General features: G+C 32.4%; 2 protein-coding genes across 6 annotated transcripts; one reads left to right on the plus strand and one right to left on the minus strand.

The window, feature by feature from the left end:
- The first annotated feature begins 14567 nt into the window (after positions 1-14567).
- Positions 14568-98547, plus strand: TPP2 (tripeptidyl peptidase 2). Of its 3 annotated transcripts, XM_051984087.1 has the most exons (30): positions 14578-14898; positions 22686-22814; positions 24695-24790; positions 26199-26303; positions 27811-27935; positions 30263-30426; positions 32916-33070; positions 37967-38043; positions 39566-39693; positions 44077-44176; positions 46011-46159; positions 47503-47618; positions 47881-48049; positions 49319-49476; positions 50587-50663; positions 54880-54986; positions 61321-61475; positions 66419-66535; positions 67038-67138; positions 68674-68770; positions 72200-72337; positions 74274-74518; positions 74774-74852; positions 76832-76870; positions 85537-85688; positions 86012-86108; positions 87215-87345; positions 89484-89694; positions 94590-94709; positions 97628-98547. In XM_051984087.1, exons 1-30 carry the CDS (start codon positions 14734-14736, stop codon positions 97715-97717), a joined length of 3792 nt encoding a protein of 1263 aa, XP_051840047.1. In that variant the 5' UTR covers positions 14578-14733; the 3' UTR covers positions 97718-98547. The 3 variants fall into 3 exon arrangements, with proteins under 3 accessions (XP_051840049.1, XP_051840047.1, XP_051840048.1); XM_051984088.1 differs by lacking the exon at positions 76832-76870 and having other exon boundaries at positions 14579-14898; XM_051984089.1 differs by lacking the exons at positions 94590-94709; positions 97628-98547 and having other exon boundaries at positions 14568-14898; positions 87215-87356; positions 89484-89614.
- A 1992-nt stretch (positions 98548-100539) lies between these two features.
- On the minus strand, positions 100540-116147 carry METTL21C (methyltransferase 21C, AARS1 lysine). 3 transcript variants are annotated; one of them, XM_051984091.1, is made up of 6 exons: positions 116027-116147; positions 110028-110258; positions 109013-109220; positions 107751-107905; positions 103901-104018; positions 100540-103520 (listed from the first exon to the last, which is right to left on the minus strand). In XM_051984091.1, the coding sequence occupies exons 3-6, from the start codon at positions 109179-109181 to the stop codon at positions 103126-103128; spliced, it is 837 nt and encodes a 278-aa protein (XP_051840051.1). In that variant the 5' UTR covers positions 109182-109220; positions 110028-110258; positions 116027-116147; the 3' UTR covers positions 100540-103125. The 3 variants fall into 3 exon arrangements, with proteins under 3 accessions (XP_051840051.1, XP_051840052.1, XP_051840050.1); XM_051984092.1 differs by lacking the exon at positions 110028-110258; XM_051984090.1 differs by lacking the exon at positions 116027-116147 and having other exon boundaries at positions 110028-110706.
- Between the last annotated feature and the right edge of the window lie 10519 nt (positions 116148-126666).

A 126666-nucleotide genomic window follows, 5' to 3' on the forward strand; every position in this document is an offset into this window, starting at 1 on the left:
AATTAGAGTGATAGTTGTGATGGAAATTGGTGGTGATGAAAATTATCAGTAATAAACAGAGGTACATTATTATTTAAAAATTCTTAGGAATTTTCTCATCCCAAAGTATATACCCTTTTTAAATTAGGGAAACATAATTTTTCTCTTTTAGGCATCATTAAACACAGCATTTCTACATCAAAATATGTTCCTCCTTGCTTTAGGACTATGTTCACATAATCATAGAATGATAAAATTTAAGAGTTAAAAGGAATACCAGAGGCTATCTAATCCGATCCATAAGCAAAAGAAATCCTTATCATAAAGTACTTGACAAGTTCAGGCTTAGCTCAAAGACATCCTGGAAAAGAAAATGTTTCTCTCCTCCCTCCCCACTCCTTGAAGCAACCCTTTTTTATTTGTTCCACTTTTTTATTTTTGCCCAGCTTTAATTATAGGCACCAAGTTTCAGTTGACCTCCTTGCAACTGCTACCCATTTTTTCCTAGTTTTGTACTCTGAGGCCAAAGTAAATTCAATCCCTCTTCCACGTGACAATCCTTCATATATCTGAAAACAGATGTTTTATTCTCCCTGAGTCTTTTTCTCTTTGAACTAAACATGTCAGGTGCCTTCAACATTTCCTCATATAATACAGACTGAAGATCCCTCAGTTTCTTGATTGTCTTATGGACATTCCAACTTATCACTATCCTTCGAAAATCATGGTGCAAGAAATTAATAAAGAACTCTTATGAGATGTGATAAATGCTAAAATGGAACGATCAACCTCCTGTTTCAGAAAACTATGCCTATCTTAATTGAGCCCAAGATTACATTTGTTTTCTGTTTATTCATTTATTTAAGTTACTTATATCTGACTCATACTGAGCTTGTACTACTTAGATCTCTAGATCTTCTTCAGAAGAACTATTATCTAACCATAAGTTCTCCATTTTGCACTTGCTGATTTTTGTACCCAAGTGTAAGGCTTTATAGTTAGTCCTATTAAATTTAAGTTGACTAGTTTCAGACCAATGTTCTCAAGAGCTTATGAAAATAATTTTGGATCCCAATAGTCATCCAATGTGTTAGCTATCTCCCAACTTTGTGTCTTCTGTACATGTGATAAGCTTTTATCCAAGTCATTCAGAACTTCCTCTATGAAGACTTCCAAACCAATACTATCTATTTCCAATGATCATATTTACCATAACAGTCCCCGGAAATACATGTAAATGCTTGTCTATATTTATATTGCATATTATTAAAAATCTAATTAGCATTAGAATGTCTCTATGGCAAGGATCTGTCTTTTATCTTTATTAACACCATAGTGCTTGCTTACTGCAATGTGCTATTCACTGTGTCTTTAATAAATATTAACTAACAAATGTTAGCAACACAAACAGGTAGAGGTGTTTGGGGTGAACCTACCTAATATAAAATGAGTTATCTGAATCACTATCAGGTAAAGGGAAATTATTTCAAATTATTCATCATAATTCAAAGCAGCCAAGCCAAAAAGCTGACTACATATAGAGAATAGTGACTAGATTTACTGCTTTTTATCCTGTGTTTTATTTTCTTTTTTGGAAAAAGTTTTCCAGCAAATTGATAATATTAAATATCTAATCATCTCACTGGACTGGGGAGTTCGACTTTAAGACAATGTTTGATTAATGGATCCATTAATAATTTTATTTTATTATTTATATTATTACATTTTTAAATATAAGATAAAGAATATAGTTAATAGTTTCCCTAATAAATGTTTTATTGGCATTTTAGCTTAGTTTTCTTTAAAGATAGATTCTAAAGCCTAGATTCAGAAAAGTTCAGAAAACTCTGTGTGCTACTAGAAAATAAACTATATCCCCCAGGACCTCTTCTCACTCCACCAAGGGGATTTTCTATGTGTAGAACTACATTGATTCTTTTACCAGTAAAGAAAAACAAAATAAACCAGATGTTTTCACTATCATTATAATTTAAACTCATCACAATAAAAGTTGAAAGGAAATTATTATTGTTAATATGCCATATTTTATAGAATATAATTTATTTTTTAAAAAATGATTTATGCTGTCTTTTAATTTTGGGAGAGTCCAAATTATTACTTCATTCAATTAGATAACTCCTTGTGAGGAAAGTCCCTTCTCTGCAATTGTCCATAATAAAATCAGAGGCTTTTTGATTTCTTTTTGATTCAGAGACTGGCTTCCTAATTACTATATTATCCTTCTACTCTTTTTAATACACATGTCCAGATAATTTTCTTTTTTGAAATCTATGTAACCAAAGAATCATTTGTCATTTTCAGCTTCTCTATCTTTTGGGTAAATGAAATAAGATTATCTTGGAAGATTTACTTTCTGCTATTACTTTTATACAATTTCCTCCTGTCTAATAGCTCTTTATTCTAAGCCAAAAACATGCTTATTTTCCCTTAGACTTAAAAAAAGGGGGGGAGGGGAAAGGCACCTTCCTTTACCCTTTGCCACCCACCTTGACCTTATGTCTTTATCTATAGCCTGCAAATTTTCATTGCCAAACTTCAAGAAAAAGCATTCTATCTACTCCATGTCTCCAACTATACACTCACTTTCAACTCTATTTGGTTTCTATCTCTACCCTTGAATTTAAAAAATCTTTCCAAAGTAATTTCTTGATTTCCTGTTCATTAAATTCTAGGGACTCTTTTCTGACCTCAAACTCTTTTAACTCCTTTTGCCTTTATTAAGACCGGTGACCAAATCCTCCTTACCACCTTTTTTTTCCTTTGGTTTTCATGACAATGTACTCTTCATGTCCTTCTACTTCTCTGACAACTGATTCTCTTAGCTCTTTAGTCCCTTAACAAGAAATGTTCCCCTAATGTTTTATCATTGTCATTCTTCTCAGCTCTCACTATGCTTTTTCCCCTCAATGATCTCATGTATTGTAATGGTTTCACCTGGATAACTCAGAATTCTCAAATCTATGTTTCTGCTAAAAATCTCTCCACAAAGCTATGATCACATTTCCAAACCCCTGTTATATGTTTGAATGCTCCACTAACGTTCAACCTCATTAAATACAAAACTTAACTCACAATCTTTTCATATTTTTCATAAGGGGTAATGGTTACTATATACTATCCCAACCCCTAAAGAATGTGGATAAGAAAACACAGGATGGTTAATGGTGTTAAATGACCATTTTTAACAAAGCATTTGAGTGCCTGAGTTTATGACATATATTCATTCAAATGAATGTTATAATTTGGATTCAAATAGGTATTTTTCATCCATTTGGTCTTTGTTATAGACAGGCCAAACTCTTTTGAATGGCATAGATCTCTTCCAGGAAGTTCTGAAATGTTCTGGCGCTAGATGCAACTAGCACAGTGTTATTTTTAAAAGGACATCTGAAAGACTTCATCATTTGCAGTGAAATTCTGTTCAACTTAGTTCTTTGCACTGAATCTCCTCAATTACATTAGCAAACAACTTTGGAAAGCACATCTCTGTTTTTTGCCTCACCTCATGTTTTTGATCAAAGGGTTAATGAACAAAATAACTTCTGTTATAGATTTCAAAGAATTTTGAACTGTTTTAATGTATTGTAATGTATGAATGAGAGACAACTTGTTGGATGAGACCCATTGAGAGCATTTTGTTTTACTTAATCAGATGCTTTTTCAAACTTAGAAACAATAAGCACAATGGGATTTTATATTCTCTACCTTGGTTGGATAGTTGAGATGCTGATGACAGCAAATTTTTGTGGTATAAACAAGCCATGGCCTGAACCTATAGAAATTCCCTGCTGTTAGACTATGCTTAGACACAGGGAATTATCATACAGACTCTCTTTGATGTTTCTGAGAACTGGGAAATTGAGGGTGTGGCCCGTAGTATTTCCTTGATTTTCTGCACAATGCAAAGGTAGGCATTTAATAAGTGTTGGTGATGACATTGGTTGTTATATTATTCTGTTTGCCAATCAACAAATATTTGGGAACAGGATGGTATACAAAAATCATCAGCTATCATATATATGTTAAAAATGTACTTTGGTAGCAATGGAACTAGCAATAATGCCAGAGTTTGACAGGATTTTTGAGTTGTTTCATGCTGAGGAATCCATAGGATTCTTCCTTCAGCCTGTAGTTTATTTACTTCATATTTTATTTAAGTAAGTCTTTAATTTTCTTCAAAGTTTACTCAATTTTGCTTTTAGGATTTATTCTATTGTTTTAGCTACTTTTTAATCTTTGGTATTTTAGTTTTTGTTTTTTTTTCCCTTTGAGTTCTGTCAATCTTTAGTCTTTCCTGTATCTTTTTTATAGCTATCATCAAGTTTCTATTGCAGGGCTACTTCAGCATATTTGTCTTAGGAAACAGAATTCTCATTCTTTAGTAACCTCTGGGGAAGTGAAATGGCCTCACCTGATTTTCCAGTTCCCTTTTCCTCAAGCTTGATTCCTGGGTCTGAGTATTTTCAATTTGCCTGATTCCTCCTTTTGCTCTCTATATTTTCTTCACTGTGGTTGGGTATGATTAACATTTGCTACTTTTCTTTTTTTCTGGTGATAAAGGTGGGCTATTGCTTAAGCAAATCAACTGAATTATCTCATCCCACTTAAAACAAGTGTTAAGATGCTCTAATACCTAAATAAATCGAGAATAGGATTAAACAATCTCAGTCATAAATGAGTTTCAATGATAGGTTTTAGACTAAGTGAAAAAGAGTTTTGGAGCTAAAGTGACATTACATAGGAATCTGTTCAGATTGGCTAAGGGAACTGGGTCCTATTCAAAAAAGGGTTCATCTATGAAACATCAAGCTAATTTAATAGGATTATTCCATAATAGATGAAATGAGTCTGCCATTTCAGTAAAACCCTTGAGGAAGACTATTTGAGAGTGAAGCCTTGGTCTAAGTTTCTATCCTCCCCTTTCTCTTCTTTGGCAGGAAGACTACCTTGCAAGCTCTAAAGAATTCACCAGATTTCAGACTTCCCACAGATGTTTTAGTAGCATAGCATGGAGTCAGGTGTCCACATCATCTGAGAGCAGTGTCTTCCCTGGAAGTCAAGGACTGAGGGGACATACCCATGGCCCCACAAGGAGCCCAGCAAAGATACTATGCCATGTCTAAGGGGAATTTACTGAGCACCCTAAAAAGGGGATAAAAGACTTCCGCCAGTTAGGAGCTTTGAGTTACTTCTTTGCCATGTGTGCTGAGCTTGATCCCATATTCCCTGAACTCTGTGTGTATATACTGGAAAAAATTAGACTTTTGGGGTAGGGAACCTTTTTGGGCCAACTCTTTTTGTTATATCATCTTAGTAAAGCTCCCTCTTCTGAAAAAGCTCCTGAAATCTGGCTGACAAAATTGATAATAGTGGGAGGCGCTCTGATAGGAGCTTTGGGATAGAGCACTGGAGAAAAAATCCCTCAAGCACAGGTCCTAGTCCATTGAGAGGATATATAGCCAAGTCCCACAGACCTAAAGAGAAAAGGAAGCTGGGATAGTAATTTCTGGGCATGTATTACACCGGAATGCAGTAAGGGAAGTGTTCAGGGAGTCATTCAGCTGCAGAGGAGCCAGCCCTAGTCTGGCACTGAGCATAAGAATAATAGTTTATATTGACTGTTGTCAGTTTCTAAAAGGCAGGGAGTAGGGAAAAAACGTCAAGTGAAGAGGTTCAGAGAAAGTGATTAATCTGCCATCCTGTTTGTCACATGGGCCTTAACATTTGAGAGATGTACTTTTAAGAAACAATGAAGTATTTTCAGCTTTATAAACAAGTTGGGGTTTTTTATTGTGTAGTTGATAGTGGGGATTTTATATTTTTTATATATGTTATATATATGCGCAAATATATATATACATATATGTATATATATAATATATTATATATTATTTCCCTGTGTGTCTAACTGGGTGTTTGCTACCATTTTATACTCTCATTTGCATGAAAGCTGAAGAAAGAAGAAAGCACACAATAGTTCCTGCATAATTAGTGATACAAATTGATAGCAATTTTAGTTCAATAAATATTTTATTAAAAACCATCTATGTGCTAGAAGGGGTTTCTTTGGGAAGATACAAATAAGTACTCTATTAAGTCAAAATCAAATAGAGGTGGGGGCCACTAAACCATATATAAAGATCCTTATGGATCACACATTAAATAAAAAGCCATATTTTATTTTTTTAAAATTTATTTTGTTAGATATTTACCAATTACGTTTAATTTACATGAATGAAGTGGGTTCCCAAGTGGCTACATACTTAATTTTCTTGGGGCAGGGAGAATAAATTTATACATGAAAAATGAATGATTTAAGGCAATGTAAATGCCAAATGAGTAGTATAATCAATGCTATACTAATTCAGACAAGAGATTACTTTGAAATGTAGAAAGAACTCAGGGAAAGTTTAAAGAAGGAAGTAGGATTTGAAAGACAGATGAAATCCGAAAAGGCAAAGCAGCACTAGGAGGAAATAGGGTGAATGAGCAATATTAGAGAAGAAGTATGCAAGGAATGTTCAGATGATATGATATTCAAAAGATAATTTTAGATCCTGGGAGTTTAGAACAGATGATTGTGAAATTTATTATGTTGGCAAAAAGAAACTCTTAAGTTTTTATACTGGAAATGATGTAGGCATAGTGCAAAGAACCCTGGATTTTGACCTGAATTAGTAGCTATGCCACTAAAAAGTCTTTGGACAAATAACTTCAGTTTTCTAAAATAAGGGCAGGGGTTGGGCTAGATTTTCATTGGGTATCTTCGATGATTAACATGCTATAAGAAAACAAAAGCTGAAAAAATCAGGAGTCATTTGAAGCTACTACACTAGCCAGGCATGAAGATATAAAGATTTGACCCATAATAGCAAAGGAAATACAATGGAGAATTATATTAAATTGGCGAGAGTTAAAATGAAAGAGTCATATAAACACACATGCATCCATTAATTTAATGTTCAGGAAACTATACTATTTATAAGTGAATAAATCTTTTTTATAAAGCAAGCTTAAAAAATAAATGTATAAAACTGATGACTTTTGACCCAGCAATCCTAGTAGTCAGATTATAGCTCAAAGATGTTAACAAAAGGGGAAAAAAAGGCCTTGCTACACAAAAAAAAAGTTTATAGAAATTTGTGGTAAAATTGTAAGTGAATAAAATTTTTTTATAAAGCAATCTAAATGTATGAAACTAATGACTTTTAACCCAGTGATCCCAGTAGTCAGACTATAGCCCAAAGATGTTGACAAAGGGGAAAAAAGGCCTTGCTACACAAAAAAAAAGTTTATAGAAGTTTTATATTCTAGTGAAAAACTAGAAATAACTCCTATGTGCCAATGACCGGGAAATGGATAAATTGGGGAATACCAATAAGAAAAAACCTTACAGTGGCATAAGAAATGTCAAACATGAAAAATATAAATATGGAAGACTTTTATTAGGTGGTATAGAACAAATACAGAAGCAGAGTTACTAAATAAAACTATGCAAAAATAGTAAATATATATATAATGACAAAATCTCATAAAAATACACATGCAAATAAGATTTAGCATTGTAGATTTAGTATAGGAAGAACCTCAGAGGTCAATTTAGTTTAATTGTCTCATTTTATAGATGAATAGAGATTAAAAAAAAAAAAAAAAAGTACTTTCCCAAGACCACACAGGTAAAAGGGAATAGACTTTTGGAGACCTCTGCCTTCAAATCCTGTACTCTAGAAATCATTGTAAATATGTATGAAGATTTTTTATACTTACCTACTCACTACCCTATAATCCAAACAACACTATGAGGTTGCAGAACTATTAGGGGATATATATTTGATTCCAAAATCAAAATCAAAATACATAGACACTTCCCCCTCAATTCTGGACAAAACTTTTAAATGATCTTCACTATTTTTAAAAATTGCTATCTCATTTCCAAAATTCATTAAGAGAACTGATTCAAACATATAAGAATACAAATGGTCAAAGATACGAATAGACAATTTTCAGATGAAAAAATTAAAGCCATTTCTAGTCATATAAAAAATGTTCTAAATCACTTATTAGAAAAATGCTAAATTAAACTCTTTAGTAACACCTCACACACCTTTCAGATTGGCTAATGACAGGAAACGATGATGCTAAATGCTAGAGGGGATTTGGGAAAACTGGGACACAATACATTGTTGGAGGAGTTGTAAGATGATCCAACTATTCTGAAGAACAATTTGGAACTACGCTCAAAAGGCTATAAAATTGCATAGCTTAGATCTAGCAGTCTCACTACTCTGTATCCCAAAGAGATAATATTAAGGGGAAAGACTTCACATGGGCAAAAATGCTTGTAGCGACTCTTTTTGTAGTGGCAAGGAACTGGAAATTGAGTGAATGCCTATCAGTTGGGGAATAGTTGAGTAAGTTATGGTATATGAATCTATGGGGTAATGGAATATTATTGCTCCATAAGAAAGGATGAGCAGGCTGATCTCAAAAAAGCCTAGAAATCCCTCCATGAACTGATACTGAAATAGGAGAACATTGTACATTAGGTGATAATCAACTGTAATGAACTTTATTTTCCATTCAACAAGATGATTCAAGGCAATTCCTATGGACTTGGGTTAAATGCGGATCAAAGCATTGTATTTTGACCATAATAATTCTTTCTTGTGGTTTTTCTTACCCCCTTTTGGTTTTATTTTTCTTGCACAAGACAGATACAAAAACATATTTAAAAGGATTGCAAATATTTGGTCTATATTAGATTGCTTGTTGTCCTGGAGAGGGGTAGAGATAAGAGAGGAAGAATTTCAAACACAAAGTCTTACAAAAATCAATGTTGAAAACTATCTTTATATATATTTGGAAAAATAAATATTGAAAATAAAATTGCCATGCTTCTAAATTCCTGACTAAAGAAATGTGCTTGGTGAATATAAAAGGAATAGAAATTCTAAAGATCTATTGCATATACAAATAAATTAATATTACAGAGTGGCAAATGTCATTGCTCTTTTTGTCATACACTTTTTTGCTAAACTAATAGTCTGAAGTTTATGATTTTACATATTCTTTTATTTGAATGTTTGGGCTTGGTGATATTCATTAAACTTAAATAATTTATTCACACATTCTGAGGATGAGACAAAAGGATTCTGGAGGAAGAATTTACATTACTTAATGACTAGTAAACTGGAAGGCTAGAGAACAAAGATGACTGAAAATTTTGGGATTGTATGAAGAAGAAAATGAAAGAACCACTATATTACAACAGATGTCAGAAAGAGGAGTTGACTTGGGATAAAACATGATGGATTTAATTTTTTTATATATTAGGTCTGAAGTAATGGTACAAAATACAAATTGAAATATCCAGAAGGCAGAAAGAAATATGAGGCTAGTCATTAAAAGTTATTGAGAGTCACTTGTAATATTCGGGCTAGCATACTGGAGGTTCTTCGGATGGACCTTGGTCTCAGCAGGACAGACATCACAAGAATGGTCAGGAATATAGTCTACTCTTTATTCTGGCCCATTTTGATCTTAATAGAGGAGTGCAGGAGGCAGGAAAGTTATCAGGAGGATGATCAAAAATGGAATGTCTCATTTCCAGTCCTTCTCAGGCCTTAAATACGTATGGTATGATTACATCATTACAGCATACTGAATATGTGTGAACTAGAGAACCATTGCTAAGTATATGTGAACTAGAGAACCATCATCTCATCAATTCCACTGAGTTAACACCTTGTTGTAAGTATCCTTGTTTTAAATATACTTCACCAGAATTATAGCCATCTAAGTCACTCAGAGATGATACATAGGTTTTAGAATTTGAAGGGACCTTAGAAATCTACTATATAGTCTAATAACCTCAATTTATAGATGAGAAAATGGAAAATTGTTAAGTAGGTTCACATAAGCAGTAGCAGAACTGTGGTTCAAATCTAGATTACATACAGAAGTGAAAAGGAAGCAAGTATTTAAGTGGCTACTGTGTGCCCAGTACTATGCTGAGTGCTTTACAAATATAATATCATCATCATAATGAAAGACAAATGCTGTCAAATATTAAGATAGTTTTTATCCAACTTTAAAATGAGAGAATTGGACTAAATTACTCTGTCCTATTTCTCCTACCAAGGTCATCTAGTCCAAGTCCCTCATTTTAAAGCTGAAAGGCTCAGAAGGCTAAAAAAGAATGCAAAGTCATACATGTAATTGGCATCAGAGAATTTGAACACTGGTCCTATGACTCCAGAAACTTCAGTCCCTTCTAACTCAAACATCCTGTATAAGAACCCTTCTGGTTATGATCTGAACCTAAAAGACTGACAAATACTATATGTAAATGTACAGAACAGAATATATCAACAAAGCATAGACTATGCATTTTGAAATATTCAGAACTAAGTAATAGTTCTTTTCCTAAATATAGTTTTAAGCCTTTTCATTGTGTTCAAATACATTTGGTTAGTTAATATTGACTTTCAAAATAAAAACAGAATATTGAAAAAGTAATGGTAATATATTTTATACAAACTCAAAAATAATAAATAAGATACCAAATCAAAGCCCGCATGAATAGATGTTAGTTTCTAATAGTGAGCATCAAAACTTTCAAGATTTACATAAAAAAGGGAAAAGGACCCACATATGGCAAGGAACTGGAAATTGAGTGGATATCCATCAATTGGGGAATAGCTGAATTATGAATGCAATGGAATGTTATGATTCTATAAGAAAAGATGAGCAGGCTGACTTCAGGAAAGCCCTACATGAATTGATGCTAAATGAAGTGAGCAGAACCAAGAGAACACTGTATACAGCAATAGCAAGATTGTATGATGGACTTGGCTCTTTTCAACAATGAGGTGATTCAAAGCAATTCCAATAGATTTATAATGGAGAATCTTCTGCAGAGAGAAAACTATGGAGACTGAATATGGGTCAAAACATAGTATTTTCACTTTTGTTATTGTTTGCTTGTGGTGTTTTTTTCCATGTTTTTTTCTTTCACCTTTTGATCTGATTTTTATTATGCAGCATGATGAATATGGAAATATCTTTAAAAGAAATGCAGAAAAACTCTTTCAAGATTTAGCGTTAAAAAAGAAGCTAATTTATTATTTCTTTTTTTTTTTTTTTGGGGGGGGTGGGGAGTAAGTCTTCCAAATCAGTAGTAGAATTTCAAAGGACTCTTGCACAACAATTTAGGCATTTAGAAACAATCTATAACATAAAATACAAATTAACATCCAACATAAACTTGGCTAAATATTTATAGGTTCTCCTTAAGTTGTCCCAAATATGTCTGTGTCTTACAAGCACAAGTGCATGCATGTACACACACACACACACACACACAGATATCACCACTTGTATTTTTTTCAATCTCTTAACTCTGTCTAGACTAGCTCTGTCCTCAACATTCAACATAAAATGCTCTCTCCAAAATTATTAACAATTCCTTAATTGCTGATTCTAATACTTTTTTCTCAATCCACATCCCTCTTGATTTTTGAAAACTGATACTGTCAGTTACCCTTTTCTTAATATTCTCTTCTCCATAGGAGCTCCTGGCTCTCCTATTTAACTCACCACTCTTCTGTCTCCTTTGCTGGATTTTCATCAAGCTGGTAATATCCCTTAGGGAACCTGGGTGGCTCTTTTCTCCCTGCATACTTTTTCATTTAGTATCTCATCAGCTCCTATGGATTCAATTATTAACTCTATACTAATGACTCACACATCTATTTATCCAGCCCTAAACCTCTCTGCTAATCTCCAGTCTCTATCCTCCATTTGTCTAAGGGCCTCAGAACTCGATGTGTTGTAGACATCTTAAGCAAATGTCTAAAACTGAACTCATTATCTCTCCCCTTAAACTTTCCCCTCTTCAGTCTCTGTGTCATCCTTGATTCCTTAATTTCTCATGCTTTCCATCTCCCATCTTTTGCCAAGACTAGCAGATTTTACCTTTATAAAAATCTCTTAAATACTCTTTCAACCAGGTCCTTCACATCACACCTAAACTATTTCAATAACCTATTGGTTGACCTGTCCACTACAATATTCAACTTTAGTCCGTCTTTCACTCAACTATCAAAGTGATTTTTCTAAAGCACAAATCTCATCATGCTGCCCTCTGTAAATTCTACTGGCTTCCTATTACCTCCAGGAGCAAATACAAAACTTCTGTTTGATATTCAAATCCCTTTATACTTTTTTCCTATCCCTATGACTCTACCTCTAATCTTCTTCCAACTTATTCTGTGATCCACTGACACTGGTCTCCTGGCTACTCTTTATACTAGACACTCTTGTCTCCTGTGGGCATTTTTACTACTTGTATTTCAAACTTTGTAATTCTCTTTTCTTATCTCTCCCTTCTGATTTCAAGCCTCTGTTGAACACCTCCAGTTTATCTTCTATTTTTTTTTAAGATAGTTGTTTATATGCTGTGAACATTAGACTATGAACTCCTTGAGGGTAGGAACTAGTGTTTTTTGCCTTTCCTTGAGTCTCCAGTACTTAGCTCAGTGCCTGGCACATGGCAGACATTTAATGTATAACTATTAACTGACTGACAAACTTGTAGTTAGGAAAACCTGTATTCACATTCTGCTAGATGTGTGACCTTTGCAAAATTACTTAAACTTCAGATGGTTCTTAGCAATTCATAGTTGTGAAGATAAAATGAGATGATCGTATGTAAAGTGCTTTGAAGACCTTCAAGTGCTATATAAATGTTGGCCATCAAGATCTCCCAAGCTCACAGCTGGAAAAAACAAGGACTCCAGTATTAAGTAAATTTCCCCAAGGACTATCAGTTAATCATGACTTAGCCAAGATGAAGACTCCTGCCTTTCCCCCACCATACTAGGATGCCTCTCTATTAGCTTGTGTTGCCTCTTTATTAGCTTGTTCTCCTCTTGATGGTTTAATGATACGTAGAGTCTCTTGTCACTTAAATCAATTCACTTCCAATAAGTGAAATATCTACTATAGGCAAAAACAAGAAGTTGAGAGAAAATGGTTGGTTGTCCTTCGTTCTGGAAGAGAACCAAAATGATATTAATATGTTACAATTGATTGCAGGATGTCCAATTGTGGCTGATTAGAACTATGAGACCTCCAAATACTCTGCCACAAGTGGGACCAAATAGTCCACATGAACATTTGAGGTAGCTTCTCTAACTTTGCACAACTCACATTTTTCTTCTGGGCTATTTCAATTCTGCTTTTAAACATACCTACACTCATACAGGACCAAAAGCAATTTACCTTCTGATCAAGTCACTCCCCCCTCTACACAATAAATTCCAATGGCCTCCTATCACTTCCAGGGGAAAAGACAAAACTTCCAGTTTGACATTCAAAGCCCGGTACACTGCCTTTTACTTTTCTTTTTAAAACTTGCTCCCCAAAACATAACTATGGGACCAGTGGCTAGCCTCCAGGATGTCCCATTAAGAAGACCCTCCATGTCTCCACTCCAAACATTTTCTTTGGCTGGCTTTTTATTACTCTCTCCTCCACACATACAACTAATCTCTTAGATTGCCTTTGAGCTCCTATCAAAAAGCCATTTTCTATCAGAAGCCTCCTCTAATCGCTCTTAATACCTGCGTTTTCCTTCTTTTAGTTATTTACCACTTTTCTTGCATAGTTCTTGACTTCACCTTTAGATCGTAAGCACATAGTATAGTCCCTGGCACAGGTTAGGTGCTTGATAAAGTTGAGCTAAGTGAAATGAAAGAGTTGAAGCCGACTTTGAACCAGAATTTAAGATACAAAAGCCCGTGTTCTTACAATATACACAACTTACAAAGGAGCCAAAAGTCTGTGTTCTACACACAAATACAACTCATTTTACAAATGAGAAATCGGTATTATATGTGCACGTGCCCACACACTACGCTATCTTAATTTTACAAAGGAGTAACTGAGGCTCAGAGGGACTCTTCCCGTTTTAGATACACGAGATTTTAAGACGAATGAATTTGAAGACTGTCCAGGGCTTCCTCGAGAAAAGTTTGGTTGTTATGAAATGGGGGGAGGGGGAGAGGGGAAGTTTGGGGAGACAGACGAACACGGACACAGAGACTCGAGCTCGCGCGCACCTATCCTGGGGCCCTGTCCTGTTCCCTCCAGAACTCAGCGGCTGAGGACCGAGGTTTCAGTCCCGAAAGCCACCTTCGCTGCTTCCAGAATGTCGAAGCTCAATTCTAGCTTTTAAGAGGATTGACAGACTAGCCCGAAATTAATCCAGCCAATGTCTTAGCTCACGTCAAAATGACTTGCCGGTAATCTTCAAAGGATCTCTTAGGACAGCACTTTCCCAGGAGACCAAGTCCCTGAAGGGCCCTCGGGCTTCATTTCGTACCTAAGGAGGTAGGTTCCGAGACACTCTGTTCTTTCTTGTTTCCCCTCCCCACCCAGCGGTAGGCATGGAAACGTCCAGGACGACGTAACACGTCGACGCGTGTCGCCCTTTGCTTGCGCAACTTCCAGCGATTGGCTGGTCCGACAGCGCGATCCCGCCTCTTGGCGGCGTCGCAGTCTCGCGCTCTGCCCCGCGCGCCTCTGCATGGAAGGGACTGGCTGGCCAGCCGGGGGCCTCGTACTTCCCGCCTCCTCTCTCCGCCCCCTTCCCCAGCCGCAGGGTGTCCTCGAGCTCCTCCGCGCGCCGCCTGGCAGTTTGCCTTGTCCTCGTCCTCGCACCTCCCATCCATGGCCACCGCCGCGACCGAGGAGCCGTTCCCCTTTCACGGGCTTCTCCCGAAAAAGGAGACTGGGGCCGCCTCGTTTCTCGCCCGCTACCCGGAGTATGATGGGCGAGGGGTGCTCATCGCCGTGTTGGACACCGGGGTAGACCCGGGGGCGCAGGGCATGCAGGTGAGGGAGCTTCGGAGGCCGCAGCCCCGGGGATGGGGACGCTGGAGGCCCGGCGCAACGAGGGGAGGGGCTGTCGGGGAATTGAAGATGGGAACGCGGCCTCTCCGGCGCAGTCGAGGCTGCTGGGGTCGCTGCCGCTGTGTGCGGAAGGAGGGGAGGACTAGATCGCGCGCAGAGCCGAGGGTGGGGACTGACCCTCGCGCGCATGCCGTGGGTTCGGGAGGTGGGGGGGGGGGGGAATGTCCTGGGCTCTTGGGAGAAGAAGGGGGAGAGGAGGGCTGAGGGTGCACTTCAAATAGACAATAGCGTTGTGGCGGGCCCTGCAGGTTCTTGTTGACTTGTGCCCAAGGGCTACCACCTCTCCTTGCCTGGTGACCCTCTCTGGCCTGAACCCTTTGAACAACATGAATAATCTGGGTTTCTATTTTTTTTAGTGTCCGATTACTGGGAATGGGGAGGATCGTTTTGAATGGGTAATCCAGGTGAAGACTATATTTTTGAAGATCCTGGTTTTTATTAGTGTGGCTTTTTATGGTGTGAGGGTGGAGTTTTTAAAGGTGGTTTGCATTTGTTATAAAAATGAGATTTCCATTAAGTTATCTTTAGTGGAGGCTGTCAGCTTCCGGGAAGTTCCCCGAGTGTAGTTTTGTCCACCTTTTTTTTTTTTTTTTTTTAAATCATAATCTAGTCCTTTCTTTTTTTCTATGGTCTGTTTTGAATCTGTATTGCATAAGATGAAATGGCGAAATAAAATGAAGGTACCACAAATTGTACTGTTTTACTTGAGAATAAGTTGAGTCAGCTTTTAGTTATTGTTTTAACATGGGGAAGAAGTTGTTTTGAGTAATTGTTTTAAAAGTTTATTATACCAACTGATAAATCTTTAGAGAAAAGATAGAATTCCAGTGAAAGAATTTCTCATTTATTATAGTTACAAACATTCTGACTTTTAAAAGGCATTTAAAGTTTACAGATAGCTCTGGGATTTGTTGATCAGTAATATTATTAAGATCAGAATTTGAACATTGGGATAGCGAACTTTTTTTTTCCTTAAGATCCACTGGGAAAAGAACAGACTTTTAACCCCCCTTACAAGAACCTTCTAAATATGCTCTAATTGATTATTCTATTGCTTGGCATTCCTTCCAGCCAGTGTATTCTTGCTACTTTATATCGTTTACTTAATTTTTGTTTCAAAGATATTATGTGAACTCCTTCCTTAACTAGTTCTTAAGGACTCTACACTAATACTTTTGTATCAGCTGTTAAATATGCTTTCAGCTTGGATGATTTGCAGTACTCAAAAAGAAAATCTTGCTGAAATGTAGTTCAGATTTTTTTTTTTTTTTTTTTGGTGAGTGGACTTTTCCTTCAACGATTTTCTAACGTTGTGATCTGGTATCTTTGATAAGAGTAAAGAGTGAAAGTTTAGGTAGTAAGCAGCAGCATTCTTTCTGAGTCTTAGCTCTTGGATATGCAGCTCTTTATGAGCTTTCCTCACTAGGAAGCAATGTGGTTTGTTGGACAGCACGCCTGACCAGGAATCAAAACACCTGAGTTCTAATCCAACCTGATACATTTAGTAGCAGTGTGACTCTGGACAAGTTCCTTAACTTAATCTCAGTTTCCTCGTTTGTAAAATAAGGTGAATATCTCTTACCTCACAATTGTGGTTAGGATAAATGAACTATTATTTTTAAAGTGCTTTGCAATCTTTAAAGCTCTGTTTTTAGAAACAAAGAATTCTAAAACTTTACTTTTTATGTGATTTCTGCTACTTTGGGGTCTCAGATCGTTCAGCTGTAAAATGAGGTTTTAAACAGGATTTTATTTTTGAGGTCCTTTCCAGTTCTAAGTCTGTACAATCCTGTGATCCTAATGATTCTCCAAATATAATGGTAGGAGTTATTGTTAATATCTAAGAGTCCTGCAGATCTTTGCAGATCTGTTAAAGGAGTTAGTATTTCACAATTGCCTTAACACTAAATAAAAAAAAAAAAAAAAACTTCAGAAATCACTTCCTTAATATTCTCATTGAGAATTTGAATCTTCACATTAGCTTTCATGAATTTTATATTAAATGCTAATAAAGTTCACTGGTTAGCTTGTCCTATAAGTGTATCAAAAAGCTTAAGAAAGAAGCCACTATAATATATATTTTTCTAACTCCTTAGAATGTAAAACTCTCCAGGGCAAAGAATTGAATTTTTTTAAACTTTATATCTCCATACAATTCTTTGCACTTTGTAAGTGCATAATAAATGTTTATTGAAGTAAATGAATATAAAAATGTACCTGTCCATCCAATTTTTCTTTTTTCTCCCATAAAACCAACAATATTGTTTTCATCCCTAGGATTGCTTTGAAAGTTAGAGGTAAGGATTAAATTATATGCGAGCTTTTAAAATGCTCAATAATAATAGTATTATATAATCATTTATTTTTTTAAGTAGTAGAATTTATTGACAGACTTACTGTAGGTCTTAAACATATCCTCAGTTTCCATTCTCATTGGATTATATGCTAGATATATTAACATAATTAATAAATAATAACCTGATAGATAACATGATGAAATCAAATGTAAATCTAAATCTGCATCTTTGAGGAACATTCATATTGTGATATTTAGAGATCTGTCAAAGGGAAAATAAAGTCAGTAAGTAAAAAATCTATACAAAGTAATTTCTGGGGCCAACATCAGGCTAGGCATCCTACAGAAACAACATTGAAGGAAGGTAGGGATTCTAGTATGTAAAGGGGGGAGTGCATTCTAGTCATGGGTGACAGATTGTACAAAAGAACTAAGAATATTACCTATGAAGAAGAAAAAGTAAGTTAATTTGGCTAGAACATGGACTGTTTAAGTACAATAAGCCCAAGAAAGTAGACTAGAATAGATTGTGAAGAACTTTAAAATTGATACTGGAATTTATATCTTTGAGTCAGGAGGAAGCCACTGAAATTTATTGAGCAGGATGTGATATTGTTAGGATTGTGCAATTTGGCAACTCTGGTGTGGATTGGAGAGCAGAGAGGCAAGAGAGCAATTAGACTATTTAAGTTTAAGGTGATAGGGACCTAACTAGAACAGTAGCTTGTGAGTGGAAAGAAGGAAGAGAGGTAAGAAATGTTATAGAGTCAGCCAGACTTGGCAACTGATTTGGAATACAAGGGTACAGAATGGTGACTTGAGGATCACAAAGATTGCAGATCTTTGTTACTAGAAGGATGCAGGCACACTCAAGAGAAAAATATGGAATTTACAAAAGGAATGGTTTGGGAGGGAAAGATAATGAATTCTGTTTTGGGCATGTTGAATTTGAGATGTTTTAAAATGTCAAATAGGGAATTCACAATGTATTATAAAAGTAGATTTCAGGAGATTGGGTGTAGCTATAAAAATCTGGTAGTAATCTACATGTAAATTATAGTTGAATCCATGAGACTTGATAAAATCATCTTCAAAAGAAATTTGAGTAATTTGCAGTGTTATCTTCCAAATATGGAAATTTTGCTATTTAGACATTTTTAAAGATTTTTTTTTTTGCTTCTAAATTGAAAGTATAAGGAAATATATCACATTGAAAAATATTAGAGATTAGGCAAGGAAGTGGTATATTCAGAAAGACCAAAAAGGACAAATTGGGGGGACAAAGAATCTCAAGGAAAGGCATTAGTAATTCTGTTTTTTGAAAATGAGAATCTAATGTTAACACCGCACATTTTGTTCCTTCTTCCTGGCACAGTTTTCATTATAGTGAGTCTTCTGATTCTTTCTTTCTTTCTTTCTTTCTTTCTTTCTTTCTTTCTTTCTTTCTTTCTTTCTTTCTTTCTTTCTTTCTTTCTTTCTTTCTTTCTTTCTTTCCTTCTTTCTTTCCTTCTTTCCTTCTTTCTTTCTTTCTTTCTCTCTCTCTCTCTCTCTCTCTCTCTCTCTCTCTCTCTCTCTCGCAGGTGTGTGTGAGTGAGGCAGTTGGAGTTAGGTGACTTGCCCAGGATCACACAACTAGGAAGGATGAGTTAGGTGACTTGCCCAGAGTCACACAGCTAAGAAGGATTAAGTGTTTGAGACCAGATTTAAATTCAGGTCATTCTGACTTAGGGGCTGGTGCTCTAGCAACTACACCAACTAGCTGCCCTAATCTACTGTCATTTTTAGGAGGAAAGAGAAAAGTAGAACAACTGAAGAGAGGAAAAGAAATACAAATTTTTAATCATCAAGTATTTGAATGCTTACTACAAATTGTTTGGCTTTTAAAATGCTTCACAATCTGATTTCTTCCAACTTTTCTAGTCTTCTTGCAACTTAAGTCTCTTCCACTTACAATCCAGTGACATTGACCTTCTCATAAAGTACATTCCATCTCTTGACTGGAGATTTTCATTGGTATCTCTCCAAGCTTGGAATTCTCTTTATTTTGATCTCTGGCTTCTCTGACTTCCTTTTGTAAAAAGCCTTTAGGAATTTCCCTAAATGCTACTTCCATCTCTCTAAGATTATGAACAACTCCTTGATAGCAGGAATTTTTTTTTTCCTTTCCTTGTGTATCCAGGATTTACAGTGTCTGGCATATAGTAGGTATTTGCTATATGATTGTTGACTAGATTTGATAAAACTTTGGAGAAGATATATGCATAAATAGATAAATACAAAATCATACACAAAACCAATTCTATGTGCTGAAAATGTTAGCTTTCAGAAGCCATGAAAAATAATATATTATTATAAGTACAGAATGAAGTGGGAGCAGAGTTAGGTAGGATTTAGATAGAAGAACAGGGATTTTATTCCAGAATTGGGGAAGGCTGGTATTCTAAGATAAGGAAGCTAAAGTGGCACATTCTTGGAAGTGAGACCAGCTTGATTAGAATGCAAGGTGTGTGCAGAGAAACAGAAGTTAGGTTAGATAGAGATCCATTGTGACAGGATTTAATCTCTTATTTTTCAGTTAAATATTTCTTGGGATTTATAAAGCTGGATTAATATTAGTAGTAGTTAACTAGTATTAAAATTGACCAGAAAATTCTAGATGACAGTCTTAGAAAAGAAAAAAAAGTTTTGCCTTTTGAGTAATTGAGTCACTGATAGCTACTTGTCATTAATTGATAATCCTTGTGACAAATTAGTTTTTTCCAAGTTTTGCAAGAATTTTTGAGATTTTGTATTTAGTGTATTTGTATTTAGTGCTTTTTTAAAGTTGGAAATAAAACCTTTCAAATATAACATGATGTTAAACTTAAGAGAAATGTCTTAAAAAAAAAAAAAAAAAAAAAACTCTTTCAAATATTTGCCAGTGTTAAAGTGGAAAGAAAATTAGTGTTGGAGTTAGAGGATAAAGTTTAAAATTTTACCTATCACTTATTTTGTATATTTGCCGAAGTCTGAACTTTCGATTCTAAATCTAGGGTTTTTGTGAATATTTGACCTTTTTCTTTGACAGATATTAAAAACTTGTAAAAGAATTTAGCATCGATTTAGGGAAAAAAACAATAGCACCTCACTTGAAGGGGGGAAGGCCTTGACAAAAACTCAAAGCAAGGTCCTGAGTAGTGAAAATGGATACCACAAAATATAGGTACTAAAGCTTAAGTGCTTGATTCAAAGGAGAACCTCTCAAGCCCTATCACTAAGAGCTAATTTATAGTTTAAACATAATTTTAAACAAAGTTTTTAGAATATCAGAATTCAGAGGTTCATTATGTAATCTATGTTCTTAGATAATGAATTAGAAAATGTAAAAAACTACTTTCAACTTATCAAAGCAAACATAAATCAACTCTTAAATCTAAGTCACCTAGGGAAATTAATCTACTTATAGGAAATTAAGATTACCCACAACTTTTCAGGAATTCCTTTATTTGCATAGTAGCAAATAGTTATGTAACTTTTAAAATTCACGTAGCACTTGTATTATTTTGTCTGTCCATAAAACACTACTGTGAAATTAATATAACTATTTGACACATGAGGAAAAAAACTCAGAGAGATTAAGTGATTTCCCCCTATGGTCAAAAAGTCTTTAGAGTCTCCTGGCTTGCACATTGATACTCTACACACATACCAGTGTTACCTCTTATAGTAAGATATGCCCATGAGCATTTGCAATGAAATTCTTGTATAAATAAGACTATGTGGGAAAAGAACCACTGAAACAAACTTCATTCACACTACTGCTTATAAGGTTTTCTTCTTGGGAATAATCATATCTGCTTTGCCCGTGATGCATTTTCTAATCTGTAGTTTAGCTGGGATACTGGTAAGGACTGTCTATGATAAGACAAAGAATGATAAGCATTTTTTTTAAAATGTTGTGGGAACTCTTTTCTATATTATATGTAAAACAAGCAAATAATTTTTACCATGTTCATTTAGCATGTGCTCTAAACTGTATCCATCTGAATTTCTTGGAAGCTATCACATCTTAGCTTTTTTTCTCCCCATTACCATTCCATTCAAAGCCTACAAATATAAAAACTTATAATGGTGGCATGCTGTGTGTAGAGTGGATACTATTTCCTCTAATTTATTAATATTTTTCTTTCAGCTGGGTCTGGGTTTCAATAATATGATTATTGTGGAATATTACTGTTTTCATCCACCAAGCATAGTATATAATCCCCGTACCATTCAATTATTGATAACTCAGGCAATCTCTGAAACGTGACTTTATATGAATATAAATAGGTATCTGGAGAGGACTGTCTTTCTATGGAGGCACATCACTTTTTGACACTTAATTGACATATTCCCTCTGCCACCGTAAAGAACTCTCCTATCAACAATGGTTTGGATGGGATTTAGGTTTGAATGACATCCTCTTCTCCACCCAATTTAGAGGGAATTCTCTCTCTCTTTTTTTTTTTTAAATTTTTATTTAATAATTACTTTATATTGGCACTCGTTTCTGTTCCGATTTTTTTTTTTTCCCTCCCTCCCTCCACCCTCTCCCCTAGATGGCAAGCAGTCTAGAGGGAATTCTCTTAAGGATAAAAAGGATTCCCTTCATCCAGTCATTGGTTGAGACTGTTCCCTAGCATCCCAGGTTCTCAGATTGAAACTCAGATGAAGTGTTCTCCTAGATCCAAAGGAAAAATGTATTTAACTATCCTTTATTGCATTGTCTCTGGGGGGAAGGGGGAGAAGAGGGGGACACTATTCTTAACTTCAAACAGGAATTGAGACACAAACTTTTAGAAAGTAATCTTTTTGTAGGTTGAGGGCCAATATGGATGGGGAATCTTAATTCAAATATATCCTTCAGTAGTTAATGTTGTTTTTGAACCAATCCATTATATCCTTAATAAACTATTCATTCTCTTTCATCCCATCTTTCTTTTTTTTAAAGTAGTATTTTGTTTTTCCAATTACATGTAAAAGACAATGTTTAATATTCATTTTTTATAAAACAAATTCCTCCTTTCTTCAATAAAGCAGTAAGTACTTCTGTAAAGACAGTAAACAAATTCATGTAGGTATTTCCATTTTAGTCATATTATAAAAGAACAAACAGATTGAAAAAAATTACAGGGTCCTATCTTTCATATTATACTAGTTCAAAGTCTTATTATTTCTATGCAGTAAACCTATTCAGTAATAGTTTTATGATTATTGAATAGTAGTTTGGGTTTGTTGGTCTTTTTTACTTAACGGTGTTATCTTTTTTTAATTCAGTTATAAGAATCCTGGTTTCTTGAATTGTTTTCTCATTATATGATATCTTAAGTATGGAATACAGTCATTTCTCCACTAAAGCTTGAGTTCATAAAAATGATTTCTTGTTTTTCAGATTACTACTGATGGGAAACCTAAAATCATTGATATCATAGATACAACAGGAAGTGGAGATGTGAATACTTCTACAATAGTAGAATCAAAAGATGGGGAAATTGTTGGACTTTCAGGAAGAACTCTTAAGGTAATACTTATTTGTTGTTACTATTACTTCTTCATGTTATATTTTTAGTGTCCTTATAATATCACTTCAGACGATCTTTGGAATGATGATGATGATAGCATTTTTATAATGTTTTAAAGTTTGTAAAATGCTTTGCAAATCTCATTTTATCATCACAATAATCTTGGGAATGTAGATGCCATTATTATCTCTATTTTATAAATAAGGAAGCTAAAGCAGAGGTTGTGACTTGCCCAGTTTGGGAAAGACAACATGAAAAAAAGTAGTGCTTGAACTGGGTATTAAAGGAAGTTAGGGATTCTATATAGAATTGAGGGGGGGAGGGAGTTAACAGGCATGGAAGGTGGCTAGTGCAAAGGTATGAAGAGAGTAAATGTTGCATTGTATGGGAAGAATTGAAAGAAGTCTAGTTTTGCTAAACTGGAGATGGGGAATAATATAAAATCAAATTGGAAAAATAAGCTCTGAAGAGCTTCAAAAACATAACAGAGAGGTTTATATTTTTTCCCTAGAGACAATTAGAATTGTAGACCCTGGAGTTTTAGTAGGTGAGTGTTGTGGCCATTTTGGCATCTGGGTGGAGGACAGATTGAAGTTAGTACAAGACAATTAGGGCATTGGCAGTAGTCAAGGTAAGTGGTAATGTGGTAATAAGGGCCTGAATTATGAACTAGTATCTGTGAGAGTAAAGAAGAGGAGTTGGATATAATATATATAATTTGTGGATATAGTAACAGCAAGATTGCATTACCAATTGGATCCATGGGAAGAGAATGAGAAGTCTAGGATAATAATAAAAATCTGAGAGATGAATATAGTAACTTTAGAGATTGAAAGATTTAAAAGAGAAGGGGAAAAAGTTAAGCAAATTTAGCATCAGAAAATTCTGACATTTTTCTTTTATGTTTGCCACCATTATTTCCTCTCAAGAAAGGAGGAAATCACTTCTTTTTTTCAAGCAGTGTGCTGCACTTCTCACTTTCCTCCAGTCAGCCATATTATTCATTTAGGATTTTCCTAAGTTGTATTACTCATAAGTTAATGTTCTTAACTCCTTGAGACCAAGAACAATCTTTACAGTTTTTTGTTTTTAGCATAATCAATTACTACTTGATAGTTGATCATAGATTCTCTGAGGTCTCTTTTAACTGTAGCTCTTTCTGTCTTTAACATGTTTATTTGTTAAATGATTTTCTTGCACATAATAATTTTGAAACAGCAAACCGAAGAATAAGAAAGTTGTTAAATGTAGAGAAAATGACATATAACACTAAAGGGGAAGAGAGGTATTAGGAAAAGACTCAACCATGTTCATTATTTTAAGGATTCAGGAAAATTTGGGGGATAGCTTTTATAAAGTAATGAAATTGATTACACAAATAACATTGGTTTAACTTTTTATCCAAAGAATACAAGACATGTGTATACCTCATTACCATTCTGTGACCTCTCTTTGATCAGTTCTGAAAAGTTGTACATGGGTAGTTTACTCTATCTAGGACTGGTTCCAGATAGCACAAAAATTTTGGGATTTTTGCAACTTCATGACATAGAAAAAAGTGATCTGTAGTATTTTCCAGTGGTAAGCAAATCATAAATACCTTTGAATACACTACTTATGAATAAATCAGGTAGAGTTGAAATCCCAGGTTTGGAGGCTTTTTGATGTCAGTATCTGAACTTAAATGTTAATTATTCACCCTATTTGTTTTTTTATATCTTTCCTTCTCCCTGCGAAAGATGTCTAACCAGCTTGTCACATTAGGATCAGATTTGTCATTACAATAACATTCTTTCTAATCTCAATTTTTAGAATAGTGTGTAATTTAAGGGAGAACATTTAATGAAAGAACAAATTATTTCATTTTTATCTCCTTTAGATTCCAACGAATTGGATAAATCCTTCAGGCAAATACCATATTGGTATAAAAAATGGTTATGACTTCTATCCTAAGGCTCTTAAAGAGAGAATGCAGGTAATATATTTTACTTGTCATTTGTATTCAGAGTTAATGTCAATGAAGATTATATTTACTCTCTTTTTTTACTCTGATGAATCCTCACTTCTACTTGAAAATGTTTTCCCTATATAGTCTCATCAACATTGGTGTTTTAGTTTTCTTTAGATTGCCAACCACTGTTGCTGTTAGGCTTCTCTTAAGAATTAAGGGTCTGTGCCAGACTAGTTGAAAGCCATCTTTTTAGGAACTGTATTCTCTTTTTCTACTTGCTTTCTGATTTAGTCCTCCTTACTTGCAGCTACTTGTGATTTTCTTTCCTTCTTGGCCTTTCTCACTAGTTCTAACCTTCATGAACTTTGTCTGCTAGTGTTGGAAAAATTATTTTAAAATTGCTGTTTTAAGGAGTAGGTTATTAGTAGAAGTAGTGGTATAGGAAATGGCCATGAAAGGGAATTTAGTATACCTTTATTCTAATTCTTTAATTCCAGTTTAATTGAGAGGTCATTTACTATACAAATTACATATATGCAAGCTTTAAGACAGTTCACTCTCTGTCTTTTATAACTTTTATTTAAAAATTGTATTTAAAAAATTAATGAACCCAAATTTTCTTCCAGTGGCATATTGAATTGCACGTTAATCCTAAGATTATCTTGATGTAGTGATTAGAGACTTCAGTTTAGTCAAAAAGGGATAGATTATTGTTTAGAGTAGACTTTTCTTAACTAATAAGATCCTTTTTACATTTAAAATTCCATTTGATATTCAAAAGTAAAATTTGTGTATGTTTTTTTTTTTTAAACTGCATAAATAATTGCATCTATTGCTAGGTGGTTTTTGTTTTGTTTTGTTCAGATTAGACACCATGTATTATCAGAATTGAAGCTTAGTTAATATTAACTAAATCTTAGTGGGAAAAGTTGGTGGTAAATGGCAGGTATTTTTGTCTATATTCAACTATTCTATAAAGTCAGAATAGTTTTTAAAAATCAGTATAAGTTTAAAGTTATTGAAAAACTCAAATGCTAAATGCTACTTTTTATTACATTGCTTGTGGTTCATTAGCTATCACTCATTATAAATGGTTATATCTTAAGCTTTTAATGAAAACTATAGTTTCCTTTTTTCGGTATTTTTATTTTGAAATGGCATGGCAGCACTTTGGTTTGGAAAATAGCAAATTTTGATTTGGAATAGTTGGAATTGTGGTCGTTGAATGAAAATAGGAGACTCAATTTCTTAAAACATGCCACAAATCTTTTTATTATTCTATTATTCAATTCATAGTCTTCTAACTTTATTTTTTTTTTATGTTAATTGTATAAGGTATCCAAATGCAAGAGCAGAAAGACTTGAAAGTAAAATTGTTTAAAATAATAAAAAACATACTGTAAAATATTCGGGTAATTTCTTTGTTTTTCAGAAAGAACGTAAGGAGAAAATTTGGGACCCTGTTCATAGAGTTGCACTTGCAGAAGCTTGTAGGAAACAAGAAGAGTTTGATGCTGTTAACAGCTCTTCTTCTCAAGTTGGTGCTAATAGTTTAAATAAAAATATTGGTAAAGAATATGTTCTTAGGGAATGAAAATTCTATTTTTAGAAAATTTTCTTGAAAAGCAGTTGTGGTTTTTTTTTTTTTTTTGTTTATTTTTTGTTTTTTGTGATTTGAAATACCATTCCTCTTAAAGTTGACATGGACTCTATACCTTAAACTAGTTAAATATGGTCTTTGACTATATGCAAAACTTTAGTTTAAAAGTGGGTTCTTGTTTCATTTCATTTGTATCTTAGTAACAAAAAAATATTCTGCCAGTTTTTTCATTGATAGGACAATAATTTTAAATAATGGAATATTAAGCATTATTAAATGACAAGACTAAAACAGTGAATTTGACACACTTGAGAATCATTTTCCCTTCACTAATCATTAGAATAGATACTTTTTGAACACTTAGGACAATATCAGTTTCCACTAATTGAATACTACTACTACTACTACTACTACTACTTCTACTAATTGAAAAAATTAATCTCTTATGTGAAAATGTAGTTATATTGTATAGCAGTTGTTTTTTTTTTCAGTGAGCTCAATTTCTTTGTCATTTTACCTTTACAGTAATTCTGTGAGTTAAATATAGAAAGCAAATTCATTATTAATTTTTAATCACCTATAAATAAGAATATAATATTTATGTAACAAACTTGAAAGTATTGTGTACTTTTATTCAATACTATTTTTCATGTAGTTTCATCCTCAAAATAATTTTCACACTTTTTGTCTATGCAGAAGAATCACTTAGCTTTCTCTCAGCTCAATGTAACCTTTTTTTTTAGATTTTATTTTGAAATCTCATTTTTGAACTCTATAAAAGACCTAATATACCACTGAATGTTTTGATTAATCATAGGAATGTTATATGTGCATTGCTGAAAAAAGCTTTTTGTAATAGAAATGATGACTGCTATTAGCCATTTGTTACATATTTGTTATTTCAAATGTTTTAAAAAACATTCTGGATTTATGCATGATTTCAAAACTCTAAAATAGATATTTACTTAATCCAATACATACTATTTTTTTCTTTATCCTATTAAAGTAAAAAGAAAACCTGTGGTTTCTATAACTGGTTACCTAAAGAAGTTGTTTTTTTTTTCTACATCTTTAATAACCTATGTAATATGAGCTGATGGATTAAGTAATAGGAGTTCTTTTATAACCAGTTCTTAAAATAGCTTATAAAACTGATTAGAGAGCCCTTGTAGCTGCTTATTTTATTAACTACTATATGAATAAGAGAATGTACATATTCTTATCATAAGGTTTGAGACTTTAATTTACCACTAACTCTTTAGATGGAATCATAATTTAGTGTAGGAAAAGAAAAATTTATTTTTCTGAAATAAAGTTCATACAAAAAAGTGTAAAAATTTTGTATTTATGTAGATTATATTAATAAGTGGAGTTGTAGTATATATTTCAGTTTTTAGAAGCAAAAATGTGTCCCAAATTTGTATGTTTGTGTTATCTTTTTTAGTTAAGTAAATTAATCAAGGAGGAGCTTCAAAGTCAAGTAGAACTATTAAATTCTTTTGAGAAAAAATATAGTGACCCTGGCCCTGTGTATGACTGCATAGTTTGGCATGATGGTGAAACTTGGAGGTAAACACATTTTATATGTCTTACATATTATTTTTAAAAGTGTTTAAATATAGTTTAGAGCAAAATTAAATCATACAAAGTCTCCTGATTATTGTCTTATGTAATAGTAATTCTGCTGACCCTGAACCATGTGAAAACAAAGTTGATATTTATTTTTGTATGAAGCATTTGGAAAGATTGCATGCTTAGTTGTACAATATGTCCCAAAACTCTTAGTGCAGTTTTAGGCTATTAAAACATAAAAATGCACTAAAAGTTTTATACTGTTCATTTGGGAACTACATTTTTAAAGAAGTATACTTCACTTTTTGTCACAGATATATTAACTTGTATGTTAAGTGAAGATTTTGAAATTTTAATTGTTTTAAATGTAGTTACTTTTTACAAGACGATGTTTGGCAAATAACATTATGTGATGCACTGTGCTTATAGTTACTTCATTACAAATGAAAGAAGCCATAGTAATTGTTAAAAAAAAATCTTAACTATAAAACCTTAAATTGTGGTTTTTCTAGAGATATGGGACAATGTAGTGTTTTAATGGTAATGCGTTCTGTTTCTGCCCTACCCTACTTCCTTGATCCCTAGATATTTGGAGATTCTTATATAGTAGGGATAGGAGAATGAAGAATTCCATTGATGTGGTATTATTACCCTGTACAATAGAGTTTACACACACACACATACATACACTTTTTTTTCCCCCCTCCTTACTAACAGCTATACTAATCCACTATTTTAAGTTGAGGCAGGACGACCTTGCCCCAAGTTGGAATAGGGTGGGAATCCAATAGTACCTACCAGTTATTTTCTGATTGGTTTGAGTATTGAAAGCTCTGAAGGAAAGGGGGAATTATAGGTGAAATGTGGTGTTTGGCTGAAGCAGAATGTATGATGGAAAATAGTATGAAATAAAGTTGAAAAGTAGAGTTGGAATCATTTTGGAAGAACCTTAATCCCAAGCTTAGATACATTTTTTTTTTTTAAATATCTGCTGTAGGTATTAGGCAGCCATTGAAGCTTTTTTTTTTTGAGCAGGGGAATTTGTTAAACCTATACATTAGAAAGAATTATTTCAGCTATATGACAGATGGACTAGTTATGTGATCAGAAGATCAATTACTAAGTAATATTCCAAGGATTTTAGTTAGACTGTAGCATTGAATTGGAAAAGAGATGGTATAAGTGGAATCATCAAGACTTCATGAATTATTGGTTATGAAGGATAAGGAAGATAACTTTAGGAATGTCTATTTGGGAAGATGTTGGCAGTACTAGCAGATATTGATAGATTATAAAGAAGGATGGATTTTAAGGGAAAGATGAGTTTGGTTTTAGACATACTGGTTTTGCGGTACTAGAGGGACATGCAGATAGATAATATGAACTTGAGTTCAGAAAGCAGCACAAGGCTGATATAAAATGATCATCACTAACAGTTATTTAAAGTTTGCAGAATATTTTGTGCACATTTCATTTGAGGCTCACATTAATCTCATTTGGTAGATAATATCTCATTTGAAATGAGATCTCAGAGGAGAAAGCAGAGGCTCAATCTAAATGATTTGCCCATGCTCACATAATTAACAAAGCATTTAAAGAGGAAGAACTTTAACTTAGGTTGGGCTGATTCTCTTCTTCTCTACTATGTCTTTTTGTTGATGTTTCAATCATAGATTTATAGGCTTTTAGTGAGATAAATCAATCCTTTCACTTTAAATAGCACTAAAGCTTTAGCCAACAAAATGTAATTTCTTTTATACTAGTAGGTGTTATTTGGTTATCTGATTACTCTCTTCTTAAAGTCCTTTGAATGAAGAGGTAAAAATTTGGCATTTGCTTTTATATGTATTAAATCAGGGCTTCTTAGTCTTTTCCACTCTTGACTCTTTTTTTACCCGAGAAATTTTTACAAGACCCTGGATATATAAAATAGACATACAAATCAAATATTTACTTATAAGAAACATAAAGAAATTGGTATACATATACATTTACCATTTATTAAAGATGAAAGCAAATTTGCATTCTAATGAGACAAATGTGCTTATTTTTACATAAAGAATTAAATCTTGATACCTTTTTCTCTTGCCAAATTTTTCATGACCCCAACATGGAGTCATGACCCATAGTTTAAGAAGCTTTGTGTTAGAAATAACTATGGTAGATTGTGATCCTTAAGGAATAGTGGTTATGAGAATTTAAGAAATAAAAATAAATTTATATGAAGAAAGTGGGCAGAGGTGAAGAGAGATTGCATAGTTGGTGACACGATTGTCTATAAAATGGAAATTTGGATATTAATTAGTCCTTTTTTCAATTCACAGAGCCTGCATTGATTCAAATGAAGGTGGGGACTTAAGTAACAGTACTGTATTGAGAAACTACAAAGAAGCCCAGGAATATGGTTCTTTTGGCACAGCTGAGATGTTGAATTACTCTGTTAATATATATGATGATGGAAACCTACTTTCTATTGTGACAAGTGGAGGTATTTCTTCTCTAATCCATGTAACTAATAAATGATGAAGTATCTTAAAGCTAAGGATTAAAATATCCAAATCCTAGATTTGTAAAGGATTTAGAGGTTCTAGCCTTCTTATTTCAGCTAATTAGTGGAACTAAACTTCATGCCTCCTGATTCCCAGCCTATAATAAAAGTGTCACCATTTTAATATGTTTAAAAAGAAAACATGTTAAAAATAGTGAAACTATATGTACTTAAGTACTAATATAAATATCAAATTTTAAATGTTTCTACCTTTGAATGTACTTTACTTTTTGTCAGCTTATTTTCTTAGCTACAAGAAGTCTGAGGTATCCATATACTCATCAGGTATCTATAGTTAAAAGTTTGCTTGTTATAATATATATATTTGTGATTTATTGTTGTAGAGATTTCTGTCAGGAAAATTGCCAGTGCAGATCAGCAAGTGCTCTGCAATTTGAGGTTACAAAAAGTTGCCTGGATCATTGAAAAATTTAAATGCCTTGGCCTTGGTTAGATGGCCATCTAACTACTGTTTTCCAGAGGAAGATTTGAATTTCAATCTTACTGATTTGAGGTTGACATGTTCTTTTTCTCTGAGGTGGCTTAGGGGAGCAAAAATCATCACAACTCATAGTTATTAATGATTCTTTACTGGAATATACTGTTTTTTCTCTACATCCCCTGCTCTACCCATCACTTGAAATTTTTGTTGTCAGGTACTTTAAAAAATTGGTTTTAATAACAAAAGGTTAAGAAAATTGGTAAAGCTTTCAAATGTGTCACATTATATTCCTGCTGTGAAAGTCAAAAGAAAAATATAGGGTGTCATAACTGCCCTCATACAATTTTGTTGGAAAAATTACACCAGAAATTTCAACACTGATTTATCTCTCTCTTTTTTTTAAGCACAAATTGCATTGTAATATAAATATTGTTATGGAAAAAATAAATTTTAACAATTTTTACTTTCATTTGTTTAACATAAATTTGCAATTAAACCTTCTTTTCTACTGTTTGCTATGAAATATTGAGTCCTTTTTTTTTGGTACCAGTTTACCATTGGATAAGAAAGAACTTTATTAAGATTAGGGTTTTAAGATTATTTTGTACTTTTAAAAATGTTTTATTGATAATATTGTTTTTAGTTTTTTTCTGATCCCCAAACATAACTTTTAATAAAGAAAAGAAGTTAAATAAAACATCCTATAGAATCATATCTGATAGTGTATATATAACATTCTACTATAGTATTCCCTCACTCGTACACATATATTTTATTTCCTGTTCTCATGCATCATTAATGGTTTTTCGGTTGCTAACAGTTCAGCTTCCTTTTAGTAATTTTTTCATTTACACTGCTATGGTCATTTTGTATATTATTGACCTGATTTTACCTAATTGATTTGCTTTTAATCAGTTCATAGTTATTTCCATATTTCCTTGAATTCCTTATAATCATTACTTTTTCTACAATCATGTTCTATTACATTATATCGCTCTTTAATCATCTGTTCCCCAGACAATTATTCATCTGTTTTAGTGAGGTGTTTTTTTTCCTTTGAAAGTAAACCATGCTTACATTAATTTTAAAATCTTGCCTACTTACGCCTATTATGCCATAAGCTTTATTGTGTGATTTGTGTGGCTACGCCTGAAGCAATGCTACCTGATGTCACTACTTCTAATTGCAACAAAAGTTTTTAAAAAGGGGGTGAAAAAAACTAGGAGAACAGGCTATTGAATGTTGCACTTAGAAACCCATTGAGTGAGTTTGGATTCATCGAATCTGATATTTAATATCTGAGTTTGAACAAAGCATTTTAACTTCAGCTCCTCTTTCCCAAATGCAAAGTAAGGTACTTCAATTACATCTCTAGTCTCAGATCTAAATCCTGCCATTTTATAAATGACAATAAAATTTTATATTTTACCACTGCTCATGACAGATTTCTGCCTTTGTAGGAAAATTTTTAAAGTGCATTGATAAATAGTTTTCATTGATGAATAGTTCACACTACACATTTTCCTTTCCTGATTGAGCCTATGGTTATATTTCCTTTGTCTAAATTTATATATTATTTGATCAGTCATGTTGGTTAACTTTTAATTAGATAGTGTTGGGATTATTATGAACCTTAAATTCCTGTAATGCTAATCTAGTTTTAAACAAAAAAGGCTTTTAATAAATCTTAATTGCACATCATTTGAGAATTCTGGAATATAATGCAAGGAAGTGATGCAATTCTAGGCCCAGGGTAGTTGTAGGATGAATTAAATTAGAAAACTGTTTTAATGCTCTTGAGTTAGTGACATGAATTAGGTACTAGAATAACCATATGCCAAGTTCAGAAAAAATGTTATTCTCATTTAGTAATTTAAAGTTAAAGATTTTTTCATTTTAATAAATATAGATGTGTAAATTAAACTGGCAAAACCACCATTATAAAATTTAATTTACTGATCTATAGCATTTCTTTTCTTATTCATAGGAGCTCATGGGACACATGTAGCTAGTATAGCTGCTGGATACTTTCCACAAGACCCTGAACGAAATGGCATAGCTCCTGGTGCTCAGATTCTTGCAATTAAAATTGGTGATACAAGATTAAGCACTATGGAAACTGGCACAGGTCTTATAAGAGCTGTGAGTATTCAATATATTAATCTAGACCTTGGATATAGAAGATTTTTTTTTTTTTTTACATAGCCTTCTAATTGCTTGTTTACTTGTTGGCTGGCTCAGTTGTATGTCTGATTAGCCCCTCCATCAGGGAATGAAAGAAAAATAAAATTCAAACCCCGCAATTTGAACTGATTGTCAATTTCACATTTTTTTTTTTTCATTACATTAAACTATCAAGAATTTAAGGCTTTTTAATATAATAGATGGGTCTCTTCTATAAATTACATAGACTAACATTTTTTAAAATGTCTTGTAAAAAATTGTTATGTTTGTTCTGAGTTCAATACCCGTAGTTTGTTGGGGTTTTTGTTTGTTTGTTTGTTTAGTCACATAATCCTAGAGCTGTAACATTCCTACCCATAGTGTGGATTTCTTTCTCCAGAATAACCCCACAGTAGTTATCTAGCCTTTGCTTGAATAGTTATGAACTTCTTAGGTCTATTCTATTCCTGCTAACTAATCTATAGGCCACAAAGTCAAAGTAAAGTTATGGAGCAAGTGGGAGTGAAAGTGATCAAATTCTTCTGTCCTCTATTATAATCATGAAGTAATATAGCTAGAAGGACTTTAGAGATCAAATTGACCTTCCTCATCATTTTCCAGATAAGAAATTGAGGCCGTTGGAGATACAGTGACTCGGTCAAGTTCATACAACTGCCATGTCTCTCCCCTTCTAGCTTTTCAAGGATAGACCTTTTTCGGTGTGTGAATACTTCATTTCTTATTTTTTTGTTTGCAGATAAGTAGATATATTTCTGATGTCAAGCACTTAAGAATATACACAGATAATATGATTGGTGATGGAAAGTATAAATGACAGAAAAGGTGATTGGGTTTGATTTGAATGGGGAGTATGACTGATGATGAAAGGTGTAAATGGCCAAGAAGATGATTTGATTTGAATGAGGAATATATGACTAAGGAAATGTAGATTGGCACATGGAAATATAGAAACATGTTTTTATTGTAGGCATGCCAGAATTTTATTATATGGCTTTATTTAAATTCTTTTTTCTTTGCCAGTTTTCTGTATTCCTAAAGTGATTTTTTAGAAAAGTCCTCTTTCCCATCTTAGGATTTATAAAACTAATGAGATCATCATTATGAAAATATTAAATGTTTAATTCATGTATGGTGCTAACTGTTAAACAAAGTTTTTAAAAAAAGCATTCTTATATCTGGAAATTAACCTTTAGCAGCCTCAATTGGCTGAAACCTAATTTAAAACAGTTAAGTGAAAAAGGCCATGCCAACAAAATATAACAAATTCATGCACTTGATTATTTATGAGAAACATGGTAATAACAGCAGGAAGTGAAACTATTGTCTTAAAACAGAAAGTGTATAGAAAAACTGTAAAAAGAAGCCCAATAGCCTAGGCGTGTTCATTTAATGATAAAGAGCCCCAAATCTTTCAGAAGTCCATAATGGTTCTATATATATTTTAGGAAAAAAGATCCTTAATGTTGTTATATAATGATAATCCTGAGGTGATATGAAAAAGTAAAGTTGTATTCAGCATATTCTGTTTAAGGTGAGAAAGAAATAAATACTGTATTTTAAATTTCCAAGAAAAAAATGGCTTAAAATGTTTTAACTTTTAAAGGAATTGGTTTAAGACACTTTGACAATTAACTGATATAGATATATAGATAGGATAACAATCCCCCCGCAGTGCTAGATACAGGAGATTTGTATTAAAATAAATTGTTTTTAAGCTTTCTTAATGTACTTTACTGGTAGACTAGTATCAATTACTGATACTTTCATTCTTTATAGATATTTCTGATAAGCCAAAGAAGTATGTAAGTTTTTAGTTTAATATTCCTTGTTCACAATTGAAAAGTTTATGAGAATGTTATAACTAAGAAAAGATGATTAACAAAATTACATTTTTTTGGTGTTCTCTTTCTTTATGCACATCCCCACCCTGAGAAATTGAAGTGATTAGTGAAAAAAAATTGAATAATATTTTTTGAGGCTTCTCTGTCTTAAAATTTTTTCTGAACTTATTAATAAAATAAAAAATGGAAAAGCATTATTACAGAACATGATTATTCAAACCTTTTTTTTAATCTTCAGTATTTCAGAATATCAGAGAAGTCATTGATGTGGGGTAGTTCATTTGTTTTTTTAATAGGCAGTCTTCATGAGTGGTTGTGAATCCTAAAACTTATTACTTAAATGACCAGCTTCTTGTACTTGCCCTTTAATTGTGTTTTCTTAGGCCATGAAATCTATAGAGTGATTTTAGGCCATGAAATCTATAGAGTGATTTTAGGCCTATACATGTTACCTTTACAGCTTGCATAGAGCCTGTTAGAGTTTGTGTTATGTTGGCAGAGTGCTCAAGATATTGCCTTTGCAGCTTGCTTAGAGCCTGTTATAGTTTGTATTGTGTTGACATAGAACATAAGGTAGTTTTCTTATATTCTTTAAGATCTCCTTGGTATTCAGGAACTTTTCCTTAGCCCTCATCCTTCTTAACTTTTCTGCAGCCTTTGAAATTTTCACATTTTTCTTCTGTATTCTTTTTTTCCCTTTCATTCCATGACACTAGGATAATATAATAGGATCATAAAATCAGATTGAGCGAGCTACAAGGGATCTCAGAGGTTAAAAGACTGACCTCAAAGTCATAACAAGTCTAACGAGCTACAAGGGATCTCAGAGGTTAAAAGACTGACCTCAAAGTCATAACAAGTCTAACTGGGATCTGAACCTAAGTCTTCTGATTACACATTCAGTGCTTTCCCCCTGCATTGTCTTCTTCTGAAGCCCAGGCATGTATCTATTGACTGCTAACTGAGTATCTTCTCCCAAATTGAACTAATTCTCTTTCCTCTCAAACCCTCTTCTCTAACCCTCTCCCCCTCCCCCCTGCATTATTTCTATAGGAGACATCACCATTCTTGACATAATTTTATAATGTCCTTATCCTTAATTCTTCATTGTCTTTACCTGTCAAATCAACCACTTGCCAAGTTTTATTCCATCTCCAGAATATCTCTTGTATTCTGCCTTTTGTTTTGCTCACCTGGCTACCACTTTAGTTCCCCATCACTTCTTGACTTGACTTTTGTAAGACTATTAAATAGCTTTTTAATTGGTTATCCCCTCCCCCAGTCCATTCTCCACACAATTGCTAAAATAATTTTCCTAAAAGACACAAACTGAACTGTTGTGCTCCTGCCTCATACCTTCAGCAAATCTCTTTATTTCCTCCTTGTTGAATAAGAGGCAAACTCCTTAGCCTGACATTTAAGGCTTTCTGCAATATGGCTTCAAACTGATTTTTATTTCACATTATTCATTTTATCCCGTGTAATGCAGCCACATCAGATTCTCCAAGTTTGAAATGTCCTCTACTTCCTTTAATTTCCCAAAACTATCTCCCATGGCATTAGTTTGTGAACTCATTGAGGACAAAGATTCTTTTGCCTTTCTTTGTATTCTTGTTATTTATTTAGCTCAGTGTTTAGCACATAGTGGGTGCTTAATAAGTTTTTATTGATTGACTTCCTGGAATGTATTTCTCATCTTTCCAAGTCCTTATTTTCTATAGCAATTGTTTTTTTGTGCTACTTTGAAATTTTTTCTCATTTTCTTCTCTTATGCCTACTAATCACTGTTCTTTATTCAAATATGCTTATGATTATTTAGTTACATATGGTATTACATAATTTCTACTTGGCACACTAGCTTGGCACCATGCCTACAGATCTTTGGGGATAAAATTTTTTTATGAGGTAAGCAAAAAGAACTTTAGTGGAGATTTTCATTTTGTCGTTTGTTTTCCTGAATGATTTTTTTTCTTTTTTAACATATAGTGACCTTGATCCTAAATTCATTTTGTAAAAATGAGTTTTATTGTGAAACTAAGTATTGCCTACAGTAAATTTTTAGAACCTGAAAAAGGAACATTATGGAAAATCATCTATTTCTGTACCATTTGGTGAAAGAAGAGAACTCTGCCCTCAAGAGCTCAAGTCACTTGCCCAAAGGTTAATTAGTGGTGGAACTGAGATGAGAGCACAGTTCTCCTGATTTCTAGACCAGAATTCTAAACACTATACCACAATGCTCACTATACTATTCCTTTCATTAACATTTCAAATTATTTAAACATATCTAATCTTACCTTATATCATGTTAATTAGAATTGAGATCTTTCTGGAATTTCCTTGCTTTCCTGCTATTGTATAGTATTTATGTCTAGTGTTTTACCTATAAAAATAAAAACTCTTTCTGAGATAGTTGGAAAATATGAACTATAGTTGTTAATGTAAATGAAGTGATTAGGAAATTTTTATTGAAAAGATTTATTTTTCAAAGTTAATTATTTTCTCCAAGTTTTTTTTTTTAAATCATAAAATACTTCTAGAAGTAAAATCCTTGAAGTTTTTTGATTTAAAAAAAATTATTTTTCATGTAATTTTTGGATAAAATACAATATGATTTTTAGAGTATTGTTTCCAAAACTAATAATTGAGGTTTCCTGAAATGCAGGTGGGTGAATTCTGAAGAGGTCATCAAAACTTGAGCTATAGAATTGTGTGGCAAATCTGTAGTAAAAATAGAGTGAGCTGAAATTCTCTTATTTCTTTAAGTTCTATTACAGGAGCAATATTGGAGGTATAAAGCTCAAAATTGTTTGAGGATAATAGCACCTACAAAATTAATTTACAACCAAGTTGTAATTCATGGTTATGAACTGTTTTAAGAATCACTTGTATAGATTTGCATGTTTTATCTGAAACCTTGACTTTTTAAAAATAGCATGAGCTTGGTCTACAGAAAATACTCTATTCCTAAGATTAGAATTTAAGCAAAACTCTGAACATTTTTTTTAAACAGATGATAGAAGCCATAAATCATAAATGTGATCTTGTCAATTATAGTTATGGAGAAGCAACCCACTGGCCAAATTCTGGGTGAGTATGAATAAAACTTGACTAATGATTTGTGATCATACCTATTAAACCTTTCTTCCTAACCCCATTTTCTTCTTAAATTTAGTGGTTTTAATTGCTTGATTTTACATGCCTTTGGGATGTAACTAGATTTCACAGTGAATACAGTGCCAGGTCTGAAGTCAAGAAGTTTAATAAACTTCCTGAGTTCAGATCTAGCTTTAGACACTTAACTAGCTGTGTGACCCTGGGCAAGTCATTTAACTCTCTGTCTCAGTCTCTTTATATGTATCATTTATAAAAGGAATTGGAGAAGAAAATGGGGTTTTCCAAGAAAACCCCAAATGCAGTCTGGAAGAATCAGATCCAAATGAAGAACAACTAAACAATAACAGCAAAATATTACGTTAGCATCTTAATACACAAAAACCAAGCAATAAAAACCACTAAGCTCATGAGAAAAGTGGTGTTGAGATAGCCTTCCAAACTTTTAGCATTGGCATATTAAAAAAAAATGAGCCAATAAATACATGTTAAGTGGTTTAAAAATGCCTAAGTAATATAATAGTGACCACCATATTTTTCAAACATGCAGTAGAGCCAACTTTCTTGAACTTGTTAATGATAATACTGAATGTTATCACTGATAATATGATAAGCATTAACCAGAAGATAAGTATTAGATATAGCTACGTCATTACTTAAGTATATTTTCTGGAACTATGAAGAGAAGCCATTAAACTCATCCTTCTTTTATTTAAATAAAATACAGATAGGGAAGGCATAATCAAATCTAAATATATATAACCTTTGCTGAGAAAACAGTTTGCCCTGCTAATTGTTCATCCTTCATAACATCTTATATCATTTCATTTTTGTATTTGATCTTACTTATGCTCTTAACACCTATTATATGAATAAACCTTGTGCTCTTTATTTTTAAGATAAATTTATTTACTTGTTTTGTGCCAGTGTTCTTTTAAAGCTTATTTATATTAACAATAACTCTATCGCCTTAATTTTTAAACTTCATCAGTTTCCTCTTTATTTTGTTCTTGCTCAGGCTTACTATTTTGTAACATGCTCAAACTCTTCCTCTGGCTTGTAATCCTTTTCATGATGAACCCAATTCTTTGTTTCCCATCATAGCTTTAGTTGTAAGAAGGTAGGATCCTTGCCTCATTTTATCTTTGAATCCCTAACCTTTAGCATGGCATACTGTACATGGTTAAGTACTTAATAAATTTGAATTGATTTTTTTCTCTTTATTCTCTCTAATCTGTGTTCTTCTATCTCTTCGACCAAGATATTTCTCTCAGTTCCCCTCCAGCCCAGCCAAGTTCTGGATACCATTTTCCTGCCTATTTTTTTTTTTTTTCTTTTTAGGTCATCTCTAATAATTCTTTTAGGTCCACAATGATACAACTTAAGCTCTTATTTTTTTTTTTTTTTTCATCTTCATGTACTTACTACAAAACAGCTTAGTATATGAGTTCCATAGAAAATGTTTTGTGTATTCAAAAGGCTTCTGTCTTTCTTTCAGGAGGATTTGTGAAGTTATTAATGAAGCTGTGTGGAAGCATAATATAATCTATGTTTCAAGTGCGGGGAATAATGGTCCTTGTCTCTCCACAGTAGGTTGTCCAGGTGGAACTACTTCAAGTGTAATAGGTTAGTTCTTTGCTTTAAAAAGCCATTTGTGCATATTTTATTCTAAAATTACTTATTGATACTTATAAGATTCGTTCAATGTGAGGAATGGCAGCCAGAGTATCTGATGAGGGGGGGGAAGAGGATCTTTTTTATTATGATTTTTTAAAAAAAAATTGAACTTAATTTGGATTCCTATTGCACACTCTGAAAACCCAAAGCTGAGAGATATATTGTAAAAGTCCCTTCACCTGCCCATATTGATTTTCTACCATCAAGAATTCAAGAAGTCTTTGGGTTCAGGGGCTGTTTTTTGTTTTTTTAATTATAGCACCCAGCAAAAGTACAAAAATATTAGATCTAAATCTTTTTTTTTTTTTTTTTTTTTTTTTTTCTTTCTTAAATGAGGAGTTCTCATTTCTGTTGGGGAAGACAGATATAGAAGTCTTTTGTTAGAGTAGTTTTTTTCAATGGTAAATGATACATGTATTAGAATTGTACTTTTTTCTTGTTATCACTTGGCATTTATAAAACAAGAGTGACTGGAAAGTTTGAATGTTACTTCAGCCTTTTATATTATTTTAAATTTGTTCTGTATGCATATAACAATAAACAAAAATAAAGATGATAGTCATTTCCCATCAAAAGACTTTAAAACTCTGAACTTTGATCCTCCTGATACTTTAATTGACACCTTCTCTCTTTATAAACTAAAGTCACCTATCACACAAATGTTTTATTTTCCTTTGCTTTCCTCCTTAAAAAACAAATAACTTTATTCCCCCAAACATTTTGGGATTTTTATTACTAAGTGCTATGGGAAAGCTTATTTGGGAAGACTATACATGCATTTGAAAATCTTAGAATTATAAAAATGTTATTATCAGTTAATTCTTGTCCTACATGTGCTAGATTTTGGTCTTTTGGAGTTTTTTTGTTTGTTTTCGTATTTTTTTTAGTCCTTGTTTCTAATATTTTATTTAAATAATTGATTCTCACTTTTCTTTAATCTTTCCATTTTCATTTGGGCTGAATACTAGATAAATCGAGCTGTGCTTTTCCAAATGATATGGATTCGGTTTGGAAAGCTTACTTGGTATCAAGACTTCTAGAATCTCCCTATCTAGGTCTTAGCACTTGATAGAGCAAAACCTGTTTTATGTACTGTGTATATCACTTCAGGGCAGCTATGAGGCATAGTGGATAGAGTGCCAGGCCTGAAGTTAGGAGAACTCATCTGCCTGAGTTCAAATCCATTGTCTGAGACACTTAGTAGCTGTGTGATCCTGGGCAAGTCATTTAACATTTGTCTCAGTTCCTCATCAGTAAAATGATCTGGAGAAGGACAAGGCAAACTTTTCCAGTGTCTATGCCAAGAAAACCCCAATTGGGATCATAGAGAGTCAGATATGGCTGAAAAACAAAAATCTTCTTCGACCTCTTTTCTACTCCAGCAATCTCAAACAAGTAGTTTATATCTGCGATTCATTTCAGGAATATATCCAATTTGCCTCTCTCACATTAGCCATTGTCCTTGTCTTCAGTTACATCATTAGGTAAGAATTTTTCTTTGTTACGTCTCCAAATGATTTCATCCCCCAGCATTTTGCCAGGTCTTGGAAACTATCTTGCTTTTCACTCACCCATTCTCTAGTAGCCTAAAATAAATTCACTAATTAGATTAGTAGTGGCTGATATGCTCTTTATAGCAAATAAATTCTTGTCATCTCTAAGGGCATGTCATGACATTGCTGTATTTGCTATCATAATTTAAATATTAAATAATATTTTTAGTTTTCTCAAGAAAAGATTTTTAGCAAAATAACCTTGTTCTATAGTGTATTCTAGTTTCTAAAATTTTTATCCTGTTTTGTTACCAATTTTATTTCTCTACATTCCCACTTTCTTTTTAACCAAGAAATAAAGTAAAACAAGCCTACAAAACAGGCATTTAACAGCACATACAACATTTTTTCCTCTAATTCATCTCCCTTTTCTGAGAAGATGGTTAATCCATTCTATGGAAATATAATTTTATTTAGCTGCTACAAAATTAGAGGAGTTTTAATTCTGTCATGAAATAAAAAGAATAAGACAGTTTTTGGTTGAAAAATCTTTTAGTTATTTGAAGGTTTGGAATTTGCTTAGAGTTGTAAAAACAGAAATCTTATTTTAAACCTGGCATCATGAACCTTTAATATAGTTTTGAAAGAATTCAGATTTTTAGCAACTAAGATCTTCTCCTTCAATTTAGGTCACCACCAAGAGGTGGCAGCAGAGAATAATGATTTCAGCATAACTTCTTTGTTCAAGATGCATCTCTCCCCTTTACTTTCCAGGACTGAACCCAGTTTTCCAGTGTAACTGTGCATTTCTTTTTTTCCCCCAGCTAATAAGCATTTGTTTTCTCTATTCCCCTCAGCTAAAAAAGAAAACAAAATAAGCATAGTAAAGCATAATAAATTCTTACATTGTTCATATATAGAAATGTATTTTCATTTTGTATTCCAGCAAAATTCTATAAAAGTAATAACTTTTGAAATATTTAAACTTATTAATAATGTTATATAGTACAGTAGAAGAACTAGGAGTGCTAAGCTCTAATATCAGTTTTGCTGCTAAGTAGATGTGAAGTGTTTGACCTTGTTTTCAGTGGGTTTTTTTTTTTTTTTTTTGAGCTTGGTTTTTATTTGTAAAATTCTTAAATTTTGTGATTCCTTTGAAAGTCTTCAGTTAAACAGCATATATTTCCCTTCTATTAACTTTTCTTCCATTTCAAGGACTCAGTATTAAAATTTTTTTTCTGTTTTCATCTTCCACTTAATCTTTTGTATCAAAATCCCTTTGCCAAAATGTTAGCTTTTTCAGGCAAATTTTCCTATTACCTCATCCTGGTAGATAGTTTCCTTTGTGGAAAAAAAATTTCTCATATTTGGTGGGTTTCCTTCTTACTATCTTTAAAGTGTCTCTACAGTTTTCCTTTATCAAAAGCCCTTCACCATATGGTTCGCATCTCTTTTTTAATTCTTTTTTAATATAATTAACCATCACACACATTGTTGTAATCTAGCTGATCTGTTAACGTTAATTGCTACATGGAATTTCTGTTCCTATCCTGGCAATATCTTTGTACTCATGCTCCCTTATGTCTGAAATGTGCTCCTTCCTTTAGCTCCTTTTCTTTGGCACACCTCAGATTGTAGTTTTCCATATGAATTTTCATAATCTTCCCAGGTATTCTCACTCTCTTCATTTTAAAATTACTTTCTATATAGTTGGAATATGTTGTATGTCTGCCCGATAGAATTGAGTACTAAGTAAAATTTGAGTACTTCAGAAATGAAGGAATGCCTTCAGTTTTTATCTTTGGACTCTTGGTATCTATACAATATCTTATATATGTTTATATCAAGTATTTGTTGATTTGAGCAAGTGGTTCGTGATCCATTTCAATTGATGCCTTTTTTCTTTCTACCAGAATTAAAATGACAAAATTATAAAACTACTAGAGACTAAAAACATTATCAACTTTTGCAGATTTAATAAGATGTGTCAGTTTTTCCAATAGTTTGTTAAAATGACAAATCAGAAATAGAAAAGATCTGCTAGAATCTAACATTGTGCTGTGATAGCTAATGAAGAAGGGAGAAAAGCTATAGGATCATCAGATGAAAAACCATTGGATGCCACTTAATAAAGTTGTGGTATTAAGTTGTATAAAATAATTGTGTTTCCTAATGATGATTAACAAAAAGACGGTATATTCTTATCAAGCAGTCAGTTTTATAACAATTGTTGGAATAGGGAAGGGAACAGTTTGTTTAATGTATTTATTACTACACATGTTTAGAAGCTATTGGTAATTATGTCTTGAATTCTCAGCCTTTGACACCCATGTTGCATGGCAATATTATATAGATGAAAGGATATTCATTTGTTTGGGAATTCACTCTACTGCCTTTTGACTGTAAGAAAATCATTTAATGTATCTGTCCACATCTGTAGAATAAGAGGATTGGACTAGATTATTCCTAAAGTTTCTTCTAGGTCTGAAGTCTTAAATATTTATATTCTTTTTGAATGGCTCAACTTGTATATTTTTCCTATGCTGTCAAAATTTGTCATACCTTAGGTTGTTTCTTAGATTTATTTACATTAGTTTTCTTCATCAAATTGTGAACTTTGCTAACAAATGTAGTCATCTGTTCTGTGCAACTTTCTCTATTAATAGAGTTTAATAAATATTGTAGTTACATCACTTAACTAAAAGTGATTTTCTTTAGTGATATGTTGTGGAATAAACCTAGTGACATTTTGTGAAATAATTGTTATTTCCATAATATATAACATTGGAAAGTATTTTTGCTTTTGTTCTAATTCTCACTTTTGATATTTGTTTTGTAGGTGTTGGTGCTTATGTTTCTCCTGATATGATGGTGGCCGAGTATTCACTAAGAGAAAAATTACCCGCAAATCAATATACTTGGTCTTCTAGAGGACCTAGGTAGGTCAAAATTAGTATCTTGAAGGTATTAAAAGTATTATGGTACAATGGAAAGAGGATCCAAGAACTTGTATTTTAATCCACATCTTATATTTAACAACTGTATGACCTTAGACCAAACTCCTTTTCCTTTATGGAATTCAATTTCCTCATCTCTAAAATGATTGTATTTAATATTTATGCCTGAAGGGACACAGGAGTTCATTTGTGACTTACATATATAAATTATTTTTTTTTCTTCAGCTGGACTCTAGATAGAAGTTTAATTTTTATTTGTTCTTCTGTTCTTTTGGCAGTTTCTGATTTTATTGATAATATTAGCACAAAGTAAACTGTGAATAGAAGAATGAAGCTTAGTTCAATTAACTTAATGTATTTTCTGTATATAGTTTGGCCAAAAATTTTTTTTTAATACAGAATAAATTCTGTCAGGTCTCAGTTATTATAATCTGAATAGCTACAGCATTTACAGTCTTGATATCATTAGGATAATTGTGTAGGTATTTTTATCTTATAGTACTTCAACTTAAAATTGTGATAAAGTCAAATGTTTTTTCAGGCATTGGCAGAGCTGCATTATTACAATTACGGATTTATAAGTCCTTTGAGGACCAATTCCAAATTTAGCTTTTAAAGTAATATCTTGGGTTGGGAAAAATTTAGTCTGAGGACTTAAAGCAACTGAATAATTTAAGTGGGTAGAATTATTTCTTTTTTAGATCATGTAGCTCTTTGTGAGCTAGAAAGTAGAATCCCAGAGATATACACTTATTCTCTCTCAAAGTAATGGTGAGTGAATGCAATGAGATCAGTCATCTGGTAAAATAATAATTAAATAATTCTCCCCTGGGCTTTGGAATGGGCAGAAAATAGAGTAGTCAAAGTGAGCTCTTACCCTATGATCTTAGGCGATGCTGTATAAATTTCTCTTTTTTCTTCTTTTTCCTCTTTTTCATTGCAAACAGCACCATTCTTAGGAGGATTACCACGTGAAAACTTTTAAGTTTGCATTGTCATAAAACTAGAAAAAAACATTCTAAACCTCTGATTTTATACTTAAGGAAACTGAGGCCAGGAACATATTGTATATTAATGGAGTAAAATGAGATAACAAAAATAACATAGCTAACATTTATATAAAGTTCATGGCTTAAAAGTGTATTATAATGAGAAACACACATACTATTTATACTTAGAAGATCCATTAATTTATTATTTTGTGTGTGTGTGTGTGTGTGTGTGTGTGTGTATACTGTTTTTGCAGAATACAAATAGTGACTCATTAGTCTTCCAGAGTTGCTGGGGCTAAAAAAAAATCACTCTGAAGCTCATTTTATAATAAGCTTTTCTGAACTTAGCTAAATTGGTCCGTATAGGGTAGACATCCAGTCATTCATTGCAACCTTATTTAAAGCCTTTGCATTTTTAGTGTAGGATCATATAACCTTTTCACATTTGCATGTAAAATGCTTTAGTTTATAAAGTGCTTTCTCTATAAAAGCCCAGTATAATAAATAAGAAGTGTACCTATTCTCATTTTATAGATAAAGAACCTGAGGCTTTCTTATGGTTACATGACTTTATGTTTATATATTTGGTGTGGACCCAGAATATAAACCTAGGTCTTTTAAATTTAAAGTCTGATAGATTTTCTACTATACAACACTGCCTTTGATTATAAATAATGTGGTATTCTAGCATTTCTCAGCATTTTACCATTATTCCAGTGTAGATAAGAAAAAAAAGCATTAGCCCTATAATGAATCGCTGTTCTTTAAAGCATAATTGCCTATATTGTTCATTTAAGATTAATAATTTTTATTTTTATGCTTAGTACGGATGGAGCACTTGGAGTGAGTATTAGTGCACCAGGTGGAGCTATTGCTTCTGTTCCTAACTGGACATTACGGGGAACCCAGCTCATGAATGGGACATCTATGTCCTCTCCTAATGCTTGTGGAGGCATTGCTTTGATACTCTCAGGTAAAGAAATCTTACATGTCTCTTGATAGGTTATTTCTGTTCTTTAATGCAACTGTGGAAGCATATATATAGGTATTCTTTTCAGTGATAAAAATTACAACCTATTCATGTCTTTTCATACTATGCAGATTTTTTTCCAGATTTTGTCCCCTGAATCTTTGTAGGAAATCTCCAGTCAATCAGTACATTATTTTAAAACATCTGTTCTGTGTTCAGCATTCCTAGACACTAGAGACACAAAACTAAAAATGAAACAGTCTCTGCTGTCAAAAAGTGTGCATTTTGTTGGAGGAGACAGCATGCACAGTCCATACAAAATAAATGCAAAATAAGGGAGGAGGAAGGAGACCTAAGAATTTTTAGAAATCAGTAAAGACTTAGAAGATAGGGTATAAAAGAAAATCTTGAAGGAAACAAGGGGATTTTAAAGTGGAGTTGAAGCAGTAGTGACCTTCCAATCATGAAGAATAAGCAATACAAAATTATGGAGAGGGGAGATGAAATGTCATGTGTGAGGAGCAGCAGAAAGGTCATTTTTTTAGATGGCAAAATATAAAAGGGAAATATATGATTGTCCTAGAAAAGATGGGTTGGGGCTAGATGGGAAGAGCTTTAAATGCCATATAGAGAAATTTATATTTAGTCTTAAAGCAATAGTGAACCACCGGAGTTTGAGTAGAGAAGTGGTAGGCTTGTGATTGTCCAAATTAGGAGTTCATTTTTTAGTTATTTTTAACATTTTGTGGGTAGTAGGCAGCATAGGTATTTTGGTCATGTTTTATGACAAACCTTTTCTGATCATACCCATTTTGTCATACATGGGTGGCATATTTTTTGTTACATTTTGCAAGGAAGTAGTTTAAATAAGTTATTGTTGATAGTAAGTTTTGTTATTCTACCAATTATTGCTGCATTAACCTTAGGTTGCATATAGTTAGATCTTTCTTTTGGCCACCCAAAGTTTTTATTTTGATGCTGTGACGTGATAGCTGAAGTGCTAATCAGGAAGCAATAGGGATTAGAAGATGGACAGTTCTCTGAAAGACTTGGAATCAAATCCTGTCACTGTTAATTATTAGTTTGGTTCCTTAGTTTCCTTATATGTAAAATGTAATATTTGCACCTTCTTCACAAGTTTTTATTAATAAGATCATATATATATATAAATACTTTAGAAATCTCAAAGGATCATGTGAAGTTTAGCTGTTATTCAGTAAAATTGTTTTCGTTTATTCATTTGCCTTTTATTCAAATTTGATGGTCTAAAACACAAAAAGCCTACATGTGAACCCAAGTTGAAAGAAAATGTCTCTGTAAATGGATTTTCTTCTCTGATATTTTAGGACTGAAAGCTAATGACATTCATTATACGGTTCATTCAGTCAGAAGAGCACTGGAAAATACTGCAGTGAAGGCTGAAAATATAGAAGTATTTGCTCAAGGACATGGTATTATTCAGGTATTATTTTCATGGACTAGAATATGAATTATAAATGTTTAACAAGACAGGCTAGCACAAGCTTTTTTTTTTTTTAATGATGCCTTTTTAATACTTGTCTTATTTATATAGGTCTTATGTTGAATATTTTATTCTTTGATTTAGTGTAATTTCTTGTATGACAAACTTTTGTTTGATTTCAATTTCCTGGTGATTTGCAACCAAACTAGTTTTTAAGATTAAATTTACATTTTCCTAATTGTCAGTTTGTTGTTCTGCTTAGGTTGATAAAGCATATGACTACCTCGTTCAAAATACATCATTCACTAATAAAATAGGTTTTACTATTACTGTTGGAAGTAACCGTGGCATCTACCTCCGAGATCCTGTCCAGGTAGCTGCACCTTCAGATCATGGGGTTGGCATAGAACCTGTATTTCCTGAGAATACTGGTAAGTAGTTAACAAATAAAGTAAATTTCCTAGAAGTATTTGTAGTCAAATTTGATAAATGTGTACTATGCATTAGGTTCTATACAGGAGCAAAAGGAAAATATGCTAATTATATCAGTTTCCAAGTTTAGAGATGCATATTCAAGCTATTTTAGTTTAAAAATTTATTTAAATGCATAATCATAGTATAGGGCAGACAGAAAATATTAGTAACTATATGAGTTAAGGTGGTAGCATGTTTCAGCAGAAAACATGCTAGTTTAGAAAGGACCTGGGCCTTTTCCTCATTTCTTAAGTGAATAGGCAGAGCTATAATGGCATATCCTTTAAATATTTAAATTTATGAGTTTATATCTATGTCCAAGAATTTCTTTAAAAATTTCATCTCTACAAAATTTTTAAAAATAGTCTTTATATAACGAGGGTTTCTTTGATGAAAATTTGGGTGATAATATGCTTTTGTAAATGATTCTGCGTATACTACATCTTCAGTGATACAATTGATTTTGAGTTATAAACACTGATTTTTTAAAATACCCTTAAATAGTCTAAGAAAAGATATTGAAATCACATATATTAAAGATTCCTTTTTATATATATAGAAGGAAAGTTCTCTGATTATCAGTATGAAGCGAGGCATAAAACAGGAGCATGTATATTCAACCAAAGGATTTCTTCTGCAATCAAATGAAAGGATTCTATGTTAATTATGGAATTTTCCAGAAATTCTTATTTACAGATGACATTATCCTGATTTCAGGGCATATTATAATATTCTTTAGTCATTTTAGAAAAATCCATGGCCTAGCAGTTCCTACATGGAAGAACAGGAAGAAGTGAATAAAATGTTAATTGTCCAGATTATGAAATACAGTTGATTAGTAGTCACTTAGAATGAGATAAGAATTTATAGATAGCATAAGTATGGGACTGATGTGCTTGAAATAATGAGTTAGAGGAAAGCCCTTAGAACATTGATTAGTTCTCTTATGGAGATTTATTAAAAGGACATGGGTAAGAAGAACTCAGTACAAGAAGGTTATGTATTAGTTGCACTCTACATTGGTAGTCATTAAGTAAGGTTTCTCCACTAAGTCTGGTATCAATATGATGAATCCACAGATTACTTAGAACAGATCAAACCTCCTGGGTTATTTGCAATAATTTCTTAAAAATCTATTGACAAGGATTAGATCTTTTTTTTTTTTTTTAAATAAGAACATTAAATGACAAAAATATTGATAATGTAGCTTTTTTTTTTAATGGCAGATAATTCTGAAAGAATATCTCTTCAGCTTCATTTAGCTTTAACTTCAAATTCATCATGGGTTCAATGTCCTACTCATCTAGAGCTCATGAATCAATGTAGACATGTAAATATACGAGTGGATCCTCGGGGCCTGAGAGAAGGACTACATTTTACAGAGGTATTTTTTTTTTTTAAGTTCTCTTTAAATTTTCCTTCTTTCTGCCTTTTCTTATTTAAGTGGAAAACTCCAAAATAATTACTGATTTCTAGGAAATACTCTTATAACTTGCCCAATTTAACTGCTAATAATAGCATGCATTAAAAAAAAAAATTGTGGGTCATGATGCTGTTTTAATATCTTTTAAACTTCCTCCAAATTTGAAATTTTCAAGCTTAAAACATGGGTAAAATGAAGCTTTAAGTGGTATAGTAGATAGAGGACCAGGTCTGGAGTCAGAAAGCTCTGAATTCATATTCAGCCTCAGATCCTCACTGTGTGTCCCTGCGCAGTCACTTAATCCCTTTTTGCCTCAGTTCCTCTTATGTAAAAATGAGGACACAATGGAGAAGGAAATGCACTATAATGAATACTATAATATTGTTGAGTGGAGGGTTACTATTTGTAGTCATTTAATATAGAAATTGTTATTGATGCAAATTCTTATGCATGTCACCAACTTGCTAGTACTTAATACAGAATAATTAAACTTTCATTATTTTTAAAATAACATAAGGAACTGAAAATTCTCATTGGAGCCTGAAGACTGAGTTTATTCCACTTCTGACACACCATAACTCAGTCAGTATTCTTGGCCAAATCACTAAGTATCTCAATGTACTGAGTAATTCTAAAAACTCAATTCCAGAGAAAGTGCAGATCTACCTTGGCAAGTGAAGTCACAGATCCATTCCTTATCCCTGTTTTTCTTTTAAATACAGAATTTGTGTGAATCAGTGAGATCTATGCATTTGATTGATTCATAATTTGGTAAAAAATGTTTGTCAGTATACTAAATAGATCACAAAGATTCTATCCCTTTTAAAAAATGCCAAATTGGAGAATTATTCAGCCATTTAATTTGTTCAACATTTATCTCAGTATCTGTAGATAAGACAAATATGCTTGTGTTTACATCATGTATATTGAGGTTTTTTAAGTCCCTGAATTGTAAATATGGATCAATTTATGCTACATTTGCATTTTAATACTTGGTTTTATTTTTCAATATGATTGTGCAATAAATAATACAACTTTTTATTCTTTTCTTTCTTTTTTTTTTTTTTTAAGGTATGTGGTTATGACACATCATCACCTAAAGCCGGCCCTCTATTCAGAATTCCAGTAACTGTCATCATATCAGCAAAGTGAGTATATATAGCATATTACAGGATATTGTTTTCAAACAGATGTGTAATGTTTGTTGAAGTAATGTGGTAACAGAAAAACAGATGGATCCAAGAGGACTGAGTTCTAATGTAAAATTTATTACTGCCTTAGATATGCACATTGGACTAAAACTAAAAGACTTGGATCCTCTTTTTTAACTCTGCTGACTATAATATGTTATAGTGTATTACCTATAATATATAATATGCCAAAAAAGATCACTAGGTAATCTTTTAAAGTTCTTTCCAACTGTAACAGTCTATTTTGCTTCAAGTTATACTAGTCATTTGGGACCTTAATTGCCTCCTATATATAAGGATTTTTTTGATCTTATCTTTGAGTTATTAAGTCTTAGTAGAGGAAAATCACAAAATTATATTTTTGGATCCACAGTCCTAGATCTCAAATAAATTTTTTTAATTTTTTTTTGCCTAGTGAGAGGATGAAGTGAAAAAAAAAATTGCCATATAGAATGAAAACCAGTGAGAATCAATTTAGAATTAATAAGATTAGCCATTTGCAAATATCATTCAAAAATGGTTTGTAAATCAGCATTCATTTTTTTAAAATTACCTTGATTTTAAAAAGTTTAGAGATAGACGTTCAAAATTTGGTACATTATAATAAGAACAGCAAGATGTTCTTTAATGTATTAATTTTCTTAATAAAAAGCACATAAAAACAATCTTTATTCTGGTTTATCTCAACTATATGGCAACAGAGATAAATTACATATATATGTACATATATACATTATTAGCACACAAAAGGCAGTTTCTGATTATTTTTTAGAATAAAAGTAACATATTTGTATACCGTTAAAGCATTTGTACAGTAATAACAGATTGGCCATTTCTGTTCCCTATCCTTTCCTAAAACACCTTCAACTAACAGATTTTAAACAAGTAATGGTTAAAATAGCTGCACGTTGTTTTTAGCAACATTAATATAACAGATTTATAGGAAGGAAGAATATTTGGTCTTAAATGTTTTAAGGAGGCATATATATATATATATATATATTTTTTTTTTTTTCTGTAAACCTAAAAGTCAGGCTTTCTGGTCTGGCAATGAATATTTCAGAATTATAACCCAGAGAGAATATTGAAATAGCTGAGGCTTGAATATGCATTGAATTCTGTATTCATCCTAGCATATGGTATGAGACAGATGAATGCAGATAATCTCTTTTGACCCAAAAAAGCATATACATAACCCCTGTACCTCTGATTAAACTCCATTTTGTATAGCTGAAGATATGTGTATGACTGAAGAGGTGGGAATATATTTGAATCGTGGATAGACATCGAAGGTAGTAAAAGGGGAGGGGGGAGAACTCCACTGCTTTCTTCATGTATAATTAATTATAAGATCATATTCACATTCTAGACCAGAGATGGGGACCCCCTTTTCTTTCAAAAGACCAAAGTCACTAAGAAATGTCAGTAGGCAGTATAACATGTAACACTCTATTGCAGATCATAATCCAAGTTGAATGAAAGTAATAATGAAGAAAGTCTTTAGGCAACAAGTTCCTCTATCCCTGTCTAGATTCTGAAAACTCAGGCACTAAAAACTAGATTACAGTTTCATTCTGTTAGATCAGGCTGGTGGTGGTAGTTTTTACAATGGATATATAGTGAAAGATAGTGGGAAGGAAGCAAAAATGTGTAAAGCTAGAGCCATGATCGGACTTCCCAAAGCAATGAACTTTTTGTAAGTCCAACGTTCAAATGGAGATTCAATAGATGACTATTTTGAATCTTGAATAGGAGATCTTAGTTCTTTGCTACTCTTAGATTTATTTATATTTGTGTTATCCAAGCTTCTGCTGGTAACCACTTACTTCATTTACTCTTGTTGCTCAGTATTTTTTTTTCCTAGTATGCTGGTAGAAGTTATGTTGTTGCTGTTACCTTGTTTCAATCATATCAATCAGTCTGACTTCATGATCCCATTTGAGTTTTTCTTGGCAAAGATACTGGAATGATTTGCCATTTCCTTCTCCAGTTCATTTTATAGATGAGAAAACTCATCTATAAACTCGGTGTTAAGTGATTTGCCCAGGTCTCATAGCTTCTAAGTGTCTGATGCCAGATTTGAACTCATGAAGAGAGGAGTTTTCCTGATTCCAAACCTGTCAGTTTATCTGCTGCAGCACCTACCTATCCACACTTCTGGATGCTTAATAGCATGTCTTGCTGTAGTACCTAAAGCTTTTTTAATCTTCTCACTCTTCCAATACCATTAGAATATGAAGATCTTCTCATGTGAGTCTCACTCTGTATAAGGGAGATAAGATATGAATTGATAATGGGGAAAAAGGTCAACCTATTCCTGTTTGTCAGATTTTTTTCAGTTACACAAAACTAGGATGGGATAGCTAACAGATTCAAGATCCAGAAAAATAATTAACAGTGTGAATCTGTCCATGTGAAATCCAGTAGAGAAAAATACAGATTTTTATACTTGTTTAAAAATATCAAAACCTAGAATACCTTAATTTTTTTTTCATTATTCTTATTCTTCCACATTCAATTGAACTATAGGAGGATACTTAATTGGGAATGAAAGGAAGAAATGAGAGGTAGAAACTGAATCAGAAGGAAGCAGTATCTCTGAAGATAAACGATAAGAATATAACATAAGAAGGAAATGTTAAGTGCTTCAGAAAAACTGAATTGATGACTTACAGGAAAGTCATTGTATTCAACATTTGGGAGACTGTTGGTGACATTTGAGATAGCGATTTGACTTGCAGGAATTGAGTGTGTCATGAAGCCTTTTAGCAGTCTCAGTAACGTTTTAAAATGCATAAAATAGGTCAAAAGCCAAATATTTATATTGAAAATAGTTACAGGGAGATTAAAAACCAGGTTTATAGATCCTAGGTTAAGAACACCTGTAGATTGATAGAGGCCAGATTGCAGAAGTTTTGCAGAAACCAAGGCCCAGCTCCAGTGACATTTTTTTTCCCCCCACGAAAATTTTTGTGCCTTTCTCCTTGATAATAACCTAGGATCACTCCCTGTTTTATAGTAGTCATTTGCATACTTGTCTCAGGCTTCTTACGAAATTGTGAGTTCCTTGATAATAAGTACAATCTTATTTATCTTTCTATAAAGCCATGACTCTAAAGCAATACTGCCTCTCATTTATTTGTTCTCTAGAATTTAATTGCTAATTCTTGCTCTTTCTGCCATGTAGGGTTAGTTGGAGAACAAAGTGAGATTATGAATGTAAACTAGTGCTGTGAAGAAATTTGTTTTTAATAATGGCTTTTTATTTTTGCAATACATGCAAACATAGTTTTCAACATTCACCCTTGAAAAACCTTGTGTTCCAAATTTTTCTCCCTCCCTACCCATTGGCCCCCTCCATAGACAACAAGTAATACAATGTAGGTTAAACATGTGCAGTTCTTGTGAAGAAATTTTAAAGTCCCAAATCAACCAAACATTATTTGAATTAGACATTTGGATGGCACTCTTATGTATATAATTTAAGTGTCAAGTGAATAAATAGCACACAATTTGATTAAGCGCTCACTAGAAGTATAAATATGAATATTTAGAGTACTCTTTAAGTTCTATCCTTAGGTATGTTTGAATTTATGCAATGTCTAGTTATACATTTAACCTGTGACTTGGATGTTTCATGTGCTTTGTTGATTACAAAGGAAGACATAAAAATATTTTATTTTTCTTTTACTGTTTCTTAAATGGATGGGATATTATGAAAAACAGAACTACTGCACTAACCACACCTGCTGCCATGAGGAGAAAGCTAAAAAATAAATTAAGCTACTCAGATTGTTCATTGAATATTATTTCATCTGGGTGGTATGGAGGGATGACTTATTCCAGAGAGAAGTTAATGCTACCTTCATAATAATTAAGACAGTTCAGGAGTAATCAAGGTAACATTGTCTCCAAGATCCTAATATTACTTATGTTGTTCTTTGTTGAATATTACATTCCTTTGCAAAGAATGGTCATTCGGTCTTAATGGATAGTAATTCTAGACACAAGTAGATTTGAAAACTATTCTCTACCTGAAGATTATTTAAACATTGAAGAAAAATGGGATTTAAGATTTAAAAAAATCAAAACATCTCACAGTTCATCTTAGAGAATCGTTGTCATATGTTCTTTTTTAACTGCTTTCACATATGTGAATTTTAATTTTTTTCAGAGTAAATGAATCATCACATTATGACCTTGCCTTTACGGATGTACATTTTAAACCTGGCCAAATCCGAAGGCATTTTATTGAAGTTCCAGAAGGGGCAACTTGGGCTGGTAAGTGAAAAGAAAAAAAATTTTTTTACTACAATTTTATATGTATTATGTCCCTGTTCATTAATTAAATAGGCCATCAAAAAGAACATCATTGTTGTGTTCTGTTTTGACATGAAGATTACAGCCACGTTTTTGTTTTAATTAGTCAACCAAAAGAAAAATGATATATATTGTAAGCTTATTACTTTGGAATATGTTTTTTAAATGAATTGATTTTATAAGTACATAAACCATCTGTTATTCTTAGGAAGAAATTTATTTTTCTTTATGTAAAAATATAGTCTTAAGGTAGTTTGTCATATCTCATAATTAATTGTATTAATTATGAAAAGATTGTTAAACATATATGGTTTCAGTTTTTAGTTCAAGTAGGGTCTCTATTACCATTGCACAAAATTACATAATGTTATAACAGTCCTTACAGATCAAAGTAACCAAAATATTCCATTTTTGGATATGTTAAGAGGTATATTTTTAATTTGTTCTACTATGGGATTTAAAGTAACAATAAAAATAGTATTTATAGAGCATTTTAAGTTTGCAAAGCATTTTACAAATATTATTTTGTCCTCACAACAACCCTAGGAGGTAGGTGCTTTTTACCACATTTTAACCACATTTTACAGATGAGAAAACTGAGTCTGGTAGAGGTTTTAAGTGCCTAGCTCCAAGGTCACGTAACTAAAAATGTCTCAGGCAGGATTTGAACTAGAATATTCCTCATTCCCAAGTTCAGTGCTCCCTTCACTATATCTCCCAGAAAAGAAAATTATTATGATAAAGTGCTTTTGAGATGTTGATATGTCATACATTACATGCAGCAGAAGAGAGTATGCTGTTATTTGTTTATTATCTCCATTAAATGGAAAGAACTATAGATGTAATGGATCTGAAATGGCAGATAATACTTCCTTGTTTTACTTTGGATTATGTACACATTTAAATAAAGTTGTGCTTAATGTTCTTATTCACTTGGATAAAATAAAGTTATTTTTGGAAGATCTATTCCATGACAAACTGTATTCAGTTTCCCATCAATCTCTTCTACCCTTCTCTGCGAACCAGACATTTCTGGGACTTGAGAACACCACTATAAGCAAAATTTAGTCTCCAAGGATTTAGCAGTTTTGAAATTAGGATCATTTAAAATAGTCAATAGGTTTTCTTAATATCTGTACCAGATAAGGATAAAACATTGAAGTATAAACTAGTATCATTAATTAACATCTATTCAAAAATTTTAAAATAAATCGTGTTAAACATATTATAGTATTTTATCCAAGAAATCATTCATTTTGACTAAATTGGATTTATACTAGTAATGCAAAAATGGTTTTGCATTCTAGGAAAATAGCATAATGAATGATGTTTGGGAAAAAAAAAATAATCCAAAATTCACAGGGTTATACTAGGTGCAGAAAAAGCCTTTGACAGAGAACAACATTTATTTATGCTGAAAATTCTACCTAGGCACATAGCCCTAGGTAATTTTAAAAAATACTATAATAAGTATTAAAAACCAAAAGCAAGCATCCAGTTTTCCCAGTAAGTACAAGAGCAAATAAAAGATATCTGTTCCCCACCCTCCCAATTATTATTTGCTATAGTTTTAGAAATGACAACAATAGCACTAAGACAAAAAAAAATGTTTGAAGGGTAAATAGGGAAAACAACAGACTAAAGCAGCCAAAGTGCAATTAAACACTGGACAGTGGGGAAGCTTTGTCCATAATCTTGGAAATGAGATTTTTAGCATAACTAATTAGGATAATTCTTACATGGAACATTGAAAATTGACTGTACTTGAATATGTGAGAAAGATACTGAGATAATTTGTTCTTAAAGAAATAGAAGTTAGCATTATTCTAGACCATAAGAACAATAGCTTCTTATTGCAAGAATCATTTCACTTCTGTCTTTGTATCCCTAGTGCCCATAATAATACTTGACTCATAAATACAACAGTTACTTAATAACTGCTAATTAATTATTTGATTTGCTTTACTCTAAAAACAACAGGAAGCCAAAGTAGAAATGATAGGAACATTACCAGTAAATGTCTTTGTTGCTATGAAATTTATGGTAGAAGGAGTAATAACTAGTTATAATCTTGAGAGAAATTCTGAACTTTAGTGTAACAGATGAGAAAATATTCAGAGACAAGCTTGGTAGTGTGGGAGATAAGAATGCTGGATTTGAAGTCAGGAAGACTTGTTCAAATTTATTCTCAGATACAGTAGCTATATGACCTTGGATAAGTTACTTACCAGACAATTCATCCATAAAATTGGTGGTAAATGCATCTGTTCTTCAAATGTGGTTTGTAGCAAATGCTATAAATATAAAAAATAACTTTTAAAAAATTATTTTGGAAATAGCTAGGTAATCGAGGAAACATTAGGAATCAGTGCATTAAGTGGACAAGACTATAACAGATGATTGTGGTAAAAAAATTGAAACAAAATAAGAATAATAGCCTTGTATTTCATTCAGTGGGAATGATTTTCAGATTCCACACAAATGATTAATAGGTATAATAGAAAAAACACTATCATGAGGCCCTGGGTTCAGATTTGCCCCCAATGACTCCCTTTGTGACCTTCAATAATTCTCGTAACTCCCTGAGACTCGATGTGTTATAATAGGAAGAATCAGAGGAGTCAGAAAGGTCCAAGTTAAATCTTCGCTCTGCATCTCCTTCACCAGACACTAGATGTCTTTGGGTCTCAGTACCTAACATTAAAAAGAAGGCTCATTTGAAAGGAAGATAATCCTGACATTTAAAGCATCCGGAAGAGGAGTTGTGTACTTAGAGTTGTAGCATTCCTCATCTTTGGAGGGCCGTTTTCCAGCATAATCAGACTGACTTTTTTCTCTAACATTCTCTCTCCTATATCTCTATTTTCGCAAGCCCTCTAACTTTCTTGGAGCATGCTTTGTTCTATCTTTTAATTCACATGACAGAATTTTTCTCTTCAAGACTTAATTCACGTGGTACCACCTACCTCTGTGAAGCCTTTCCTCAGCCCTCCCATTTATTAGTACTCTCAAATTACCTTGTAGTACACTCATCTGTGTTAAGGATTGTAACCTATCCCAGGCCTTCCCACCATTAGGGTACAAATTCTTTGAAGATAGGAACTTTGTACCATTTTTGTATATACTGTAGCATAAGACTGTGCATAATTGGCATTTTATAGTGATTATATTATTTAAGTGAGGATGATTGGTCGTTTGTTGTGAATATTGTAAAGCAAATCTTTGCTTCAGGTTAAAATGAGAGGACCTCTGAAGTCCCATCTCTGGCATTTCATGCTTCCTTAAATTATAATAAGTCATATATAATTCAAGGAGGCAAATGAAAGAGAGAGAGAGAGAGTGTGTGTGTGTGTGTGTGTGTAGACACACATTCCTGATATAATTCAGATATAATTGGATTATCTGCATTAATAAAGGAAAACAATAGAATAGATAATTAAAATCTGAGTCATTTAAAATTAGCTTCCAAAGTTGTTGCTGTCCCTTCTTATTTACCATCATTTTTATGATTTGTCTAGACTAATACTTAAATTAGTTTGTTTCCTTCAGGCACCCATGAAAATGTGGAGGAGAGGTGCCCCAAAGAGCATTCTTAGGTAATGATAGAACAGATTAGTATTAATATGTCCTACAGGTAGTTGTACCAACTTATATGCCACTATATTGCTGGTAGAAGTCTCACTACTGAATCACTACAAATTTATGTTAAATAATTCCAAATGGGCTCTCATTTCTGCAAAGTAATCCTCTTATTCTTAGCTGATTGATTCTTCCCTATTCCATTCAGCTCAAGCCTTTTCTCCTCAAGTCTCCCACATAACGTACTTACCTTCTTCCTTAGTTGAATACCTTACCTCATACTTTACTGAGAAAATAGTCCCTTTACTATTGCTCCCTCTTCTCCCTTTTTCTTCATCTTAAAAAACCCCTTATTATTGCCATTCCTCTTTTTCTCTCCTTCTCCAGACTTGATTGAAAATGTGGCTTTCTTACCAAGGTCTAGCTGTCTACTTGTTCCATTGATCTCTCTCCCTAGTTTGTATTTCATTTACCTTCATCCTGTCTCCTATTCACCTTAGTCTCTATCTACTGGCTCCTTCCTAGGTGTCTACAAGTATGCTTTCAAAATTCTTCACTTGTTCTGCTATTTTTATCCAACCATTAAGCTATATATTCTCTCTTTCACAGCCACACTCCTAGAAGAAGCTATTTATACTCATTGCTGCCTTCTCTCAAGTCTCATCCTTCTTAATTCTAGCTCCACATTTAATTGCTCAATTGAAACTGCTGTTTTCAAAGTTACAGTGATCTCTTAACAGAAATCCAGTGGTCTTTTCTCAGTTCTCATTTTTCTTGATCTTTTTGCAGCATGTGCTACTTTTGACTCCTGTGAGTATTTTCACTCCTCAGTTTTGTGACACTACTTTATTGGTTTTCATCTTAGCTTTGTTACATCCCCTTACTCTGAGTGTATCTCAAGATGCATTCTTTAAAACCTCTTTTCAGTGATCTCAACTACTCTCATGGTTTCACCTATTTATTTATGTATTCATTTGTTTGGGGGGGGCAGAGGGGAGGAGTTGTTTTATATATATATGTATGTTCATAAATACATTCAGAGAGAGAGAATTCCCAAATTTGTATATCCATCACCTACTCTCTCCTGAACTTTTTCTGGTCCTGAACTTCTCTGAAGTGTTTCCTGTGCATGAGGCACCATTCTAAGCACTAGGGGTATAAAGAAAGGCAAAAATTTGATCCTTGTTCTGGAAGAACTCACATTTTAATGGGAAAACACCATGTATCTAAATACAAATTTTGAGTCCAGGAGTGTTATTGAGACATAATTTCAAAAGGAACTGGGAGAGGTAGGCAGAAAGGCTTTTGGCATTTGAATTGAATCTTGAAAAAAATCACAAAAGGAGAGCATTTCTGGAGTGAGAAATACCCAATAGAAAAGCATGGAGTCAGAGATAGAATCTTGGACATGATAAATAACAAGAATATCCATATTGCTGGATTATAGGATATGTAGAGGGGTAAAGTGTAAGAAATCTGTAAAGGGAAGAAGAGGTCAGGGCTTTAATCCAAAGAATTTTGTCTTGGTCTTTAGAGGTAACCAAGAGCCTCTGGAATTTATTGTTGCCGGGGGAGGGAGGGGGGGGGAGTGAAACATAGTTTAGACAGCTAAATGGAAATTGGCCCATAGTGGAGGTGAGGGGGAAGGAGCACTTAAGGCAGAGACACTAGCTAGGAGGTATTCCAGTAGTCTAGGCATGTGATAAGGGAGACATACACCAGGGGTAGTAGCTAAGTAGGTGAAAAGGGGGGACATATACAAAATATTATGGAAGTAGAAACAGTAAGTCTTGACAGCAGTTTGGATATATTTGGGATAAATGTGAGTAAGGAATCAGCAGTGTTACTGATGTTGAGAGCCTAGGTGATAATAATATCCTTGACAGAAATAGGGAATTTTAAAAGAGGGGAAAGATGAGTTCTATTTTAGACACACTGAATTCAAAGTGTCCAATAAGCAGATGGTGATATGACAGTGGAAGTCACAGGAGACATTACAGCCAGATAGATATAGGAAACATCTGCATAGATATAGGAAAAGATCTACTGAGAACTGATAAGAGGGGCTAAGACAGAACCTTTAGTGATCCATAGTTAGTGGCAGTGATTTAGATGAAGATCCAGAAAGGGAGCCTGAGGAGTGGTCAGGCAAGTAGGGAAACTAGGAGGAATAGCAGAGAGGAGAAATATGCAGTAGAAAAGAGAAATTGTGTCAAAGGCTGCAGAGAAAGCTGAATATCAAGAGGAGATTATTATGTGTGACAACTGAGATCATTGAAGTGTGTTACTTCAATCCACTTTGTGGATGATTACAAGATTAAAGGTGTGAGATAGCATGAAAGAGTAAAGTAATATTAATAGTCAAAAATAGGGTAGGCTGAATTTTACGTTTAGCAAATTTTAGGTAGGTTCATAGTATATGTCTATGAAGGATAAAAGTGTGTGCATCTATAGCCATTGTTCTAGGCTTTATGCTACCAAAACTTACGGTTAATTACCTCAATATGATCCCCTTTATTTTGGCCTTTAGTTTTTTCTACAAACTTTAGCTAATTATGTCTTTTAGAAAAGATGAGACTTTTTTCTAAATATACAATTTCATACCTTGATAATCCTATAGCCAAAAAAGCATTATTAATTGTTGTTCCAGATGTAGTTCAAGTTTATATTAATGTATATTATTATACTTAAAGATCAATCTTTTCTCTTACTTTAGAAGTTACAGTAAGTTCATGTTCATCTGATGTATCAGCCAAGTTTGTTCTTCATGCTGTACAGCTTATGAAGCAAAGAGCATATCGAAGTCATGAATTCTATAAGTTTTCTTCCCTTCCAGAAAAAGGAACTGTGACGGAAGCATTTCCTGTTTTAGTAAGTTGATATAATACTTTGAACTACTATGAAACTTTCTTGTTGTGTGAACTTATAGTAGTAAACAAACTCATATGATGACTTGAAATTAATCAAATATTTTACTTCATAAAAACTTTCGGAGGTAGACTGTTTCTATAAATGAAGGAATTGAACTCTCAGAAGTCTTAAGTGATTTACTTGTATTCTCACATAGCTTTTTGTTCTCTTATTGATGCTTTTTATATCATAAATATTTTTGATATCCTTCTTTGCATCCTCAGTAGAATCTGCTATTATTATAAATAGTCAATCAAAACTGTCTAGCACGATGATTTTGCCCGATACTTTTTGGCACTGGGGTTAAAGGGACTGAATAAAAACTAGGATTTCATTGGTATAGAGAAGTCCCAAATAAGGAAACTGTCCTTGAAGTCATTATCTTTTCTACAACATAAGAGACTTAGAATTTCATAGTCATCTGTATATGTCAGAATTACCTCTCAGTTTTCTCTTATAAAATGTACTATGGATATTTTGGTATATGTGAATTCTTTGTCTTTGACTTCTTTAAGATATAAGCCCATCATTAGGTTCATTGTGTATCAGCAGTTTAATAACTTTTCTTAAGTAATATCAAATTGTTTCTCAGAATGATTGCATTGCATTGCTTCAAAGTTCCACCAGCACCATAGTACACTAATACACACTAGTGAATTAGTGTACATGTCTTCTTATAGGTCTTTCAATACTGTTTATTTTTAAAAGCATTTTTACCTTTTTTTCTGAATGATACGAAATCTTAGAATATTAAAATTTGCGTATTTTTTATTGTTACTGATTTTGAGCATTTCTGTATGATTTTATTTTTGATAATTTCATATAATTTTGTCACCTATTAATTGGAATATGGCTTTTGGGTTTCATTTGTGGTCAAATCACTATTTCAGACTTTTTATTCTGTGATTTTTGAAACAAAAGGGTTTTTTCCTCCATTTGATAGTGTATTACTCAATTTGCATTGTTTATTTGCAAATTATCTACTTTTATTTTTGACGAATTTTTTTTAATCCCTTGTTTTATGAATTTTCCACTTAATTTTTGGTATTGAAGGAAATTCTTTTCATTTCTTCTTCCTCCTGCCCCCCATTTTTTTGAGGTAACCTTTTGTATTTATTTTGCTTGTACATTAGAAGCTTATTGCAAAATGTAGTATAAAGCCATTTCTCATTCATTTGCTTTTCAGTTTTCTAGAAGTTCTTGTAAAGAAGTCTTTTACCCACTGGTTTGTGTTCTCAGGTTATTGAACTCAGTCTTTCTCTCTTAAGAGGTAAAGGCAGAGTTCTATAAGTTATCTAAGAGATAACTTGTCTTTTCTTTTCCATTAGTGTTCTTTTCTATTTTTTAACTAGTACCTAATAACTTTGAAGACAAAGACTTTTTATTTTACATATATGTATATATATATATATACCTGTACATGCACACACATGATCAATGAGCTTTTATTAAACATTTATTACATGCCAGTTATTGAATACAAAGAAAAGCAAAACAGTTCTTCCCCTCTGGGAGCTCACATTCCAGAGAAGGAGATTATGTATAATAACCAAGTCATACTAAAAGAGAAAAAATATTTCTATATATTTCTATTAGTTTTAGCTAGTAGAGATTACCAAGGAAATCCTCCTATAGAGGGTGATATTTGAATAAGGAAGTCACAGAAAGTAAGAAAAGGGGGAATAATATGCCAGGCAGGATGTAAATGAGTAGTTCATGGAAGTGGTAGTTGAGGTATTCAAGGAATACAAGGAATGTGAAATTTAATAGTGCCAATGCTTTGTTTTTCTTGCCTTTTTTACCCCCATGTCCTTTTAAATTCTTGACTATTAAGATGATCTGGCCATGCAACTTGTATTCCAGGTATCTTCTACAACTCTGCCCCAAAGCTGAACTCTATCCCTGCCAGTTTGAGCTGTGGTAGTTTTCATCTTATTTTCCCAAGCATCCATATAATTTTCCAACCATGCTTCTGTTTTTCCCATTATATTTTATACTTCCTTTTTATGTTACATTTTTAAAAAATTTTAAATTTATTGACATAATAGAATTGACCATAGAATTTTTCACAAATAGATAATACATCGTCTTTGCAGTCTCATTTTACACAATTTGAAAATGAGCTCAGAAGATGTTTCAGAAATGTCACTTTTATTTTTTGGTTCAAGCTAATATTTATGATTTCTCCCTTCTCCCACCCCACCATGGGATTAGGGGAGTTTTAGGGAAAGAAAACTTCGTAATAATACGCACAATCACTGGCCATATCCAGAAATGTATGCTTTATGCTTACACTTGGGCACTTGCTTGCCTTATCTCCCCCTCTTTTCTCTCTCTCTTTTTCCCTCTCACACACACACACTTTGTGTATACGTATATAAATATGAATTCATAGACTTTGCTACTCTTATTAGAACATATCATCTTGCTTTCTGGTATTTCTATCACTTAGCAAAGTACCTAGCACAGAGCAAGCATTTAATAAATGCCTTTTTATTCCTTAATTTATGTGATAACAATTTTTCTATTTAAATTTTTTTTTTTTTTTTGTTACAAATTATATCCTTTCCGCCATGCCATTCCTCACCCATTAGTTACAAGAAATGGTACTCATGTATGAAATCATGTAAAACATTTCCATGTTAGCCATGTTTCCCCAAAAAGGGCAGGAGGGGAGGAAGAATAAAGAAAAAAGAGGAAAAAAATCCATGGCTTCAGTCTGCACTCTGGAGATAATCAGTTTTCTGTTGAAGGTAGACAGCATTTTACATCATCAGTTCTTTGGAGATATAATGAATCTTTGTATTGATTAACTAAACCTTTCATATTAATTATCTTTATGATGTGATTATTGTACAGATTGTTCTGGTTCTGTTTGCTCTGCAACAGTTCATAAAAGTCTTGACAGCTTTTTCTGAAATCATTCTTTTTATCATTTCTTTTCAGCACAATAGTATTCCATCACAATCATGTGCCTTAACTTGTTCAGCTATTCCCCAGTTGATGGATATCCTTTTATTTCTAATTCTTTGACACCACAAATAAAGTTGTTATAAATATTTTTTACATGTGTATCTTTTTCTATTTTGTTTTGTTTTACTCGTATTAATTTTGCTGGGTTAAGCAATGTGCACAGTTTATAATCCTTTGGGCATAGTTCCAAATTGTTCTCCAGAAAGCTCCACCAACAAGTACTTTAATGTACATTTTTTCTATATCCCCTCTGGCATTTTGTTAATTTAGCTTTTTTGTCATGTTAGCCAATCTGTTGGATATGATGTGGTATCTCAAGAGTTGTGTTTTCATTTGCATTTTCCTGATTATTAGCAAATAACAATATTTTTTTATATAACCATTGATAGCTTTGATCTTTTCCTTTGAAAACTGCTTGCTCATATCCTTTGACCATTTATAAGTGGAGAATGGCTCCTATTTTTATGAATTTGGATCAGTTCTCCATGTGTTGAAGAATGTGCTTTATTGGAGAAACTTCCTGCAAAAGATTTTGGGGATTCCCCCCCCCCCCCCCCCAGTTTCTAATTTGGCAGGCCTTGCTTTTGTTTGTGGAGAAATTTCTTTAGTTTTATGTAACCCAAATCAAACATTTTACCAATCATGAACTTCTCTCTTTTCTTATCATGAATTTTTCCCTTATTTATATATCTGAAAGGTAATTTTCTGTGTTCCCTGATATCAATTTTTCTGTAAAGTATCTGAAATTGATACTTTATATGTAACTTTTATTTGAATTTTAGATTTGGTATTTTAGGATATTAAAATAGAATCTAAAAGGATGGGGAACTTTTGTAATTTTGAATAGTCCTGATGTAGTATAATAGCCATCGCTACACACATTTTGAGTTTCTCTTTTTCTTTCTTTTCACTATGAATGTCAATCACCTTTTGGAATTTACTGGTTTACTTCAGAAAATAAAATTTAGATAATTTAGTGGTATCTCCCTAGATTACTGGCTTTGGTGAAACTACTATATAATTAGGTGAAGGGTGCTTATTTAATTACTCATGGTTAGAGATCTACTTTTTACTAAACATTTTTCTTTTGTAAATAAATAGTAATAGCCCTTTCCAGTTTAAAATTAAAATATGTGCATTTCACATTAGCAGTTTCAGAAAATTATTTTAAATAACAAAACAAAGGGTAACACGTAATAAACTTAACTTATATCAAAGTCTTAATTAGGGAGCAGCATTGTACAAAAATTATCTTTGTGATCATGTAATGATTTAACCTCAGTTGAGGGGGAATTAAAGTAAATGTTTATGATTACTTTTCATATTTGTGGAGAATTTTCTATCCTTGCTTCATGATTATTTCATTTTCTCAACTACTTATAATGTAGTCACTTCCAGTCTATTATATAGTTTCTTCTTTGAAATATTTTAATATATCTGCTGATACATATTTAGCTTTTTCATCCGGGACATTATTAAGTCTATTATTATCAAAATCTTTGAAAATTTCCCTTATTGAAAAATGTTAATACTGAATCTTCCCCAGTTCAACAACAGAAATTATACTAACATATAAAAATTTCAAATTATCTTATTTTTGGACTTTTAGTTTTTGTGTCTTCTCTATAGTCTATATAGTTTTTTTCAAATCTGTTAGTTTTTCTCTTTGTTTACTCTTTGCATATTCTTCATGGTGTAAACTTTTTTAGTGGATAGTTATCCTCGTATTAATTTGTTTTTTCCCCCCTTAAACATAGGACAACTCAGGCCATGAATATAATGAATTGATCATTCATTATTCGAGAACACCTGTCCTAAATTTGAGTTATTTTAGGTTCTACTTTATATGTATGCCTTTCCTCAAGGATTGAATATTAATATTCTGATATTGGGAAAAGCTGTTTTTCATTTTTTTATTTTTTTATTCACAGGGTGGAAAGGCAATTGAATTTTGTATTGCTCGGTGGTGGGCAAGTCTTAGTGATGTCAATATTGATTATACAATTTCCTTCCATGGAATAGTTTGTACTGCTTCTCAGTTAAACATTGTAAGTATAATCTGATTGCATCTTTTAAAATAAGAATTCTTTGTCTTTTTATAAGACCATATCTTGTAATAGCAATCATACCTAAATTGGTCACAAATTGGGTGATGCTTCTTTTCTGTGATTAGCTTGATTTTAGGTAACAAGTCTGTTGAAACCTACTCAGGCTCTCTCAGTCTCATGGAATCTACTAAGGCAAATAGCAGAGCAGAAATATTCTGGGCCTGTAACCTCAAATGTTGATTAAAAATTAATCCATCTTGTATACTAGAAATTTAAGTTAATTGAGTTTAAATGGAAAAGTGACTATGGTTCCAATTCCAAGTGTTGTTTTAATTAGCTTTAAAATTATTCTGATGTATTTCTTTAAAAAATTTAGTTTAATTTGAAGCTCAGTTGGGTATATGATGCTTTAATTATAAACTTTTTTACTCACCTTGAAGCCAGTGCTAACATTTTAAAGCTAATGTAAAAACTAATTTAAAAAAAATTTTTTTTTTGGTAGCATGCCTCAGAAGGAATAAATCGTTTTGATGTTCAGTCTTCCCTGAAGTATGAAGATCTTGCCCCCTGCATAACTTTGAAGAGCTGGGTCCAAACTCTACGGTATTAATTGTATTTCTGTGAGCCATAAATATTAATAGTTTTTGTGGGGAGGTACTACTCTTATCCAAATCTTTGATAGTTTAGTTTGTGAATACCCTCATATTCCAATACTAGAACTTCCCACATAGACCAAATCAAGACAGCCATTTAAATTAGTTGTGTTTGATGAGCGGGGTATAACAGGTATGTTGGAAGTTATCCTTTTTATTGGATGCTAAAAATACCAATGACTAGATAAAAATTAAGAACTTCTTTATTTTTAACTATTTCATGGGCATGCAATATTTTCAGAGACAACTTTAAAGCTTCAAAGTATTTGTGAGTAGTACAAATATAGCAGTAATTTAGTATTTCCTTGCCCAAATAGCTCTTTGTAAAATGACTATAGTAATGAATGCTAACTGCTTATTTCACATTTAAACTATGAGGATGAATTAGAGATCGAGTGAAAGTTCTTTGTAAAAACAGCAATAGTAAATACAAGGAAGTGTTATTTATTTTTATTGTTCAGATGAATCTGATCTTAACTCATATCAGCATGGGCGCTATTGGCAAAGTACATTACAAGTAATCTAATGCTGGGAAGAAATCTCCTGGTGATGTACAAAATATCTAGAAGTATGACCTAGAATTGACAACAAAGCATGATAAAAGTCGAAGTTGTATAAGATATTCAGCTATCCAAGTTACTACATGTCAGCATTTTAAGGCTGAATACCAAAAATTGAACTGCATCTCAGGGAAGTAGATGATCCTCACAACTAATTTTATTTAACAATTTACATATTGTACTGAAAACTGTTTTTCTTCTCTTTCTAAACTATTAGTATCTTGATATTCTCTTATAAGAGGAATTATTTTGTCTATATTAAGTATTGTCTTATTTTGGATTCTTTACGCTTCTGCTGTTTTATCCAGTTTGATTACACTTGAATCATTAGACTTAACTGGAACTAAAATCTTAATTTCTTCACTGTGTTTGTTTTCCTAAACATCACATTCTGAAAGCTGGATAAATAATGTAGAAAGTTTAGTTTTAAAATATTGGGAATGATTTTTTGAATAGAGTAATGTAAATATCTAAGAAAAAAAATCACAAAATATTTTTAAATGCATCCTTTTTATCTTACTTGATGTTAACTTTAGATTTCAGAATGTAAAAAAATAAGGATCACTTTGAATTATAGTTGATATTTTCTCTAATCACTTTTACAAAAAAAGGGAATACTTCACTCCTATTTCCATCTTAATATTTTTACATACATGATCTGGGTATTAAAGGCATACTGCCAGTCCTTTTAGGCAAATTCCTTATGCTGTGCAAATCTTGATTATATTTGCTGTTTAAACAAATTAGTTATTTTTGAGCATTTAAAAATCTTTGTTATTCAGAGATTAATTTGTTTGTTAAATATGTTTATTAATCTTTTTCTGTTAGAATTAAAATGTCATATTCCAGATTTAGAACTATAAAGTGCTATTTAATTAAATGAATATCATTTTATTTAAATAAAACTGTAATTACCTAATTGCAGACCTGTAAGTGCAAAAACAAAACCTTTAGGATCCAGAGATGTTTTACCAAATAATCGTCAACTTTATGAGATGGTCTTGACATATAACTTTCATCAAGTAAGTATTTGCATAAAGGAAAACATGTTAAATTGAAAGTATGTAATATTCCAAGTTTGCATTGTTTTTTCTATAAATCATCATAATTGAAAAGTAAGGACAGCATGTCAGAGCTAAAACATTCTAGAAATAGTTCGTATGTTATACTTCCATAATTCCTGATAGACATAATCTTTATTAAATGCCTACTATGTGTCAGGCTATGCTAAGAAATGGAGATACAGATAAAGGTTTAAAAAAAATATAGCCCTTGCAACTCATGTTGCAATGGGAGAGACAGCATGCAAACAACTGTACAAATATGGTAGATGTGCTAAGATAATTGGGAGTGATTTCAGAGGTGGGGAACTAAGTTTAAGGAGGATTGAGATAGACTTCTTGAAAAAGGTTAGAGCTTAGTTGAAATATGAAGGAATCCAGAAAAAGGGTTAAAAGAAGAGTTCCAGGTGATAGCATAGCCATTAAAAACTCAAGAGTCTAGAGATTTGAGTGGGAGCTAGCATCACTGAATCAGAGTAGTGGGGGAGTAAGATGTATGCCTACTATGTAGATAAGAAGGGAGCAGTTTATGAAGGGGCTTTAAAAGCCAATTAAAAGATTTTGTATTTGATTCTAGATATAATAGGGAGCCACTGGATTTTATTGAATAAATGATTAGGATAGGGTACTTTGTGAGAAGGAAGCAGGGAATAGAAACAATAATTTGTTAACTTAATGGAGAATGGACTTGAGTGCAGTCAGAAGGCAGAGAGACCAATCAAGAAGCTGTTGTAGTATTCAGCTGTGAGGTGAAATGAGGGCCTGTGTGAAGGGGATAGCATTGTCAGAGGAGATACGGAGTTATATTAAAGGATTGTTATAAAAGGTAAAAATGACAGGACTTGACCTTTTGTGATGAGTTGTAAGGGTGAGTGAATATTTGAGGTTGGGACTAACAATCTTGATTGCAAGGATAATGGTATCTTGACAACAATAGGGAAGTTAGGAAGAGGAGAGTGTTAGAGGAAAAGATGAGTGTATCCCTTCAGTTTTAAATAAATTAAATTTAAATTATCTACAAGATTTCTAGTTCATGATGTCTATATGTCTATAGGGAAATTAGGCTCTGGCAATCAGCTGAGAAGTTAAGGTTGGACAAGGAGTTGAGAGTCGACAGCATAGAGATAATAGAATTCATGATGAGATCACCAAGTGATATAGTGTTATAGGGTGAAAAGAAGAGTTCTCAGGACAGAGACTCATTGTGAGCACAAGCACTATGAAGATACATCAAAGAAGACTGAGGAGGAGAAAGGAGCAGTCTGTAGGTAGGAAAGGCAAGAGAGAGTAATTTAATCATGAAGACTTAGAAATAAGAAAGTATTAAGTACAGGATATTTATATAAATAGGATCAAAAACTACAAATAGGGTAAGAAAGATAAAGAAAAAGCCAATGCATTTGATAATTAAGATAACATTAGTAACTTTATTGTGTTATTTTTTTCTTTTCTCTCTTTTTGCAAGGCTGTTGGGATTAAGTGACTTGCCCAGGGTCACACAGCTAGCAAATGTTAAGTGCCTGAGGCCACATTTAAACTCGGGTCTTCCTAACTTCCTAACTCTGTCCCACTGTGCTATCTAGTTGCTCTCGATTAGTAACTGTGGAGAACAGTTTCATTTGAATGATTGGAAGCCAGAAAAGGAAAGAAAGTGGACGCATCAATTATAGATGCTTTTCTTAAGGAAGCCAGCCACAAAAATCAGGAGATATAGGACAATAAATAGCAGGGATAACTTATCACCCGGGGGTTTTGTTCAGCATATATATTCAGTTTTTGTTAACCATATATATAAGGTACAGCATATATGTATACAGACACACACAAACACACACAAAGATAAAAAACAGTAGTCAGTGAATGTTTACATCTGAGTATTACGTAAATTGCAAAATGGTTAAGTGTGTAAGAGGGTTCAAGCAGAATGGCTTGAGAGAGTCAAGGATAAAAACAGTTGATTCTCTGGGAAGGGATCAAAGAAGCCTTCATAAAGAGAAAAAGTGAAAAGGTTACTTGGCACCAGTAAAATTTATCATTTGAGGCATGAATATCTTTGGAAATTTTATTATAAAACTATCATTAGGTTTACCAGTATTTAAATAATGAGGGAGGGAAAGGAATAGCATCTTTAATATGTCCCCCATATACTCCTTCACAGCTATATAATTTCTATTAGGTAAGCCTTCATTAGTTTTTTTGTAGAGCAGCATAAGGTATATGCCAAGTAATGTGCCTAAGATTTTATGGTTCTGCAGAAAATTACCCTTAGCATTTTCTTCAGGTTTCTTTTTATCTAAAAAAAATTGATATTATCATATCAGGTACAATATGCAATTACATATTTATGAACCTTTTTTTATTATACTTATAATGAACCTGAGTATCTTTCTGTATGGAAGATGTTTATATTTTCTGGTCTCATAAAGAGGAGGAAAAATGAAACATTTTTATAAAAGGTATTAATTTGTGGCTATAAGTGATGAAAAAGTTTTCAGTTGAAGTATTTTTTTCTTCACAATCTGTCAATTCAGGAATGTTTTTTAAAGATCTAATTGTATGTTCTCTCCTCATTCTCTGTTGATGTAAGAAGTTACTAAAAGCATTTCTTTGTGCTTGTATTGGAACTAAATATTTTAATTTAATCATGGTTTTTTTTATGTTTTACTTTTTTGGAATTTTTATATTAGAGAAATCCCTAATCTTTTGTTAAGTATAAGCCTCATTAGCACTTTACTTTGTGAAGTTCTTTCTCCCATAATTTATTTCATCCTAGAATGTTTTTTTTTTTTTTTTTTTTTTTTTAGTTTTTGTTTTGTTCTAAATTTAATTTTAGGGGTATTAGGGGTATTATCTTAGACATTCTTTTACAAGGGTTTTTTTTTTTAATAGCTTTTTATTTACAAGTTATATAGATGGGTAATTTTACAGCATTGACAATTGCCAAACCTTTTGTTCCAATTTTTCCCCTCCTTCCCCCCACCCCGTTCCCTGGACGGCAGGATGATCAATACATGTTAAAGTATAAATTAAATACAAAATAAGTATACATGTCCAAACTGTTGTTTTGCTGTACAAAAAGAATCAGATTCTGAAATAGTGTACAATTAGCCTGTGAAGGAAATCAAAAATGCAGGCGGACAAAAATAGAGGGATTGGGAATTCAGTGTAATGGTTCTTAGTCATCTCCCAGAGTTCTTTCGCTGGGTGTAGCTAGTTCAGTTCATTACTGCTCCATTGGAAGTGATTTGGTTCATCTCATTGCTGAAGATGGCCACGTCCATCAGAATCGATCATTATATAGTATTGTTTTACAAGGGTTTTTAATGATTAACTTTCTTCTTGAAGAAATGTTTATGTTTTTTTTTTTTGTTGTTGTTTTGCTTTTTGTAGCCTAAGAGTGGGGAAGTAACTCCAAGCTGTCCTTTGCTTTGTGAATTGTTATATGAATCAGAATTTGACAGCCAACTCTGGATTATCTTTGACCAGAACAAGAGACAAATGGGATCAGGTGATGCCTATCCTCACCAGGTATCTTTAGAATAATTTCTTGATTAATTGTGAAGTGAATATAGTCATTTTACTTAATATATATTTTCATCATGTTATATTTACAAAAAAGAAGAAAAAATTGTGTTTCTGATATATGTGAGTTTTTTATGATTATCATTAGATTCATAGAGCATAGATTATCCTGTAGATAATGGGTTCATAACCTGGAGTCCACAGGCTCAATTTAAGCAGGTGTTTTGATTTTTAAAAAAATTTTGATCACTTAATTGCATGCATCACACAATTGGTTTTCTTTGTAATGCCATGTATTTTTAATTAACTTAAACACATACTAACAAAGGTCCAAAAGCCTCACTAGATTGCCCAAAAGGTTTGTGATGCCTACAAAAAAGTTAAGAACTCTTTAACTATAGATAAATCAGCGAGGCATTTATTTGTTTAAGGAGATTATCTATGACATCCTTGTGGGTTAGATAGACATGTGCTAGTTAGATGGTTGTATGAGAATCAAAGAATAGTCATGAAGGAATGTCACTGTAATGTGTTCTTAGCTCTTTTGTACTCACCATTTTTGTCAGTGATTTGGATGAAGACACAATAATCTTGTCAAACTTGCAGACTTGGAGATAGCTAACATTGAAGAATGGTCATGATCCCCAAGGTTCTTGATTGCCCAGAACAATAGGCTGAATCTACATTTAATTATTCTTAACCATTTCTATCTTAACTGAGTTTAAGCCTCATGTTCAGAAAGCTAATATAAGTAAAGGATATCAGAGAAATTACTAAAAGATGATTTGTGTGAAAAAGATCTGAGAGTTTGTGTACTTTTAACCATACTCAAAAAAATATTTTTTCCCCACAGTTTGTCAATTCAGGAATGTTTAGCCTTCAATTACAGAATTGTATTTAGTTTGGGATATTGCTATTTAGAGAAAATGTTGATAGGCTGTATTATTTTCAAAATGTAACTACATTTGTAAGAAAATTAGAGACCATGTCATTTAAGTTTCAATTAAAGGAGCTATCGATATTTAGCCTAGGTAAAAGAAGACTTGGAAAGTCATTGGCAACTCTTTGTGTAGAAGGATTAGATTTGTTCTATTCAGCCCCCTGGGGGAGGAACCGGGAAAATGGGTAGACATTTACAGATAAGCTGATTGAGACGTAATATAAAGAAAAATCTCCTACCAGTTAAAATTTTCCTATGAAAGTCTTTGCTTCTCATTTCTTCAAAGTTAGCCTGTTTTCCATTTGGTGGTTTCCTTATAATTAACTTTAAAGAAAGCTAGATGACAACTTGTCATGGATGTTGTAGAAGGGAATTTCTGAGCTTTTTATACTAGATTGGAATGATCTCTGAAGCCCTTTTCTGTGATTTTGTCTCTTTTTTTTAAAATTTTTTAATTTTTTTGATAACTTTTTATTGATAGAACTCATGCCAGGGTAATTTTTTACAACATTATCCCTTGCATTCACTTCTGTTCCGATTTTTCCCCTCCCTCCCTCCATCCCCTCCCCCAGATGGCAAGCAATCCTTTACATGTTGAATAGATTACAGTATATCCTGGATACAATATACGTGTGCAGAACCGAACAGTTTTTTGTTGCACAGGGAGAATTGAATTCAGAAAGTATAAATAATCTGGGAAGAAAAACAAAAATGCAAGCAGTTTATATTCATCTCCCAGTGTTCTTTCTTTGGGTGTAGCTGCTTCTGCCCATCTTTGATCAATTGAAACTGAATTAGCTCTCTTTCTCAAAGAGATTCACTTCCATCAGAATACATCCTCAAATAGTATGTGATTCTGTCTCTGAAGTGGAAAGATTATATTATTATTCTTACAAAGCTTCTAAAATAAATTGCCTTTTAGCTAAAACTAGAATTCGTTTTCTTTGATATATTTGGTTGATTAATATTTATTTCTTAAAACCTTTTTTTTTCTTTTTTCAGTATTCTGTCAAATTGGAGAAGGGTGATTATACAGTTCGATTACAAATACGTCATGAACAAATCAGTGATTTGGATCGTCTTAAAGATCTTCCATTTGTTATTTCTCATAGACTGTCTAATACTTTAAGCTTAGATATTCATGAGAACCATAGCCTTGCTCTCCTTGGGAAGAAGAAGTCAAATAGTTTAACATTACCACCAAAACATAGCCAGCCATTCTTTGTTACATCTTTATCTGATGACAAGTAAGTAATACTAAATTAATAAAATAAATCAAATAGTTATCACAGTTTACTTCTTGTATTTAATAAACTTTATTTTTATTATGTGAGGGTTTCTTCCTTATGTACATTGAAGAATTTCTTGTATTTCATAAACTATTTTTATATTTGAGGGTCTCTTAAGTCCTTTTCAGAATTTCAAGAGATGGATCAGTTATTTCAATTTAATGTTGGTTCTGATTTTTTTTAAACTCTTTCTCCTTTTAACTTATTTTTTAGGATACCCAAAGGGGCAGGGCCAGGATGTTATCTTGCAGGATCCTTAACGTTGTCAAAGACTGATCTGGGAAAGAAAGCTGTGAGTATCTTTTACTTAATGAATATGCTGTTCTAAAAAAAATCATGTTTCTTCAAAAATATGAATTCACCCAGGCTTGCAGATAAGTCAAACGAACAAAATTAGATAAGAAAAATCCTATCACTTTCTTTGTGTATTATCAGTACTGCTACTCCTTTTTGTTTGTATGAGTTTTAGAATTATTTGCTTGGGATTTTTTAGGCATTAGCCTAAAATTTTTGAATGGCTAAACTAAGCTTGAATCTCCTGTTATATTACTACATGTGCATTTTTAAAGGAGAAATTTGAACTAAAGTGGTTTTTTAAAAAGCAAAACAAAAAAAAAACATCTTATTCCTAGATGTTCTGTTAGACTAATAAAATTGTTGAACTATGATCAAAATATTACATTAAGATGCTTCTAAAATTTTATTTTTAAATACTATAATGCACAACAGGATTTTTCTGCAGTTCTATAAAACTTTTTTTAGACAAGATTTGAATAATTGAGTAGAGAAATATAATTTAAAATATATAGGTATGCTATTTCTGGATTACATTTTGTTCATGCATGTTTTGTAAAAATGAGATTTATTTGGTTTGCATTTTTAGCTAACACAGTTTACAGAAGCCTTTTATTTAACAGATAAATGCTGTTTCAGGCTTTCTTTTTATAGAATTTTTTTTTAACTTTTCTCATCCACTGTAGTGTTATAAGATTTCTCTTCTGGAAATGACATTTCTCTATAGTCACTTCTCTTGAACATTACCCGTCAAATGCCATAATTTCATTCAATTTTAGCTTGACCTGACCTGCAAAAGCTAATCTAGCCTTTCATCATTTTGCAGCTTGATAATATCTGCAAAAATTAAGTCAGTCTTTCGATTTCCTCATGTTGGAGTTTGTGGAGTTTGTTATTGAAATGGACAGATTTCATAAGGGTATTAGCCATTTTTAAACGTTCCCATTTTTCCATTGACCTTGAACAGTATTCTTAGGGTTTGTTTTGCACATTAAAAAAATCTTTGCCTTGGCGTCACTTGCCTCAACTTTTGTCTCAGATGTTCTGTAGAAATAATGGGAGTAGAATCTATTGGTACAGTGCTTTTTAGAAACACTGGTTTCACGTACAGACTTTATAAATATGGCTCTCAATCTGAAATGTAAGGTTTATTTTTGTTTATAGATCACTTATTTGTTTTTAACTATTTTGTGAGGCCTAAATAGTACAAGATCCTCTTAATTAAAAAGGTGGGTTTTTTTTTTTGCTCCATTAATAAAATTCAGCAAATGAAAATTAGTTACTAGTTTTTGATTAGCTTCTGGGGCAATTGGGTAATCAAAGAAACTTGGAAAACTTGTGAGATACGCTAGTAGCTATTGTCAGATTTAATAAAATCCTGTCTCCTTTGAAGTAGAAGAGGAAAAAGCCCTCATTCAACTTAATTTTATTTTCCACCTCATTCTCATAATCATTCCTCAGCAGATTTTTAGCTTTTATGGAGTTTCTTGTTTGAAAAGGTTACTTTTTATAATTTTTCTTATTGTGGCCACCATAAGTGGTACGTTACTTTGCATGGTCCTTTTTTGGGAAACAACATATGAATAGAAATTGTGCTATTGTTGTCATTTAAACTAGCATTAGAAAAATAACTTGTATAGCATCTTGTGAACAAATAGCTAAATGATTTTCTAAAAAGATTTATTTTGATAATCATGAACTTTGGTCTGCTTGTTCTTTGAGAGAAGTGTTTACAAACATTTGCCTTGGAATAATTACCATGTAAAAGACAATTGTGCCTAAGCACATTAGTTTTTTTAAAAATTGAAAAGGCAGTAGTGCTTTAAAAGCATGTCAATCTTCATCATAGACTTGACACTTCAAGTAGTATAATCCATACCAGTGGAAAGTAAATGAGACCATATTCAGACAGAGGTGGTATCTCCATCCTGTGTAGTGTGTGCATGTTTTCTTACAGAATGTTGTTCTAACTCCCAGGGGCAGTCTGCAGCAAAACGACAAGGAAAATTTAAAAAGGTACTGAATGTCAGTTCTTGAAAAAGATGTGTTAAAGCCTTTTTTGCATATGACTTAACGTTTTTCTGTCCGTATATCTTTTAAAACCTTCCCCTGAATTTCCTTTCCTTTTAAGTTCTACAGTTCATTGCTACTAGCCACACCTCCTATAAAAACTGACATGCTGCTTTTCTAAATCTCTTTAGCAGCATGAATTGCTATAAGACCCCAGTTCTTTATATCTTGTCTTTATGTTATCTCTTCTAATCATAGTCTCTTAAATATTCATGATGTTGAGTTAGTAGTATTCTAGGATAAAGTGCTCTGCTATTCTGTCCTTGTACAAAGCATTTCCATTGTATTTTATATTCCTAACTACATTACTTAGTATTTGGAGAAAATTGTGTTTTTAAATCTGTGATCTTGGTATGTATAGGTAAGAGTACATGTTTGCTTTGGTTTTTATTGTCAGTCGTCTAAGGGAGAAATTCTCTTGAAGGATTTAGTTTGATGAAATATTCTTTTCTTGAAATGAATTTGCTACTTATTTGTAAGACAGTTCAGGGATATCGAAGAGAGTAGTAGAAATAAACCTAGCACAAAGTAGTAGTAATCTTTAGTTAATTATTGTTTGGAGAGCATCTTATAGGATTTAAAACAAGATCTGTGAATGGAATACATATTCCCTTAAAGATCTATTGAAATGGGGAATTCTATGTACTTTTATGATTTCTTGCTCTTAGAGCCACAGTGAAACCAATAAGGAAATTTTACTTTGATTTCTTATTTTAATGAGACTGCTAAAAGGAAGTCAAGAAAAGGATTAAAATGTTGGGAGTTTGGTGTAGAGGTGATAAGAACTCCTGAGAACATTAGTCAGACTTTATTGTTAGCCCCGGAATAGTAGATTTTCATTTGTTTCACTGATTATCATATCATACAAAGAAGGAAACAGGTAATTGAGATTCAGGTTCAGATGGTAGTTGACAAAAAAGAAAATTAGAATTTCACCAGGATGTATTTTTTTTTAATGTAATTCTTTTTTTCAAAACTTTTGTAACAAAATTTAGAGGTCACCATTTTGTAAGAGCAAGTAGAAAAATTGTTTAAAACATTCTCATATAACATTAAGTTGATTAAAAAAAAATTTCCCTAGAAATAGTTAAGGACCAAACTCTGCAAGCAATTAACAAGTGAAAACAACCTATAGGAGACAGATAAATTTTAGCCATTCCCTACATTTTTCTCTTGTATGTTTGGATGTCATTTTGAAAGTTAATGGCATTTATTTAGATTTGCTTGCTTAAAGGTGAAAGGTTTTAAACAGTTACTGCTTTTTAATATAGGAACATAAAAGATACATAAGTAATCCAATTATTAGAATTCAATTTAATGAACTCTATATGAGAATGGGAATCGTTCCCCCTTTTTTTCTCTCTCTAAATTTACATCCCCAATACATAACATAGTATTTAGAACATAGTCTCACTTCCTGATCAATGCTTGTTGATTATTTATAATATACAACCAAGTTCATTGATTATGAAGAATGCATTCTACATCAAAAAGAATTAGAAAAAGTATGGTAACAAGTCAGAATTTGGGAGTGATGGGGGAACCAGAATAACAAAGCATTGTTTCTATAAGATAATCTCTTAGATATTGAAGGGTCTGCATAATGAAGCTGTTTCTTTGTACTGGAACTCATGAAAGTGGCTTTTTATCATTGCAATTGTTTGGTGGCATGGTGGGTAGATCACTGGACTTGGAGTCAGGAAGACCTGAGTTTGAATCCTGCTTCAGATATTAGCTGTGTGACTGGGCAAGTAAGTTAATCTTTCTTAGCCTCAGATTCCTCATCTGTAAAATGGGGATAATAATAGCTTCCTCACAGGATTGTTGTGAGGATTGAATGAGATAACGTGTAAAGCACTTTGAAAACCTTAAAGAGCTATTTAAATAAGTATGAGCTGTTGTTAGTATCTTTACTATGTTATCTAAAGGGCTACTAGAGTGAATTTTGTAATGTTTTAAAAATTTGCAGTTGTGAATAATGTTACATAGATGTTTAAAGGTCACTGATTACCTGAATCCAAAAATTATAATTTGAGACTAACATGAATAATTAAAAACCCACTAAACCCATCTCTGCCTTTAGCAGTTTATTTCAATTTTCCTTACATTTTTTTTTGTCACTTTTGTTCTTTCCCTGTAATTTGATTTTTCCCACTTTTCTCTTTATTTTTGTCCCTCTCTTTTACTTGTCTTTCTGCCTTTAATGTGTTTAGCTTTCCTTGAGGTTTTATAATATCTAAGGTTTAATGCAATTAGTATTGTAAAAGGAAAAAAAAATTCATATTAAAAAGAAACAATTTCATATTACTATCTTAAGTATTTCTGTCTTGGAGAAATTCCAAACTGTGGCACGTCCATTAAGTTCTCTGATAATATTTTTTAACTTAAGACAGTTTTAAGTAACTTTTATAAAAATCTTCAAAAAGAAAATTCTAATATGTTAAAATTTCATTCCTTCTTGAATCACTTTCCTATAGAATCAACGGAGGCTCCTCTCAGATCTACATTGAGACTCTTTTTTGAATAAGAAGCTGAGAAGGCACCTTCCTTAATGGAAGAGAGCACTTTCTTTAGGTTAGTCCTAGTACTGATAGCTTCAGGAGGAGAAAGATCATTGGATTTATTTAGATAAGAATTGAAGTTTGGTTATCAACCTTAATCAGTTTCCTTAAGAAAGGTCATCTTTCATTTAATTGGCAGATAAATTAGGTGAGCTTATATTTCCTTGTTTTATTCCTTGCTTGATGCTGATATAGAGTGACTCATGAGAACAATGTTAGCTCCATGGTTACTCTTTGCTAGAATTTTTGTGACTTTATGAAATTGTTTGCAAAAAAAGCTTTTAAATCTTTGTTTGTTTTATGAAGTCAGATGCTTCTTTGAAGGCAATAATCATTAACCATAGCATTATCTTACACCTTTTAAGACTTTCATATGTGTGACAATGGTCACCTTTAGAAAACCAAACCTGCCTGGATGTTTCATTCTTATTTGTCTTTGTTTTGTTTTTTTATCAAGAGTATCTTTGAGGGATGCATGTGGGCTCATAGTTGTATATGAAATGTCATCTTTTTGGGGGGAGAAGAGGGGAGGCAAGAGTTATGTCAGTGAACTTATTCCTTTGAAATTTTCCTTCCCCTCTTTGAACTTACTTGAAAATAAATTCCCAATTATTTCCAATATGCTATTAACACTAAAATGGATTTCTTCTATATTTATTTGGTTCAAGTCCAGCTCACTCTGCCTGATTTCATCATCTTAAATACCACTATCATTTCCACACATAGTAGAAAGTAATAGCATGTTTTTGGCACTTTACACAACTGTGAGAGACATTAATATTCCTCTCTGCAATGTACAGTAGAGAAAACAGACAGAAAGATGTTTAAGTGGCTTGCCCAGTATCATACAACTAACAAGCCTTTGAGGCAGGATTTGATTTCAGATCTTCCTCACTTTTAAGTCCAGTGCTCTATCAAAGTCTAAATGTAGGTTCTCCACTTCTTAATAGATCACCATAGGAATACTGACAGTTCTGTTTCATTTTGTATGTATTTATCCTTCCAATTTATGCTTTTGGATAGCTTAATTAGGATTAATGCCAAACCAGAAGCTTGTTTTTCTTCTCAACAGCTTTTTGTCATTTATGTGAAATTAAAGTGCTCATCATCTTCTATTATCTTTTTCTATTATATTTACTAAATGAATTTGTATGCTGATTGTACATTGCCCTTAAATTGTTGCTGTCACAGATGAGTTTGAGCTCAGTTAGCCTTCTTTTTGTGGCAATTATTTTGTATTACTTCAACCTTTTTAAAGACAAGATTATATTTAGTGCCTTCAATTATGTCCATTTCCTATTTTTCATAGTATACAGGTTATTTATACAGATTGGATTGGGAGTGTTATGATTGAAAGCCATAATTTTTTTTTTCATCTTATCTCTTCTTCTAATTTGATATTTTTACCTTTGCGCTAACAATTTGATCTGACTACAGCTCTGTTCTTGGAGAAAATGTTTATGATGAATAAGTCTGAATAATCTCTAAGCTTTTGGCTTCTTAAACTTCTCAATTTTAAACCATATTTACTAACATTTTCACCATCATCCCTTATAATTCATCTTTATAGTGGAGTAACTGACAGGATTATATGTGTAACAACATCTCTATTTTAGTTTAGAGGCACTTGTCAGGGTCTTCATTGATATTCCTTTATTGTCTTTATCTTCTATAGTAATTTTGGTGTATAAAGCTGTATTTTTTTTAATGAGATAGTGTTTGTCATATTTTATTGTTAGCAGTGTGAAGCAGGAGGACGATGTGTCCCATGAAATGGTGTTTCTTGTTACCTCTGGTTACACAATGAATCCAACTCCAACCAAGCTTTTTATTCATCCCTTTGAAAAGAATTAATGAATTTACTATTTAGCTAAGGCAGTTTTGTCTTCTAGTTTCATTTTTCTTGATGTTAGTTATAGGTGTGGGTGAATTCCTTGTAGGTAGCCTGATAAATTAGATTTTCTTTATTGTAAAAGTGGCAGGGCTATTTTGGGGGTTTTGTTTATTCCATATTCACTGTGGTCAAAAATAATTCACCCTTTGACTAATCTTTTGATGACCTGTTCCAACATAATTAAGATGAGTCTAGTGGCATGATTTGTTACTTAGGCCATATTTGTTACTCTCTGCTAACATAGCATTGTAAAGCCAAGTTTATTACATAATGAGACACTGGAGTAGGTAGAACTTTTGTAGAGAAGTGATATAATTTTTACAAATAGAAAACAGGAGCCTATATTTGTTTTATTGTGCTTTGACAATCATAGGTAAAATTATTTTAATGAATGCTGCTTTAGAGGTCAGTCAAAACAGTTTGACCTAATAAAAAATGTCAGATACTTAGTAAAGTATCTGTACTCTATAGGTATGGGTGGTTTTGGGGTTGGTTTTTTGTTTTGTTTTGGTTTGGTTTGTTTTTTGCAGTCCTAATAACTTATAGATTGATTTCTCAAAATTTAATGAGAAATAGCTATAGCCACTTCTGGTGGTTTTAAATTAACACTGTTTAAATCATATTAGTTACACAGGCAATAATTGAAAGAATAAGTTTTGAGCTTGGTAAAGCAAATATAAAATTACTAAAGAACTAAGTTTTTTTCTTCTGTTTGGAAATTCAGGTAGTATTTCCAAATCAGATTTATTCTGCTATATTTTAAATAATCACTTTTTCATTTTATTGATATGGTATGATAATAATGAATTATCCTTTTATTGTCACTGGTTTAATTTAATTTTTTTTTTGTGAAATATAGATCATCAGGGCTTAAATGGAATGGTTTTCTCTTTAGCCCTCAGGATCTTTTATAAAATTACTTGCATTAATTTCTGTATTTATGAGAAAAGCGATTGCTGTGATACATAATTTACTTCATTTTTAAGTTTGTTTGCTTATTCTTTAAAAGTTTAAAGTTTAAAAATTGTCATTAGTGGTACACACTTAGGATATGTACAGTTATGTTTTCTCTGCTTCGTATCCTATTACAAGTCATTCTTGTATATACTTTAATTTGGAATTTCAAAGAATTGCCAGTCTCCTAAAATGGAATCCTAAGCCTCATTCACATCTCAGGTACACATTTCTAGAAAGAAAGCAGGATTACTTCAACTTAAATGGTTGTTGCATTTTTTAAAAACTAAAGCAGTTATACTGCTGTATATTCCCTTGTGTAGGAAAGCTAGTACTTATTTAAGATGTGTATAGACAATTCCTGATTATAAGACACTTTAAGAACTTTGGTGTTCTTTTATCAAGGCAAATTAATTATAATATAAATTAATTATCAAGGTAATTAACATTAAAGAGGATATTGATTATAAAGTACCTAATGGGCCCCAGGAGAAAGTAAAAAGAATAGAATGAAGTAATGTTCATTGCATAGAGATAATTTACAATAATCATATGTTAATTCTCCTAATTCTCTTCACTTGGCTGTTTTCTCTGTATGTGACTGAGAGGATTGAGTTTATACATACATACTTATATGTATGTGTATAGTAGTAAAATTTTAGCTTACATACCATTTGAGATCACTATTTACCTATCCTATAGTCAGATACTTTCTAGTAAATGCATTAACAATAACATTTTTTGAGAATAAAATGGCACTTTCATAAAATTGGACCAGTTCATGAGGATTTCAATAAAGGAGGAAGGTAGTAAATAAAATAAATATTAAAAATTCACAATTTTTAGCCAACTAGAATGAAATGTAGAGTTTCACTCAGAACCACTATATTTTATTTACCATATTGTGCTAATGTTAAAGATGTGAAGTATGACAGGAAATTGCTCATTAAAAATGTCTTGAAAATATAAGTTCCCTAAGTTTAAGTTAGTTTAAGTGTGTTTTATGGTCCAATTAGATATTTTCTTGTATTATTATAGCTCATTTTCTCTAGCATTTTAGTTTACAGAGTGATTTACATTATTTCTTTTCTTTCAACAACCCTGTGTAATAAGTATTAGAGGTATTATCCACTATTTTACAGAAGAGAAAATTTAGGGTTATAGAGAATAATTAATTTGTCTAAAGTCATGCATCTACTAAGAAGCTAAACTATAACTAAAACCAGGTCTTTTAACTCTGAGTCCAGTGGTCTTTCTACTACATCTTTCTGAAATTTTTTCCTATTCTGTTCACATGCTTAAAATCAATATAATTAGTATACTTAACAGTATGCAATCAGTATCTGTACAATTCTGTTTTCTCTGCTTCCCACTGTATTACAAATTAGTCATGTAAACAGTACTTGAATAATTTTAAAAAGCCATCTAGATAAGAATCTCAGGGTGACATTATGGGTACAAAAAGACCCAATGTGGGAAATAGAGAAAATTGAGAAAGAAACTCAAAATGGATAGGAAAAAATAGAGCAGTCTAATTGAAGGAAAAAAGGTTTACATACTGTCACCATTTTCTCAGCTTTTATTTTTTGCTAAGAAAATGAAGTAATCATTATATTTTGTTGGTTATGATAATTTCTTATTCTGAACTTCTAATGTAAAAGAAATTTCTTTTGCTTCTTACTTTAATTTGATTCATTTTGGGAAATCTGTTTTCTTCAAGTGTTTTTAATATAAAAAATGTTAACAGAAATGATGTAAATCAAGAGAATTCAACGCATTCTAATTGCTTTTTTTATTCTCATTGTCTTTAAGTACAGTACATCTGAAATCTCAGCTTTGTTATCAGCCTTGGAAAGAGTTTTGCTCAGACATTTGTAGTACTTGTTTTAGTTCACCATGATGATCTTCTTTTATTTACATTTCCATAGTAGAATTTCCTATATGTATCTTTTAATTCCCCAACTTAACATCACAGGTACAGTACATTTAGTAAGATAGTAAAGCTAATAAGCAAGTGAAGAAGTTTATGATTTCTTTTTATTAAGGTTTTTTTATATGTTCTCAAGTTGCATGGTTTTTAGAAATATTAACATGAAAAAGAATACTTTTGGTTCTATTATTGCATTAGATTTGGGTGGTGGGATGGTATGATGCTTTACATAAACTAGGCCCTAAAATATTAGTTAATTGTGAAAAGTATTACAATGGATATGCTGCTATGGACTATATTTAGATGACCTTTCCCTCCCTTCACTTGTAATCCTCTCTTAAATACTTTGCATGAAAGTCACATTTTTTTTTAGCCAACTTTACTTACCTCGGTATACTATTGCTTACCCTTACATTGCTTTTTCTTAGAATTTAGTAAAACATTTTAGTTACATATTTAAGTCAAGGATTTTATTGGGAATTTAGAGTCAGCATTAAGATTAAAAATTTGTAGTACAGTAAAAATACTATGTATTATATGTAAACTGAGAAATATATTTAACTATTTCTGTTTGCATTAGGAACATCTGATATTATAGTCCAAAAATGCATCTTAGCAGTCATTTCATAATGGTAGTATGCAATTTTATTTTCTGGTGAATTTTTAATATTGACTTTTCAAAACTTAAGTGAATATATATTATCATAGTAGCTAGAATAAAGGAATATCAGTATTTAAAGGGACATTTGAGGTCATTGATGATTGTTACTTAGAATTTTATTGGGGGAGGGGGAACTATAATTCTTAACTACAGATAGAATTAAAACATCCAAGAATTTTTTAAAAATATGCCCCAGTTCTATATATGACTACAATTCCACTTAATTCCAGCCTGACAAAGCTGGGGGTATGTTATTTGTTTTTAGTATCTTTTTCCATTGCTAGTTAGAAAATTACAACCCTCATTTCCCCTTTTAACTTTTTACTCTATGGATTCTATTGTTTGAATCTTCTCTGATGCCATTAGTAGAATATGACTGTTTTCATTTAGAATTCAGAGATAAAAAGTTTAAAGGCAGTGCACATTGGAATTTATGGCTTCATTTTTGGTTTCTGGAACACTTGGATAGTCCATTTCAACAGCACACTAAAATATATGAAAATATATTTGTATTTCATATGTTAAATCATCACCAGGACATTGTTTTTTCAAAGCTATTAACTTACCTACTTTGATCCAAGAAACTGATATGTTTTTCCCCCACATACACAGGATATAATCCCTGTTCATTACTACTTAATACCTGCACCAACAAAGACAAAGAATGGCAGTAAAGACAAAGAAAAGGATTCAGAAAAAGAAAAGGACATCAAGGAAGAGTTTGCTGAAGCATTGAGAGATCTTAAAATACAGTGGATGACAAAGTATGTTAAGTTTTGGTTTTAATGTTGCTTTAAAAACTTGACAATAAAATAGAATTGAGTAGAAAATGAGTGATGAAATCTGGGCACATCTTTTAATCTCATTCTTCTAGAATTTATTTTTTTTATAATTGTAGGGTTCAGCAGAGGTATTTTAATATTTTTCTTAACTTTGCTCAAGCCCATTATAAATATCTGTTAAGGAACTACATTTATAAATGATTCATTATTTTCTCATTACGATCATCTTCCAAATCAGAAAAGCTGCCCTGGTAAACATTTCAATTTTTAAAGGAAACAAAATAATGACTCTCTCTTATTTGCAGGTTGGATACTAATGATATTTATAATGAATTGAGAGAAACCTTCCCTAATCACCTTCCTTTGTATGTTGCACGACTTCATCAACTGGATTCTGAAAAGGTTATGAGTTATTTATACTATAGACAAGTCTTGTGTTTGAAATTTAGATTAATTTTTATTTTTGTGATGAGAGTAGCATTAACCTGGAAGGCGCAATGAATGAGTGGAGTTGGTACTTATTCAGGGATAACATTTAATAACAGACACTATTTTGTGTTATCTACATTAATGAACTGTTTGAAGGTAATTGTGAATTGAACTTGTAATTTTAGAATACTTCGGTTTTTTAGACACTTGAACTTAGTTCTAAAAATGTTTAATCTCACAGGTTAAACACAGGAATCTGTTTAATATCTAAGACTAACATAACTATAACCAACTAAAAATCTGCAAGCTTAGAGTAGTTGTAGACGGTGATTTTAGGGAGGAATCAGATTTACAAAAGAAGAGAACAAATGTCTGAGATTAAAGCAGCAATCACAGAAACTAATAACTACTGCTTTATTTCCCTTTTTAGGAAAAAGTTGACATGAACATTAGTCTCACTTTTATCAAACAGTTATTCTAAATAGGCTATTTGAATAGAGTTAGTAAAATAGTTTAAAATTTTTATCTTCAGTTTCTTAGGTATAATATGAGGGGATAGACTAGATGTCTTTAAGCTCTATATCCAATGATTATACTTTATAAGCATGGTTATTTTACTAAGATTCCCATAATTCCTGTCAGTTGCAATGCCTCCTCAGAAAGAAATTATTGCTCTGTGTGTGTGTGTGTTTTTTTTTTTTTTTGTTTGTTTTTTTTGTTTTGTTTTGTTTTTTTTTAAGATTCTTGTTTCCCCAAGCCAATTGTGTGGTTCCCTCTCTTCCTAATCCTCTACCAGGTACTGGCTGTAAACAAGGTAAAAGGAAGCATTAACTTTACTAACAAAGGCACATGAGGGCTTTTTAAAATTTGAATTAGATTTTTTAGAGATGAAAGATTATGGCAATGCTTTGGGTAACAGAAAACAGCCTCTAGGGTTTATCAATACGTGTAAATACATGGTTTATTATATCTCCTAGGTGGTTAGGACATCAGAAATGAGATATCCAAATGTAAATAAACTTGTTTCAGTATGCAGACACATGAAATTTTACCTTTAAATTTTTTCCCCCCCAACTTAGGAACGAATGAAAAGACTTAATGAAATTGTTGAAGCTGCAAATGCTGTTCTTGCTCACATAGACCAAACAGCTCTGGCAGTTTATATTGCAATGAAGACTGATCCCAGGCCTGATGCTGCTACTATAAAAAAGTACCTGACCAGTAAATACTCTTTCTTGCATCTCATTTTTAATCACTTAAAATAGGGTTTAATACTTTTTAAGAATATAGAAAAAGAGAAAAAATAGTATTTGATTTTGCTATTTCTAGTATCTGCTTTCTGTTTCTGAGGGTCTAAGTGCTTTAAGCCATTTGTGATATAAGAAAAATGATAATATGAAAATATGTGATCTTTATTATCTGATATATCAATTGATATTGTGTGGGGTTATATTGGAAAATAAATATACTTTCAAATATACTAGCATGAAGAAAGAGTTATGGATAGCATTCTTGTACAGATGATTTAAAATTTATTCTGTGCTTGGATAGTTACATTAACTAAACTGAATTAGGAAAGCATATCTTGCTAGAAGAATTCAGTCTAATTATATTTATATAGTGCTTTTAGAAGAATTTTAGATTTGGAAGAAAGGATTTCCTTTCTCAAAATGTTCTCAAAGTAGTATTCATCCAGCCTTTATTAGAAGGCTGTATATTCCCTATACTGGGAAACTACCTCTCTCCTGAGGCAGTTCATTCTACTTTGAGAACATAAAGTTTTTTCCTATGTTTTAAGCCTAAATCTGTTTCACTTCAACATCCTTACCTATGGCTTTTTTGGAATCCTGCAAAACAGATTTTAATTCTTTTATGCAGCGGTTTTTCAAATATTTGAATGTAATTCTCATGTCCCTGATAAAATATTTTCTTCCCTAAACCTGGGTTTTAACAGTTCTTTTAATTGACTTCTATGAAGTTTAACAGTGCTTCTTCTCCCCCCATCCCATAGCCACCTTCTTGGATGTGCTCCTAAAATTCAACAGAATTATAGCTTTAGCTTGGCTAATGAATAAAAAGGAATACTGAATATTTGGGTTTAAATAATAGATATTAGAGTCTTCTCAAGTGGGGAGTTGGGGGGGACAGACTGGCTACATACTATATGACTTGAACTATATGACAAGTTACTGAAGCTGGACTTTAATTTCCTCATCTCTAACATCAGATTGATTGGATTTAAGTATCTGAGATTCCTTCCAGTTCTGATTCTGTAGTGATTTTGTTATACTTTGGTTTTACTGTGATTTGGGGAACGGAGGGAGAAATCTGGTGTTTTTTTTTCAACAAGTTCTTTAGTTAAAAGAATTCTGCCTTGCTTTTTAAAACAATTTTTGATATTAATACCCATGTACCAAAACTCATACATGGTCCCCTATTTGAAATTTTTGAAAACTACAGCTTTTCTTGCTGTGACAAGGTCAGATTACTAGCTAAATAACAAGAAAATGAAGTTTGAATTTTAGGACTTTAGAATACATTTATGTTTGTTTCATCAGTCCATGAACTTTTCTATGGTGTTTAAAATGTCTGTCTTTGTGATCATGAAAAAATTATTTTGTTTATTCAAGTTTTCTTAAAGGATGCTTAGAACACATCCTTCCTTACTGTATTTGATGTTCTCCCCTGCCTTGTCTTTTTCATGTGTTCACAATAGAAAATTGATTAGATAGGAAGAGCCTAGAATTATGTTACAACTAGACAGTTATTTTAACTGTCTCTTATTTCCAGGCTCTACTTTTTGAGTTCTGTCTTCCTCAGCCAAATTTAAGGATACCATGACTTACATAATATATAATAGTCAATAAACATTTATTAAGCACTTAACTATGTACCAGGCAATATGCCAAGTGCTGAGGATACTAATGTGAAAAAGAAAGATAAGCTTACAATCTTAATGGAGTTTATAATCTAATGCCTCATAAAAGGAAGTTGGAAAGATTGTCAGGGAGAAAGAAAAGGAAAGGTACCTGACATGGGGGTATGGTAGACAAGACAGAAGTGTCCCAAAGTAGTGTAGCCAAGTGGGAAAAAAGGAGATTTCATGGCTTGTATCCTCTCAAAGGAACAAAGAGTAATGATGAGGTGTAAACACCAAGGTTTCCCTGCAAGGTTTCTGGGGCATAGTGGATCAGTCAGTATATGATAGCTCACTTGGTTTTTATTAATTAAAATAAAAGTCTAAGATTTTATGCACAATTAATGCAGAAAATATATTAGCTTTATTTTAGATGTAGACAGCATTTAGGAAATTTCACTGTCAGGGTTTATATCCCCTCTGATTTTCAGTGACATGGACAAACAGAAATCTACATTAGTAGATGCTATTTGTCGAAAAGGATGTGCATTGGCTGACCAACTTCTTCAGTTGCAAGCTCAAGATGGGGCTGTTTCATCAAGTGACACAGAAGGAAAGGAGGACGATCGAGAGAGTTATTTAGATTCTCTAACAGAAACTTTCTGGGAAACCACAAAATGGACTGACCTTTTTGATACTAAGGTAGTTTTTTAATGTATACATTTTTATTTTCATTAAATTGCTGAGTAATACATTACCTTCAAAGCATATTTTCCTAATCATCTATTACTGGCTTACCTTATCTGTTCAGTTACTCTTTTATTGCTACACCTATTGCATGGCTGAACTAACACCAGAAGCTAAAATGAAGTTTTTAATCCTTCATCTTGAGAATATTTTATATTCTCTTTAGCCAAATTTTGTGGTATTCCTTTAGTCATGGAAATGGAAATTCTTTAATCATATCAACCTTAGAAAACAATTTAATTTATTGTAATTTTCCCTTTTATGAAATTCAAATTGCTGAATAAGAATTTTCATTTTAAAAAATTACTTTCCATCAAAATGATTCTATTTCTCATTTGTTTTTAATTGAGTAGCTTCTAAACATCACCAACATATATCATCCTTCCCTCCCCCCCCCCCAGTTTTAAAAAATATATTTAGAGTTTTATATCCTTCTTTCCCTTTTCCCCTCCCTGAGAAAATAAGCAATTAGATATAGGGATAGATGTGCAATTATATAAAGCATTTATATATTAGTCATTTTGTATAAGAATACTCAAAAGAAGAAAAAAAATTAAAGAAAATGAAGAATTGCATGCTGAAGCCTATGTTCAATCATATCAGTTCTTTTCTCTGGAGTCAAACTTTGTTTCATCATTAGTCCTTTGGGATTGTCTCGAATCATTGTGTTACTGAGAATAGCTAAATCATTCACAGTTCATCATCCAACAATTGTGTTGTTACTGTATAAAACATTTTCCTGGTTCTGTTTACTTCACTATATATCAGTTCACATAAATCTTTTCAGGTTTTTCTGAAATTATCCTGCTTCTCATTTCTTTAGGACAATAATCTTTCATTATAATAATATGCCACAACTTGTTTAGCCACTCCCCCAATTGATAAGCATCCCTTTGATTTCAATTCTTAGTCACCACAAAAAGAGTTGCTATAAATATTTTTGTGTAGATAGGTCTGTTCCCCTTTTTTTGGATGTCTTTGGGATATAGAGCTATAGAGGTAGCAGTATGCATTTCAAAAGACATGCACAGTTTTACAGCCCTTTGGGCATAGTCCCAAGTTCCTCTACAGAATCCAGAATGGTTGGATCAATTTATAACTCCACCTACAATGCATTTCTCTGACCAATAGTGACTTAGAATATTTTTTATATAACATGTCATTTTGGGGAAGATAGTTGAATAGATTTGAAGCAAGTAGTACATTTTAGAATCTACTTATATTTCCTAATCGCTGAATTGTAGCTAACAAATACTATTTCAATATTTGCTTTAAATGTATGCTGGAATTGAATTTTTTAATTCAGATCAAAAATCATTTTGTTGAAAAGAACTTAAATTTTTTTTGGAATTTTATGGAGGACTGTCTTTTTTTTAAAAAAGGGAGCATTAGAGGACGTCACTTCAAAATTGGTTTAAAAAAAACTTTTTTTTTTTTAAAATATTTGGGATTCACAGACATTCCCATTTAGAAAATTTTTATTACTTTTTTTTTCCTCCTCTTTTATACTGTAACCATTTAAGGGGTTAGACAGAAGCTTTATTTTAGAACAGTGGAATAATCATTTTCCCTCCAATATATTATGCTTGATGAGAGCACTTAAAAAAAGCTTTTATTTTGTTTGTTTTTGATGGTCATTTTTAAGGGTCTGGATTATTTGTCTTCTTAAACCAAGGAAATTTTAATTTTAAAAATCTGGAAAAAATTTAATGGTTTCTTTATCAAGATAATACTAGAGAACATAACATGCAAACATTTTCTAACTTCTTCTGGATAAAACTATTTACTATTTGCTGCCTGTGTAGAACTCTCCTACCAGTAACCAATAATAACCTCCTTCAATGAATAAATATATAAAATAAAAATAGAATTTAATTCTTGGTATAGATTTTTTTAATTCTGTCTTTAAGTATTTAACATTTTCTTGAGTATATTATTTTTTAGTTTTCATTAACTCACATAATTTTAAGATTGTTGACTTCTTATCATGGATCTCAAAAGTTGCAATATATTCAGTTTCTTTTTTCCCCTCTTTTTTGTTTTAAGTAGCCCAGTAGTTATCAAAGTATTGAGGAAAAAATAGTTTTTTGGACTTCCACATGAATATTTTTTGATTGTTGGCTTTTATCTCTGCAGTAGTTAAACCTTAGCTGTGAGATGTAGAAAATAATTTTTCCACAATAATTTTATAAATTAAATAATATGGATATTCTTTACATGACAGAAACTGAAGTGTAGAAAAGGTTGAGTGTCTTATTCATTTTCACTCAGATTGTCCAAGGCTTATTTTATCCTAGAGGTAATTGGGAGGGAACTCTTGGAGCTTCTTGAGCAGGGAAATGATGGAGATGGATTTGGGGAGGGGAAAGACTCGTCCTTTCTCCCAAACTACCCCATATTTGACTGTAGCATTAATCTAGGTGTAGTGACTTTACACTTTCTCTTATTTATGTGTTTGTTACCTCCCTAATAATCTTAAAGTTCCTATTTTATACTTTAGTCTTTCTATCCCTAGTACTTAACAAGTGCTTCATAAGTGCTTGTTGATTAATTGGGAGGAAGGCATTATTATACAAGACTGTATTCTGAATTAAGGAAATTTTTTTAGTATCTCATTTAGTCATAGGATTTTAGTGCTAGAAATGTACAATACACATACAGTAGTGCTTTAATTTTATGCATTAGGGAATAGATTCAGAGAGGTTAAATGATTTTTTCCCAAAAAGCAATTTAGTGACAATTTAGCAAGATCAGATCTTAGATCTTATCATTCTTAGTGATATAGTCTTATAACTATACTACATGTTGTTTATCAGTTTCTCTCAAAACTCATTGCTTTCTTTGCCTGTTCGTTTAATAGAAGTTGTAAGTAAGGCAGATCTCTAGCAAGGAGAGACAGCATCTATATACAAAATTGATTCTAAGTGTTTTTGGCAAGAGGAAGTACTAAGCGGCTACTAAGAACTAGGTAGAAAGTGGTGTTTGAATTGAAACTTGAAGAAGTCTAGAAGTCCTAAGAGATAAGAGGTGAGAAAGGAGAAATATATTCCAACATGGAGGGTCACTTATAAGTTGTGACCTGTAAGAGAGCCAATTTATTTGAACCAGAGTTTGCGTGTGCGCGTGCACACACACACATACACGTAATGTATAATATTCCTAGAAAGGTAATCTGGAGCTAAGTTGAAAAGAGCTTTAAATGCCCAAAAGGGAGTTTATATATTTGATCTTAAAAGTAATAGGGTGTTTTTGAACCATATTGAACAGTAGAGTGATATAATCTTAGAGAGTTGTTGATAGATAAGTGAGGAAAAGGAGGCAAATGTAAGAGATGCTATAGAATTAGAATCATCAAAATATGTTACTTGTTTAAGGAAAATTACTGGGACAAAAAGAATTTAGCAAAGGAGGGTTAATAGCTAGAAGACCACCAACTGTGATTGAGGTATGGCCTAACCAAATAACTGAAAAGGCAAGGAGCTACATAGAGAACTGTTTCAATAGCAAGTCAAAATAGCCCCATGTCTTTGGAGTGTGAATTTATCCAGCCACATCAGAAATGTGTTCCCTTTTTTCTCCTTAGCAGGGGATCCTAAGAGGGGAAGAATTATTTTCCATTCTTTTATGAGGTGTTCCTGATTATTTATTAAGTTTCCTTTATGTTCATATTTAGTTGAATGCTTTGTTTCTGGGATTTACCTGGTCTTTGAGTAAAGTGTATATCTTCTAGGGATTTAAGTTAATTATTTCTCCTTCCCTAATCTAAATGTGCTATAGAGGATTGTTAGGGTGGCATGGGAAAATCTCATTACACTTAAATATACTTTATAAATGCATTGATATTTTAGTTAAATTCATGATATAGTGTTTTACCAAATCTGTAATTGATGATTCATAAATGGGTCTTAGAGTCTTAGTAGTTTTACATCAAAAGTTCTATTTATATTTTAATGCTTATTTTCATGCTATTGTTCCCATATGTGTGTATGTATAAAATATGTATCCAGATACATAAGCCCTTCAACAATTGATTATCTTGTTTTTATCATGTAGTTAACATAATGGAACCTCTAATGTGTTATGAATTGCTATTTCTCTGTTCTTTAACAGGTAAATTTAAAATATTTAAATATTGAGAATTAGATACAAAGGGGTACATTAATTGCAGTTATTTATTTATTTATTTGGATTATGGATTCATAGGCTTGTAGTAAAGGTTGCCCTTTAAGAACAATCTTTTTGCTAAATATGATGGTACATTCTTGTAATCTATTCTACCATGAAGTCTGAGGCAGCTAGATTACTAGTTTGAAAGTTTTTAAATGGAGTGAGCTAACAATAAACCAGTTGAATGATGTCACTACATCTGGCACCAATATGGTATTCCTCAGGAGCAGAGGGGCTACCAGTTTGCTTAAGGAAGGGTGAACCAGCTCAGGGTAGAAATAAAGCCAGATCAAAACTTCCATGCTTATCATTAATGGACTGTCATTGGCTTTTGCATAACCAGCATGGAAAAGATGGGGAGACTCAAAAAAATATAAGTAACTAGGTAACTATGGTTTTTCTTTTAATAAAATATTCTAATATAAATTATGTGCATTTTATGATTCTATACTTTGAAATTATGAATGAAAAAATTTTAATGCACCAACTACATGATGCAATAACTTCTAATGTTATGTTGTAGTGTCATAAATGTTTAAATTTTAATTTAAATTGTGTCTGTTTACCTGTTGCAGCTTTTGACATTTGCATATAAACATGCATTAGTAAATAAAATGTATGGGAGAGGCTTCAAATCACAAATGTTTAAATTTTAATTTAAATTGTCTGTTTACCTGTTGCAGGTTTTGACATTTGCATATAAACATGCATTAGTAAATAAAATGTATGGGAGAGGCCTCAAATTTGCAACCAAACTTGTGGAAGAAAAGCCAACTAAAGAAAATTGGAAAAATTGTATCCAAGTAAGTAATTACACACAAAAAAATCTTAATTGTCTCTCATTGCCATATGATCAGTAGGAAAGATATCTAAAATATTTGTTTAAATAATTTTTTATTATGCTTTCTATATTTTATTTGAGTATTATAATATTATATGTATGTCATAATATATATTTTATGAATAAAAATTTTTATAACATTTAAATAACATAAATCAGTGGTATTACAAAGTGAGATGTGATATAAAAACCAAATTCATTAGAAATCATGAAAGAATTATAGGGAAATTTCAGTCAAGTATAACATGATTGAGAGAATAGTCTGGATTTTTTTTTAAGGTTTTTATATAGATCAACAGATGTAATTATGTAATTAAAAGTAAATTCTAAAGAAGGAAAGAAAATGAGAATACCTTAGTCATCTCTTCATAGAGCTATTAGTTTCTCATCTCACTTTAAGGAGTGTATAGCAATCCTTGATAACAGAAGATTTTATATTTATCGAAGAACTCAGTAGAGACATTGTCTGAAAATGATTAACAATTATTTCTTTATTTAAAAATTATGCCTGCTTATATGTAAATAATAATGACAGTAATTTAGAAGACTGATTTTAATTGCAGAATAGATTTAGGAAGTACCTGCCATTTTGGAAATAAGAGAAATGCCATTAATTTATTTTATTGAACAAAATAATGATCTGTCCATTATACTATTCCATAATCTAACAAAGATGTCTTGCAGCAATTTATAGTGAAGCATCATGAGTTTGTCCTTAGAAATTACACTGGGGGGCAGCTAGGTGGCGCAGTACCACCCTTCCCTGAAGTCAGGAGGACTTGAATTCAAATGTGGCCTCAGACACTGCTTAGCTGTGTGACCCTGGGCAAGTCATTTAATCCCAATTCAATTGCTTCTGCAAAAAAAGAAATTACACTAGGTACTTTCCCCTTCCACCCCTCTCCCCCTCCCCCTCCCTTTTTTTTAAGGTTATTATTGATTTCTTCTATTTTTATGTCATCATAGTTATCTAGCACACTACTTGAGAGCCATCCTGTATAATAGGTAGTATTTTTTTTAAAAACAAAAGGAAAAGGGGAAAAAATGAACATAACTGATCAATACATTGAAGATCACACACACAAAAAATATTATGTCAGTAAACTTCTCACTTCCACAAAAGGGTGTGTTAGAGTTGTCCCTTCCTTTATCTTCATTTAAGGTCTTTATAATTTTGTTATTTTCACATTTGATTTTTGAGTCCATTTATATTCATGTAGATCTTTCCATGCTTTTTTGTATTCATCACATACATTTTTTGTAGCATAGTAATATCAACATTCATGTACTTACCCACAGTGAATGTTAGCTTATTCTCCAATACAGGGTCCTCTGTTTTATTTAATATTCTTTGTGGTCATCAAAAACAAACAAACAAAAAATTGCTGTTATAAAAAAATTTTAGTGTATATGGAGTTTTATTCTCATCAGTAGATTCCCTGAGAGTATAGCCCGATAATAGGACATGATTGTCCTTTTATTTCCTAATTCTGAAATGCTTTCCAAAGTGAGAGTTATATATTTTATTGTGCATGATCCAGTTCTACCAACATTGAATCAATGTGCACATCTTCCCAAAGCTTTTCCAACACTTGACTGTTGCTTATTTATTTATGTATTTATTTGTTTGTAATTTTTGCTAAGCTACAGGATATTAGTTGGAACCTCCAGTTCATTTTGATTTACATTTATCTCTTTATTATTAGGGAAAGAATGGAGCATTCTTTCATATATTTGCAAATATTTTGGAATTCTTTTGAGAACTGTTTGTTCATATTTTTTGACCACTTGTCTATTCAGGAATGGCTGTTAGACACTTAGTGGTTTTTTAAATTGCTAATAATGATTGAAATTTTTATTTTTTGATTGATATCTTGATTATTTTCCCAGTAAATAGATTAGGAGTTTAAAAAAAAATAAAGGCAGAATAGAATACAGAAATTGGAGGCAGAGCCAAAATGTCAAGAGAATATTAAAGTGATGTAATATAGAAGGGATAGCTATATAAACCAGGGTAAGAATACAAAGCTATATCAAACATAACAGAAAAAATAAACTAGTAAAGTATTACATATTCTTGGGATTAAGAGCTCTAGATGCACAAGACATAGCTTGCGTTAAATGATTTCCCATTTTTATAAGTTTAGTATAGCAAAACTCTATATATTAGCTGGTTGTTAACGAGGGAATGGCCAAAGTAATAGAAGATGGAAAGAGAGAGTAAAGGGAAGAAAGAAACTAATTCATCTTTATCCTTGAATCATATATTACCATAATTCCCATTACTCTTTGCGTCCTAGAATTGGCCTAGTCCTATTGTTTATCATACTTAACCTCAATAATCAATCTTTACCAGAGTTTCCGAAATTTCATTTTCATTCCGAAATTTGGTTTATCCAAAACAAGACTAAGGTTTTTCCAAAAGAAATTTTAATTTGAAACTGAGAAAAAATATTTCATGCTCACTACCTCTTCCCAAAAGAAGGGTGGAGGGAGGGGGTCAGGGGCAAAGGTACAGAAAAGAACAGAAATGATTGAGTCTGCTTTACCGATCTGAATTTACTAGAGCTTAATTATAGGTATAAATTCAAATGACCTTATCTCAGAGTTGCTTTGACCTTTTGTAGGTACTTATGAAGCAGATTCAATCTACCAGTGGATTGTTATTTTAGTCAGGGACTAAAAAAGTAAATAGATTTATTTTAAGCCATAATGAAACATTATTTCCTTTTACTTTTGTCTGTTGATATTTACAAATACCATTTTCTGTATTGTGAATGCTTTCTCATAAAATGTTTAGTGCAGAATTTATTAAGAATTAGATGGTTCAAAGTCATTTCTTTTTCTATTTTATCAATATATTTATATGTTTCATTTTAGCTGATGAAGTTACTTGGATGGACCCATTGTGCATCTTTTACTGAAAACTGGCTCCCCATCATGTATCCTCCTGATTATTGTGTATTCTGAAATATCAACTAAGACTTGAAATTAAAAAAAAAAATGTTTTATAGTGACCAGATATACAACAAATTTGTGACATTTTTATTCTGATGCATGTTCATCCACTATTAAAATGATGTGTATTTATCAGAAAATTCACTGGTGTGTGGCTTAATACATGTAAACTCAGACCCCTGACATCAAGAAGTTTTCTTAGTGCATCACATTGCTGGCAATGGGATGTGTCTTTACTGCCAGCACCAAGGATTTTCAGTTGGGTTGCAGCTTATTGCATGCATATTAGGTTTTTAACTGTTACTTTGAACTGCAAACCTGTAAAATTTCTATTTTTATTTTATAAATGGACAGGGTTTTAAAATGCTTGACTTTAATTTTTTCAATTGTATGAAGGCCTTAAAAATAAGCTACATTAGGTGTAGCTAAAATTATTTATTAGACTAAAGTAATGGAACCTCATTTCATTTTTTTGTTGTTGGCAAACGTTTACATTTTAATTAAGGATTCAAATGAAAAACTGTCACAACTAGTGTGTATCTTTTGATGGAGCATAGCTCCTCCTATAAATCTTCATCTTGGACTTATTTCAGACAAATCATTTTTTAAAATATCTACGTGAAGTTCAGAGTATCAGGATGAACTGATACATGTATAAGTGCCAGACAGCTAATTCTTTATCAGGTATTGTAAAGCTATACATATGGTATGTTTATTAAAGTTGAAATAATGTAAAACACTTGAGAATAAATGTGCAAAATTGAAGATCAAAGTACACCATATGCACTCTGATACCTTAAGGAAATTTTTTTTATAATTAATAAAAGTGAATATTGAAGCTACTTCAAGTTGGTCTTAATTTTTCATAAATAAAATTTTGAAAAGTTGATAGCACTTAGCTATCATTAACTCCTATGGGAAATTTTCATTAGTGCATTATTTTATGTTGAAATGTTCTCTGTAAAATTGAAATTACTGAAATTCTGGCTATGCCACCTATCAGCTATGTTCCTGTGGAATCACTTAATCTTTCTGAGTCTCCATTTTCTTATGTGTAAAATGAGAGAATTGCACCGACTTTTAAGTTCCCTTCTGACTTTAAAGCTATAATATTATGATCACATTTTCATATACTTTAAATTCTCACTCTACTATTTAATGGGCCATTTTAAATTTTATTTCTCTTTGCCCTCAGAACTGAAGTAATCATGATAAAGTTTATTCTTATTCACCCACACAGTTTAGTCTTTTATTACAAATAATACAAGTATTACAAGTACAATTACAATAAATTACAAAATTATTACAATTTTTAATAGATAGACCACTGAATTAGTATCTGAATATCTGGGTTCCAGAATCAGAGAACTTTGGAGACAAAGACTCTTCTCTCCACCCCACTCCCAACAATATAATTCTTGATGTCTTTTCTTAGATTCCATTATTGAAAGTAAGACCTCATGAAAAGCACTCATGTTTTGAATTGTCACCTCTAGTCTTAGTACAGGGTCTACTTATTTCTCCCACATTCCTACACTTGAACCCAGTATGGAAAAAAAAAATTGTACCATTGGGGCCAGCTAGGTGGCACCAGCCCTAAAGTCAGGAGGACCCGAGTTCAAATGTGCTCTCAAAAACTTAACACTGCCTGGCTATGTGACCCTGGGCAAGTCACTTAACCCCAATTGCCTCAGCAAAAAGCCCCTTCCCCCCAAAAAAAATTTAGTGCCATTGGCTTCATAACACCAAATAGAAATATCCCACTAAAATATGTCCACTAAACATAACCTACCAACTCATGGACCCAAAGATTACTGCTTATTTTCCTAATTTTTTCTGTTTGTGATTATATGAGATGAAAGTATTATTTTGACTTGAGATTGTAACTATTAAAGAAGCTATTGTTGGTACCACCACTAACTGTATAATTATAAAATGAAGTTAGGAAGATAGGCCATCCTTGGCTGGATTGATTACATATACAATGAGACAAATATCATGTGAGGAACAGCAAATAAGATGATGGTTTGGCTGTGACATGTTATGCACAATGGAGAGTAAAGTAAAAATCATTCTGTAAAGTTATATTGGAGCTATATTATGAAAGCTACAAATGCCAGCCAAAGAATTTTGTTTTGGATACTAGAAGCAATGCCATGAGAAAAAGGAACAATAGCAAGAAATGTGCAGTACAAACTAAGCCAGTTTTAGCCTTTCTAGAGTAGAAGGTAGAAGTAATGTGAAGTAGTAATGTGTAAAGATAGGCCGAGATTGTGTAAAGAGCTTTAAATGCCAAAAAAGGAACTGATATTTTAACTTACAATAAGAAACCACTGAAGCTTTTAGCACAGGGTAATGGCATTTTCAGGCATGTGCTTTCAAAATCAGGATCAGAAAAGAATTAAATAGCAGTAGAACAGGGAAAGGGTGATGGTGAATTTTTCATTCACATGAAATGTCTTGTGATGGAGATATGAAGTGAGATAGGGAAATGAGAATTGAACTTTTGGGAAGTACCAACAGAGCTGGCAGTCAGCTGGGCATAAATTTGTAGCAAAGATAAGAGATCCCTTGATAACTTCCCAGTTTGTTGGTAGCAGAAACTAGGGTGAGTTATCTGTCCCAGCTGACATACCAAAGGAACTTGGAATTACAAAGTGAAGAGCTGTACATATGTAACATCTTAATACAGTGTAGATACGCTTTTTATGTGCTTGCACAGACTTAACATATTTGGAGCAAAAATCATCAGCTTTGTACTTTGGTAATTGTGAATATTTTCTCTTCCAATACAAGACAAACATCCTTTCCCTTCAATAACAAAGTTTGAAGAATGAAGGTTACAAAATAATTTTATTTTTCAAACTTGGGAGTAGGGAAAATACACGATTTTTGAATTTCCAAAAATACCAAAAAGCACAATTTTGAGTAAATGCAACATTACCATTATCATCAAACATAGGGTAGAAGTGTGCTGATTTCTGTAGTATGGTGGTACTCTAAAAACTACATTAAGCTGTAGGTCATGCCATCAGGAAAGGAGAGCCTTTTCCTGGCACCATTTGGTTTGATAAACTGGGATTAAAGGTGTTCCTCTTTGCCTCCCCAGAAACAAATGCAATGCATTGCAAACAGTAAGTGCCTAATGTTTGAAGTGAATTAAGTAATCTGGAATACTTTATTTGTGATTGAATAAATACTTAAAAGTCAATCAGCCAAGACCAATTTTATTTCATAGAAGAATTACCTTCCTCAAAAATAGACTATGATGTAATTTTTTACATCATAGTGGTTTTCCATTGGTATATAGGTATAAAAATATTATGTCAGTATTAAAATATAGTAAAAATTAATCAAGATGCAATAGTTTCAAGTCCTATCTAAAGAATTTTTTTTGATGGTAACACAATTATTCTCAAACCTGGAAGGTTTGGGTTTTAAGCTGCTTATAACTTTACCCTGCAATTTAAGTAATATTATTGTACAACTTTCTTTTATTCACTTGAACTTTGTAACTTTTTTTTTTAATGAAGAGAACTGAGTAATAGCTATTAGTGTCAAAAACTTCATGTAACTGAATCAGATCTCTTCACAAAAAAAATATCCTAGAAACTACATGACATTATGTGCCTATTATATATTCTATTTGTTATTACATTTGCTTGTATACTTGGCTCATCATCCCTGCTACATTAGTCTCCTTAAAGACAAAGGGTGACATCTTACTGCATCTTCCAACTTGACCTAATGTATACACAGTTTTGCATATCATCTGTAGTTATTATTCTCTTCCAATAAAGTATTTGTATCCATTCATGGGTGAAAGGCTCCAAAAACAATATTCATTTGTGATACGGAATGGCCTAAAGTACAATGTTTGTACGTGGTGTTTCCTATATTCCAATAAAGGAATTCTTGCGTTCATGGGGTAAAAGTTCCTGATGAATTCCTATGAATAGTAGCTGTTTGGTTCTCATCAATCTTTCCCCTCTTTTTTAGTAAATACTCTTCACTCTTCTTATTTTAACAAGGGAAAAGTAGCAATATAATTCAACATCTAATAGCTTATGGTTAGTTATATCCAACCAAGTATAGGTACTACTTTTCTTTTCAACAAAATGCAAACCAATTCGGCATCTGCAATGAGCACTTGCCAAAAACGTTTGTAGTGAAATCATGTAGTAGAAGGCAGCTGAATTAAAAATGGATTATATATAACTAAATGTCCCAAACAATAAGTATATGGATCACTGTATTTTATTTTCTTCTGTGAGCATTGTCTACACAAGAGCACTGAATAGTACATGGGCTGCTGCCTTTCTAACCCAAAACTTTTAGGCAAACTTTCTCTGGATTTCTTGTATAATGTCCACTTTCATATTTATTTTGGCATTGCTTCGGCATAAATTAAACCTATAATTATTTTTTCCTCTAAATCTTCTCTTTGCAACTGCCAATGTTAAAGGAAATTGAAGCTTCACACTAAAACCTGGATAGATACTAAGTAAAATGAGCAAATCTGGTTTAGTGTCATTGACTATGTTGACAATCTAAAAGAAACCATTCGTGTAGTAGAACTGACCAAGCTAAATACAGCATGGTGAATAATGAAAGGACTGTTCCAAGCTAATGTTTTCAAAACATGTTGCAGTACCAAACTTTTAGTGTACCTCTAGTAGAAGTAACACTCTTGTGTACACAAAAGTGTACTAATTTACTAAAAGCTGGTGTTACAGCATAATTAAAAGTATAATTGTCCCTAGCAGCTATCTTTATCTCCCTATATCCTTCATTGCTCTAAGAGTTTTGCATTAATCTTAATAATTACTCAGAATTGTCTTAAATTTAGGTTATTGAGTAAATGCATCATTTAACACATATGTATGTGTCCATTATATTACAAATTTAGTGTAAAGTTGCAGATTTTAGAGCTTTGGATTTGTGCTTTCAAAAGGATATGACCATACTCTGGCTAAACTTATAAAGAATTCAGTTTTATATTAAACTGATGTTTGTTATATATTTGCTTGGTATTTCATTTCTTAGATAGATAGTTTTTAAAAATATGTTAATTGTGATTCAGTTAATTTGGGGGCATTTGTTTCTAATATATGGGAGTAAGTTCAATAAGGCGAGTTTGTACTTGTAATGTGAATTATAAAATAAACATTACTATTTCAAATTATGTAATATGATTACTGTAAAATCTGAGGTGTGTCTATATAGATGTGTATTTATACAGAGACATATATACGTATAAAATTTGGCATAACATTGGTTTCTGGACTTAAGTATGTCTCCAAAGCTTAAATTCATCTTAACTTGAGTTCTCATGTAAATTTAAGTTCTCCATTTTGCCTAAAATACAATATCAGCTTTTCCTTCAAAAGGCATGCTAATATGATACATTTTTCCCTCTTTTAGTCCCATTTTAGTGTTGCTTTAAAAAGCTTGACTGTAGATTCTGGAAATTCAGCAAGTAGTGTTGTATTGAAAATTTCCTTGAATTTTTCTAAAAATTCATAATCTGTACTGAATCTGAATTTGTTTGCCCAGAGCAATACTGTCCCTGGCTGACATAAATGTATCATTGTGGTCAACAATTTATCCAGAAAGTAATGATGGTACACTACATCCGTAGCTAAAATGAAATCGTAATAGTGAGATGACTTAGGAAAATTCAGTTCAAGATCTTCCCCCCACACCAGTTCTCTCACTTCAGGTTGGTGTACTCTACAGTTATGTGTATTTTCAAAAATGTTGTATTGGAGATTTCCTAGGACATCAGGAAGATCAGTTGCTGTCACATGTGCTCCTAGGGGGGAAAAAAGACAGCAGTTAACCAGGTAATGGTTTGATGTCTGTTGGGCAATTATATTAGACACTGGGGAGCTATAAAAGAGACACGCTTTCATACTTTCACTAAGTTTTATGCTATAATGAGGAGATATGAGGAAGTTAGAACATAGCAAAGTACAGTTAAATTTTCACAAATTTAAAGACTGTTATACACATTGACTATGGTCTGCATTTTGTAAATGTGTTTGTTTACATGTTTCTATGACAACTTTTTTCTTTATCTTAGTAATTTATATATTTTCTTTAATCTGAACAAATTCTGTTGTAGCAATGGCACAAGTCTTAAAACATCTTAGCACTTCATTAAGTTAATTAAAATAGAAATTCCATACTGACCTAATAAACTAGCCACAATTGACACAAGGCCTGGTCCAGCCCCAATTTCAATGACTGCAGCACCTTGAAGTTTGAGTTCTTCACTGTGTTGCTCCAAATATTGACACAAAGCTACAGCCTAAGAAATAGTAGAAAAGTGCAGTTAGACACAACCAAGAGATTGGGGATCAAAGTTCTAGACTTAACTAATTTGAGAGAAAACCTTTTCAAATCACGTGATTCCATTTTCATAGTGGGGTTGGACTTCTTCCAAAATCCTTGCCAAATTTAAAACTTGGGAATCTAAGTGAAGTTGTTCATATGTTTTTAAAAAAATAAGATTTGGAATGTATAGATCTTAAATACCTTTCCAGTTCCAAATTGCCTTAAGTATGGAATTCTGAAGTTTTATGAATATAGAATATAAAAGTGACTGATGGGTAAAATCCTAGGATTATGAGAATTTGAGGTGATTGTGATTTAACTAGCACTTCCTCCATCCTCTGTTTTGCAGATGAGAAAACTTGAGGCAAAAAGTTACAGAGATAGTAAATGGCAGAAGAATTCAAATCTTAGCACTTTGACTCCAAAGTCTAGTCCACTTTTAAAGATTTAAAAGATTGTACTATACAATCTTGGAAATGAGAATGACAAGAAAACCCACCAAACTTTCTGATAATTATCCTGTATGATAGTATTTAAAGCAATCCCCAAGGATTTAAGGGGTCATCTGTGGCTCTACATCATCAAATTCTCTTGTTTCCTACAAAGTAAATAAATTGTGATGCTAAGTAGAAGAAGTTCATTTTGACTGGTCATAGCGATCCCCTAATTGTTCTAAACATCTTACTGTAAATTTTTGAAGTAATTTATTTTGCTATATTCAAATTGGAGTAGATGCAGAAAATCTGTTTTTAAAGAAAAGTTATTTAGTAACCTATATAAATTGGTCCATATAAAACTTTCCCAACTTTCATCTCAATTTTTTTTTTTTATTTGTATTGATGCAAAGTAGAAAAATGTATGGTATGGAAGGAAGTATAGACTTTGTATCAGAAAACCTGAAATCAAATTCTAGTTTTGAAACTTACAACTGTATAAAATTAATCATTTTAAGCTTTTTCAACCTCAGATTTCTCATGTGTACACTATAATATTTATGCTACTAGTTCTCAAGGTTAATGTGATGATCATTTTATAATTACACTCATATAAGGTATTATTTGATTCAGTAGAGGTTTATATGTATGAGCTTTCTTTTTCTTTTCTTTTCTTTTTTTTTTGTAAAATAGCCCTACCTTAGAATAAAGAGGTTTGTAAGGAGGGATATATCCCAGATAACATTTAGGTATAAAATGGGTTTTAAGTGGCATTGAGATTTAAATCAATAAATTGAGTTCTATGAGGTCATAGTAGACAAAGGTTGTCCTCAGAATCAGAACTGGGGATGAGATCTGTGCAGCCTTGGGTAAGTTAGAAAACTTGCAAGCATTTGTTGCTTTGAATTGTAGAGGAAGTATTCTCACCCCAGGCACCTTATGTCAATGAGGCATGCAATGTGGCTTTTTTTTTTTTTTAATCAGTGGTGTATCTACACCACTTTCCCTTCCCCAAAGATAGCAAAATATATTAAGTGTCATATGCATGCATTCTAGATCAATCAGCAAATATTAAGTGCTTAACTGCTTACTACTTGCTCAGGATATCTATAAAGCTATATATTGGGGATGCAAATCCAAAAGAGACAATTTCTACACTTAGATTTATATTGTACTAGATAATAAACATAGTTAAGGAAAACATTCTTTCTTCTCTACCCTACTCTTTCCAAAAATTACACAATGATTTGGGGGGAAGGGCACACTAATAACTGGGGGAATTAAGCAAAATTCTCGAAGAGACATAGAAGGGTATTTTAGGGACTAACCACCTATTCAAAGGTACATAGGCCAAGAAGGAATGTGAAGAACAACAAACAGTTTAGTTTTTAGTTTTTTTTTTTTTTTTGGCTTTTTGCTGAGGCAATTGGAGTCAAAGTGACTTCCTAGGGTCACACAGCTAGGAAGTGTTGTGTCTGAGACCAGATTTTGAACTCAGGTCTTCCTGACTTCAGGGCTGGTGCTCTATCCACTGCACCACCTAGCTGCCCCTCAAATGGGTTCAGTTTAAGTAGAGTGGAAAGAAAGTGTGTGAGAGGGAGGAATGTATAATCAAAGTATAAACTAGAGCAAAATTGGTTAATTCTTGAATTTCCAAAAGGTAGATGGTACAGTGAATATAATGCTAGGCCTGAAATCACAAACTCATCTTCAATTCAATTCTAGTCTCAAGCAATGATTAGTTGTGTAACCCTGGACAAGTCACTTAACCACATTTGCCTCAGTTTCCTCATCTATAAAATAAGTCGAAGAAGAAAATGGCAGATCACTCTGATTCCAGATACATTCTTTCCCCTATAAACTAATGAATTTGATGCATTATTCAATTAGTTAGTTTCATAAGGAATTTGTGGCAAAAACAAGAGTGTTTGATATCTTGAGAAGAGAAATGCTTTCATATTACAGCTCAGACCTATTAGAAGTTAAATAATATCATTATCATCAAAATACAATATATATCAATCATTTAAACTAAATACCCCCAAAACTCTAAGAGTTTTTACTTATTCTAAGAGTAAGGGGCAAAACAAAAGGATATATATTTATGTTTTATACCAGGACATTGTTCTGAACATACAAATAAAAAACACAATATGATTCATTTGTTTAAATATGTTATTAAACATAGTGTTTTCTGCCAAGAAAACTCCAAATGGGATCACAAAGAGTCAGACAAAACTGAACAACTTAATTCCCAAAGAAAAGTTTGTATTTTAAATGCTTGATCCCATTTACTTTTCAAGATTCTGTGTGACTGGAATGACTTCTGAACAATTCTACCTCTGAAATAATCAACACTATGTTTAATAACATTTTTAAACAAATGAATCATATTGTGTTTTTTATTTGTATGTTCAGAACAATATCCTGGTATAAAACATAAATACATATCCTTTTGTTTTGCCCCTTACTCTTAGAATAAGTAAAAACTCTTAGAGTTTTGGGGGTATTTAGTTTAAATGATTGATATATATTGTATTTTGATGATAATGATATTATTTAACTTCTAATAGGTCTGAGCTGTAATATGAAAGCATTTCTCTTCTCAAGATATCAAACACTCTTGTTTTTGCCACAAATTCCTTATGAAACTAACTAATTGAATAATGCATCAAATTCATTAGTTTATAGGGGAAAGAATGTATCTGGAATCAGAGGATCTATATTCCAATACCAACTTTCAATTGACCACCTAATTAGTCTTTGTCAAGTCACTTCATTATTTGTAAAATGAAGATGACTTTGAAGGATCTTTCCAACTCAAAATGTGACCTTTCACTGAGTGAAATTTTGAAATTTGAATTCATTTGTAAGCATTTTTGAACTTAGTAAGGACGCTTTTTTAATGAATCTTAGACTAAGGCACTAATATGTTGGTCAACAATATTATCACAAACATTCCTAGGCATACTTATCTTTAATTTTCAGGTTCTCTGTCAGAGTGAATTTTTTTTGCTACAAAGGAATTTTGAAAAAAGGATGTTCTGTTTTTCCTGGTCATGATGGCCCAGTGTCTGGTATGAAGTACTTAATAAATCCTTGCTTCTTTCTCCCTCATATATGTATGTGTTTGCCTGTACCCATGTTTATATATATGTATCCATGTGTCTGAACACACAAACATATATAAACACATGTATATGATAAATATAGATGACGAGTATGGTGACTATTACAAAAAATTTTAATCATAAAGTTAACAATTAACTTACACCTGGCCATACTACAGCTCCATAGTTCTCTATTGATTCTTGAATAATAATATTCTTGCCTGCATATGAATAATGTTCCTTAGTATAACTGTTATAATTTATAGGAAGAAATTTCTGAATATTAGGAAGAGAAGAGGATCCTGTGTCATTGAAATCTGTAGGTAAAAAAATAAAATGCACTTTATTATTTGAAATAGTACACAAAGTTATTGTAATAGAAACATTTTTAAAGTAGTTCTTTAAAGGTAGAGAAATGCTACTTAATGCCACTCTGAAACCAGATTTATTCACAGAATCCATTATAGCTGTGGTAGTGAAATATCTGTATGAACTGTATGCATATGAACATTTATATATGTAAAAATTCAAATTATCCAAAAAGACTTTTTAGATCTCTGTCCAAAACCTTTAACTCTTTTTCTAACATTTACATGATTTCAAGTTTCTAATTATTCCATCCTTATTGCTGGCATCATGTGAGCCAGTTTGCATAACAAATAGATCCAAGTAAAAACAGCCCTGAATAGAAGGAAACAGGTTAATAATATGTTCACTCATCACTATTGGTTATAATTGATATTAAATTAGAGCTTTATAATTTGAAAGATATTTTACATATGTTGTGATAATTGGTTTCTATGTCTGCTTGTCATCTGGAGAATTAATATATTTTTAAAATCTATCCAAATAGAAGTAGCTACCAAAAAGTCTAGATAATCCTCTAGATGTGTTCTGACTATTAAACTATTTTAAATATTGTTTTCTGGTTAGTAGAAACAAACAAAAAACCCCAACAACTGTCCAACATAGATTTCAAATTGGATATAAAACATGAATGTAAATTTTCTATTATTCAAAATGTGTTATGCTAAATTCTGGGGGTGCAAATTTCTTAAGATGAAACAGTCCTTAATCTTAAGGAGCTCATACTCCAGTTGGGGAAGACAGCTCATTAGACAAAGTCCAGCTACAAGGCCGACACAAAAGTCTGAATGTCTTAAAGGGTTCTGTAACAAGGCTGATGGAAAGACCTAAGGTGTATGATCAATAGTATCAGTAAGTCAGATGACTCCTTCTCCCTACCTCCTAAACACCATTATTTTGTCCCACACAAATGCTATTAGAGAAAAATTATAAAATTAGAATCCTCTATAACAATTAAAATAACAATCAAAATCCTGAAAAAAGTTCCAAGTGTACTTTTCATACTAGTTACACAAGCATTCAAATCATAGTGTATTTATCTTAACAGGCTATGTTACCTTTTCTAGTGTCAGAGCATTCTCCTTTAGCTTGGGAATAAACATCATTCTCCTGTAATTTAGGAATGAATTCATTTTCTTGAAATTTGACTTGAGATTTGTCCTTATTTTCTGTTTTTGATTCTTTAAGCAACACAGGATGCTTAGCAGAATTTGAGCACACATCCATAATGTGACCTAGCTAGATGAGAAATACTCATGCAAAAAGCTGAAACAAAACACAAATCAAATACATGTTTTAGAATTTGAGATTTCACCTTTTTTCTAGGAGCTCCAAGTTACAGACATATAAAGTTTGGACAGCATTCTGTTGTCTTGGAACAACCATTTCTTTTTCCAAACTTTCACTGTTGCCAGATTCATGAATCTAGTCACTCTTAGAAGAATTTGTCTATCTACAGACACAACATTTCTTAGAAAGCTGCCAAGGTTGATGAATACTTAGTTATTGCTTTTGCCTCTACTCCTTCCTTTGTTTCAGCTCCCTGAAACAAGATGTTCCTCCCAGAAAAAATTTATCACGTCTAATCTCATCACCATGCTGCTACTCAAACCTTGAATACCACTTCCCTCTGCCTCTTCCCTCTAATTGGAGGCTGGATGATAGAGTTTAAACTCTTCTGAAAGTCTTCCTTTATAGAAAGCAGATAGCAGACTTTCAGGATACTCCATTCTGCCTGGTTTCAATTCCAAGAAGCAGTTTTCCTCTGTGCCAAGTACCTCCTTAATTGTCCCATCCTTATGTTGTTTTCCCTATAAAATTGTAAGCTTGTTAGCATATCTAGCATATGTATACTTGCTAAATATGTATTGAATTGAATCATTAATTAGAATTTCTGAAAAAAATATACGCTACCCTTCATCATGTTGATGTCCTTCTGATCACTATCTTTTATTACATTTGGCCAAATCAGTTTTGATATAAAATATCAATATTAATAATATTTTGGCATTTCATATAACTATAATGGGGAAGTCAGCATCTGACACCTCTAAAATAATAATGATACTTTACCTATATAGGCGGGACATTCAGTTCTCTCCTATTGGTTTCCAGCATATCACACATAAGGATCAGATTGCCAACAATCAAATCAGAAAACAATCTTCTGGTATTAAAAAGGACTTTTCCTATCAAGTCCCCTCTGGACTAGAATTTTTTAACAAGTAATCAATGGCAGGTTTCCTGAGCAGCTGTAATCTACAAGGGTTAGGAAAGACTCTAAATGGACAGGACATGGGAAATCTGCTTTTAAAAAAAAAGAAAGAAATAAAGAGAGAGAGAGAGAGACAAAGAGAAAAAAAGAAAGAAAGAAAAAGACAAAAGATTAGCATAGCTCATTCCAAAATGCTAAGCAATAATTTGCAGTCATGGAGAAGTGCAGAAATTAACCATATGATTTAGTTCCTTCCTACCCTAAACTCTTCTCATTTTGATAGCCTTTGGAGGATCTAAGGTAATATCTTGTGTTTTTAAGTTCTTACTTGTGATCTGGTTCATATAGGAAACTTCCTCTACCAATGCAGATCAATACTTGATTATTATCCATAACCTTAGGCAGTTGTCTGAGAGATCAAATGATTTATCAGTGACACACAGCTGGTATATAAGCATTGGGGCTTGATCTTCCAGATCTTCCAGAGACTATACTGCCTCATATTATGTTTAAAGGCTCAAAAAAAAATCTACTGAATTGAACAGAAGATTTGAATCATAGCTATTATAGCTATAAATGATAGCTATAAAAAGCCACTTAGTTGCTAACTAAAGAAAAGCTTATGCGAATGTATTAAAAATACAAGTGGCTCAAGGGGCTTTTCAGATACAGACCAGAAGAAAAGCATCTCTAAATATAAAAGTGAATTTATGACAAGTCAGGATAAGTTCAGTCTGACTTGTAAATCCATAGGTAGCCTATTGTGATCTTCAAAGAGTTTACATAGAAGTGGGAGAGCCATCTTTCCCTATTGGAAAATTTCTTGTCAAGGACGTGGGTTGGTATTGTTTACCATGCCTATCATATCTCCTGTGTCAGAGATGGCTGAGTGGTGCAGTAAATAGAATACTGGGCCTGGAATCAAGAAGATTTATGTCTTTGTGCATCTGGTCAAATCACTTAATCACTCTGACCCTCATATATATAAAATTATTAATAGATTTGGGGTTAGGATCAAGTGAAACAATATTTGTAAAGTGTTTAGCACAGTGACTGGTACATAATAAGCATTATATAAATGTTTCCTAATAGTAATAATATTAGTGGTAGTAGTGATAGAAGTAGTAGTTGGTAGTGGTGGTGGTGTTAGTAGTAGAAATAGTAATAGTGATGGTGGTGGTGATGGTAGGAGTAGAACTAGTACTCATCTCCCAAGGTTGTTGTGAGAATCAAATGAGATAATAATTGTAAAGCACTTAGCACAGTGCCTGGTATATAGTAGGTGCTCTATAAATGCTTTTTTCCTCATTCTTTCTTCCTTCCTTCCCCAGATATAGATCTCAATTTTCCTATCTGTAAAATAAGTTGGACTAGTGTTGGACAAGGTAATTATGGAGTCTTTCATTTATGATATACTTCAATCTAAAATACCTAATGCAAGAGGTTTTCAGTGATAAAGTTTTGAGATCCAGACCAACAGTACTATATTAGGAATCCGTGGACCTAACTTTCAAATTCCTTCTCTGCTACATATTATCTTTGGACAATCCAATTAATCTCTCAGGATTTCACCTTTCATCCATAAAATGAAATTGGAAGAAAGTAGGGAAGCAAGTATTTATTAATTTCCTACAGTATGCCGGAAATTATACTAAGAAGTTTACAAATCTCTTTACATCTTTACAGCGTCTTGCCCAAGGTCAAAGAGCTAATATATGTTTGAGGTCAAATTTGAACTCAGGTTTTCCTGGGACTTTGGGTCTAATTACCTACCAGTTCTCCACCTAACTATGTCTTAGTTAGAAAAGAGATGACCTTTCAAGGTTGAATTTAGAGTTAAAGGACCTAGGTCCTAGAACATATTAACTATATGACAATGGGCAAGTTACTTAATTTCTCTGGCTTAATTTAATTTTTCTCATCTGTAAACTGAAGGTATTAATCCAAATGACTTCTGATTTTTCTTCCTCATGTTAAATCTCTGATTTTTATCATTTAATAAAATTGTTATAGATTACTTACCACATGTCAAGATAGTTATGAATGTAAAAGTAAAATAATCTCTTTCCTTAAGACCTTTATAGCTTAATAATCGCAATTTGTTTTGATCCAATTTAACCATTTCATTTGAGCCTCTTTTGTTAAATCTGTGATCTTTTGGGGGGAAAAATGATAATTCTAGGCCATATTTCTAATAACAGTCTGGACTAATTTTTAGATAAACTAGCCAGCAATTATGTCATTGATACCATCTTTGATAAATCATTTGGGAAACAAACCTTTCAGATCATGCTGTTAAAAACAGTCCAGATATGGACCATCATTGCTACATAGTACAAAGGTAGACTTACTGCCAAAGGGAAGCTTACTGAGTCTGGCACTGGCATATTTACTCCTGGAGCTCAGCTTCTGAATGACATTTGACTTTAGTAGAGCCTCTTGAAATTTTTTTCATGAATAAGAGATGATAACTTCAAAATGATTTCTTTTTTTTTTTTCCTATTATTTATTTATTTATTTGTTTGTTTTTTGCTGAGGCAATTGGGGTTAAGTGACTTGCCCAGGGTCACACAGCCAGGAAGTGTTAAGTGTCTGAGACTAGATTTGAACTCAGGTCCTCCTGACTTCAGGGCTGGTACTCTATCCACTGCGCCACCTAGCTGCCCCTTCAAATGATTTCTGACAGCTTTCAAAGTATTCTCAAAAATTAACCAATTTTAGGAGCATCTGCAGTGCTTTGTCACTAACGGAAAATTGGTGATGCCAACTATTTTGTACAATTAATAAAGAAAAAGACATTGATGCCAGCCTAGTATGAATTCTCTTCCCTATTTTCCACTGAAATTAAAAAATTGGTACAGTGAGATATTTTACACAAAATTAATTTTTACCTTATCCATTTAACACCATGGGTGTATACTTGATGATGATAATGCTATGTGCTGTTTTTTTTGCTTTCTTTAGGACATTTAGTAGATGCCAATGTTAGTCTTATTGTTATTGCAATAACTTCCTAAATGACCTTCCTGCTTCTGGTCTTTCCCTCTTAAATCCATCCTTTACATAAATGCCAAAGTAAATTTCCTAAAGCACTGATCTGACCAAATCACTCAAATGCTCAATAAAATGCATTGACTGTTACCTCTAAGATCAAGTACAAAATCCTACATTTGACATTTAAAGACCTGCACAATTTTATTACAACTTTATATTATTCTTTTCCCTATACCTTGCTATCAAGTCAAAATGACCTTCTCTCTGTTCCTTACAATCCCATTACATCCTCTTACATTTCCCATTTTTCAGTTACTGCCCTATCATCCATCATTAGAAGGCATTCCCTTCTCATTTTTCTCTCAGCTCTGCTTTCCTTTAAAACTCAGCTCAAACTTTCTACTTAAAGCTCTTCTTGATTGCCACTCAAAGTAATTTTTGTATGTATTATGTACATCTATATCTATGTATTTATATCTATGTATATCTATATGTGTATGTTCTCCCGCCACTCCTCCCACTTGAGGACAGGAACTTTTATCTTTTTTGTCTGTGTCTTCTCAGCACTTACCTAGTACTTAGCACATAGTGGATGCTTAACAAATTATTATTAATTGATACCTGCCAAACCCTATACAAGATAGAACATAAAACATAGAAGCATATAATCTAATATGGAAGGGATCTCAGAAGTCATCTAAACAAGGGCTTCTTACACTCATGGCCCTTTTTTACCTAAGAAATATTTTTGTGATCCTGAGTACATAGGCATATAAAATAGGTATGCAAATCAATCTTTTATTGATAGTAAATCATAATTTCCTATCCCTCATATTCAGTTATAAGATTCTACATGGAATCACCAACCACAGTTTAAGAAGCTGGGATTTATGCAACTTTTGCCTAAGCAGCAATCCCCTCAACATCTCTTATTGGAAGATCTCAAGTTGTGAGGCAGACCATTCCACTTTAGGACAGCTCTACATATTAGGAGATTGTTCATATCAAGTTACATTCTTACTCTTCGCCATTTCCAACTATAATTCCTAAACTATACCCTCTGAGACCATGTAAAAGAAATATAATCTTTCTATTAACTGATACTCCTCATATATTTAGGCCCCTAGGATTTTGAGTTGGAAGAAATCCTAGGCATCATATAGCACAACACATTCATTTTACAATTAAGGAAATTGAGGCCAAAAAAGATTTAAGTTTACTCGGGGGAACATAGTAAATCGTATTTTAAAATTTTAAGAAGTACATTTTTAACCCAAATGAAGGACTTTGTACTTATCTCTATTAAATTTCATCTTTTATACATTCAATTCATCCTTTGCTTGTCAAAATCTTTTCTAGATACTGTTTCTATTATCTGCAGATTTGATGGGCATACAATCTATGTTTCATCCAAATTATTGATTAAAATGTTGAGTGGAATTAAGCAAAAAACAGCTTTTCTGAACTATTGTAGAGAACAAGAAGAGAACTCTCTTCATGTTGAAAATCTTTAATAACCACTTTTGGGCTGAGTCATTCAATCGTTTCCAAATCCACTTAAGGACATTGGCTGTATGGAAAACACTAGGATAATCTACTAAGGAGAATAACCTGTCAAAACCCCCAAGTATTTAGAAATCAGTTGATTTCTTCTAATGTGCAAGTGAAAAAGATAAATTTGTCTGTCTCAATTCCTGCTTTCAAAAGAAAAAGCCACCACTCAGCCCTTATCTCTCAATTTTGCCCATAAAGATATTGAGAGGCTCTGTCAGTTCAAAAGCTGAAAGTTATCAAGAAAAAATGTGCCAGATATAACTGAAGAACTTTTCCCCAGCAATAAAGTGTTTTTGTACCATACAGCAAAGGTGATCTATATTATACAATTTATATAGAAATAATAAATTGCCTAATAGTAAACCAAAACTCTTAACTTCACATCATTAAAAAAAAAAAAAAAAACTATTGCTTCAAAAATACTTCACACCATCAGACATGTGAATTGATTGTCCCACACATTTCTCTCACTAATTAGACAACTCAATATGGGAAAGCCCTTTATGTGTTTTATCTGGAGTAGGATTTTTTTTTTCCTGGAACTTCATTCCTTCTTATCTAACCATATACACCAACCAATTTACTCTTCAACAAAACACTTTTTTTTCTCTAAGTTGCAGAAGACAAGTTGTTGAACTTTGCTCCAGGAAGAGATTAATCAAGGAGATCAATCATTTGTTTAAATTCATAAAATGTCATCAAATCCAAGTCTTTGGAGTTAATTTAATTTTAATAAGTATAAAATTCTTCACCTTTTTTCCATGGCTCCCTTTCTCTGCTTTTGTTACTCTCTCTCTCTCTCTCTCTCTCTCTCTCTCTCTCTCTCTCTCTTTCTCTTTTGGAATTGAGAACTTTATCAGTGGTTAGAAAATATTAAATAACTATTAATTCTGGCTTTATTTTCCAATGCTAAAACTTCAGACAGGCAAGATTAAAGTCAAGCACAAATATCACATCCATCACAATGGACCCTGTCTGTAAAATGCATACAGATTCTCAATTGTATTTCAATGAAGAGAGGGCCATTTGAGACCGGTGTTGTAGTGTAATGAAAGAATAACATCCTCCATCATACTGAATAATAGGTGAGATTTATTTTCCATTTCCAAAAGCAAGTGCCCATTGATAAACCTCTGAGAAAATAACTACTGACCCTCCATTGCTAAAGATTGTCCCATATTATCAATTTACAAGGTCAATTTCAGCGTTTAAAAGACCGATACTGGATCAGAAAGGTTTTCCAAAATAATTTCGTTAGTGCTTAGAACAATCATTCCAAGTTGTTAGTTTAAGGAGATGTCGTCATTACCTTCTGCACCAGAACAAGTTTGAAGTTGCCTGTGCATCCTCCAGTCCCTTCTGGGTTTTATATAGATCTGCACCTGAAAGAATTAGTTCTTGCACAAAAGCCAGCCAACAGAAGTTTGTTCTATTTAAGGTATCATTACCCACCCGCTCTTAAAGGGAAGTTACTATGTTACACTTCTTAATGTAGTTCTTGCCGTGCAATTAAGCTCTCTTTAAAGATCCAGAAAGGGAACTGTTCTCTCTGTTCTCTCATTGCTGAGATGTCGTTTGAAAAATGTAACTTTTTGGTTCCTTTGGGATGGGGGTGGGGAAGGGAGAAAAGATTAGGGAAGATTTGTCTGCTCTCAGGTACCCTGCAAAGATCCTACGCCTAAAAGAAAGCAATAAACTCTGATAAGCAGATGTAGAATAAAATTAGAGATAAGGCAGTATAGTATGAGCAGGAACTCCCAAAATTAAAGTAGAATGCTCAGGTGAAAGGATACAAGTGAGACCAAGATTTAGATCTTAAAATGAAGTGTTTGGGGCAGACGGCAGAGAGCAGGAAGTCAGGAAAAAATTAGCTGAAGCAATTATTTTGTGGCAAACGAGAGGCAGGGAAAAGGTTCTTCATTTAAGAAAAGAGAAGAGCCTAGGATAAAAGCCCAGTAAATATGAAAATGTAAATTTTAAATAATTTATACATAATGAAAAGTGTGTTTACTGAATATTTCCAGTCTGGGAATTAATTATCTTGGAGTTAATTTAATATTAATAAGTATAAAATCCCATACTTTATTTCCATGGTCCCGTTTCCCTATTCCATTCTTTCCTATCTTATTTCCTCAAATTGTACTCTTTGCATAGAGTCAAATATATTTTTCTGTATTATATATCCTGGAATTGGGCAGTTATCAGTGCTTAATAAATGTCAAATAACTATTAATTCTGGTGTTTGGGGTTTTTGTTTGTTTGTTTGTTTTGTTGTGTTTGTTTCTTTTACCTCCAATTCTAAAACCAAATATAGAATTTTTTTTCCTATTATTAGTGCCTGAAGTTTTGCTACCTATCCAGTAGATGGCAGCTATACCTGTCATTAATATTAAAAGAGCATCATCTTGTCCTAGACTTGCTTTAAAGTAGAAAAGGAAAAAAAGTCAATTGGGAAAAAAAATAGTACACACAGGTACATAATTAAATTATTTCATGGATACATACGTACTTTCATCTGCAAATGTATTTTCTCCTTCAGTTCAAATTACAGCCCACCAGTGCCTCTGATTGTCTTCTCTAATTGATCTTCCATGTAGGATCTACCCAACATTCCAGAAGCTGCTTCTAGGTCTTTTGTATTTCATTCAAACAAGCTGAGCACTCTTGCTGCCTTCGGTTTTCCTTTTTCTGAATGAATGAAACCATAGAAATAACTGTTTTGTAAGCTTCTGCTCCTGTGCAAGGGTAAGGAGAAATCAAGACTGTAAGAAGTTTGGTGAAATGTTAGTTCCTTGAAACAAGGAAATGTTTTTCATTTTTATTGATGATATCCCCATGCCTAGGCTAGCACTTTGAAAGTTTTTTGGTGTTCAGTCATTTTGATTATATCCAATTCTTCATGGCCACATTTTGGTTTTTCTTGGCAAAGATACTGGGGTGATATGTCATTCCATTTGTTTCTCCAGCTTATTTTATAAATAAAAAACTGAGGCAAACAGTTAAGTGATTTGCCCAGGATCACACAATCTGAAGTTGTATTTGAACTCGGCAAGATGAATCTTCCCAACTCCAGCTCTGGCACTTTATCCATGTGCCATCTAATTGCCCCCAAATGATATGAGTTTAATGACTTTTCGAAAATTTATTAAAGATTTTGCTTTGTTTTGTGTCTCTAAGACCTATGATTTCATCAGTTTGTGGAAGTCTTTTTTAAGAAAGTATATCTTCCAAAGCAAATCAGGAACTGCTCTGTAACATATAGTCTTTGAAGAGATGCCTGAGGTTCTGAAGTTTGCATCACTTCCCCTCCATCACATAAGCAGTGAAATTTGAATTTAGGTCTTCCTGATTTTGACACTGGCTCTTTATCCATTATATATATCATGCTGTCTCTTAATGAATGTCATCAGTGTAAAATGTGACTGGCATTAAGTAAGAGTCCTAATTATCATGATGAAGAAGGAACTCTTTGTATTATAGACAATAAGATGACATCATTATATCTTTTGAGCAGGGAAGTGAAATGGTCAAACTAATACATTGGGGATATCTGGTAGCTGTGTAAATGGAGAATTAGAGAAGAGAGAGACTGAGCATATATAGACCAGTTATTTTAATTCAAGTGGGAAGCAAAGGAGTGGGGGTGTAGGATTATATTATAATGAGTAGAGGGAACAAGAAAAAAGGGGGCTATACTCTAGAGATTGAAAAAACAGGACTTTGCAATTACTTGGATGAGAAAAGTAAGAGAGAGGAAAGAGGAGAAAATTACTCTGAGATTTCAAAATGATCCTTTAGTGTTGATACTAATAACTCCCATTTATATAGAGTGTTAAGATTTACAAACAGAGTACTATTTAGAGCAATTTATGAGTTGATTATATATGGATGAGGCTCATGTCATTTACTGAGAAATTTGGAACTCATAATTAGAAGGACCTAAGAAGTCAAAGCACCTGGAATACTATGGGAAATGTATTGGCCATAAAGTCAGAGGACCTGAGTTCAAATTCTACCTCAGTCATCTTCTACCTACACTAACTGGGTCAAATCATTTCCTTATTTATAAAATGAAGAAAGTGGGAGTGGATAATTTTTGCTTCACATCTAGATAAATGTTGAAATGATCCCTAATATGGTCTATATCACATAACAAGAGTTATCTCTACTCAATTCCATACAACTAAATGAACATTTATTAGGCAACTTGTATTAGCAAAGTATTCTGCTAGGCCCCAGAAATTCATAGTCCCTTCCTTCAAGGAGGCTACATTCTATCAGGGAATACTACTTAAATAAGCAAGTAAGAAAAAAGGACAATAGAAGAGTTTAGAAAAGGTCTTATATTGAAAGGGATATAAAATGCACTTTCTTCAAAGCTTTGAAGAAAGCTAGAAATTCTAAAAAGAAGAGTTGAGAGTATTGCTCTGTAACATTACTGACAAGTAGTCATCCAAGCTTTATTTGAAAACTTATAATGATAAAGACACTATTGCTGACCCCACAAGCATATATGTGATATGACCAGAAAATAACAGAGCTAAATTATTACTTCCCTGAAGACTGTGTACCTTTTAATGCTAGGCTGCATTAGTTTTTTGTTTTTTGTTTGTTTATACTTGGATTGTAATCCACTAAAAAAAACCAGATCTTTCTTATCAGTTCTTATATATCTATACTTCTCCTATCCTGTACTTGTGAATTGACTTTTCCATTCCAAGTGTAGGATTTTACATTCATCCCTATTAAATTTCAACTTATTAAATCCAGCTCTCATTTCAACCTATAAAAATCTTTTAAAAGAGAAAATTAAACTGTCATCCAGAGTGACTCCTTCCTTCCCTCCCTCCCTCCCTCCCTCTCCTTCCTTCCCCTTTTCTTCCTCTCTCTCTCTCTCTCTCTCTCTCTCTCTCTCTCTCACTCGCTCTCTTTCTCTCTCTGTTTCTCTGTCTCTCTCTTTTTTGTGTGTGTGGTTGTCTCTCAAATTCAAATCATCTATAAATCTGACAAATATGGAATTGTGCTTTGATTCAAATCATTGAAACAAATTCTGAACAGCACAGGACCATGACCAGCTCTCCAAAGACAGCCTAATCCTGAAGGTGAAATCATTAAAGGACTGCTCCTTATATAAAATCATTTGAGAAGTTTTGAAGCCATCTAATTTTACACTAGTAGATCCTAAATTTCTGTGGCATTTACAAAGATTACATGAATTTCTTTGTCAAAATGGTTAAATAGAAAGAATGGTGGTCTTGGAAACAGAATTTGAATCTCGCCTCAGTCAAGAAGATCAATGATTCTTTAGTTTACAAGATCTGATGAAGCCTTCCTAACAAAAGTACAGAATATGTGTTCATAAGTCCCTAAACCAAGAGAGAGGGAAAGAGTGTGAGACACAGAGTCAGAGCAGACAGAGAGAAAGTGAAACAGAGAGATGGAGAGACAGAGACACAGAGAAAGGCAGAGATAGCACCAGCATGTCCAAATAGTTAAAATACTCTACTACTTTAATAAAATGCCTCTGTGTCAAAACCCATGTTTCTCGAATTCCTTATCTATTTGTTCCTTCTGTAAAAATAGTCACATCTATTTATTTTTCCATTGAGTTGTGCCCAAATACTTTACAATATGCTTTACCTACATGTTCCTAAATTTCCTCATATGAAGTTATTGTTTTAATATATAATTCTATTCTATTATACTCTTTTATTTATTTTTTCTTGAATAAAAACTATTAGACTTATTATCTTCTGTAGCAAGGGTCCCCTATACATATAATATAGGGTGGCATTCTACAACTCAAAAAGAGGCAGAATAGATACTTCTAACCTCTTCTTCTCTCCACTTCTCTAAGGAAAACTATAATTCTTGCCAGGAAGAGAAGAAAGAAATTGAGGCCAGAAGTTTTTCCATTCTGCTCTCCTTAGAAAGAGAGGACTCTAGGCTATAATTATATCTGTCTTATTTCTTGAATAAGAGATATGATTTTTCAGGTTCAAATTAACTTCTGATCAAGTTTCCAAATTTGTCCTCACAGAATTGACAAGTCTGACAAGATTCTTCATCATGTCTTGGATACCTGTCCAGAGAAAATAAAAAGCCTTTTTATTGTTAATGTCAGATCAACAAATATCCATTTTGGTTTCACACAGGAGGAAGTCACAAACCATTACTATTTATTTAATCTTTCTGTGATTATTATTGAATGACCCCCTTTTCTGAGTACCTGATGATAACAAGTATCATATTTATTTGATCTACAAAGAGTTACTTAATCCTCAGAGTCTAATTCTTTTACAGAAGATCCTTATACTAATCGCATAGTTTCAAGAATTCAGTGGTCCTTTTTCCTTTCGTGCTCTTTTTTCATAATTTTCCATCCCCAGTTTTCTACCATAGGTTAGGATTCTCCTCTATGTCTTCATATTTTTTCACTTTCTCTTTGAAACACTTCTAGATCTTCAAAGAATGTTTTCTCCCCCATGATGGCTTACAGAATTTCAATGCATTCCCCCATTCTTTTTATCATCTCTAAAAGGAAGACCCTTGGATGCAGTGTTCTTCAGTCTCAAGTTTATTGACAGAGACCACATCTCCTCTTTCCATCTTTTGACTAATCTTAAGTTTTAATTCATACTAAATATTTTTATTCTGTTCCTTAACCTAATCATTCTTTTCTGGAAGACGCTAGTAATAATAATAATAGCTACAATTTACATAGTACTATCCATGCCATTATATAATGCTCTACAATCATTTATAATCATTACTTCATTTGATCATTTGAAGTGGTAAATATTTCTATGATTTTTTGAAGTCATTAAAGTTTCAGGTCAGTTTTGTTCTTGTTTTTAAGTTATTTGTCAATTACTAGTCATGTGATGTACAGTGTTACTTGTCATAAGGGGAAACATAAAATAGATTTGCCAAAAGTCACTGCAAGTTTCTCCTTAAATTCTATATTTTGTAGAATTTAGATCCTTAAGCCTCTTATCATTCTATAGCCTGTATCTTTAAGGTTTCCATATCATTCATACTTGTGTGAAGTCACATCTTCCTAACAATATTCTTTCTTACCTTCTCTTTACCTCTTCCTTATAAAACATTAAAAACAATATCTTATTTCTTGCATTCTATTCCTGTGAGATCTGAAGGTCAGCATGTTTCCTCCCTTCTCCAATAAAAGAGTCAATATTGAATCAAAGGATTCCTGTTTCATTAACTAACAGAAAACAATCTCCTCAAATAAAAAAAAAATGTGACTAACTGAAGTCTACTTTCCTGACTAGAACTGAGAGATGAAAAGATAAAGTATATCATCTCCCTCTTTATTACTAACAACTTGAAAGGCATAAGGCATCAGCTGTTAATTTTTATATTGCCACCTAGGCATGTTCCTAACCTTTTTCAGTTAAGATCCATGGTTTAGTTTTATCTTTGAGACTAGAGTTGTTTTCTATATCATGGAAAAAATTTTTTTTGCCTATAATAGTGACCATTTTCCTCATCTATTTTGATTCTGAAGGCAATTCATTTCAATTTCTTCTATTGAGGTCAGCTTCTGCTGAGATCACCACCATCAGTTCACAGACCTACCACTCCAGTTCAAATATTCATGACTCTTTGCTTGGATAATAGCAGTTGTCTCCCAATTGGCCTTCCTGCCACATGGCTCTCTTCTCATTCCAATCCAGCCTTGACCCAGCTATCAAGGCCATTTTCCCTAAAGAATAGATCTGCTCATATTCACTTCTTTATTCAAAAAAAAAAAAAACCCAAAACTCCAATATTCCCCCATTACTTCCAGTACACAATATAAAATCCTTTATTTGCCATTTAAAATTCTTCCTAATCTGTCCCCTTCCTGTTTTTCTAGTCTTTTAACACATTACTGTTTTCTGAGACTCTGATCCAGCCATAATGACCTATTTGCTCTTCTTCACATCCATACTAATCAATAAAGGTCAACATCGAGCACCTTTTACTTCAAATCATTTTAAATCAAATGCATCTCAGTTTTTTTTTTGTTTTGTTTTGTTTTGTTTATTTCCTTCTACTTGTTCCTCCCCCCACCCACCCACCCAATTTCCATGATCTCTATACTGTTGAAAAATCAACTTCAAACTTATTTTGACTATTTCAATTGCAGCTTTGTTTTTTCATTTCAAAACTGAATGGAAATGGTGGTCCAGAAGGAAATAGCATCAAGTTTCTTATCTCAGACACTGCTATTTGCCAAACTTCTATTCTCTTTAAACTTTGTCCTTAAAATAGCCTCAGCACCTATTGTCATGCCCTAAATCTCATTTTGAGGCTTATTTTCTAAGTTCTGCTAGGAATCTCTTGATTCTTGAAACTGCACAAAAAGGAAGAATTTTTTGTTAGAGTATTAGGCATTAGGAATTTATTTCTGAAGTGGAAATGGAGAGTCTTGAGCTCAGCAAAGATATTGTCTCAAGTCTTACAGAATTCACTCTATAGAAATATACACCAAAGGGACTCCAGATTTTGATATTAGAAACCAATCAAGTGATTAAGCATTTTTTAAGGACTTACAATACATCATGTACTAAGTTCTCAGAATAATAAAAGCCAAAACAGTCCTTATTCTCAAAGGTTGTCCCTTCCTGATTTCAAACATAGCATGTTCTTTGTTTCGTTGGCTTTTTGTTTTGTCTTGTGATATAACCTGTATTATTTTAATCTTTAACTGTGGATCACTTTCATTTCCTAATCCTTGTTATTAGAAAAAATATGATGGATAGAGTTTAAGGCATTTGACATTTAGAAAATTTGTACAAATGAAGGGATGTTATATGATTACTTTGCGAGATTATAAAATTATCCAAAAATTAAAGAATTTTAGAGCTGGGAGGAACCTCAGGCTATATATATATATATATTTTTAAATCAAATGTAATTATCAAAGGATTTTAAACTAAATGAGAATTTAGAAGTTATTTTGTGTAACTTTTGAGATGAAGAAACAATGTAGAAATTAACAGTTGTGACCAGTCATAGGATAACTTGCTTATATACTAGCATATTGTCTTGATCTTTTTGCCCAAGTATTTCTGGAACTTCATTCATTCATTTATAAAAGGTTCTGTAGGGATTACTGTTGCTCTATTTATTACATAGATCCAAAATACTCTACATTGACTTAGTCCCCATTCTATAGAATAGATCTTCTTTTCAGATTTCCCTCTTGTAAACAAATCACTTATACATCCTATTATAACCCAAAGAAAAATAGGTTAATTGAATTAATAAAGGCATGGCAAAACTGGGAAGCATCAAACAAGATGTAGTACACATGTATCACTTTATAGCATCTTCATCCAAAACCATGTCTCTCCTCAATTTGTAGAGGTCTGACCTATGCATTTGGGCAGTAGAACTACTTTTTTGCAGGAATTTTTCACAAAATAACAAAAATAAAATGATCAATTAGGATTCATTGTCTATTAGACACACTGAGTTTTTTGATCATTCGAAAAAGGCTTTCCCTAGGTAACATTAATTCAGAAGGTGCTAATTCCTGCCCAAATTCTAATGGTTGTGCATCTATATTACTATGTTTTCTCAGTTTGCACTGAGTTCATATCTCTCAGATTCTTAAGTATAATAGGAGAAATGGGCATAAAAATTATAGTGTTGCCTGTTTGGCAAGGTCGTAGAATATGCTTCTTTACACATTCAATAAATATTTATTGAACAATTAGTAGTTATAATAAATGCGTATTATAGGAAATAAATGCTAGAAATCTTTAGTCTAACTTATTTCTGGGAAAAATTCAATTTTATTTATTTAAGGTAAAGTTAATTCTTCCTTATCAGGAGTGATTTTTCTCTTGGCAAAACCTCTCAAAAGAATATAATAATACTTATTTTAATAAAGATAAATGTAGAATCTTGAATTTGGATTTAAGAAGTCCACTTCAGCAATGCATAATGAGAGTTGTTTATCTAAATGATCAAGGTGTAAAATTGATCTGGGGGAGGTTGATAAAGTACAAACTGAATATGAGCCAAATGTTACATTAGACAAAAAAAGCTAATGCTTTCTTCAGGTATAGTTTGTGAACTAGGCAATGACTGGCAAAATCCCAAACTAACTCTTTGGGGAAAATTGCATGAACTTTTTTATTCCTTTAAGTCAGTAATAATAATGTTGAACACAACAGGGCTAAGGGAAGGACCCTGGAGCATTCCAGTACACTTCTCCTTGTAGTCTGCTATCAATCCATTAATCAGTACCTTAGGAGGATTCATATAGTTCCTGAATTGATCCAAATATCCAAATCTTTAACATATATTTGGGAAAGTAAACTACCTGGTTCTGTAAACTCAGTACTTAATGCAACCATTCTTATCACTGAGGAGTTTATAATTTTCTGATACTCAGTTTGGCCAGTGAGGGAATTTCTCTTTGACATTAACTCCTTCTTGATCAGATTAACTGATCATGTCCTATTCCTAGAAGTCTTGTCAACTGACTGACTGTAGTCTTAATAAAAATTTAGGGAGATTCCATTAGCCAGTGATCATTGACTTGTGTGATATTTAGTATAGAAGCCAGACTAATCCAAAGTCTCTTCAGAGATAAGGAATCTGTAGTCCAGGACAGCTTTGTAGGAACTCTTAAATATGGATGATACATAAGAGACAGTATAGTGTAGATGCAAGACCATTGACTTTACAAAGGATATTTCATGATTGTTATACTTTTACCAAATAAAATGGGTACTGTAGTCCATTATTGAAGTTCTTTTATATATCTTGCATTTAATAAATTTAGTCAACTTTTATTTCTTTATATGTTTTCCCAAATTCAACTGACTCCCTGAATTAAACCCTCCCTTATAAAAAAAAATAAATAAATGGAAGAAAAAAAACAACCAATACAGAAATTGCCTCTGACAGTGTATGCAATTTTCTGCTCTAGTAGTCTCCCATTTCTTTGCCAAGAGGAGGGTTATTTTCATTTTCTCTTTTCTGGGATCATTATTAGCTTTTCCATTGTTCAGCTTCCTTTTAGTGAATTTTCTTTTTCATTACATTATATAATATACATTACATTGGGGGGACAGTTGTTTTTAGTTTTATTTATTTCACTTGATATTGGTTCTTGCAATTATTCCCACATTTCTCTTTATTTCTCATGTCTCTCAATTCAAATTGAACACAAATATTTTATTATATTCATATTCTTAAACTCAAATTCATATTCATATTCTAGTCATTCCCCCATTCAATAGATACTCCCTTTGTTTCCAGTCTTTGTTGCTTTTTGACTTTTTTGAGGTATTTGCCTCTTCATAAGGTTTTGGGGTCAAAGTATATGTATATATGTGTGTGTATGTGTGTGTGCATGTATGTGCAATATATGTATGCATACATACATATACATCTTTCACCTTTCTTGAATGATTCTAAATTGTTTTCTATAATCTATCTATCTAAATTATAGCTGTACCAATAATGTATTAATATTCCCGTCTTTCTGAATTCTCTCCAATTTTGACTTTTCCTATTTTTTAGACATTTTTGACAAATCATGAAGTAAAAGTTCCAAGTTTTATGTACATTTTTCTTCTTAGTAATTTGGATTGTTTTGATGATTTTTTTAGTTCAAATTTCTTCTTTTGAAAAGTATACTCTTTAAGTATTTATCTATTGGGAATAGGCTCATAGATTTGTGTCAATTCTCTTTCTCTCTCTCTGTATATATATATATATATATATATATATATATATATATATATATACACACACACACATATGTACATATGTTAATATCTATCTATTTGTCTATTTATCTAAGGTATAGATAGATAGATATATCTAAGATATAGATACCAGTGTTTAGCAGTGATATTTGATATAAAGATTTTCCCATTGGATTTTCCCAGACTCTATCTACATTGATTTTGTTGGTAAAAA

This window comes from Antechinus flavipes, chromosome 3, assembly GCF_016432865.1.
Source record: "Antechinus flavipes isolate AdamAnt ecotype Samford, QLD, Australia chromosome 3, AdamAnt_v2, whole genome shotgun sequence".
NCBI lineage: Eukaryota > Metazoa > Chordata > Mammalia > Dasyuromorphia > Dasyuridae > Antechinus > Antechinus flavipes.

Bases quoted from the DNA above. Each gene is read 5' to 3' on its own strand.
- TPP2 (XM_051984087.1), top strand. From the start codon at position 14,734: ATGGCCACCGCCGCGACCGAGGAGCCGTTCCCCTTTCACGGGCTTCTC. The intron at 54,987-61,320 runs GTAAGTGAAAAG...CTCTTACTTTAG, and splicing joins AGAAGGGGCAACTTGGGCTG to AAGTTACAGTAAGTTCATGT. The intron at 61,476-66,418 runs GTAAGTTGATAT...TTTTATTCACAG, and splicing joins CGGAAGCATTTCCTGTTTTA to GGTGGAAAGGCAATTGAATT.
- METTL21C (XM_051984092.1), bottom strand. From the start codon at position 109,181: ATGGATGTGTGCTCAAATTCTGCTAAGCATCCTGTGTTGCTTAAAGAA. The intron at 107,906-109,012 runs GTAACATAGCCT...TTTTACCTACAG, and splicing joins ATGCTCTGACACTAGAAAAG to ATTTCAATGACACAGGATCC. The intron at 103,521-103,900 runs GTCAGTATGGAA...TTTCCCCCCTAG, and splicing joins AATTGTGGCTAGTTTATTAG to GAGCACATGTGACAGCAACT.